The following is a 143,698-nucleotide window of genomic DNA, read 5'->3' as shown; positions in this document are numbered from 1 at the left end:
CCGGGTTCACGCCATTCTCCGGCCTCAGCCTCCCGAGTAGCTGGGACTACAGGCGCCCGCCACCTCGCCCGGCTAGTTTTTTGTATTTCTTAATAGAGACGGGGTTTCACCCTGTTAGCCAGGATGGTCTCGATCTCCTGACCTCGTGATCCGCCCGTCTCGGCCTCCCAAAGTGCTGGGATTACAGGCTTGAGCCACCGCGCCCGGCCAAAGTGACACAGTTTTAAAGGGGGTCTCTGCTCTGTTTTTGTTGCCCTTTCTCCTCCTTTTTCCAAGTTGAGCACAAAGGTTCCCATCTCAATGTGCTTTGCATCTTAAAATTGCTCAAGGCAATAGCATTGGGAGATGGATGATACAAGTAAAGATTCAGGTTACATAGATGTGGGGTGAATTTTGGCTGTGGAATTTAGTATCGTGGCTTTTGGAGTAAAGGTTAAAGGTTTCTAGCTATCAGTTTTCTCATCTGCAAAATGGGATTGCTAATAATACCCACTTTGTAAGTCTATTGTGAGATTAACATCTTTTAACCCACCATACAGTAAAGAGCTCAAGAGATGTTCCTTTCCATGGTTGCACATTTTCCATTCTGTATCATTTAGAGTTAGTTTTACACGTCTGTTTCCCCTAATTTGAATGGAAACTCCTTCAAATCAGGGACCACCACTCTGTTCCTCCTTACTCTTCTACTCATCAGTGCAGTGCACTGCATGTACTGGGATTCTACAAACTTTCTTCTTGAACTTCATAGATCCTTCCAATGCCTTTGTGAGGTCAACAGGCCATCTCACAGCAAACTAATTCAGGTGGATAAATGACTGGTCCAAGTTTGTTCAGATGCTAAGTGTCTGAGCTAGGACTGAGGTCCACCTGTGACTCCTGGTCATTTGTATATTCTTATCTCCAAAACTTTCCTATAAACACAGCCTGTTTCATCCCCATGTATCATCGTATACACAGAATACACACACACACACACACACACACGCAATGCATACATATTCTTTACACTACTTTTCTCTTCTCTCAATCTCAAGTTTCCTCATCACTTCTTTTAGACCTTCCCAACCAAATGGCCAATAGATGCCAAGGCTCCCAGGTTTAACGGTGTGTTCAAGGTTGTCATGACCACATTCCTTTGGCTTGAAGCAGGGCAGGATATTGCCGACTGCAATCCAATCTGAGAGGATTTTTGGTTAAGAGTTTTAGCTCCAGGGTCAGAGAAACCTGGGTTTCAATCTGGTTTCATCACTTACTGGATGGGTGGCCAAGAGTCAAGTTCTTTACTATCTCACAGCCTCAGTTTTCCCATCTGTAACATGGGAAGAATGCCCACCTCATAGGGTTGTGGTAAGGATTATGTGAGACCTGCAAAAGTTAAGTCATCATCTCAGGGACAGCTCTGACTGCCTGCTTTAGTGCAGCGTCCACACCTTCACACACTCGTGCAGTCTTCAAATATTAGTGGACACCCAGGTGCTAATAGCTGCTAGGAATATAATGATGGCTAAGATGTTATCCTCATCCTGAGAGATCTCAAGAGTAATAAATTTGTCCTGAAAAGCCAAAGGAGGTAGCACTGGTGATAGGAAGAAAATAAAGAAATTGTGAGAGAATTATACCAGGAAGGGACTTGATTTTTATCCATTAGATAAAATTCAAATGATGAAAAAAATTGTTAAGATGATTGAGTTAGATGTGGAAAAGAAAATTAGGCCATTAAAAAAATTCCAGTTGGAGAAAGTGGGAGCACTGGGGAAAGGTGAGTTTTTAAAGCATCCTACGTTTTTGCTTACAAACACATGAACTATTCAATGCAGAGAAAGATGCAGATGATTCTAAATTCACTTGGGCAAATTTGTGGAGCTCCGGCTTCTGAAAAGTACTGTGGAGAACACATGGTGGGAGGAGGCAGTTTTGCCTTTAAGGTGCTTGTAATGTGGTTAACAATGGCAGGAAGCAGATGTTGTCAGGAATGGAGACAACTGCACAGAAACCTACAACATGAGGTTGAAGATAATATGGGCCATCGGAGACATGTGCAGTAAGGCAGTTTAGCTCAGGTGGGAGAAAAATCCTTTGCTTGGCTGTTGTAGTAATGAATGTCTTCTTCTTTATTTATTTATTTATTTATTTATTTTTGAGACAGAATTGTGCTCTGTTGCCCAGACTGGAGTGCAGTGGCACAATCTCAGCTCACTCCAACCTCCACCTCCTGGGTTCAAGCAATTCTCCTGCTTCAGACTCTGAGTAGTTGGGATTACAGGTGGGTGCCACCATGCCCGGCTAATTTTTGTGTTTTTTGGTAGAGATGGGGTTTCACTGTGTTGGCCAGGCTGGTCTGGAACCCCTGGCCCCAAGTGATCTGCCCGCCTTGGCCTCCCAAAGTGCTGGAATTACAGGCGTGAGCCACTGCACCAGCCCATGGATGTCTTCTTAGAGGAAGTGATGTTGAACTTCATCTTGAAGACTACACAAGATTTCCACAGGTAGGATTGGTTGAAAGGAAGACAAAGGGAAAAATTGGCCTATGTAAAGAAAACAGCATGAGCAATGACAGAGAGGCAGGAAAGGGAAAAATCTATATAGAAAAATGAGAGAATTCCAATTTGGCCAGGAGCTTTCTGGGGGGCGTTAAGTTAAGCTGTTAATGTATGATGCTTGATAGCCTGAGAGATTCAGTTTCAAATTCTTACTTGTTGGGTGTAGTGGGTTAAACAGTCTTCCTCCAAAATTTGTGTCCACCTGAACCTCAGAATATGACTTTATTGGGAAATAGGGTCTATGCAGATGTACTAGTTAAGGATCTCAGGATGAAATCATCCTGGATTAAGGGTGAACCCTAATTCCAATATGTGGTGCCTTTATAAGAAAAAGAAGAGAGATTTTGACACAGAGGGGACAGAGAGGGAAGAAGGTCATGCAGAGATTGGGGCTGCAATGCCAAGGAATGTTTACAAGCACCAGAGCTGAAGAGACAAGGAAGGATCTTTCTCTAACTCCTTCAGAGGACATGTGGCCCTGCCAACATCATGATTTTTGGATTTCTATACTCCAGAACTGGAAACGGATACATTTCTGTTATTTTAAGCCATCAAGTTTATGGTAATATCAGCAGCCCCAGGAAACTAAATACACTGGGTTACTTAGGGCAAGTTAATCTTAATATGCCTCAATTTCTTCATCTGAAAAACAGGGATAATAACATATACCTTATAGGAATATCATTAGGATGAAATGTAAAGCACTTAACTTACCAACTTATTGTTTGCCCAGGAGGCGGAGAGAGAGTGAACTGGAAAGGTAAGTTGGGAAGCAATTGTAGAATACATTGAGCTCCAAACTGAGAAATGTGGAAGGTAATGCAGATACTTGAATATTTCTAAACAGGGGTGTGACAGATCAGAGTGGTGCTGCTTCAGGACATCGCCAAGAAGAGCTGAGCCTGGCAGGAACTGAGTCATGAGACCCATCCAAGGAGACCAATGAGGAAGCCACTGCAACGCTGGGACGAGAGTCGTGAGTAAGGCATTTCAGGCAGAAGGAAGGAAGTCCTTCATCAGGGGCATTTGCTGTGCTTATTGGACTTAGAGAGCACATGTGTCTGGCAGCATTCAAGGTTTTCTGTGAGAAGTACACATAAAGTGTTGAGGCCTGATGCCCACAACAGCCAGACAGACAGCAGCACAAAATGACAGCAGTAGAGAAAGGGAGCCATTCTGGCCAGACACAAGCCCTGGCCAAGGCCCTGGTGACAAGATTGCGCTGGAGTAAGATATGGAGTCCAGTCATGTGACTTGATGGAAGACAGCCACAAAACAACAGACTCTACCTAAACCATCAGTAATTCATCCAGTCCAACCCCAGGGAAATGAGGAAGTAAATATTATCCACCTGTTTTTCTTGTCATGCAGCTAGGGAAAAAATTAATCTATGCAAACCAAGGACATGAGATTTTTAGCAAAAGAACATACAGGTGATCCTGTGTCTGCATGCGTGTATGCTGGTGTGTGTGTGTGTGCACGCATGTGCATGTGTTGGGGAATAGGGTAGAGGTGGGAGAGAGGGGACTCACAGCTGAAGGAAGAGTACTGTACTACAATTAGTAAAACATATCAATGAGACTCTTGTCTTGCTCTACTTTTCAATACGTATATTCCAAAAATGGGAATGCTGTCAGTCTTATTTATTTATTCCAGCATCTACCAAGGAAGGTGAGTATCCTAGAGCATGCCCTTTCTGGTACTCAGGACAAGTAATTGTTATTTCAGTTTTGCTGGGATCGTGCTCAAATAAATCAAAACAAAAATGTTCTTGTATCTTCTGTTGTATTAATGTTTTAAACCACTTCATTGTAAATAGAGAGGCTATCCCCTTACTGTCAGGCTTCTGAAAAAGTCAAAATACAGGAGAATTGAGAAGTACTCTTGCTAGTATCACTCAGCGGCCCCAAGGCAGTTGCTTGATTTGGAGAAAGTACCTCGTGGATAATTTGAGATAGCTTTGGAGGACACTTTCTTGAAAGGTACTACAATTTTATTTGCATATACGTACATACCTATTGTGCATATATGCGTGTGTATGCACTCAGATATATGTATACACACATTACATACACTTCTTTTTTTTTTTTTTTTTTTTTTTTTTTTTGAGAGAGAGTCTCGCTCTGTCGCCCAGGCTGGAGTGCAGTGGCGCAATCTTGGCTCACTGCAAGCTGCTCCTCCTGGCTCACACCATTCTCCTGCCTCAGACTCCCGAGTAGCTGGGACTACAGGCGCTTGCCACCACGTCCCGCTAATTTTTTTTTGTATTTTTAGTACAGACAGGGTTTCACCGTGTTAGCCAGGATGGTCTCGATGTCCTGACCTTGTGATCCACCTGTCTCGGCCTCCCAAAGTGCTAGGATTATAGGCATGAGCCACCATGCCCAGCCAACATACACATTTAAACCAGTCTTGATTAAAGGTAGGGAATAATTGCAGGACAGATGGCAGATATTTTATTGATTGATTAATTTTTATTTGTATAAGTTTATGAAGTACATGTGTAATTTTGTGACATGACTATATTACAGAGTGCTATGAAGTCAGGGTTTTTAGGGTATCCCTCACCCAAATAAAGTACATTGTACCCACTAAGTAATTTATCATTCCTCACCTTCCTCCCACTTCCTCATCCTTCCAAGTCTCCATGGTCTATAATTCCACACTCTACGTCCATGTGTACACATTATTTAGCTCCCATTTATAAGTGAGACCATGCAGTATTTGTCTCTCTGTTTCTGAGTTGTTTCATTCACTTCAAAGAATGGCTGCTAGTTCTACCCATCTTGCTGCTAAATACATGATTGTGTTCTTTTTGTTGACTGAATAGTATTCCTTTGTGCAATATACCACATTTTCTTCATCCCATCCAGATGGCAGATATTCTAAAATAAGTATCTAAAGGGGGAACTCCTACTTCTCAGGCATACCCACAGACACAGAGGAAGGGCAAATGCGTGACATCAGGAAATGGGCAAGGAACAGTGTTGGAGGTGTGCAGCTCAAGCAGTCAGGATTTATTTGACTAAAACACACATATATTTGAAAGTAGTGACCTCTCTCTTTGCAGACATCAGGCCAGACAAGACAATGAGGTAGAAGTGGAAATCTTACTTAAAAATCCAAAGGAAATGGCCCTGTGACTCATCTATTTGCTAATAAGATGGAGCTGGTGGCCTGCCATAATGTGTTTCAAAACTTGGAAACAGCAGTGTGAGTAGCTTGGATTATTTGAGGAGTGATTGGGCAAAAGTACCTCTGAGCTGGGTAGGGGAAAAATAGAGCCAGGGCCTCCTGATGTCTTTTGGATAAGGACTGCCACGCCATAGGGCAGTAGCCCAGGGAGGCAGGCAGGCAGGCAGGCAGCCTTGACTGTGACCCCCCCACGCTCAGCTCCACGCAGCACGGTGCGAAGGGCACAGTTTACTCATCATGTGTGGATGATCTGAGTCATAGCCAAGATGGTGATGTTGATGAGGCTGGAAGGAGCTGACATATATTTAGCTCTCATTGTCACACGGAAGCACATGCAGACCTACTGACCCCCGAAGATGACTCAAACTTATTAGAGCTTGAGAGGACCTTAGATGTCAAATCCCCCAAATCCTTTTCATACAGAGAGAAAATGATGCCCTGACAAGCGTGATGTGCTCTAGGTGACTCAGTAGCCCAGCTGGCCTGAACCCTGGCCTGAACCCTGGGGCTCCAGATCCCAGCTCAAGGGCTTTCCCACAAGCGTGTAGTGCGGCCACTTGGCTCCACATCAGGATTAGGCAAGTGACCCCTTCCCAGCTCTGCAGAGACAGGCTCTTTGGTCCCCTTGCTTGGCCCTTCCTTCTTGTCCTTATGCCACATGCCAGATGTGGCTTTTCTTAGGACACCAACCAAAATTTACTTGTCCCAGTTTCAGACTTCTGCCAGGTGAAAGAATTGTGTAAGAGATGTCAATGAGTGCTAAAATTCTACATCGAGAGAACACTGGGCTTGGGTGAAAGCCTTAGATGAGTGAACTTTAACATCCTCCTATATAAAGTAAGAATAATGATACCTGCCTTGGAGGGTTTTTAAGACTGAGATAAGTACAAATGATTCGTAATCTCTAAAGAACATTCGAATCTCTGCAGGGTTATTAAAGTGCTATGCACATGTGAGGTGGCATAAGGATTTGTTTGCACTTCAATTCATTCACCATTGTTTGAGGGAGAATGACAGGCATTGCATGTATTTGGCTGGCACAGGAAAGAGATCTTTGGGAATAATGGGTCTCTCAATACCCACCCCCACATTGGGCCCTGTCTCCAGCATGCAGACAGACTCTCACCTAGTTTGTTGACCTATTGGACTGGGCTTGACTGTTGTCCCTGGGAACACATAAAGCCAGTTTAGAAACATTAGCAGTTGGGAAAACGCCAACTCTATATCTTCTGGCAGCAAGAGAAGGAAACTCTTCATTTGATTTCCTTTAACTCTATCTCTTCTGGCAGCAAGAGAAGGAAAGTCTTCGTTTGATTTCCTTTACTATGTCTTTGAGACTCTCTGCAGACTGGGCAATGAGAAATGCTATTTTACACGCTGAAGAGGAAGATGTTTGACTCATAAAAACTCTGGTTGAAGGTGACATGGTCCATTTCCCAGCTTAAAAGCAGAACATCACCAACAGATAAATGGGCCGCCAGGGTTTCACAGGTGCTCCCAGTTAAAATTCTGAGTACAGGAAAAAAAAAAAAAAGACAGAAGTGGACGGGAAGAATCCACCTGCTTTGCTACTAAGAAGGAAGAAACAGACTGTAGAGGTGTGTGGAGGGTGGCTGAAAAGATGGGGTAAAGTGGCAATGAACAGGGTGGGTTCTGGAATCCAGTTGCCAAGGTTTGAATCCTGGCTCCACTGGTTCCCATCTGGGTAACTTGGGCAAGTAACTTCATCTTTCTAAAGCTCAGCTTTTTCATCCGAATGGAGAATTTGAGTAAATGAATTAAAAAGTAATCCACTTCTTAGGTTTTTTTTTTCAGGGGAATAAATGGAAAATGCCTACTAAGTGCTTGGCGCTTTCCCTGGCACATAATGAAAACTCAAAAACTTTTAGCTATATTGTATTATTTTCTTTATTCAAATGAAAACCAAGAGCCTTCAGAGATTCGTCCTGGGAGGAATTCTGGAAGTAGGGACTGGCTGTCTAACCAGAGACTCTCCTACTCTATTATCCCAAATTTTCGTCCTCCCATTGGGCAGCCTTAGTACTGTTCTCATGGGTAATCCAGCCGTAATGCCCTGGTCAAAGGACGAACCAAACTCCCTGGCCAAAGGAGTTCCCCTTAGCAGCTGAGAACAGGCTAAAATTTTCAAAAAGGCTTTATTCAGTTCTGAGGTTGCTAAGCAACCTGTATTTGACATGTAAACAAAACAATCTACAGTATCAGAGGTACTTAGCCCCCTACCTCTTGGGGCATATGTTGAGAGGCATGTTATCTTAGGCCTCCTGCCTGGATTTGTTTGCAAGCTTCCAATCCTGCCTCCAATAGGGTATTCCCCTTAAGAACTCCCACTCAGAAGCTACCTCATAGATATCATAATGTCAAAATGCAGAGAAGATGCCTTCCCTGCCCTCTGCAATTCTAGTGCTCTTCCCTGAATGCTAGTTTACCGAGTGAGATACAAGCATCTTCCTTCCCTAATGACTGGTCCAATGTGTTTCTCCTCCACCTGCGGCGAGTGCCTCACCCTGCGCCACCATGGGGTTTCTATCCTTGGAGGTCCCGTCATAATGCCACAGGCCAGCCTTTCCCAAGTGTGTTCTCTGGGACCCTTGCTCTCTGTTGTATTATATTAACGTGAATTCTGATGAAAACGGGGATTTCCATGGTCAAATAATTCAGGGAAAGTTCAGTTAAAGAAAGCAAAATGGTTTTCTTATTTTTATTGTGGTAAAATACACATAACATAAAATTTACCATTTTAGTCATTAAAAAAAATTTTTTTAGAGACAGGTTTTCACCTGTCACCCAGGCTGGAGTGCAGTGGCACAGTCATAGCTCACTGTAGCTTTGAACTTATGGATCCCACCTCAGGCTTCTCTGTAGCTGGGACTTTAGGTGCACACTGCCATGCCTGGCTAATTTTAAAATTTTTTTGTAGAGACAGGGTCTCACTATGTTGCACAGGCTGGTCTCCAACTCTCGACCTTAAATGATCCTCTGCCTTGGCCTCCCAAAGTGTGGGGATTACTGGCATGAGCCACTGTGCCCAGCCCATCTTAACAATTTTTAAGTGTACAGTTTTGTGCGTTAAAGTATATTCACATTGTTGTGTAATCATCACCACCTTCCATACTCAGAAATTTTTCATCATCTCAAACTGAAACTCTATACTCATTATAAAATAACACTCCATTTTGCCCTCTCCCCAGCCCCTGGCAACCATCATTCTACTTTCTGTTTGTAAGAATCTGACTACTCCACGTACCTATACAATATTTGTCTTTTTGTGACTGGCTTCTTTCACTTAGCATAATGTATTCAAGGTTCATCCAAGTTGGAGCATGTGTCAGAATGTCCCTTATTTTAAAAACTAAATATTATTCCAGCTGGGAGCAGTGGCACAAGCCTGTAGTTTCAGCTACTGGGGAGGCTGAGGTGGGAGGATTCCTTGAGCTCTGGAGTTAGAGACCAGCCTGAACAACATAGCGAGACTCCTTCTCAATCTTAAAAAAAACTTATTCCATTGTATATGCCACATTTTGCTTATCCCATTGGCGATAGATAATTGGATTGCTTCCATCTTTTGGCTACTGTGAGTAATGCTGCTATGAACATTGTATAAGTATCTGTTTGAGTTCCTGCTTTCAATTCTTTTGGGCCCAGCAGTAGAATTACTGGATCCTACAGTAATTCCATTTTAAATTTTTTTTAGGAACTGTCAATACTGTTTTCCACAGAGGCTGCAGCATTTTCTGCTCCTACCAGCAATGTACGCACGTTCCAATTCCTACAGATCATTACCAACACTTTCTATTTTCTGTGTCTTTGTTTAAAAATACATAATAATCATTCCCATTGGATGTGAAGTTGTATCTCGTTGTAGTTTTGATTTGCATTTCCCTAATGATTAGCGATGTTGAACACCTCTTCATGTGCGTACTGGCCATTTGCATCTCTTCTTTGGAGAAATGTCTATTCAAATCATTTGCTCATTTTTAAACTGGGTCATTTATTTTTTGTTGCTATTGTTGAGTTGCAGGAGTTCATTATATGCTCTGAATATTAATTATTTATTAGACATGATTTGCAAATATTTTCTCCCATTCTGTGGATTTCTTTTTCAATTTGTTGATAGTGTCCTTTGAGCCACAAAAGTTTAATTTCAGTGAAGTCCAATTGATCTATTTTTTCTTTTGTTGCTTGTGTCTTTGGTGTCATATTCAAGAAACCACTGCCAAAGACTTTCTTTGTGTTTTCTTCTAAGATGTTATGGTTTTAGCTCTTATATTTAGGTCTTTGATCCATTTTGAGTTAATTCTTGCATATAGAATAAGCGTCCAATTTCATTATCTTTTGCTTGTGGGAAACTGGTTTCTTTCATCAACTAGAGTTCATTGTTGCAAGCAACAGGAATTGAGATAGACAAACTTAAGGAAAAAAGGAAAATTATTGGAATAATTTTAGATAGTTCACAGGAATTAAAGGAAAAGATGAATGATCAAATCACTGGATGTACAGGATCTGGGAAAGATTTAAGAGTCTCAGTAACAGGAAGTTATGGACAGCTTCTAAGAGTGCTATGATCTGAGAGATTCAGTTCCAGTAATCTTTTTTGAGCATGTAATTCTGCACTGGTTACCATATTTGGCTAGGGGCCTGCAGGTGGGAGTGCGTGTGTGTGTGTGTGTGTGTGTGTGTGTGTGTGTGCTGAGGATGAGGCAGCATTGTCGCTGAATGGTCTCAACAAATAGGACCACATGAAATGCAGGGTCATGGTGGCTGGGAGGGAGGGAGTTGTTCCCCAAAGGAAAACCTGAATGCTGTTACCAAAGGAGGGAGAAAGGAGTGCTGGGCAGGCCAAGCAATAGACACCCACTACTTTTCTTCACTGAAAATGTTCTCAGAGCTATTGATACTGCTTTGTGAATTTCGGGCCGGGAGGAATAGTGTGTAGCATTTCTCATATCTATTTGTCCATAAAACCCTCAGCTGCATCTCACAGGATTCATGTTCCACAGAACATGTTTTGGGAAATGCTCCTCTATGCTAATAAAAAGAACAATGTTCTTGTAGAGACTGAATGAGAGATTTTGATAGAGCAGGTCTTCAATGAACACTGACCTACACCTTGGGACAAAGGCTGATAAGGCTCCTGGAGGTAGAAAGAACTCTGTTTTTCAAAATGCAAGCCACATGCCATGGCTCATGCCTATAATCCCAACATTTGGGGAGGCTGATGCAGGAGGATCACTTGAGCCCAGGAGTTTAAGACTAGTCTGAGCAACATAGTGAGACCTATCTCTACTAAAAATAAAAAGAATTAAAAAAAAAAAACCAACAAAACCCAAAATGCTATAGCATTTTGGTCTTCCAAAAATGAATAATGAACTTGTTCTGAAGGCGCATACATACAACCAACACCGTTCAGTTTCCTCATCCTGATACACTAAATTCGCCGTGACTACCCCCTTAGAGCTGTGCTTTGGAAGTCCCTGTAGACACCCAGGAGAGGGTCTGGCTATGTGGCCAGGCAGGTGTCGGCATGACCTTGGCCAGGTGCCTGCTTTGCTAACTCTTGAGTATCTGACAGCTGCTGGCTTGGGGTGACTGGGGATGGAAAGATGTGGGGGCTGCGCCTTCCAAGGTTGGAAGGCGGCTTCCTAATCCTCTGATCTCAAAGACTAACCTTGCTTTGCAGAAGGCCAGGTTTGGGGATTAATAATCTGAAAACTGAATGCAAAAAAAGCTGGGACTGATGCGACGGGTAGTGGGAGTGCTCCTGGTACCGAAGGAGGTATTTTCTAGAATGTGAACCAGGAAGCCAGAAACTGGGGATCTGGGGTGCAGCCTCAGCTCTTCCATAAATATTTTGGTCTCCTCTATCCTTCAGAATTTATTTTTCCTCTATAAAGTGAGAAGAGTTGGGCTAAATCAACTAATTCAAAAACGAATATTTACCAAGCTTTGATTAGCGTGGGGCTCTGTGCTAGAGGGACGTGGCATTATTATCATTATTATGATTTTTTGAGACAGGGTCTTGCTCTGTTGCCCAGGCTGGAGTGCAGTGATGCGATCTTGGCTCATGACGACCTCTGCCTCCGGTGTTCGAGTGATTCAGGGACGTGACATTAAATCAGGCATGCTACATGCCCTTGTGAAGATGTGTGCAGGGCCTCCTGCTGCTCTCACATTCTGAGTCTGTGAAACAATGCCTGACGATGGCAGCCCTTGGACACTGTGTGCTTCCACAGGCATTGTCACAACTGTGCTGAGAGACGCGTTGTTCTTCTCATTGGTTGGAGGTCAAGGGACTTGTCTAACGACACACGGCTATTAAGCAGAACTGGACTTGAATTCAGATCTGCTTCTCAGTCCAGTGTGCTCTGCAGCTGACTGTGACTCTTCTCGCTCCTCCCAGATGTCCCCACGCAATGAAATAACAGCTATCATTTGCCAACCACTTACTTTGGGTCCTGACACAGATACCATTTCATGGAAATCTCACGGGGCCTATGATTGTCATTTTACAGAGGAGGAAACAGGCTCAGAGAGACTGAGTACTTTGCCCAGAATCCCACAGCTTGTCAGCAGCCTTTGATCCTGGGTCTGCCTGCCTCTGGAATCACCAGAGGGGATGGGGAGGACAATAGGCTCTGTCCCTGGCCAGAAAGCAGGAGCCTGTCCCTTTGGCAGATTCCTCCTGGAGGAAGGGGGCAATGCAGAGGAGCCCAGGGAGCTGCTGCAAAGAGACCTTGGTGGATTCCCGGCCTGAAGGCCAAGGCTGGGGCTTGATGGGGCCCACAGACATTCAAGGCCCCAAAGCCATCCCAGGTGCCACAGACTCAGAGGCCCCTAATAAGAGCCAGCGGAGAGGCGGGAGCACCCGGTCACTTTCCAAAAGGGATCTGGGAAAGGCACTGCTAAGGGTTGAGGCCCTCCCCTCCCCAGTGCCTGCCATCTGGGCTCCTGCTACCCTCAGGCCTGAAAGGCCTTTCTTCTTCCTGAAGCCTGCCTTGGTCCCCTCTATCTAGCGCTTGGGTACAGCGAGTACCACATTCACCTGGGCCACGCAGTGTCCTCACCTCAGGGCTGCTGTGTGACCTCCTGCCATTGTGGAAAGGCTGAAAAATCAGGAGATGCACCCCCAACCCACAGATGTGGAGTGGAGGCTTAAAGGGGATAGAAATAGCTCACCTCACCCTCCACTGACAGAAAGGGTTGGGCTGAAGCCCTGACCTCAGTTTCTAGAGACGTGGGCAGAGCTGACCTGCCACATGGGTGGACTGAGCTCACACCTACTCTCTGAGGTCCCTTTATCTTGACACAACCCCGCGAGGCAAGCAGTAGAATCTCCCTTCTACCAAGAGGCTGGGAGAGGTTCAATAACAGCCCAGGACACTCAGTGAAAGCACAGGATTCTAACTCCAGCCCTTCTGAATTCCAAGCCAGGGCTCTCCAACTACAGCCCCTGGGCTCCTCTCCCTCCACTCCTGTGATTTTCCAGACTTGGAGGGCTGGAAGTAGGGCTGGCAGTTCACTGGATGTGAGGGAACCCAGGCGGTCCCTTAAGGTACGTGGGTGACGGTAAGTGGGGTCCTCATTGCCTGCTGAAACCTGGCCCCGCAGGCCCTGGTCTTTATCCTGCAAGCAGTCGTGCAAAGCTCGGCCTCAGCTATTAGCAACAGGAAGTGTGTGGGAAGCGCAGAAGCTCCAAGGGGACATTTTAAGGTAGCCAGCAGCTCAGGCACAGGCCTAGGAGGAGTAAACAGAGCGCCCCGAGAGATGAAGCTGGAAGTGCCGGGGGGGGGGGGGGGGGTGACCCCAGTCCTGAGCCCCAGGAGAGTGGCTCTGACAACTGCGAGGTCACCCCCCCAGTGACAGACATCCAGTGAATGAAGGTCACGGCCTCCACAGAGATGGTGCGAGATGGTGTGAGGCAGCATTTCTGAGTCACCGCGGGAGACGCCCACGGTCATGCCCCGGAACCCAGGGACTCGGCCTGCGCTGTCTCCACACCGCCCTCCCATAAAACACAGGATTCGTTGTCATAAAAGCTCCTCACCCACGGGAGGCTGCACACTGGCTTTGCCCTCAGCGCGAGGAGAAGGCGCTTCACTTTCCTCTAATTCTCATCTGACCTGCCCGAGTCCTCAGGGATGGGCTTCCCCGCGCGGGGAGGGGAATTCTCTGCCCGGGATGCAGGGAGAGGGAGGTGCCGCTCGGGATTCCTCCAGACTCTGAAGCGCCAGCGGGCAGATATGCAAGACAAAACCCGAGCAGATGGGGAAGAAATGGGCTTAATTGTCCGCTTTCCCACCTCCAGGCGACCTGGGGAGGTGTAATCAAGCCTATTCTCTTGGAAGTTGAAAGAGAAATCAAGCGATCAAGCGGTAGTTGTTTTTGTTTTTCTCTTTTCTCCTCAAGAAACAAGTTTTTTTTTTTTTTTTTTTTTTGGACACAGTCTTGCTCTGTCGCCCAGGTTGGAGTGCAATGACGCGATCTCGGCTCACTATTACCTCCGCCTCCCGGGTTCAAGCAATTCTCCTGCCTCAGCCTCCCAAATAGCTGGGATAACAGACATGTGCCACCACACCTGGCCAATTTTTTTTTTTTCTCCAGTAGAGATGGGGTTTCACCACCTTGGTCAGGCTGGTCTCGAACTCCTGACCTCAGGTGATCCACCCGCCTAGGCCTCCCAAAGTGCTGGGATTACAGGCGTGAGCCACCTCACCCGGCCACAGTTTTTTAGGGGGGAAATTCTCAGGGTACACACATGACTGTGTCCCCAGAGAGAGGGGGGTGGGAACAGGAGCTACCGGGCAGGCTCTTCTCGGTTCAGATGTTCCCTGTGACCCCGAGCGTGTCTTGGTTTTCCCTACTGTACCACGTGAGGAGCAGCAAACACTCGTGTGTGTGCGAGTGTATGTATGTGTGTGTGCGCGAGTGTGTGTGCAAGTGTGTGGTGTGTGTGATATGTATGTGGGTGGTGTGTGTGCAAATGTGTGGTGAGTGTATGTTTGTGGTGTGTGTATGTTAGTGTGTGGTGTGTGTATGTGTGTGTGAGTGTCTGTATGTGTGTGCGTGGCTTGCTCTGCGCTTTGGAGCAGAGCACAAACTCTGGGGAGGAGGAATTGGGTGACTGGAGTGAGTGGAAAGTGTTCATGTGACCCCAGGCTGCTTCTCAGCTCCTGATGGAGGACCAGTCCCTCCAGGGGCGGGAAGGACGTTGTGAGCACAGGAGCTGACACACTGACTTCTGTTGAAAACAGTGGAGGGGAAATCAAGAAAGCCAACAGGAGTGCTCATTGGAGTGAAAAGTCTCAGGCGGCTGATTGGGATGGGAGAATCTGGATCTGAGGATTTGGGATCACTTTATTCACGCTTCAGATAAGAATTTGGAGGGCTCCACATTCATGTACAACATTTATTTTTCTTTGTTGACAATTTCTTCCTTTATTTTTCCTGTTATTCCCTGCCCCGCCCCTCTGCGCTATTCACTAGTGCAGTGAGTACCTGGGAGTTTGGAGTTTCGGGAAAAGACGTTCAGAATTCTGACTTGCTCATTAGATCTACTCGGAGAGCTTGAGTCAGGCACACCTGGTTCCACCACTTCCCGGGTGAGTCATCCTGGGGAGGTTACTTAACCTCTCCAATCCTTGGATTTCTCACTGATAAAATGAGGGTGATAAATCTCTCCCTGTCAGGGTGGGTGTGAGAATTGGACGGGGGTCTGCTGCCGGTGTGTTTCCAGCCCTCCAGCCTGACAGTGTCACCCGTTTCTTTAATATCCAACAGACTCACCCAAGGCCCATTCCACATGCTCTGGCTTGTCCAATCTCCCCTCCCTCACTGCTCTGGGGATTCTTTGGGGGATTTGCTTTTCTTCCTGATGACCTCCCACTCTGGTTTCCTGCCTCTGTGGAGCTGTGAAGCCCCCTCTGCATCTTTCCTGCCACGACTTCGCTCCTGTTATTACCTTCTCCACCCCTCCCACTATGCACTAGGAAAGGCATCATTCAGCAGGGTTATGTGTTTATGGAAGATTTGGGCCTAGCTGGGGTGGTTTAAGGGGGTTTACAGCCCAGACCAGATAACAACTTAAAACTGACTGCTAGACATTACCCTCTCATGTCTCTCCCCCGTCTCACTGACTATTTAGCTAATTCAACACAACTGTCCTCAAATCATCCCCAGGCTCAGTGATCATAATCCTGTGTATCAGCAATTTAGGATCAGCTGGGTGGCTCTTCCAGCTTCTGCCGGATTTTCATATGGGTATTCGAGAAACTGCGGGTCCATTTGCTAATCTTGCCGGGACCCTCTCACATGTCTGGAGACTTGGCTGGGACACTTGGGCTCTGGTCCATGTGGTCTGTCAACTTGAAGCAGATGAGCCTTAGGCTTGTTTGTGGACATGGTGAGTGCGTGGGATGCAAGGTTTCCGAGACCTGAGCTTGAACTGGGACTCCACTGCATTCTGCTGATCAAAGCAAGTCACAGGGTCAGCCCATATTCAAGGGGGGGAGAAATAGATGCCACGTTTGAATGGGAGAAGCTCCAAAGCCGTATTGCAAAGGGCACGGATACCAAAGGAATGAAGTGTTGTATCCACTTTTTGCAGCCTCCCATGCCGTCTTTCCCCTCAGGGTCTCGCCTATTGTCCTGTTGTTGGATCTTCAGGGTCTCCACCTGGGCTAGAGCTCTTTCCAGATATTCTCTTCTCCTGATTCTACAGGCCCTGACTCTTCTTTCTTTTTGAAGAAGTCTCCAAATTCTTGTATAATATTTATTTTTCTTTGTTGACATTTTTTTTTTCTTTCCAATCATGTTCACAACAGAAAAATATCCTAAGTGTGTTTGAATGAAGTAAACCAGTGGTTCTCAACATGCTGGGCACAAGCGTGATCTGCAAAGTTTTAAAAAATTACTGATATCTGGGTTCCACACCCAGATCTGGGGTAGGTTTTAGATATTGCTATTGCTTAAAAGGTCCCCAGGTTGTTCTAAAGTGTAGCTAGGGTTGAAGACTACTGGAATTCATTAAAAACACCATGAACCTCTGAGATGAATTTCTTGCCTAAAATATGGACATCTACAAGCTGTTTTTATTTTTTGTTTTTCTTTACAGGAACCGTTTCCTTTTTCCTGTTCCATTGATAAAGCACCCCGTGCATTGCAGATGCTCACTACATGTAAGCTATCATCACTGTTACTCTTGTATCATAGGCAGTATAATGTGGTAGTGAAGAAGGGTTCTGAGGATGGGCCACCTCACCTCTCTCTGCCTCAGTTCCCTCATCTGAAAATGAGGATAATTAAAATTCCTACTTCATAAATAGGTACCTACGTCGTAGGATTGTTGTGAGGATTAAATGTCTACATGGTTGTACTTAGATGCATAGTAAGTGTTCGGTAAGCAGTGGCTAGTGTGCAATTACTGTTTTATTCCTTCAGCATCCTATGGTTTACTAAGCTTATCCTTGGTTTGCTTCACTCTTTGGTCCAGTTTCCAAGCAAATGTGATGACAATGGGTAGAGAGGTGGTGCTGCCGTTATTCTGGGCTGGGGCATGCTAGTGTTGGAAGAATGCAAAAGAGACACTTCCACTGCTTGGGGGAACCATTAGCTCTGCCAACTGTAGATTATTAAGAACATTAGAAAATTTTTTGGCAAACTTGGGTCTCCCCTTTCTTTTCCACGTTGAGTTTTCTTCAGCCCAACATTCGTTTTGTGTACCTCACACTTGTGCAAGTGCTTGAGTAGTGTATAACGGGCACACTTAGCTCAGTGCAGGCATCTTGGAGATAGTAGATGTGGGCGGAGATGTGAAAATCTGCTAATAAGAGCCTGGGCGAGGTCTGAGTACCAGCCCAGTGGGGGCAGTCAGCAGCACGCTGGGCGGCAGGGGGACAGAGGACATCATGGAATTACAGGGAGTCCCAGTCAGCAGGACCCTTTGACATTTAAATACACATACAAGGAAACCGAATCTAGAAGAGTTACAGCTGGTGACTGGTAGAGCTCTGACTAGGGAAATCGTGGAAATTGCAGCTGTTATTCTTTGCGTCCTTGTGTCAGGCGTTGTGTTAGGTCTTTTTTGTTTGTGATAAGGTCTCACTCTGGCACCCAGGCTGGAGTGCAATGACGTGATCATGGCTCACTGCAGCCTCAACCTCCTGGGCTCAGGTGATCCTCCCACCTCAGCCTCCCAAGTAGCTGGGACTGCAGGTGCATGCCACCACGCCTGTCTTATATTTTTTGTATTTTTTATAGAGAAGAAGTTTCACCATGTTGCCCAGGCTGGTCTTGAACTCCTGGACTCAAGTGATCTGCCTGACTTGGCCTCCCAGCATGCTGGTATTACAGGCGTGAACCACCGTGCCTGGCCGTCTTTAGTATTTTAGTAACATCTTACTAAACCCAAGAAGTAGATATTACTGGCTCAATTTTGTAGTTGAGAAAACTGAGGCTTAAAGATGTTATGACAGGCTGGGCGCGGTGGCTCACACCTGTAATCCCAGCACTTTGGGAGGCCAGGGCAGGCGGTTCACCTGAGGTCAGGAGTTTGAGACCAGCCTGGCCAACATGGTGAAATCCCGTCTCTACTAAAAGTACAAAAATTATTCAAGTGTGGTGGCAGGTGCCTGTAATCCCAGCTACTCGGGAGGCTGAGGCAGGATAATCGCTTGAACCCGGAAGGTGGAGTTTTCACTGAGCCAAGATTGTGCCATTGCACTCCAGCCTGGGGGACAAGAGTGAGACTTCATCTCAAAAAAAAAAAGATGTTATGATGTCACAGCAACTATGTGAAGAGTCAGGTCATAGTATTGCCTGTAACACTATCAGGACTGTTTAAGGCATTGGAATGACATCTTTTAAAACCCTATAAAATTTCTTTTCATCTTGAAACAGGTTGCTCACCTACCTACAGACCCCAAATGAGATTATCTCCATGGTATGACTTCAGGAAGACCCCGTGTTAAAAAAAGAAATCTCTCCCCAAAAGTGAAAACCAAAAAACTCAAATCTCACTTCAGTTTCCTTTCATCTCATTCACTGAGATGTGAAAATGAATTAGTACTTAATTCAAGGTCTTAATTTCTGATAAAATAGAAACAGTCTTGAAAGAAACTAAACCTTACTGTGACCTAAAAGAAGCAACATGGTGTAAGGAAAGGAGTACGCACTTCCCTTGTGAGTATGTGATCTCATGTTTTCAACAGCCTCCTTGGGGTAAAATTGGTTAGCCCAGTAAAAGTCATGTATTTGGAAAATTGTGGAGAAACGGCACAGATAGGATCTTATTTAGTGGGAAAAAATTTAAATTATAAAATATTTGGAAAACATTTTTTTTTTTAAAAGAAATGGGGTCTTTCTCTGTTGCCCAGGCTGGAGTACAGTGGCACGATCCTAGTTCACTGCAGCCTCAAACTCCTGGGCTCCAGCAATCTTCCCACCTCAGCCTCCCATGTAGCTGGGACTACAGGCGTGCACCACCATGCCCAGCTTTTTAAAAAATTTTTTAGTGGAGACGGGGTCTTGCTTTGTTGCCCAGGCTAGACTGCAGGTGCACACCACTGTGCCCAGGGTTTTTTTTTTTTTTTTTTTTTTTAATTTTTAGTAGAGATGGATCTTGCCTTGTTGCCCAGGCTGGACTTGAACTCCTTGCTTCAAGCTATTCTCCTAACTCAGCCTCCCAAAGCGCTGAGATTACAGGTGTGAGCCACTATGCCTGGCCAGAAAACATACAATTTTATTATAGTCTTTATTATAAACCAATAGATGTGATACTATTATGCAAAATAAGATGGAGGAATTTAAAAAAATGATGAATCTCAACAGACAACAGGCCTGACAATGCCTCATAAGCATAAAAACGTTATACAATCAGAATGCAGTATAATAGAGTGGTTACGTTTTTAGACTTGGGAATCAGACTTCCTGGCTTCCAATCCTGGTGGTACCAATTCACTAGCTGAGTTACTTTGTGCAAGTTTACTTAAGCTCCCTGAGTCAGAGTTTCCTCACTAGAAAATAGTGATAATAATAGTAAGTACATCATAGCTAATGTTTTCAGATACGAATGAGTTAATGTTGTCTTTTTCCTGGTGCAGGACCCTCTGCACAGGAATCCTGTCATGGTTATCACTTTATTGCTAGTAGTGTGGCTTTTGAATTAAAGCAACCATTTTCCTGGTTTCTGATTGTTATCTTTGTCCTAAACAGCCTGGGATTACCCCTCTGCAACTATAATTTGGACATGCCCATAGCTGCCTTGTCTTAGATAGATGGATCTTGCATTGGTTTTCAGCTTGGCTCTGACATTCAGAGGTTTGGCAAATGTGCACTGGCCAAGTGTTTGCAGCAAGAGGCGCTGCAGAGGGGAAGGCAGGCCCTCCTGTGTCGCTTTCACTAGGAGACGGCCGTGGCGGGAACTAGCTTCCTCCGAAGTCCCAGGTGGGTGGCATGCCATGGACTGGGGTGTGATTCTCAGGCATGCCTGCATCTAGAATACCTGTGGTTCTACCATACACTCGGCTTCTCCCCCATTTTCCAGGCCTTTGGTCCTACTGTAGGTCAGATAATGAACTAAGGCAGGAATAGGATACTTTTTGCCATTTGATGTACAAAGTTGTGCGGAGAGTCGAAAGAGGGCACAGGAGGAAGAAAGAAGGTAAACCACGTTCCCAGAACTAATCCGAACCCAAACTTTAAAAGCACACAGCACAAGTGCTTCTATAACAACCACCTTCTCCATGTTTCCACCCTCTGAACATCCAGCCATGAATAAGGGCAGTTCTTTTTTTTCCATTTTTTCGAGATGGAGTCTCACTCTTTTGCCCAGGCTGGAGTGCAGTGGTGCGATCTCGGCTCACTGCAGCCTCTACCTCCCGGGTTCAAGTGATTCTCCTGCCTCAGCCTCCTGAGTAGCTGGAATTACAGTCGCGTGCCACCATGCCCGGCTAGAACAAGGGCAGTGCTAAGCATGATCCAAGGACGTGGTTTCCCAAGAGGAGCCCTGCTCAGAGTGCTGTGTGGGGCCAGCTAGAGACAAAAGAGCAGCCTTGTCATCAGCTGCCTATATCTCAGTAGTTCTCTGGAACAGCTCTGCCACCAACTACAAGCAACCGTTAGCCTAAGCTTGGCAGTTGGCCGACATCAGAGGCCTGGCAGATGGCCCATGTGGGAGCCTTTCCAGGGCCTCAGTCGGAATCTCCAACAGATGATGTTTGCCTAGAGAGTGTGGTAGGTTGGGCAATTCTTGCTCCCATAAGCATCTACAAATCTCTTTAGAAGGAGAAGTTCTGGTTTGCAGGCCATGGGCTTGGATGTATATCTATCTGTGAGTGCTCCTTCCCACACATCCCCTAAACGGAGATGGAATCCTGGAACAAAGTGTACTACTTCACACTCAACATCGCAGGTTTCTTCTGTTAGAGACATTTGCTGACATTGTTGTTTTCCTTATCTGTGGGGCAGCATGGAGAGAAATCACAAGAGATATTTGAGGACCTGTGTTGAAATTTAGATTCTTCCATCTTTTAGCAATGGATGCTGGGGCCTGTCACCTAACTGAAAAGAGTTTCTTTATCTGTGAGATGGGGATAGAAAAATATTTACCTGAGAAGTTTCAAAAACGGCATCGTAGGTAGATAATGAATGCTGTTTTTCAGAATCAATGAATTATTTTTCTCATGAAAGAAGAGATGAAGTCCTATTTGGAATTGATGCAATAATGCTCGGTGCTCTTGTCCTCAGGTATGGCCTTCTCAGAGGGTCTCAAGATAGCTTTGGTTGTTGGCATCACACCTTGATGCTTCCTTCCTCACTTTGTTTTTTTGTTTGTTTTTTGAGATGGAGTCTCACTCTGTTGCCCAGGCTGGAGTGCAACGGCGCAATCTCGGCTCACTGCAACCCCTGCCTCCTGGGTTCAAGTGATTCTCCTGCCTCAGCTCCCAAGTAGCTGAGACTACAGGCATGTGCCACCATGCCTGGCTAATTTTTGTATTTTTAGTAGAGATGGGGTTTTGATATGTTGGCCAGGCTGGTCTCAAATTCCTGACCTCAGGTCATCTGCCCACCTTGGCCTCCCAAAGTGCTGGGATTACAGGCGTGAGCCACTGCACCCAGCATTTCTTCCTTACTTTGTGATAAACTTTGCTCGCGTGTGTGTGTATGTGAGAGAGAGAGACAGAGAGAGAGAGAGAGAGAGAGAGAAAGATAGAGAGAGAGAGAGAGAGAGAGAGAGAGATGGAGACAGAGACAGAGGGAAAGAAGGAGATATTAGAGATTATGATGGTTAATTTTCTGTATCAACTTGGCTGGGCCATGGTGTCCAGGTATGTAGTCAAACACAATTCTGGATATTTCTGTGAGGGTGTTTTGGATGTAATTACCATTTTAATCTGTGCACTGTGAGTAAAGCAGGTTGCCCTCCCTAGTACCGGTGGGCCTCATCTGATCTGTCAAAGGCCTGAAAAGAACAAAAGACTGACCTCCCTCAACAAGATGGAATTCTGCGGCAGAAAGCTGGCCTTCGGGCTCCAGCCAAAACGTTGGCTTTTCCTGGGTCTTCAGTCAACCAGCCCACCCTGTGGATTTTAGATTTGCCAACCTTTAATTGCATGGGCCAATTCCTTAAAAGAAATCTTTCTGTACAGAGATACATATCCTATTGGCTCTGTTTCTCTGGAGAGCACTGACTCAGAGAGAGACAGAGAGACAATGACGACATTGGCATTCTCTCTCTTTTTTCCTGAGACAGGGTCTCACTCTGTCACCCAGGCTGGCATGCAGTGGCACGATCTCGACTCCACTTCCCAGGCTCAAATGATTCTCCAACCTCAGCCTCCTGAGTAGCTGGGACTACAGGCACATGGTGGCCACGCCCCACTAATTTTTGTATTTTTTGTAGAGATGCAGTTTTGCCATGTTGCCCAAAGTGGTCTTGAACTCCTGAGCTCAAAGCAATTTGCCCACCTTGGCCTCCAAAGCTGGAATGACAGGCGTGAACCACACCCCGCCAACACTGGCCTTGTCTGCTGCCTTCTCTGGACTGAGGAACTTTACACAACAACTGGGCTCACAGCCCTTTTTCCACAGAGATTTTGTGGAAAATAGCCTTGTTGTCTCATGCCTGCTTTTCATTTATTTGCTTGTTTGAGATAAATTAAAAGCAGAAAATGAAGGAATAGTTTGGTGATTATTAGATTGCACTATGTTTAAGTAAATCTTAACTCAAAGTAAGACCAAAGACACACACCTATTCCTCTTTTGAAGATAAAAGACAACACAAGCCAGTTTCTACCAACCTAGTTCTATTATAAATACCTATAAGACAAGCATCATGATTTAATAATTATAATATGATCATAAGAACAATAGCTGCCACTTAGGAGCCCTTGCCAGTTATTGGGCATACACAGGCCCTCTACACATGGTATTTCTTAAACAAAATTGATGCCAGAGACCTCACTCAATGCGCCGAGGCATCACTGCAGGCTCCCAAATTATAGTGCTTAATTTCTTCTTAGAAATGATATATTATGAAATAACTGTCTCCACACATTTTTCTGTCATATACTTTGCAGTTCAGCTCTAAGTCTATCCTTTCCACAATCTTCAAGTGATGCGGTAAATATGTATGTTGCAGAGGGTCATGTCTGTCTAGATCCAATGGTAGAAAAGCCAGTGTGGTCGGAGAATGTGTTATTCTGGCTAATCAGGTATTCTGGTTCTATGGATTTCACATGACCATTTGTGGCTGAACAGTGTCAGATAAACTTAATTCAATAAAATACATTTAATACTTGGCCTCTCTGGAATATAATTGTGTTTTGATGATGAGTCATAAACTTCTTTAGGATATCTGGCCGCGTTTGAGTCATGTTTGTGGTCATCAATTCTCATTGTATTGTATCACTGCTTTCTAATCAATAGGATGCTAAATAAATTAGCTTTTATTGCATTAATTGCCACAGGGGAAAAGGGGCTGCATTTGTCTAAAATATCCTTCATGATCTATTTAAAAGTGATATAAGATAATGGGAAAAAGAAGCTGGGAAATACACATTCTTATTTTTTGTTTTTCACCAGCACCTGCCAGACTCTCTGAACGCTTTTACATTTGCTGCCTAGATAAATGACCGAGGCACGATCCGTCTTCAGAACTCACTGACTTTCCCAAATGTGCTGTTGTCTTTCTTGCAAGGATTAGAATTTTTACCCAGGAAATGCTCTGTGTATGACCCCTGCAGCGACAACAACCACGGGTGTCCATAAAGTGCTGCTCCATGGCAAGTGAAACACAGACTGTGGGGAAAGAGTTTTGCAGGCAGACTGCCCTAGGTTAGAGGACAAGTTACCTCACTCACCAGCTGTGTGACCTTGAGTAAGTTACTCAGTTTCCCTGGACCCTCTTCTTCTTTTCTGTCAAAATGTGGTGATAATATCTATGTCATGGTGGTTGGGGCAAGAGAGTTATAAAGGTTCAACAAGGCAATTAATGTAAACTGCTTAGTACATCATCTGGAATGATAATTTATGAATGGCATGTAGTATAATTGTAACCTTGTCATCAGCTCAGATTTCCCTGACCACTGGAGATTCAGACAAAACTCTATAGAACTTTAAATTATGCTGCAGTGATCCCCACAATTCCTGCAAATTCCGGAGGCTTAGTCTCAAGTGGACAATCTTCCCATTCTCCCTCGATCCCCCCTCACTCCCAGGCCACTGGCTTTGTGCCTGCATGCGCTATTTCTGTTTCACTTTGCACCCACCTGGATGTGAATCCCAGCTCAGGGGAGAGATTTTACACTACTTAGATGCTGAGAAGGTAGAACAGTTCTCATGTTTCAATACTCATTTTAGTACTTTGACTTCCAAATGTTTCCTTTTAATTCAGAAATCTTCACTCAAATTTTCTGTAAGGCCAGATCAAGAATGTGAAATAAAGAGAATTCAGCACATGATACTATGGTTGAGTAGTCTCTTCTTGGGCAGCTTTCCAATGAGAACATGTTCATTATTATCCTTAGGGAGGTAAATGACTTGATTATTTTATAAAAATCACCATTCACCCAATTATTGACCCAGATCCTCTGTTCAAAAACAAGAGCACGATGTGTGTTTGTGTGTGTGTGATTTTTCACATTCTGATGTTTTTTAATAGAAAATTTAAAACATAAGCAAAAGTAGAGAGAATAACGTAATGAGTTAATAACCCCCCGTATGCCATCACCCAGCATGGGGAAGAGTAAGCTCATGCCCAATCTTGTTTCCTCTCTGCTTCCCCGCACCACACTAGCCACCCTGTTCAACCCAAATGGATTCTTTTGAGGCAGATCCAAGGCAGCAACGCATTTCATCCATAACGATGTCCATATGTATTGGTAAATGATAAGAACTCTTTTAAAAAACTAAAACCACATAACTATTATCATACTTAAAAATAGATGACATTCAAATTTCTCTAATTGTATTATTTTTCCTTTTTTATTTTTTAAGAGTTGGTTTGTTTCAACATTCTTTAAACACTTTTTTTAATGTGCAGGTTTCTTCTCTCCTTTTTTTTCAGTTTATATAGGAAGAAACAGAGGCATTGTCCTGCAGTTTCTCACATTTTGTGTTTTGCTGATTGCAACCCTGAAGTGCATTTCATCTGCAACCATTTTTTCTGACCAGCGTTTCCTATAAATGCTAGACTCTAGAACTGGAAGTTTGATCTGATTCAAGTCGAACTTATTTGCCAAGAATCCTCCATTAGAAATATTGCATACTTCTCTTAGGAGACGCATACGGACCAGTTGTCTCTGTGATGCAGCAGCCACTGATGATCTGTTTACATCCATTATTTCAGCAGGGGTTGCAAAATGGCAATATTTTAATTCCATCATTCCTTCATTTATGAAAGACTTACATAAAGAGAAACTTTACCTTGAAAAATGACCCTGATATACTGTTTATACAGCAAGGACAGGCAAAACCCTTGATTCCTGCCCTGTATTTTCGTGTTTTCAGGTGGATAATGTGGTTCCCTGGCATCCACTAAACGTGGTCAGTGAGTATTTGCTGTCAAGTGTAGTTATGATCTCACAGATTTTAACACATCTGATTTGTTTAAATTCATCAAAGTCATTGTTCTTACTTGTTCTAAAGTTTTCCATAGTTTCCTAGTGATAACCACTTCTTTTTGGCTTCTAAATGCTTTGAAACAATCAGTTTTTAGTAAATTCCTTGCTGTCTGGTATGATAAATGTGCTAGGCACATACATGTACTTTTCCTGCCCCAGAACTATGGTCAGTGATTTCTCCAAGGAGGGTTGGTTCATTTAAATATCATTTGCCAATGATTTTTAAAAATTATAGGATTGGGCCCAGCATTTTGGGAGGCTGAGGCAGGCAGATCACGAGGTCAGGAGTTTGAGACTAGCCTGACCAACATGGCGAAACCCCGTCTTTACTAAAAATACAAAAATTAGCTGGGCATGGTGGCACATGCCTGTAATCCCAGCTACTTGGGAGGCTGAGGCAGGAGAATTGCTTAAACCTGGGAGGCGGAGGTTGTGGTGAGCCGAGATTGTGCCACTGCACCCTAGCCTGGGCAATAAAAGTGAAACCCCATCTCAAAAAAACCAAGAAAAAATAAATTATAAGTTGGCTTTAGGGCTGCCCATTGCTTAAGAGTTGGTCATTGTTCCCAGCCTTTTTCAGTGGACAGAATTGAAAACACGACTTTGAAGAAAATACATCATGGGTTCATACTAATATTTTGAGTTTGAATTTAGTATCACAGGGTTTTTTAAAATTTGGCTCCTTTGATTTTATATTTATATATCTTCTTTCTTCTACCTAAAATCTTGGTTGCAGACAATATTAACATACTTACTTACCTGCCTTACTGTATATATTTTAGAATAATTAATCTTGATATAATTGCTAAAAGTATGATTTCTGAAAACAGTATAAGATTTCTTTTTGTTTTTGTTTTGTTTTTTTAAGACAGAGTCTTGCTCTGTGGTCAGGCTGGAGTGCAGTGGCACAATCTCAGCTCACTGCAACCTCTGCCTCCTGGGTTCAAGTGATCCTCCTGCCTCAGCCTCCCGAGTAGCTGGGACTACAGGCGTATGCCACCACACCCAGCTAATTTTTTGTATTTTTAGTAGAGATGAGGTTTCACCATGTTGGCCAGAATGGTCTCAATCTCTTGAACTCATGACCTGCTCACCTCAGCCTCCCAAAGTTCTGGGATTATAGGCATGAGCCACCATGCTTGGACAACAGTCTAAGATTTTTCAAGGTGAATTTTGGTATCTGACTATGTGTACTTTTCTGGGTCTCTTACACTATTCTGGGATCAAATTGATTACTGGAAAGCTATATCCTGGATGGACCTCATTAACCAATACTGCTGTGGAAAGTCTTGACTCAGTTGCCCTTTAACATTCCATCCTTTGCTTTCATCAAGGGTGGACATAGAAAAATGCCAATACAGAGAATGTCTCCACATCTTCTATACAATCACAGCAAAGAGATTTCCTCTTACACTGTCAACCTGAACGACAGAGAAATGCTTTCTAAAAGAAAATATTTATTTGGAAATAGATCATTGCAATAGGAATATGCCTGCCATAGTAAACTATGCATGGATTCAGGGAGGTAAAGAAAGACAAAGGTTTTTAAAGGAAAAAATAAGGAGGATTACATAACTGTTCTGAAGTGATTATACTTGGCCATAAAGATTAATAACAAAGGTGATCCCGATGCAGTTGGACAGGCAGTTGCTGGTCTGATGTCCTCGTAGAAGTATTTTTTGTGGAAGGTTGCAGTGGCCGTTGTGCAAGATTGTGGTTTTTGAGGCTTTTGTGATAGTTTTGTTATTAGGCATACAAGCATGACAACCTGTCTTCATGGTCTTCCATGGGTCTATTTGTCAGGGTTTGTTTTGATTTTTAACATTGGCAACTCCATTTTGATTCTGGCAATTTCACAATTGTTAGGTGAATCTAAAATCAGTTTGATCTGATCCAGACACAATACTTTTGTCAAGGATCCTTCCTAAGTAGCATTTCATATCTACGAGGAGGCACATAATGACCAGCTGTCTCTCTTTCTGTGAGGTGGCAGCCGTGGATGACCCTTGCCTAGACTTACTTTGATAGGGGTTTGTAAAATGGTAATATTCTAATTCTATCGCCCTCTCTTCATTTATTAACTGGAGGATTTCTAGAAGAGAAACTTTTCCTCATGATCCACAGCCCATGGCAAACTTGATTGAAGCCTGGAAAAGCTAAGGGAAGTGATCACCAGTTGCCTTCCCCAATCTCAGGAGAAACTTAGTGACTCCAGGCAGCATCTGAAATGGAGACCAATGTATTTAGACAGCGCCGTCTGGGGGAATTTATGTAAATATATTGCAGAGGGATAAGAGCATAAGGGTTAATAGGGCCTGTTTAACATTACCTACTTGAACATCAGAGTTTACCCAAAGCAACGATTTTAGTTTTGGCGTAAATTCTTCCGATTCTCTTTTAGAGTGTTGTAAAACAGAGTCAGTTACCTACGAAGGCCTCTTCTGGTTGGTAGCAGTAAAGCCACCACAAGGGCAAGTGATGAGAGAAGGGCATGGCCAGGGTATTGGGGTAGAGGTGGTGACTAGGACATCGCATAGATTAGGAACAGCTTTCACAGTGGCAACGGTCGTGAGTCAGCACGCCTGATTCAAATCCAGGCTTTGTCACCTGCCAGCTATGTGAACTTGAGCAAGATATTTGAGTTCCCTGAGCCTCAGATTCCTCAACTGTAAATGGGGATTGGCAATTTGACCTGCCTTTCAGATTTGTGCACATTAGAGATAACATAAGCCAAGCACTTTGCCCAGTGCCTGGCACAGAACAGACATTAGCTAACTAAAGGTCAGCAAAGTAACTGTTTAATTAAATTGTTAATTTAACAAAGTTAATTAAATTAACAAAGTGGAAATTGAGCCCACCCCTAAATCCAATATATGAACATTTCTGGTGGCAAAACCACCCATGAGTCTTTAACTTTAGATGGACTTTTTGCAATTCGGCTATAAGTGTGCAAGTTTCCCGCTGCGAACGGTTCTAGACTTCACAAAATATGAAGACATTGCTGTGGGATTATAAAGTCAGGGCAACGATTTAGTGGGTACTGACAGAAATCAGGGTTCCCACCATGCTTCCCAAAGCCATTTGCTAAGAAATATTAATAGTACGACAAAATCGTGTTCACTGTGATGTCTAGTGACCCATTTTAAGGTCTCTCACTGAAGCTTGCTGTATTTTATTTTTTAAAATAGAAACTTATAAGAGGATCTGAACTGGACTTTCTGTGGCTTTCTCTGTATTTGGTCTGGTATGTTAATGACACCAGGTTTTAATTTTAGCTTCCTAACGACCTAGGTAATAGCATGAGATAGGGTGATCGGCCACCAGTTGCTTAGGCTTGTGACAGATAAGGAGGCTAACTGCTATCAGTTTCTGGTCTGAGTGTGGCTGGAAGATGAATGAAAAATACTTTTTAAGTCAGGGCAAGTAGAGCTGAAAGGCTCTTTAGAAAAGTAATTTATAGAAAATGTTGGGATGTCCTCTTTACACCTTCAACATGTACTGAAATAACTTGATACCATTTTTAGACAAACAGGGTTCCGATCTCCCTAACAAAGACCAGTAATCCACTTTAGTTTTACTTCCTTGGTTGGGCCATAATATTTATGAGCCCAAACAGACAGAGGAGGGGTGTGATATCGAGGGTCCACATTAGAATTTCCAAACCCATATTGGTGAAGAATATCAAGGCTAAAGAATAGCCTTGGAATTGGGATTCAGTCCTAATTTGCCAGTCTCTAAATTTTTGGTCTTAAACAGTGTTATGCCCAACCCCTATCAACTCTTTCAGGGATTCAGGGTTCGAAGACCTCTGGCACAAGACTCAAGAGGCTGAAGAAGAGCCCCAGAGCCAGCAAATGAGACATGGGATTTTACTGGGGGCTCACAGGCAGGGGGACAGGGTCCAGCGGCAGTGGGCTGTACAGGAGAAGTGTAACTATTTGAAAAGAGCATCAGTTTAGACAGCATTTTCACTTAACACCCTCCCTCTAACAACCTCCATCTGGCAACCTTCATTAAACCCAAAACAAAGGTCCCCAGTATGGCCCATGTTCCATAGGATGGGGGTCGAGGGTGGAAGGTGCCATGGGAGATGCTCAGATGTTCCTCATAGACAAGGAACCAATCTCCGCATTGGCCACTCCTGGATTCCCGAGCTCAGAACACACATTCAGGTGCATCTGCCCTACAGGAGCATGCTCAGATTATGCTTAAGTTATTGCTGTCAGGTGTGTCTACCATAAAACCAATCTGCCTTAAAGAATACCAGACTAATTATTAGGGAGCTGAATCAAGATTGGGAGAAATAAGTTCTCATTGCCCACGTCAAGCTCAGGACATATGCCATTGACACTGAGTCCCGTGAGACTGGGTCCCTGGTAATTCTTTGTTTTTATTTATTTTTATTTTTTTACTTTTACTTTTGGTAATTCTTTCTATACTTCTTTGCTTTGTGGCCAAAAAAGAAAAGGAACCTGTATTCCAGCGATATAAAAAAAATAATTTCAGAAAGTCCAAGGTCCTTGCAGACCGTGTTAAATTCCAGAACATTGTATTTAACATTCCAATATTAAATTAAGCATTGCTGTATTGGGAGCCACTTTCTACCCTGGTCCTGAAGAGGATTTTCAATATTGAGGGGAGGGTACATTTTAGAAAGTCCACTGAATCAAGACAATTCAGTTATTGCTGGGGGCAAGTTGCTCCTGGCGTTACGCATAACTCTGAACAGTATCGGTTGGCTACGCCTGGCTTGTCTGAGTTGAGCCGATCTACAGTGAAGTTAACCACTTCCTTATTAGCTGTGGGAGAGGATGCCTGCCTCCTGGCCAGCTGAAAGAGAGCGGCTGCATTCGAAGGGGTCAGGTGATGCTATTGCTCTGTAACAAGGGAGATGGGGAGGAAGTATAAGGGGACATCAGTCAGAGCGGAGCTGTGGGAGGAAACGCTCTAGAGGGTAAAGTGGTGGGTATTACTGGTTCTTGAAAATGCTACCTAAGCAGGCTTCTCAGCTAAGGCAGGATTCCCAAAAATATAATGCTCAGAAAGATCGAGCGGGAGGGGCGACTAGTGAGAATGTAATCAGGGTGGAAATACGATATTTTGGCTGTGGATCTGAGTTGATCAATCTGCTTAGTGGATGTGAGTCCCCCCACCCACCCTTGTCTGATTGCAGCTCCTGGGAGGTAAGTAGAGCTGAGCAGGAGGCTCATTCAGCGGCTGCTATGGGAGCTTCGCCGAGGGTAGCAGCTCAGGCTTTAATTATGATTATTTTTTGAATCAGATCTGGATTCAAATCTTAAAGAATCAATTTGTATCTTCTTTGTTTCTTTATTTGTAAAGTAGTAAAAATACCTTCCAGTGTTGCTGTGAAGATTAAATGAGATAATATATGCAGAGCAAAAGTGCTTGGTAGAGGGTAGAAGCAAGCCAGTAGTTCTCAGCCTTGGCTGCACATTGGAACCAAGAGAAACGTTAGGAATGACTGCTGCCAGGCTTCACCAAAGACCAATCAAATCAGAATCCCTGTGGCTCCACGCAGCCGGGGTTAAGAACCCCTCTACTAAAAACTTATTTGTACTGAGAAAAATCTCTCTTTATAAAGAAGAGGGATGGAGTTCGGATAACTTCTAGTCAAGTCTTGTGTAGTTAACTACCACTGATTTTCTTTTGTATAAAGTGATAACTTAGAAAAAGTACAGCTACCTCTGTCTTGTAAATCCCTTTAGATACAGTCCTAGTTCTAGGCAATTCCCTTTGTTTCTCAAGCTTAGGAGAGCAGACTTGGGGAGATCTGGGAATTAAAAAACAACCCTCTGGAGCCCTCCCTTTTTGAGAAGCTGGTCTGTCTAATCAGGTTTAAAGCAGGAGCATGTGGGCTAAGTGGGCCTCCAGCAAGGAAGTGAGGGTCCTCCGCCAGCCTCTTCCCAGGCCTTCTTAGAAGTGATCTGGCGCTGGCTGAGGCTCATTGATAGAGCCGGATGGTCTCTCCCCAGCAGGGCTTCTGTTCTCCCCTCCTCCTCCCCTGCACTCTGGGCTACTCCTGTGGACCACCCAAGGCAGGCGAATTACGCAGATTGCCGATGTGAGCTTTCATTTCCTCTGTTTTCTCCTGTAGCTATTGGAAAATTCTAGTTTGAAGATAACATGGCTTTTCCAGAAACTCCTGGATTGTTCCTGAGACCAGGCCGAATGTAATCCTGAGTGGGAAACCAAAGGGAGGAGAATTTGACCTCCCTGTCTCCTGAGTTACTAGGTGTAGTCAGTCACATAGAAGAAAGAAAATAGTCCTCGTTCAGGCAGGCAGTCGAGTCAGGTTTATCTAGGGCTGAACTGCTTGAGCCGAGACACTGTCAGAGGGGCTGAAGGGCCATTGTGCCCACATTGTCATTTTCTACTTTATCCAGGCAAAGATAATCTTTGTGTACTGAAGTGTTCTTATTCACATTTAAAAACATAAAAAAGAGGTCAAATAATAGGTAAAATTAGTTAAATTAAAAAAAAACCTCATACTTAAAGGAAAATAAATGATTTTGAAAACCCTAAGACATTTCCGGTAATAGAGCAAAATGATCTGAAGGGCCTAGACCAAGGTGACTGAAAATATTTAGCCTATGTTCTGTATATTTATGTCAGTTCAAAGAACAGCTTTGTTGGGATATAACTGACATACCATACAGCTTACCAACTTAAAGTGCACAATTCAGTAGTTTTTAGTCTATTCTCAGAGTTGTGCAACCACCACCACAACAAATCTTAGAAAACGTTCATCACTCTCAAAAGAAGCCCCATATCTTTTTTTTTTTTTTTTTTTTGAGACGGAGTCTCACTGTGTCTCCCAGGCTGGAGTGCAGTGGCGTGATCTCGGCTCACTGCAAGCTCCGCCCCCCGGGTTCACGCCATTCTCCCGCCTCAGCCTCCCAAGTAGCTGGGACTACAGGCGCCCGCTACCGCGCCCGGCTAGGTTTTTGTATTTTTAGTAGAGACGGGGTTTCACCATGTTAGTCAGGATAGTCTCGATCTCCTGACCTTGTGATCCACCCGCCTCGGCCTCCCAAAGTGCTGGGATTACAGGCTTGAGCCAGAAGCCCCATATCTTTTAGCTCTCAGCTTCAAATTCCCCCTCGGCCCCCCAACTGCAGGCAACTCTGAAATCTACTTTCTGTGTCTATGGACTTGCCTATTCCGGACATTTCATTTGAATGGAATCATACAGTATCAGGCCTTTTTTATCTGACTTTTTTCACTAAGCATAGTGTTTTCAAGGTTTAGTCTTGTAATATCAGTATTTCATATCTTTTTATGACTGACTCATATTCTGTCATATGGATATACCACATTTTATCCATCAGTTGAACATTTGGGTTGTTTCTATCTCTTGGCTATTATGAATAATGCTGCTGTGAATATTCACGTACAAATTTTTGTGTGATGTTTTTATTTCTCTTGGCTGTATACCTAGGATTGCTAAGTCAAATGGTGATTCTATATTTAAGTTTTTGATAAAACTCTCAGACTGTTTTCCAAAGTGGTTGCGTGATTTTACATTTCCCACCAGAAGTGTATGAGGATTCTAGTTTCTCCACATCTTCAACACTTGGTATTATTTCTTTTTTATTATAACTGTCCTGGTGGGTATGAAACACCCTGGTGGGTATGAAACGGCATCTTATTGTGGTTTTGATTTGCATTTTGCTTATGCCTAAGAATGAGCATCTTTTCATGTGCTTTTTGGTTATTTGTGTATCTTTTAAAAAATTTCTATTCAGATCCTTTGTCTATTTTTTGATTGGGTTATTTATTGAGTTTTAAAAGTTGTTTATATCTTCTAGATACAGTTCATTTGTCAGATACGTGATTTACAAATGTTTTCTTTCTATAAATTGGTTTTCACTTTCTTAATAGTGTTTTTTGAATTGCAAAAGTTCTTAATTTTGATGAAGTCCAGTCCAATTTATGTTTTCTTTTCTATTGTTATTTGTGCTTTGAGAGTCATAGCTAAGACACCATTTCCAAATCCAAGGTCATAAAGATTTACCCCTGCTTTCTTCTTAGAATTTTATAGTTTCAGCCCTTATAATTTATGTATTTGATATATTTTAATTTTTCGGAATGGTATGAGGTCAGGGTCCAGTTCCATTATTTTGCATGTGAAGATCAATTTCACCATTTACTAAAAAGAGTATTCTTTCTCAGGAAATACTTCTCTTAAGGGCAGAATTTCCATAGGCAATCCTGTTTTGGTGCCTAATGAGAGACCCACAGGCAGAGAAGGGAGACCATTTAATAAGCCTTAGTGTCCAAGTCTGAGTCCTTCCAAGCAAAGCTCACATGCATACTCGTCTCCTACTTGACCCCATGACAGGACTTCCTAGACAGTCACCGCACACTGTCTGGCTAAGCAGTGATGACTGCCAGGGCTAACATGAAGGGGTAGTGTTCTAGGAGACATATGTTTTGGAGAATTAAAACAGTACAGTTCATTATGGCTGTGTGGAGTTTTTTTGTGCACATGGGACACCTTGGGGAAGTTGTGGAATAGTCAGTTGGATATAGAAAACCAGAGCTTTGACCAGAGGAGAGATCTGGTCTAGAGAGACTTGAGATGTTGGCAAATAGTTGGGAGCAGAGTTGACCTCCACAGAGTGAGTGACAAGACAAGATAACCTGGGATTGGGCCCAAGGAGTTGCATGAGCCACAGGTAGGACTGCAAGGGACTGGCTCAAGAGGTGGAAGGAAAATCAGAGTATTAGCAAGGAAGCCGGGGTAAAGGGAAATTTGAGGTGAGCTTGCCATGGTGTTGAAAGTTGTGAGAGGTCAGATGAGGTGCAGACTGAAGAGTGTCCATCTGATTATCATGAGCAGGTTGTTGGCAACCTTGGTGAGGATGGTTTCAGTGGAGCAGTGAAGATGGAAGCCAGATGCTGTGATCTGAGCATGAGCTGGATAGGTGCAAAAGCTTGTTAGGTGAAATCTGATAAGAGACAGAGATAGGTCTCAGAAAACCAATAATATTGTCATTTCTTGGAATTTAAAGAAAATCCAAGATCAAATAAAAAGCTTAGCTGTCTGAAGAAAAAAATGTCTGAGGGAAGATGAGCATGCTTATGTCTACCAAATCCAGCTTGCGTGTTCAACATCAGACTGCATCATTATCTCAGACATTCCTGCAGAAATGGGTTCTACATGGTAGGGTAATTAATCTCAATTCAGAATAGGCTTTGTTAAATAATATTTACTGGAGGAAAAGCAATGACTCCTTAAGCTAGTGTTTCTCATAAGGGCCCATATAATCACCTGCATCAGAAATCCAGAGTGCCAGCCAGGCATGGTGGCTCACATCTGTAATACCAGCACTTTGGGAGACCGAGGCAGGAGAATCACTTGAGCTCAGGAGTTCAAGACCAGCCTGAGCAACACAGAACCTATCTCTACAAAAAATTTTAAAATTAGCTGGTGTGGTGGCACTTGCCTGTAGTCCTAGCTACTTTGGAGGCTGAGGCAGGATGACTACTTATGCCCAGGAAATCAAGGGTGCAGTGAGCCATGATTGCATACTGCAGTCTAGCTTGGGCAACAGAGTAAGGGATGCAGGGACATACCCTGAACCAGGATTTCATAGTGTAAGCCCTAGTTTTGTGAACTCTAGTTTGGAAAGACCTGGAAGGCATTTGTCCAATGTACAACTGATGATATGAATACTTATTAGCCATCCCATTCACGAGATTCTCCAGCAATTTCATGGCATGGGTAGCTGGAGCCAGATTAAGGGCCCTGCCTACTGGGCAGTTGATTGGAGCCAGCATCTATAGATGAAGTGAAAAATCTTCCTGGAATAAACAAAGTACAAAGTGGGTCCACTTCTGTCAGAGTAGATAGTGGGGAAGAAAATCTTTACTAGCCTCAAACTATCTTCCTTAAATATTTTTCAGAATATCACAAGGTGGCTGTCAGCTGAGATTTTTAAACAGCATTATGTATGATTCAGTGTTTCTTGCTTTCGAACTAGTGATTCATTTTGTTATCTAAGTTTTAAATCTTGTCATAATTCTCTCAAGTGTTCTGGTTTGGAAAACTGCTAAAAACAAAACTCAACAACAGAAAATCCTCCAAACAAAAACCCCAAACCCAAACTCAGAAGTAAGTATAGGCTGGGCGTGGTGCCTCACGCTTGTATTCCCAGCACTTTGAGAGGCTGAGGTGGCCAGATCACTAGACCCCAGAAGTTGGAGGCCAGCCTGGATGGATGAAACCCCATCTCTACAAAAAAAAAAGGGACATGATGGTGTGTCCCTGTAGTCCGAGCTACTTGGGAGGCTTAGGTGGGAGGATGGCTTGAGCCTGAGGGGCCAAGGCTGCGGTGAGCCGAGATCGCACCATTGCACTCCAGCCTATCAGCCTGTGACAGAGTGAGACCCTGTCTCCAAAAAAGTATGAGCTACATGAAACTAAGAGCTGTTTTCCTTAAATTTATCAGAAAAAGGACTCTGTCCTGGCCAGAGAAAGTAGTTAAGGAAGATTCTGCTTCAGCCCAAAACAATGACTAGCAGAAAATTAGTTTCACTTCATTCCACTAAATAAATGTGGAACAAAAATTGTGAACTCTGAGTTTCAGGGGGTTGAAAACTATTTGCTTTTGTGGATTCCTGTTGGCCTTGGTTGAGTCTGCAGGTAATCATGACTATTTAGAATTACTGAATTAAATAACTGAATGGAGTTGAGTTCTAAGAAGTACTTACTGAGTACGAATTGAAGACAAAGTTTCTGCCATCATCAAGTTAACAGAGCAAGACAGATATTAAGTAATTACAATATTATTTTGCACTTCTATTAGGTGAGGGTTGTGTGTTGATGGACTCATGATAAAATATTCTGAATGTGTAATATGTAACACATAAAGAACATAAAATGCAAGTACCTAAAAAATTGAGAAATTTAACACTCATAGATTCCATTTTGAGTTTTAAAGAATAAAAATAGGCAGGGCACAGTGGCTCATGCCTGTAATCCCAGCACTTTGGGAGGCCAAGGCAGGCAGATCACCTGAGGTCAGGAGTTCAAGACCAGCCTGGCCAACATGGTGAAACCCCATCTCTACTAAAAGTACAAAAAATTAGCCAGGTGTGGTGGTGGGCACCTGTAATTCCAGCTATTTGGGAGGCAGAGGCAGGAGAATCACTTGAAACTGGGAGGCGGAGGTTGCAGTGAGCCGAGATTGTGCTATTGCACTCCAGCCCTGGGGACAGCAAGACTCCATCTCAAAAAAATAAAATAAAATTAAAAAGAATATAAATATTAGAAATGTAACATGCTTTGACTTTTACGAATAATTCCAAGTTTTCATAACTTTTTTGTCTGGGAGGCTATCTAGACTTTCTTATTAGCAAATATCCATAAATTAATTACTTATGTATTTTCTAGGGATAATATTGGAGGAATGCTTAAAACATTATAGACAAACGTGTTGAATGTTTTCACCATCATGAAACTGTGAGTTGAAAGCATTAGCCCAAGTCCTTTCACTTGTTCAGTTTTGTTTCCTTTTTCTTTTTTGGAGATGCAGTCTTGCTTTGTCGCCTAGGCTGGAGTGCAGTGGCACAATCTCGGCTCACTGCAACTGTTCAAGTGATTCTCCTGAGTCAGCCTCATGAGTAGATGGGATTATAGGCACCTGCCACCACACCTGGCTAATTTTTGCATTTTTAGTAGAGATGGGGTTTCACCATGTTGGCCAGGTTGGTCTCAAACTCCTGACCTCAGATAATCTGCCTGCCTCAGCCTCCCAAAATGCTGGGATTACAGGTGTGAGCCACTGCGCCTGGCCTTCAGTTGTTTTCATCCTATAAATCATACCTCCTTTGCTTTGGAAAATTAAATCAATAATATTTATCAATTACATTTTCCTTATTCCTATTATTATTAGCAAGTCTATTGAACTAGCAATGTCTCACTTTTCATGAAAATGAGTTCCTAAAATGCAGTGGTGGTTACCCTGAAACATGCACATTCTTAATATTTGGATTTAATCTGGAAGGATGTATAAACCATGTAAGGAATATATGAACAGCTCTCAGAATCTTGTTAACCTGGTATCCCAGAGGACAGAAATAGCCTCTGTAATTCAGAAATGCAATCACCTGTTAATTTCTCTGATGGGTGGTTTTGACGTTTTCAGTGTTTAATCAACCTAATTCTTTGAGCTGGAAGCTGGGGGCTAGAGATAGCATGTGATGTACAGGAGAACCCCATGTTGGAACTTGGCCATCTTCCAACAGGAATGGGCTTATGTAAGGATTTCTGCCCTTGGGTTTTTTTTTTTTGTTTTTTGTTTTGTTTTTTTTTTAACTCATAAAGCTGGAAGGAAAAAAATCTGGCCTAGTCTAGAGATATAGTGAATAGGATGGAATTTGAATCAGACAGACCAGGGTTGGAGTCCTGATTCTGTAGTCAAAGGCTGTATGACTTAGACAAGAAATAAAACCTCTCTGTGCCCCCACTTTCTATCTATAAACTGGAATCTACTTTGCAGACATGCTAAATGAGAAAACAAAATTTTAACTGATATACCAACATGTCACAAACATTGTTACTGTTGCTGAAAAACAATGACTATAAATTATATATATGTACTTTATTTTTGAAGAAAACTCATACATTTAAAAGCGCTTTATTATTTTAAAATTTTCAAAGAAGACTCAAACTTCTTTCTGAACAATGCCCATAATGAGATGCTTGCTCTTGATTCCAGGAACTGAAACATGTGGCAAGTGGAAGCGATTTGATTTTGTAGAACAAGCACACTTTATTCAGCTAATGGGAGGGCAGAGGTATGAAGAATGTGCGAAGTGCTTAGCCTCAATATCCTCATTCTTCTAAATCAGTGACAGTCATGTGGGACAAAACAAGAAGGGCACTTGCTGAACTCACCAGTCCAGCAAGGATGCTAACCGCTGGCATGCAACTAGATGGTTTCACTTGCAGGGTCCTGGAGATAAATGAGGTCTATTCCCGCAGTGGCTTAGAGCAGTGGCTTAGAGCACTCACGAAACCTTCTCATGAAATCTGGAAAGGAGGGAGCCCTGCTAGAGAGTGGGTTGGGCTCTCGTGCTTTCCCTCTGACAGATGCACACCCGGAAAGGAATGGAAAACACAACCCCAGCCCAGGAGAAGCCAAGAAACGAACATGAGAAGGTCCACAGAAATAGGGCCAAGTGTGACACACCAGACACAGACATGACATTGATGCTTACCTTCAGTGGGGATTCCCAGAGTGACCAAAGTGTGGAAATCAGGAATTGGTCTAAAAGAATCCTTGACTTGAGAAATCTGGGGGCATTGGCTTCTATTGGTTAATCACAAATCTCATTTTGATTGGGGAAAAATAAGTTGTTCCTAGGTAAATCCATTCCCTGAATTGGGGGGGAGTGGGAAAGGACTTGGTTTGTGTTTGGGGAAAATTTGCTATCGGTTGTTTCTTGCAGACTTTGGAAGGGACCCTTGGATTTCAAAAGCAGGCACAGCCAGACTGTGTCTTTCCTCATGTCTTCTGAGTCATTTACGAAGTCTCATGTGGCCAGTTATCAATGAACTGTGTCATTGCTCAGACATGGTGTCCCTGCTCTGTCTTTTGTGTTTGAGATGGAATCTACACAAATATTTGCAGATTGAGTCTCCTGTGCTGAGTGTTGGGGGTGCAAAATATGAACAAAAGTCTTTGATGTCATGAACCTCACACTCTAGAGATAGTTGGATACACAAAACTTTTCCACTCTAACTTCTTGTCTTTTCATTGACTCATCTACATTGAAAAATGTAGCAACCTGTTTTGAGATGGATTAGATGTAAATTAAACTTCTTTTGGTACAAAGTCATTTCTCTCCTGGAGTAAGCATAATGACACTTTTTATGATACCCAGTGGCTCTTGAAAAGCAATAAAAAATGTTAATGGTTAATGTTTGACTGAAGCTGAAGGGAGAGGCTGGGAGGCAAAGCAGGGAAGAGGAAGTGTTCCCCGGGGAGATAACTCCAGTCGTAGCAAGAGTCTCAACCACTGAATGGAAGAAAAGGACTTTTAACCACCATTTTGTGACTTACAGAAAGGTAAGGGCTGACATGTCTTAACTGTGTCAGTAACATATTTATTCCAGAAGGACAAAGTAGATGGAGGGGAAGGACCCTTAAAAAGTTGCTTGATAAATTTTTTCCTTGAGGTAGGCTATGTAGATGCAGAGAAGGGAAATTTGTTGCTGGTGTGACAAGTTTAGCTTGTGGAGCACATTTTTTTTTTTTTTTGGTAGTTTCTTTTCATTGGTCTATATTTTATAAATTCATTTGATGAAGTGGCTGCAGTGAAATCAAGCTTGGCAGTGGAATTAAAGGGGAGATTGAGTTCTCTGATGTTTAAATAAGTATCACACCCATTCTTCATGATAAGCGTATAAAAGTCCCTGGTCTTAAGGTGCTCTAGGGCTCTTGTATTCTAGAAATTGGGGTTGGAATCACATTCTCAAAAAGCATGTCATTCTGTCTACTTCTCAGAGAATGAGATTCAATTTGGGATTCTTAGAATTGTCTGGGACACAGCAAGGGAGGGAACATGCAAAGAAGAAAAGAAGCCTTTTTGTAAAAGTACTAGAATAAGAATTGAAGACAGACAGACAGACCTGCCTTCACAAGTGGGAGAAGAGGCTGATGTGTGTGTTACTCAGCTTCCTGGACTGCTTTTGGCCTTGGTGGTGGAGGTACCACCTGCTTATGTGTGGTTATTTTTATGGTAAGTCATGCACAGCTTATTGGTATCTTCAATGATCCGATCTTTGCCTCTGTCTTGGTCTTTTGTTTATGACAGGTGACTTTATGGGGACAGATGCCCTCTGTGGTAGGGGATGCCAAGCAGTAGATTGGAAGGACAGTTCCTTCTCTAATATTTTCTTGTCTTTATTTTTCTTCAAAAACTTAAATAGCAAATGAGGTATTATTTGAAAGAAGAAAAACACATGTTTAGATGAAAGGAAGATGGATGCTATTCAGCTCTTACCAGGAAACAAAGCGAGTCCTTTACTGAGAGAGGGTTTCTAGTGAGTTACAGTGCCATATGAGTCTTCAGGGTTGGCCAGATGGGTTAGGCCAGTTTCATCATTTTCCAGCCTGTGGGCACAGAACAGAGAGCTGTCACTCTCGGAGCCTTAATTTTTTTCATCTATAAAACGGAGAGACTTGCCTAACCAGGTAGTTGTGAGAAGTAAATTAGGTAAGTAGGTAAAGAGCTTACTATGTTGCTTGGTGTGTGGTACACATCCAGTGAATGTTAGCTCTCTGTTCCATGAGAAAGTTCAAGTAGGTGACTCAGGATGAATTGAGAAATTGCTGTTTCATTCTTTAGAAAAATAAGAAAAAAATCAGTAATGCCATAAAAATAGCATCTACCATTATGCAAGAGAGGAGCTAATTCTATGTTCAGGAAGTGGGATTCAAAAATATGAGAATAATAAAACTATTGCTTTTGCATATATATATATATACACACACAGAGACATATATATATATATGAAGCATTTTTTTAAAGCCCCTCTCATGGTTCCCATATAAGTCTTTGGGTGAGGTGCAGGTGTGGCATCCTTTGAAACTCATCCAGATGACCCCTGAAAAAAGTCATCACTGTTCAAGGTGAAGGTTACATTTCCAGTACCTCCTCCTTTCTCATACAAAAGGCAAAATATGGCTGGGTGTGGTGGCTCATTCCTGTAATTCCAGTACTTTGAGAAGCTGAGGAGGGAGAAGCACTTGTGCTGGAGTTCAAGACCAGCCTGGGAGGTCTGCACATAGGGAGACCCTGCCTGTACAAGAAAATTAAAAATTAGCCAGGCATGATGGCACTTACCTGTAGTCCTAGCAACTTGGGAGGCTGAAGTGAGAGGGTTCCTTAAGCCCAGGAGTTTGAGACTGCAGTGAGCCATGGTTGCACCACTGCACTCCAGCCTGGGTGAGAGAGTGAGAACCTGTCTCAAAAAACAAAAAACAAAAACAAAAAAAGCTGGATGATGTGCAAAATATATCCTGGCAGAAACTCTACCTTTTGTTCCATTGTTAAAAAAAAAAAAAAAAAAAAAGTCTAGAAGGATGTGTCCCTCATTTTTCTTCCACATTAACAGTGACACTTCTGAGGAGGAAAGCTGGGCATTGTCGTGCTCCTTGCTCTGGAGGCCGACAAACAGTGCTTGCACAGAAGCTGGTTCACATGGGTAGAGATGTATAGATTTGACATAAAATTGCATTGATTCAGAAATCCCTGGTGTCAGATTTAGAATGGGGCTAGTTGTTCTGTAACTGCTCGTTGATTATCCAAAGAAAGACGCGCTGAATTTTAAGGGAATATCTATTTACTTATTTGTTACTTGTGAGAACAGACAGGAATGTTTACTTAGGTACAAGAAATATTAACTTAATAAAAGCAAATATTCCCCTCGTGGTTGAGGTATTAATTACACTAAAGTTGAATTTTTTTTTTCCACTTAAGCAATACGTAACAAACTAAGCTATACTTGATTGTTGTGTATGTGGTACAAAGAAAATTTCTCTTCAAATATTCTGTAAGACTGACATGGAATTCTCTCATTCGTGATATTTCTGAGTTATTCATTTCTGACCATATACTTAAAAATATTAGGACTTGTTCTTAAGTGAGGGACAAAGAGAATGGAAATGGTAGATTTGTTCCCTTAACATCTAAGCTAAAGATGAGCTCTCTTCCTCACCGAGAGGCCATCTAGCAGAGTGGCTTCGTGCTTGGCCCCTGCATTCACACCACTTCCTCAAGTGCTCCAAGCTCAGTTTCCTGCTCTGTGGCATAACAACAGGACCCACATTATATGATCGTGTGGTTCAAGTAAGTTGCCCAAAGTGCCTAACTTAGCTTGCATTTGTTGAGCATTTGCTATTTTGTAAAACAGTTCCAATGATTTTTAAGAAAACAATTCATGAATGAGATTTCATTGTGGTCTGGCACCTTTTATTAAGCAGAATTAAATTTATTTTCCCTTCTTCTCCTACCCATCCCAGTTGTCAGTTATGATTTAATTACAGAAATCAGAAAGTGAACCTGCCATACTTAAGCATGACTGCACAATCTTGGCATTAAAATTCCTGCCTTGGGTCACCTTGCAAATGAACTGGTATTAGAGTTCCTTCCTTCCTTCCTTCCTTCCTATCCTTCCTTCCTATCCTTCCTATCCTTCCTATCCTTCCTATCCTTCCTTCCTTCCTATCCTTCCTATCCTTCCTTTCGATCCTTCCTTTCGATCCTTCAGTGTCTAAACCCTATGGGATGGAACCTAATTTAGATTTACTTCCTACTGAATTTCTAAGGCCAGGATGTGTTGCTTTATTATCTTGACAAAATGCTCATCCATAAACTTTATATTACATAAAGAAATGTTGTGTAATACATAAACACTTTGTGAAAAAAAAGTCAAGCCACCTTTTATGAGAAATAGTGATTCCAGTCCTCCTCTTTAGTCCAGGAAAGATGCTTATGATACAGTTCTGCTATATCTGGGGGAGAAAGGGTCTCCCCCTGCCACCTTCCTAGAGTTTTTGTGGGTATATAGTTGCACATGTCAGGGAAGTCAATGCGGAAATCCTTCCTGACTGCCTGCTTAAAACCCATTTATGCCTAGTGTTCCATTATTGGAACACTAAGCATGTGGGAGTTATTTATATCCTACTGCTCAAGGTCATCGCCAAAGTCTGATTGCAAAAATTCAAAAAATTGCAACCTCAGGCATAAATGAGTTACAACATCAGACAAGCACCCTGGCGGGACAGTCACTGTTGTCCCTAGGTCAGTGGCTTCCTTTCCTGTGACTGCTCTGGCTCCCCTTCCATTCAATGCTGGGATGTTTTGGGAGACTTGGAGGAGAGGCCTCTTCTCCCCAGCTGACCCTTCCCTTGCTCTGTCTTGGGGAGCACTGGGGGAACAAAAGCCAACCAGGAACAAGCATGACACTTCTCTCAAATATTCCTTGGAACTTGTCATTCTTTTCTTTAATAAGAAAAATTATGCTAGTAATCCCATTACTGAGTATATACCCAAAGGATTATAAATCATTTTACTATAAAGACACACGCACATGTATGTTTATTGCAGCCCTATTTACAATAGCAAAGACTTGGAATCAACCCAAATGTCCATCAATGATAGACTGGATAAAGACAATGTGGCACATATACACCATGGAATACTATGCAGCCATAAAAAAGAATGATTTCATGTCATTTGTGGGGACATGGATGAAGTTGGGAACCATCATTCTCAGCAAACTATCACAGGAACAGAAAACCAAACACTGCATGTTCTCACTCATAAGGGGGAGTTAACAATGAGAACACATGGACACAGGGAAACATCACACATCCGGGCCTGTCCTGGGGTGGGAGGCAAGGGGAGGGGAGAGTATTAGGACAAATCCCTAATGCATGCAGGGCTAAAACCTAAATGACGGGTTGATGGGTGCCGCAAACCACCATGGCACAAGTATGCTTATGTAACAAACCTGCACATTCTGCACATGTATCCCAGAACTTAAAGTAATTTTTTTTTTAAAAAGTGAGAGAAACATTTTTTAAAAAAGAATAATTATGCTAGTAATGTGTATTATAATTGATTATATCAATCTAAACCATTTTAAGTTCTCCAGGGGACCAGTTAGCCTCCTGTGAGCCCATCTTCCCCATCATGAACCTATTGGTAGAACAAATAATCACCTCCAATTTTGCATATGTGTAAATCCAGATTGTCATATACTGAAAGATTGGTATATCTATATTACAGAGTTTAGTGACAGAAAGCTGGGCTTATGTTGATGTCTGTATGTTCATCCCTCCCTCCCTCCTTTCCTTCCTTCTTCCCTGTCTTACTCTCTGCTCTAAAAACAAATCATCTAGCTGCCCATTCCCTCCCCATGTGGAGTAACCTGCTTGAAGTGTGAGGCAGAAGCCCAGATTTATACCTGTCTGCTTGTTTCTAGCTTATTAATGGCCACTTTAATTGGGTCCTCAATTTGTCAAAAGTGCAAATTGGTCAGATGCTTCTGCGGTTCTCTAAACCTTGAGTGATGCAATTGGTACCAGAGATCTGATAGCCAGACCAAAAAGATGGGTGTGACAGATCTGAACATTAATCGATGAATAATGGTTTGAGTGAGATTTTCATCTGATCTTTATATTTATCTGGCCTTGCCTTATAATTTATGCTGCTCTTAGCAATATACAGTGAGAAGGAAAAATAAATGGCTCACAGGATATTTGGCACTGTTTGGTCCTGGTGGCGCTATGAATTCCAGTCATATCCCTTCTTGCCCACACTACCTTAGGATACTTGAAAACAAATTCTGTAGCTCTCTCCTTCTGCAACTTCTTTGTTCTTTGAAGCTTCAGGCTCAGTCTTAGCGCTAGGTGAATTATTTTAATTCAAAGCCCTTCACGTTTTTTTTTTTTTTTTTTAAATAATAGATGACTGACTCTAAGATTTGTCTATCACTTAGCTTTTTACACAGGGGACAAAAATCAATGCTTATGTGTTGACTTGTAAATTTGGAGATGTGGGACCTAGAAACTCCCTGTCCTTACTCAAATAAATGGCTAAATGAGAAGAGTGTCTAAACATCACCTTCCCATCTTGAAAGATGGTGGGTGAAAAAGTTGAGAAGCTGGATACTAAGGAGAAGAAACCTGAAGCTAAGAAGGCTTTGCCAGTGGCAAGGTGAAAAGGGGGAACCTCAGAGCTAAAAAGCCAAAGGAGAAGCGTTGCTGCAGCCCAAATCCTGCATTGGAGGAATTAGCAGATATTCCTGATCCGCTATGTATTCCAGAAAGGCCATGTACGAGAGGAAGTACTTAGCTACTAAACCCAAGATTGAAAAGAAGAATCTTGCAACTGTTACAAACCCAGTTGAGGTGACAAGAATGATGATGCCCAGGTGGTCAAACTTCACAAAATGCCTTGATATTATCCTACTAGCGATGTGCCTCAAAAGCTGTCCAACCATGACAAGAAACTCTGCAGTCAGCATGTGAGAGAACTTTGAGCCAGCACGGCCCTTGGGACCATCTGCTCATCCTCCCTGGGTGCCCCCAAGGCAGGAGGGTGGTTTTCCTGGAGAAGCTGGGCAGTAGCTTGTTACTTGTGGCTGGACCTCTGGTCCTCCATGGAGTTCCTCTGTGAGGGACACACCAGAAATTTGTCATCACCACCTCCATAAAAATTGATATCAGGACTGGGCGTGGTGGCTCACACCTATAATCCCAGCACTTTGGGAGGCCAAGGTGGGTGGATCACGTGAGGCCAGGAGTTTGAGACCAGCCTGGCCAACATGGCAAAACCCTGTCTCCATTAAAAATACAAAAATTAGCCGGGTGTGGTGGCACACACCTGTAATCCCAGCTACTTGGGAGGCTGAGGCATGAGAATCACTTGAACCTGGGAGGTGGAGGTTGCAGTGAGCTGAGATGGTGTCATTACACTCCAGCCTGGGCGTCAGAGCAAGACTGTCTCAAAAAAAAAAAAAAAAAATCGATATCAGCAGTGTGAGAACCCCAAAACATCTTACTGATGCCTACTTTAAGAAGCAGCTGCGGAAGCCTAGTCAGTAAGAGGGTGAGATCTTCCACACAGAAAAAGAGAAATATAAGACCACAGAGCAGTGCAAGGCTGATCAGAAAGCCATGGACTGGCAAATTTTACCAAAACGCAAAGCTATTCCTCAGCTCCAGGGCTACCTGCGATCTGTGTGTGTCCTGATGAATGGAATGTATCCTCACAAATTTGTGTTCTAAATTTCTTAAGAAGAACCTAATTATGTAACTGAAAAAAAAAAAAAAAAACGAATGCTGTTAATCCTCTTGGGAGCTTGGAGCCCGGCGGGAGAATCAACGAAGCCTTGGGTGGGCTGCTGGGATGCAGGGGGCCCTGGGTGTCTAATGACTGAGCAGAGCCCCCTGTGAGGCCACCTCTGTCCGGGGATGGCAGCACAGGCTAAACCAGAGTTCCATAGCGTCTTCATTTGCTAGGGCTGCCTTAACAAAATACCACAGAAAGGGAGGCTTAAACACCAGGTATTTATCGTCTCAGCTCTGGTGACCACAAGTCCAAAATCAAGATGGCGGTAGGGTCGGTTCCTCCTGAGAGCTGTGAAGGAAAGATCTTCTCCGCTTCTCTCCTTGGCTTGTAGATGGCCGTCTGTACATTCATACAGTGTTCTTTCTTTGTGGATGAGCCTGTCTCCAAATCTCTTCTTAGAAGGACATCAGTTATTGTGGATTAGAGCCCACTCTAACAACCTCATTTTAACTTCATTACCTCCGTAAAGACTCCAAATAAAGTCACATTTTAAGGTGCTTGGAAGTGAGGACTCCAACATACGCTTTTTGAGGGGAAGGAGACACAATTCTACCCACAGCATTTGGATTGATTTTAAAAAGGGAAGATTCCTAAGGTGAAGCACAGAAATGAGGAGAAATAGTGAGACACAGAAATACATTTGCAGTAAAAACAAAACTTCCCAGACCAAAGCAGCCTTTTCCTCCAGGCAGGTCGGGGCGGGTCATGTCAGCACCCGAAAAAAAGAGCAGCTACAAAGTAGGGGAAAAAAACCTTTTCAATGTTTTGGAAAGATCTGTAATGGATTAAATGATACTTAGTGTCTCATGATCAGGATATTTGTGTTTCAGAGGGAGTGAAAATTAGCCTGGCAGTGTGACCTTGGGCAAGTCTCTTAATTTCTGTGGTCTTCACCGTTTGATTTTCCATCTTTAAGAGATAGGTCATAATAGCATCTGCTCCATAGAGTTGTTCTGAGAAATCAGCAAGATAATTTTTCACCACCAAGTCTTATCGATGCATGCAGCAAATTGGACAAAATCCAGCCTTTGTCGTTATTTGGGCTGGATGCAGATTCAGGCTGTGGCAGGATTCCCATGTCTTCTATTGTATGGTGGATTACATGAGGCACCACTCCTTCAGAGCAAGCCCAGCAGCCCTGGTTCCCCTCTACAAGCAGGTGCCCTGGTCTACTGTTGAGCAAGTGGTGGTGGTGGTGGTGCCCACTGGGTGAGGGGCAGCCACAGTTTGGGAACCGAGGCCTTCTTTTCAAAACTCCTTTTTTTGAAAAACACACACACACACACAAAACCCTCTGATCTATGTTGCAAAGGGTGTGCTTGGTCGCTCAGATAATTGCCATAGATACTGTCTGAATTTAGTCCTTGTATCTGAGAGAAATCCTGACAAATGGCAAAAATTCCACGCAGATCGTTGAACCAGCTATTATAGGCAGTTCAGATAAAATGCCACAGAATCCTCTGGAAATGTATTTCAATTCTTTTCCAAGTAGTGTTTGTGAGGAAACCTATGTGTCTGGCGTGGTGGTTTCAGGCAATTTCAGTGATGAAGGATGGCTTCCCATCAGCACCATCGCAACCCATGGTACGCCATTCATGAGTGGTATTGTATCCATGGAAGGAGGAAGTGTAGGTGGGACCTGTTTGAGAGACCAAAGTCCTCTTTTGACATAATCCTAGCATTCGTGTAGTTTGCCTTGAATCATTTGGGTAAAGGCTTTGCCTTGCTGCCTCATTTGTCCGTAAGGATGTTCCTGTGTAGGCTGTTTTTAGAATATTTTCATTAGTGGACCACCAAAAGTTGGAAATTTTGAAGAGAAATGTCTGTTGGACAATGTTTACAGTTTTGACTAAGCAAACGTGGGTGTCAAAATGAATTTTGGACCAACAATGTTCCAAATATTAACTCGCTGAATCTCTTAACTCTCAAAGGTAGGTATTATTATTATCCCTACTTTACAATGAGTAGACAGAGCCACAAGTCAGCCGATGGAGGAGTTAAGACCCAGGCCAGTCAGTCTAACTCCCGGGTCTACGCTCCTAACAACCACATGGTGTGGTAGATTTGTCTTCAAATAAATCATGGCACCCTACGTATGGCAATGGAAAGCAATGACTTCTACTTCCCACTGGAAACCCTTGGTGAGGGGCAGGCCTAAATGTAAATGACAAAATAAAGGATAAGTACATTTGTTCTTGTACTTCCTAGGTTCCATTCAAACATCCCAGACAGTGGTCTCTCTGAGCATCTGGACCAAAATAAGGCATTCCTTTTATTTTTATTTGCTTTTCTATCATTCAACTTGTGTTTTTTTTTGAAGACTAAAAGTGTTAAAACAAAAACAAAAACAAAAACAAAAAAAAACTCAGTTCAAGAAGAGATGATCTGGTTCGATCAGTTCTGGGTTATTTACTGAGCAGAAATCTGTTAGTGTATTCAACGGAGAAACAACTCTTTTTATCAGCAATAAAAATGTATTACAAAATAAAGCTTTGAATGTTGAAGGAGTTTCCTTTAATATATCATGTTTATTGAAAGCTCTTACAGGTAAGAACAAATTATTAAGATATCCATGTTAGGTAATCATAAATGCTTTAGAATTTACCCAACATCTGATGAGGGCTTGATATATGCAAGGGATAGTATGAAGAGCCCTGTACCCCTTTTTTTGGTATCCCAATTCTTAGCACGGTATCTGGGACATACTAGAAGTGGTGTAGTTCAATGCTATTTAAATAATTAAGTTGAACTTAGATGGTAAGATATGAGAAGCAGAAATGAGGAAACGTCTCCATCCAACCTCATTAAGCAAATATCCATTGTCCATTTTCTCCAGGCCAGGCCTTGTGCCAGGCGAGGAGAACAGCAGGGGTGAGAGTTTGGCTGCCAGAGAGCTTGGGGTACAAAGTCCATTGGGGTGGAGGCATGACTGGGTGTGGGAAGGGAGTGGCAGATAAGGCTGGAAGATTTGGGAGCAGCATTTGAAAGATCTTGAATGCTGAAGAGCTTAAGGAGAAAGATCTCCCAATGTATCATTTTGCCTGTATTTTTACTCATATTAAGCAAATACAGATTGATAGCTGACCACGTGCATTTTGCTAATACAGAAAACCAGTTTGTTAGATATCAATTTATTCATTTATAATTGATAATGTCATCTTGCAATATGCTAGAACCTGAGGTTGTTACTTGTTTGTATGTGTTTCCAAACCAAATACGTAGTCTAAAGCAGTAATGTCTCATTTGTTTATGAGTTAATTCTAAAATGATGTTTGGATGTGGCAACCAAATTAACTATGTTGCAAAAGCTAATTTTTAAACAGTCAAGGAATTTATAAATCTAGGAGTCCTGAAGGGTTTTCATCCTAGCTTTTCCTTAAAATAGTTGTGGAATTTCAGGGCAAGTTGCTTAATTTATATAGCATGTATAAATATATATACATATATGATATTTATATATCTCTACGGCTCTATCTCTGTCCGTGCTCCATGTCATACATCTACATCTAGGTAGCTATCACACTGTGTAAGGCACAGTAGCAAGAGTTGAAATTCCAGAGTTTAAACTTTGGAATTGATAATCTGGTTGGAGGCAAGGTAATGTCACTTCCTAGCTGTATGTCTTTAGGCAAATTGCTTGACTTTGAACCTCGATTTTCTCACCTACAAAATGAGAAGAACAATTCCCCAGCTCATTATATCTGAGAAAATCATAAGAGCACAAACTTTTTTGTTTTTTTTTGAGACAGAGTCTCATTCCTTCACCCAGGCTGGAGTACAATGGCGCGGTCTCGGCTCACTGCAGCCTCTGCCTTCTGGGTTCAAGCAATTCTGCCTCAGCCTCCCAAGTAGCTGGGACTACAGGTGCCCGCCACCATCACTGGCTAATTTTTGTATTTTTAGTAGAGCCGGGATTTCACTATGTTGGCCAGGCTTGTTTTAAACTGCTGACCTCGTGATCTGCCCGCCTCAGCCTCCCAAAGTGCTGGGATTACAGGCTTGAACCACCGTGCCCGGCCAAGAGGACAAACTTATTGAGCAATTGCTATGTGTTTTCCATGTGAAGAGACTGAGGCACCAAAAGATGAAGTAGTATATCCATAGCCACATAGCTATAGAGAGCAGTGCTGGGTTGCTAGGCCAGCTTTCTGACTCCAAGCCTACCTGCTGTACTACTCTGTTACTTTTTTATTTTTAATTTTTATTATTTATTTTTGTTTTTTGAGACAGGGCCTCACTTTGTCACCCAGGCTGCAGTGCAGTGGTGCAATCACAACTGGCTGCAACCTCTGCCTCCTGGGCTCAAGTGATCCTCCCACCTCAGCCTCCCAAGTGAAGTGACATCATTGTCTGGGCTAAATACCCGAGGTCATCAGGGCAGGGAAATAGAAAACCCAGGCAAACAAGAAGTGAGTTTAAGAGCAGAGGTTTAATAGGCAAAAGAAAGAGAAAGGAGATTAGCTCTGTCTCCTGCAGAGAGAGGGGTGCCACCCGAGTGGGTCTTCCAGTTTTTGTGGTGACATGGCACAGAGTTTTAAATATGAGCTTGAGGAGGTGGTATCTGATTTACACAGGGCTGGAGAGATTGGTTGGACCAGGTGTGATGTTTGCATAGTGCGTGAAGAAGCTGGCCATCTCACCCTAATCTTTTATTATGCAGATAGGTTCTCTACCTGGCTAGCGCCATATTGTCTGTTCCTTACTGTACATGTGGTTTACAAAGTAAAGGGAAGATGGAGCCGCCATGTTGAACATGCCTGGCCCCCAGGTGGCATTTTCCTATTGGCAGAGCTGCTGGCATTCACCTGTGCAAACTTCCAGCTTGCTTATCTATGTCTGCAGCTCGATTCTACAGGCTGCTCTTTGTTAGAAAAGAAATGATTTGGGGGCTGCTTTTTGTTAAAAGGAAACCTTATGAGTACTCTTACCCTCACTGTCTGCCTAAATAATTTCTTTCCACCTGCTGTATCACAAGTAGCTGGGACTACAGGCAATGCGTCACCACACCTGGCTAATTTTTGTGTTTTTAGTAGAGATGGGGGTCTCACCATGTTGGCCAGGCTGGTCTCCAACTCCTGAGCTCAAGCGACCCACCTGCCTCGGCCTCCCAAAGTGCTGGGCTTATAGGTGTGAACCACCGTTTCCAGCCTGTTACTGTTTTTAAAGACCTCTCCGCAAATCTACATCCTGGGTGATGCTTAATAAAGGATTGTTTCTTTATCTCCCAGAACATTGGTGAGGCTAAAATGAAATAGCATTTTTACCCTTTAAAGTTCAAATATAAATTATGCAAATATAGGGCATGTAAATTTTTCAGGATCTAAATTTTTAGAGTGGTTAAAATGTTAGTGAAATATTTTCCATGCTGGTGATATTAATGATATGTGCTCAATGTGGAAAAACTTTAAAGAATAAGATGACGAGTCAAGATTATTCCTAATCTCTAGAGATAATAAAGTGATTGGAATTTTAGTGAAATAAATACATTGAAAAAATTTCCTTGACTCAACTGGGCGCGGTGGCTCACGCCTGTAGTCTCAGCACTTTGGAAGGTCAAGGCAGGCGGAGCACGAGGTCAGGAGATCGAGACCATCCTGGCTAACATGGCAAAACCCCATCTCTACTAAAAACACAAAAAATTAGCTGGGCGTGGTGGCAGGCGCCTATAGTCCCAGCTACTCAGGAGGCTGAGCCGGGAGAACAGCGTGAACCCAGGAGCGGAGCTTGCAATGAGCCAAGATTGCACCACTGCATTCCAGCCTAGGTGACAGAGTGAGATTCTGTAACAATGGAAGTGTATATATATATATATATATATATATATGTGTGTGTATATATGTGTATATATGTGTGTGTGTATATATGTGTGTGTATATATATATGTATATATATGTATATATATATTTCCTTGACTCTCTTTTGGGGAGAGGGCAGTCCAAACTCATGACAGGTAACAACACTGTTTTTCAGGCCATGTGGAAAATTTATCTCACATCTTAAAATCAATTAGTCATGACATGTCTCATAGTGAAAGTTATAATGTCTGTGAAATGGGAAGCCTTAAGGAGGAAGGGAAAAACAATATCGGACAGGAGAAAATAAGGACAGAGTTCAGATTTTTGCTTGATCTCTTTTGGCATAGTAACAAGTAAATTTTTTCTTAGGTTTATTGCATAGGTAATGATAATATCTAGAAGACCAAAGAGGCAGTTGGTGACATCTTTGAATGAAGAATTGTGAGCATTCTTGAGTTCTTGCCACTTGTGGGATCTCATATGTTTGTGGCTTTGAATCAAAGTGTTTAGTTATCCTGGCATTTGCCAAAATACATCTTCTCCATCTGTATAATAGGATTGAAAAGAATAAGCATTGCTGGCTGGGCACAGTGGCTCACACCTGTAATCCCAGCACTTTGGGAGGCCAAGGCAGGCAGATCACCTGAAGTCAGGAGTTTGAGACTAGCCTGGACAACATGGTGAAATCCTGTCTCTACTGAAAATACAAAAATTAGCCAGGCATGGTGACGTGCACTTGTAATCCCAGCTACTTGGGAGGCTAAGGTGGGAGAATTGCTTGAACCCAGGAGGTGGAGGTTGCAGTGAGATGAGACTGCACCATTGCACTCCAGCCTGGATGACAAAGTGAGACTCCGTTCCAAAAAAAAAAAAAAACCAAAAACCAAAACAAACACTAATTGCCTATCATTTAAGACACTGAAATGAAGAAGATCATAACAGAGCAAAGCAGTTAGAGAAAAATGGAATTACTGTGAGCATGTTTTGAGATGTTGGCTTGCATATTGCTATGGATTATGTATATGAAGTTTCTGGAAGACTGGGCTGCTCCATACACTGGAGAGGCTGGCCTTTTGGGATACCATTTTACTAGGTTTGTAACTGGATATCATTCATTGATTATTACTGATGGGAAAGACATGATTTTAACAGACTGGTAGCTAACCATTTTTATTTCTGGTTTCTTCACAGGAATTTGAATAAAGAAAACTATGATACTTCAGGCCCATCTTCACTCCCTGTGTCTTCTTATGCTTTATTTGGTAAGAGAAGAGGGTGTTCTTCTGTATTTATTTACTAGAATATTTTCTGCTGTCTTTCTACCCCACACCAGGGAAAGAATGGCTATTATTTCTTAAAAAAAGATGACCTATCAAAATTAAGTTGTTGTATAGAATGGAAACATAGCTTTTTCCTCTGTGATATTTTTGATGAAATGGCTACAAATCACATGTCTGCCCTCAACTAGGGGATGCATTTTCTTTCCAGCTCTTAAAAGCCAATACCAGTTATGGGTAATGTTGAAAACAAATCTGTCTATGTATAGCTCAGGGAATCTGGAATGACACTGCACTGATACATGAATTAGTCTGTGTCCCTTAATCTTGACTTTCTTTTTTAAACTTTGTGCATGAAAACTTACCTCCAAAATATCAAGAAAAGCATTTTCTCTATTTTCAGCCCTGCTCTGCTCTATATTTTCAGGCCTGTTCTGCTGTATACTTTTCTTTTCATCAATGGTTTGGAATTTTCTGGTTGTGTTTAACCATTTGTTGGGTTAACCCTATTGACTGACAGGCTTCTAGAGCTTGGAGCTGAATAGGAACTGGGGAGTCTTCAGCCTTGACCTTGGAGTAAACAGTAGGTGCCTTTTTAAAAAAATCTGCGTGACTCCTGAGTTTCATAAATGTTGCCCCCAAAATTGCTGTATTATGAAACAAGATTATAAGATTTAGGGGAAGCATTTGCTTTTTTTTTTTTTTTAAAGAAGGAATCTTCTAGATCCTCATACCTCAAACCTTATTTCCTTTCTTCTGGGATCCATAAACAATACATCAAATTGCAAGTCCCAAAAAATACCCTAGAGCTCACATAGTGACAGTGTGAAATGGAATGAAACTTGAAAACTATCAGAGCCTTCCTCCTGGGGGAAATCTTCAGTTCAAATTTTATGAGAGGCCTGAGTCCTCACAGCCTGCAGGCTCGAAGCCTGTCCCCAGGACTGTGGAAGGGCTGGATCAAACATCCCCACTTGACCTCTCTCCTCATCCCACCCCCTCAAATGCCCTTTGTCACCTATGTTATCCCAGGGTAGTGGTAAAGTCAGACATGGTTTCAAACTCGGTGCCTCCACTACCAGTGATAGGGATTTGGTGAGTTACCTAAGATTTGAACCTCAGTTTTCTGCCCTGTGAAATGGCTCTAATAATAGTACTTGTCTTATGGGGTTTTGTGGCAATTCAATGACATACTGCGTTTACAAAGCTCTTGGATCAGTGACTGGCAGTTAAACACACAATAAACATTAGCTACTATAATTACTACAGCATTTTAAGTGTCGTGTCTACATCCATATGGACCCTGACCTCCATGAAGAACGGACTGTGTTTTTACCATCTTTGCAGATTCAGCACTGAGCACACTGCTAAATTATCTAATAATAATATCAAATTATTAGATCTCATTTGCTTCTTGTCTGAGACGGGAACATGCATTTTTATTCCTGGATGAAAGGTGAAAATAAGGTTTCCTTCTCTACTCTTACCCCAGTGGGATTTCTATCTAGAGTGAAAATACTGCCCAACCACTGCTGGTAGCACTGTCTTGCCCAGGTGAGAGCCACAAGCACAGCTGTCTCTGGGTGAAGTCAGGGAGTGGGATTTCAGGGGTACTGACAGGGAGCCACTTCTCTCTCCTACCTCCTTTCAACACCTTGTCTATGAAGACTGGAAATTTGCTTGAAGAATCTTGTCTTCTGCATAAGGCTTTATTCAACAGAGGCACTAATTTACTTCAGACTGCGAGTAGATCTTTTCTTTTCCAAGAGATAGATTTTTCAGAGGGTTGGAAACACAAACATAGCATGGATGTACTTCAGGGGCACCAAAGAGAGAGCGAATAGGTGATCCATGGTTTGGGAAACGGTACTGACTAGGGAATCGGAGGAAACCAAGGCAGAGCCATCTGTTTTGGAGTTATGCTTGGGACTTCCAGAAGGAAGATGAGTTTGGTACAAAACTACATAGTCACTGCACTGAGCTCCTGATGGAGCTACCAGGTAGGTGAACCTGGCAATTGCACATGTCCTTTGGCCTGGAAGGCAGTGTAACAATGTGGTTAAGAGTTGGGGCTTGGTGGTCCAATGGCGCTGGCTCCAGTCTGGAGGTAGCTCTATCTCTGAATGCTTTGCCTCTACTGTTGGACTTCTCTGGAGATACTTTCTTGAAAGGATTTGTCAGAAGAAATGGTGTTATGTGGTGATCTAGTCTCATTACTGCCACATAAAAGATGCTAAAAATGACTTTAAGATGGCAGTTCCATTCTCTTCCTTTCGCCTCTTTGTGCAAGAGGGAAAATGCTATTACCTCCAACTTCTGCATAAAACCACCCTCTTGTCCTTTCACAAGTTTCCACCACACTGTCCTTCCCACTTCTGGAGAATGCGGCTTGATGATTCACAGTGTGCACATGCACTTTGAAATCTTTATAGCCCCAATAGCCATGTTAATTGGCAGGAAGAGAGATTTGTTGCCCTGATACGAGCACGCAACTTTGAACCCTGGAACCAAGACTTGATTCTCATTTTCTGATGGGTGAGTCAGCTTGTTCTTGTTGGAAAAGTGCAGCCTTGTTTGTGTGTGGCTAATGTAGTTTTCACTGGTGTGACTAACTGAAAGACTGACTGCTTGCTGACATGAGTGCAAAGCTGATGAAGATAGTTGGTTGCTAAGCAGCAGCTCCACAGAAAGCACTGACCTCACTTAACCAACCATGGTGGTACCTGGACATCTGTCTTGCACACCACCCAGTTCTTATGCCCTACTTTCTAGAGGAGTTGAAGGAACAGGAAAAAATGTGGAAAAGGAGTGAAAGGGAAGAAGAGCTCCCAAAGAAAGAGAATCTTAGAAAGGAGGAGATGGGCTAGAAGTCTGGCAAAATTACTTTGTGAGTTAAGAATGCATTTTCTTGGCTGGGCATGGTAGCTCATGCCTGTAATCCCAGCACTTTGGGAGGCTGAGGCGGGCAGATCACGAGGTCAGGAGTTCGAGACCAGCCTGGCCAACATGGTGAAACCCCATCTCTACTAAAAATATAAAAAATTAGCCAGGCATGGTGGTGGGCTCCTGTAATCCCAGCTACTCGGGAGGCTGAGGCAGGAGAATCACTTGAACCTGGGAGGTAGATGTTGCAGGGAACCAAGATCATGCAACCATACTCCAGCCTGGGCAACAAAAGCAAAACTCTGTCTGAAAAAAAAAAAAAAAAAAAAAAAAAAAAAAAAAAAAAAGCATTTCCTTGCAAGTAACAGGAAATTTGACTTATTTGACTTTAGAGCATTTTAAATAAATAGGGGTTTATTTTCCTCAGATAACAAGAAGTCTGAAGTAGGCAATCCAGGGCAGGTTTAGCAATTCCATGATGTTGCAGAGACTTGGGCTACTTTCTCTTTGGTACACCATTATTTGAGCTGGTTTGTCCTCTCAGGGTTCATCATGGCTGCCCCAACTGCAGACACAAGGTCCATTGTCTCAGTAAGAGCCACAGGAAAGGGCAGCCACAACTATCCTTTTTTTAAAAATCAGGAAAATGGAAGCTTGACCACCCCCAATGGACTTCCCCTCTCATTTCATGAACCAGAACTGGGCCACTTGGCCACCTTCCTAGTTGCAAGTGAGCCTGGGAAAGGGAACACTTGGTTTAGCAGCCTCTGTGGTGGGAGGCAGCAAGGGAGAGGGTTTGGCAGTGGCCCAGGGGCAGCAAATCTAAGGCCCTACCACAACTCTGAGAACAGACCAAACTTCAAAGCCCCTGTGTTCTCATTCATTATTGCTCTTTTGCCAGACATCCAGCACCCAACTTAGTCAAGATTCCCCAAACTGAGGGATCCAGCAAAGACCTTTCTCTGATCACTGGCATATTGATGGCTTTTGGGTACTCTCAGCAGGGAGCAGTTTCCTTGGCGAGCGTGTGCTTGCTTTCCCTAAATAACTGGAAAGAAAATGGTTTTCCCCCAACCTAGTGGCACCTGGAAATCTGTCCTGCATGCTCAGTTCAGGGAGTGAGAAGACTTTTTACTCTTTTATCTTTATGGTCTAGCTCCAAAAACCATTGACTTGCCACATCATGCTTCTGATTTCAATCTGTTTCACCCCTGATTTCCACCACAAATGGGAGACCCAAAGACCTGCCCAGGAAGGAGAGAAGGCCAGCATGGGGATGTGACACTAAATCCCTGGTCCTAGAGGGTGCCCCAACATGGGTGCATGACTGGCTGTCCCTTCCTGTCGGCACCCACTCCATCCGCCTTCACAGGTGCTGTTGTGGTGAGGGCTACAGTGATGCTCCCCATGTTCTGAGACTGGGAATGGTGGGAGTCACACTCTCATGCACATCTTCAGTGCAGCCCGCCAGCTTTCCCTCCAGGTTGTCTTGGCTATTTCACCTGCTCTGGTGGGTGCTGGTGCGTAGAGGCTGAGAGGGCCGGTTCCAGAGTTGCAGGTTCAAATCTTGCTTCCAGCCACTACCTGGGCAAATAGTTTAACCTCTTTGGGTCTTAGTGTCATCACCTGTAAAACAAGGGCAACAATAGTAACTTCCTCCCAGAGGGTTGTTGTCAGGATTAAATGTGCTTAGGACAGAGCTCCACATGTACTAACTTAGCAAGTGTGTGTCACTCTTCTTACCATCCCAGCCACACTCACTCCTCCTCCAGTCTTAACTTGGGTGTCTGCAGAGCCTGCTTAGCTTTCAGGTTTAGGGTCTTTGGATTTTAGAACCATTGTGGGGCTACTGCTTAAAGTAAACATTTTGTGCTTTTACTGTTTTTTTCTAAATGAATGTAAAGAGCTAATCAAATGTTAAAATAGTAAGCTTTGCTTAAAGTTATCATTCAAATTCAGATTCAAATTTGGCTAAAACTCACTGTGTATCTGTGCCAAGCAAACTTTGTACTAAATACATCTATATTTTCTTCCTCCCCCTTATAAATTCAAAACTCTAGAGTGCTGGCCATCTGCTATAAATGTCCTTATAAAATAAAAAGAGTGGAGGGAGGTGTTTTATGAAGCTGGAGTAAAAACATATAGAATTTAGAAGACAGTGTGGGATTGTGGAAGGCCATGGGCTCTAGTTCAGTTAGGCCTGAGCATGTGTGCTGTGTTAACCTTTTTAAGCTTCATTTGTAATATGGGGATGTTAACATTCTTCTCATAGAGTGATTCTTGTCATGTCACATTCTTCTCAGATGTTTAAGAAAAGCAACGCAAAGGTTTGTAACAAGCTACTTTGACGTGGTAGAGCTTCAACAGCTATTATACTCTTTTCTGTTTTGATCAGATTTCGGCCATGATAGAATCCTATGTTTCATATATTGGTGCTGGAAACCCTAATAAAATCACAAGTGACACAGACATATTCATACAAGATGCTAATTTTCTCTTTTTTAACAGGCAACTGGATATGGCCAAGAGGGGAAGTTTAGTGGACCTCTGAAACCCATGACATTTTCTATTTATGAAGGCCAAGAACCGAGTCAAATTATATTCCAGGTAAAAGCTACTCTTGATCACTGTCCTCTTGATTTTGTATGCTGTCTTGGTGGACTTTTACTCCCTTATCTATTGTACAGCAGGAAATAAAATAAAGGCATGGCATTCTCATTATCAAGAATGGTTTCAGAAGCTAAGTTAAACAGAGAGATGAGTGGCCTCAGTATCATAAGAATTGTACCGACATTCTATTTGGACTTCCTCAATCATCTCTGGGACGAGTGCTCCCAGCCCTCCATAGGGAGTTTGGTGCCTGCAGACTCTGCCTCTCCCCTAGAGTAGAAAGGAAGCCTGTCTCTGGAGAGGGGAATGACCATTCACTCTCGAGGCTGTCTGATCAGTGAGCTTGCTGCTTCAAGTACTGGAAGATACGGCTTCTCTGGACTCAGTGCTAGAATGAGCTTTCTGGCCAGAGGCCTGCCTTTTCCTCACCACCTTCTCTGAGCCCCCACCTGGGCCATTGCCAAGGTGTGCTGGGAGGTGGATGTTTTGTTTAGTTAGATAACCATGAACAGTATCAGATGGAGTGGCAGTCTGCAGGTGGGAGTAAGGGAAGGGACCTAAGTCCCATCTGAAGTGCCATTAAAGACACAGAAATAATCTTGGAAATGTAGTGGAGAAGGGGAAAACACTACTGTATTTACCACACGTCCCCTGAGAAAGTCACTTGGCCCTGAAGTGATTGGAGGATGCTGATGAATCTCTTGGGGGGTGCCAGTGACCCCTCCCCATCCCATGAACCAGGGAAGTGGCAGAGGTTGCTGAGCTACTTTCTAAGGCAAGTGCCCTCCATTAACTGCCAAAAATTTACAGACGGCCCTCTGTATCTGTGGGTTCATGCATCAGCAAATTCAACCAACAGAGAATCCAAAATATTTGAGAAAAACAATAAAAATAATACAAATGTAAAAATACAGTATAACAATCATTTATATAGCATTTACATTGTATTGGGTATTATAAATAATCTAGAGATGGTTTAATGTACGTGGGAGAATGCACGTAGGTTCCACGACCATAATACACCACTTTAAATAAGGGTCTTCAGCATCTGTGGATTTTGGTATCTGCATGGGTCCAGGAATGATCTCCCATCGATGCCAAGGGACAACTGTATTGAGCTGGACATTTCCCCTCCACAGAGGAGAGGCTGAAAGCTGTCTCTCCTCCCCTTTCTTTCACTGGTACCAGCTTAGGGCAAAGGGCCCCTGAGTAAGAGCTGGCAGGGGCATGCTTGCATGTCTATGCAGCCCGGTGAGGTAGGATGTTATAAGGGGCCTCCGCCTCTCCAGTCAGGGAAGTCAGGGCCTGAGGAAGCAGTGAATGTGTTGAGAGGAATTAACTTGGTGAGGAACGGAGGGAAGAGAGCTTAGAAAAGGCCCGGCACGGATGGCTGCCCTCTGCCAGGAGAGGGCAGGGGACATACCAAGGACTGGCAGAAGGCCATGCAGCTAGGGAGGATGGAGCCAGGAGGAGCAGGTGGGAGAGGAGGCCACAGAGACAGGGAGGATGCTGACTCCTAAGGATCTTGAGTTTTTCTCAAAAGCAATGGATCTGAATCAAGACTTCATTGAGAAAATGTCACTCTGGCTACAAACTAGAGGAGGAAAGAGAAGATTCAGGGAACTGGCTAGGAGACTCTGGCAAGGGCTCACACACAGTTGAGTTACTTACTTTCTCTCACAGACTTTCTTTTATTAATCATGTACGGAGTGACTACTGTATATACCAGGTGCTCTGCTGGGTACTGGGGATATGGGATGACCCCGACTCCATCCCTGCCCCAGTGAGCTTACCAGCTAGTAAGAGAAAACTAACAAGGAAACAGACACATGCACTGAAGGTTCTCATGGGAGGTTGGTGGGATGTGGAAGGGGCAGAGGGTAAGTGAAGAAAGAGTGACTGATTTTTATTTATGTTTATTTTTTAATTGATAAAATTGCATATATTGTGTACAACGTGTTTTGAAGTATATAGAGAAATGACTAAATCAAGCTAATTAACATATGCATTATCTCACTTATCTCTTTTTTTGTGGTGAGAACACTTAAAATCTAAGAATGATCAGTTTCAAGTGAAGATGGTAGTGAGTGAACAGAAGAGGTTTCATTGACCCCTAAACAGAGTATTCAAAGATGAGCAGGCACTCACAGTCAGGAAGCAGGTACTGAGTACAGGATGGGAAAAAGCCTGGGGGTGTGCACTTGTCAAGACAATGACAGCTGGCCTGTGGGCCAGAGTCTAGGGTGGGAGACAGGATGCAGTCAAAGGTCTGCATGCCTGCCGAGGTCAGCATGGGTTGGACTGGCTCTTCATCCTATAGCAGGCTGCAGGGTGCTGCTGGAGTGCTTCAACAAGGAAAAGCATAACTAGATTTGTGCTGTAGAAACTTACTGTGTGATCACTCTGAGTGTAAGCTGAAAGGCGGTGAGCCTAGAGGTTAAAAGGATCTTAGAAAACTATTTTCAATAGTTCAACGGGAAGTGATGGAGGCCTGATTTGAGTAACTATAGAGGTCTGAATGTTGGTGTCCCCACGAAGTTCATAAGTCGAAGCCTAATCTCCAATGTAATAATATGAAGAGTTACGGTCTTTAGTAGGTGATTAGATCATGAGGGCTCTGCCTCTATGAATAGGATTAGTGCCCTTATAAAAGAGGCTTGGGGGAGCCTGTTTGCCTCTTCTGCCATGTAAGGGCACATGGAAGGTGCAATCTGTGAGGAGTGGGCCCTCACCAGACATTGAACCTGCTAGTGCCTTGATCTTGGATTTCTCAGCCTTCAGAACTATGAGCGATAAACTTCTGTTGTTTATATGTTACTGAATGAGCACAGGAGGTGAAGGAACAGAAAGAAGGATAACTCTTAGGTCTCTGGCTTGCTTGACTGGGTAGTTAGTGGTGTCACTAAGTGAGAAACAGAGCGAGTTTAGAGATTTAGAGAAAAGTGAATGAGTTTTAGGCTTGTTGATTTTTTTTTTTTTTTTTGAGATGGAGTATTGCTCTGTCGCCCAGGCTGGGGTGCAGTGGCCGGATCTCAGCTCACTGCAAGCTCCGCCTCCCGGGTTTACGCCATTCTCCTGCCTCAGCCTCCCTAGTAGCTGGGACTACAGGCGCCCGCCACCTCGCCCGGCTAGTTTTTTGTATTTTTTAGTAGAGACGGGGTTTCACCGTGTTAGCCAGGATGGTCTCTATCTCCTGACCTCGTGATCCGCCCGTCTCGGCCTCCCAAAGTGCTGGGATTACAGGCTTGAGCCACCGTGCCCGGCCTTAGGCTTGTTGATTTTAAGGTTATCTGTGGGGCAGCCAGGTGGAGAGGTCTAAGAGACAGTGTTAATATGGGTCTGGAGACACAGATTGGGGAGCCTTCCTCATGCAGGTGCCAATTGAGTGCTTGGGTGTGGCATAGACGCCTGTCTGTGGTGAGTTATCTCAACTGCCCTTAGGGGCTAGCTGAGTGATAAATGAAGCCATCTGGAGAAAAGAAAAACAACAGCCAAACAACAACAATAACAACAAACAGATATGATTAAAAAAAAAAACCCAACTGCACAAATATGAAATCAAAAGTTTTCAGATACTTGTCTTTGGTATTTGGGACAAGAGGAAGGATTGGGGACTGTAGCAAACTAAGAGTAAGTCAAAAGGGGATAGGCTCAATTTAGCTCCGGACAATTTTCACAAATTAGAATTTGGGTATTACTGTACTAGATTTTATAATTTTTCTAGAAAAGCCATAAAATTTTATATTTATATAAAATTCACTGATATAAAAAAACTGGCATAGTTTTTTTTTTGTTTTTTTTTTTGTTTGTTTTTTTAATTACAAGCTAAATAAAACATATTTGTGAAACAAAGTTTGTGGCTACTTCTGAGATTTCTGTATGAAAAGACTCAAGGTCAAAATAGAGGAGGTATTCTGCGAGCACGGGTACACACTCCATTGAAGGGAATCAGGATTGTACATAGATGCAACCTTCAACTTACAAGCTTTACAACTGACAAACATCCAGACCTAGAAACTGTTCAGTAGGATCATTCCAGAGTCTCTGAGGATACTAGCCAGCAAAAATCATTCCTTGGGCTGCTCCATGTTTTTTTTTGTTTTTCTGTTAGCCATGCTGCAAAGTTATCCCTTCTTGGCAGGAAATGATAGCCTGGTTATCATGCTTGAATGTTTCTTCTTTATAGGGGTGTGTGTGTGTATGTTGGGTTAGGGCGTGGGGTTGGGATGACGGAGTAGTGAGTAGAAGATGAAGGGGATTTTCTTTTTAGAATCACAGAAGCTTCACGCTAGAAAAGACACTGGAGACTTTTGGTACCGACCGATTGTTTTAAAAATGGGGAAACTGAGGCTTAAGTTAGTTAATGGCAGAGCCAACAATAGAACACAGGTCTCCTGACTTCTAGTCAAGCACATTCTGCTCTCTCCGTCTTTGTATGTGGAAAGAATGCAGTAAACCCAGCCTTGGTAAGATGTGCTCAGAGCTCTTTGTTTCAGTGGTGGGGAGGAGGTAGGTGTACAGATCCTCTCATCCAGCACCTGGACCTACGGAGGCATGAAGAACACTCATTGCCCCATGAGGTTGGTTCTTGGGTTATTAATATATCCTCAAAAATAAAATGAACTGAACCACCATAGACTTATTTCACTGAGGATTTTTCAACTAGTGCCAGCTCTGTACTCACCAGGGGCTTCCAGATCATCAGACAGTGGGATATAAATCTGAGAGAGATCTTTTTTTCTCATTTTTAATGAGAAAATTCATTGCCTCTAAAATTCAGTAGTTTTTAGTATCTCAAAAGATGTGCAAATATCACTGCTATCTAATTCCAGAACATTTCCATCAGCCTCCAAAGAAATCCTATGCCTATTAACAGTCACTCTTCAGCCTCCACTCCCCTCAGCCCCGGGCAACCACTAATCTACTCTTGGTCTCTGTAGATTTGCCTGTTCTAGACATTTCATGTAAATGGAATCCTACAACATGTGGCCTTTTATGTGTGACTTCTTTTATGTACCGTAGTGTTTTAAACATTCATCCATGTTGGTAACATGTACCAGAACTCCATTCCTTTTTATGACTGAGTGATATTCCATCATATGGATATATCACATTTTGGATATCCATGTGTCACTTGATGGACATTTGTTTTTTTTTTCCATTTATGGCTATAATGAATAATGCTGCTATGGCTATTCATTCATGTGCAACTTTTTATAAGTACATGTTTTCGATTCTCTTGGACGCACACACACTCAGTAGTGGGACTGGTGGGTCAAAGTTAATTCTGTTTAAACTTTTGAGAAACCACAAACTCTTCTTCAAAGCAGCTGAACCATTTTACATTTTCACCGGCAATGTATGAGTTCCTATTTCTCCATATCCTTAGCACTTGTTATTATCTTTTTTTTTTTTTTTTTATTATAGCTATCCTAGTGGTTGTGAAGTGATATTTCTCTGTGGTTTTTTTTATATTTCCCTAATGACTGATGTTGAGTATCTTTTCATGTGGTAATTGACTATTCATATATCTTCTTTGGAGAAATATCTATTCAAATCCTTTGCCTATTTTTAATCAGGTCGTCTTTTTATTGTTGTAAGAATCTTTACATATTCCATATACAAGTTCTCCCTTATCAGATATGATTTGCTGCAAGTATTTTCTTACATTCTATAAGTTATCTTTTCACTTTCTTGGTAGTGTCCTTTGAAGCACAAATGCTTTGAATTTCGATGAAGTTCAATTTATTTTGTTGTTGTTATTTGTACTTTTGACGTTATATGTAAGAAACCATTGCCTCATTCAGGGTCGTAAAGATTTATGTCTATGCTTTCTTCTCAGAGTTTTATAGTTTTAGTTTTTCTATTTAGGTCTTTGATCCATTTTGAGTTAGTTTTGTGTATGGTATGGGGTAAGGGTCCAACTTCATTCTTTTGCATGTGGATATCCAGTTGTTCTAGCACCATTTATTGAAAACATGATTCTTGCCCCCACTGAATTATTTTAGCATCCTCGTCAGAAATCAATTGAATTGTTTCTGGACTCCCACTTTGATTCCATTGATCTATATATATTTATGCCAGTACTGCATTATCTGGAACTATACCTTTGTAGTTAATTTTGAAATTAGAGAATGTTAAGTCTTCCTACTTTGTTGTTGGCTGTTCTGAGTCCCCTGTATTTCCATATGAATTTTAGGATCAGCCTGTAAATTCTACAAACAAGGCAGCTGTAATTTTGATAGGGATTGTATTGAATCAGTAGATAAACTTGGGAAGTACTGCCATCTTAACAGCATTAGATTTTTAAATCTGTAAATATGACGTGTCTTTCCATTTATTTAGAACTTGTTTAATTTCTTTCAACAGTGTTTTGTAGTTTCCATTTTATAAGCCTCCTATTTCTTTGCTTAAGTTTATTCTGAGATATGTTATTCTTTTTGTTGTGATTGTAAATGGAATTTTAAAAATATCATTTTTGGACTGGGCGCCCTGGCTCTCGCCTCTAATCCCAGCACTTTGGGAGGCCTAGGCGGGCGGATCACGAGGTTAGGAGATCAAGACCATCCTGGCTAATACGGTGAAATCCCAACTCTACTAAAAATACAAAAAATCAGCCGGGCATGGTGGCGGGCACCTGTAGTCCCAGGTACTCGGGAGGCTGAGGCAGGAGAATGGCGTGAACCTGGGAGGCGGAGCTTGCAGTGAGCCGAGATAGTGCCACTGCACTCCAGCCTGGGCGACAGCGAAACTCCGTCTCAAAAAAAAAAAAAAAAAAAAAAAAATCATTTTTGGGTTGCTCTTTGCTAATGGATAGAAAGATTGATTTTTGTTTATTGACCTTTTATCGTGAAACCTTATAATACTTGTTTATTAGCTGTAACAGTGTTTTTAGGTTCCTTAGAATTTTCCGTATATAAAATCATGGCATCTGTGAACAGTGATAGTTTTACTTTTTTATTTCCAATATTTATGCCTTTTATTTCTTGTTCTTGCCTAATTTCCCTTGCTACAATCTCTAGTATAATGTTAAATAGAAGTGGCAAGATTGAGTATCCTTGTCTTGTTTCTGATCTTATGGGGAAAGCTTTCAGTCTTTCACCATTAAGTACAGTGTTAGCTGTGGGGCTTACTTAGGTGTCCTTTTATTAGACTGAGAAGTCACCTTCTATTCCTGGTGTGTTGAGTGTTTTTATCATGAAAGTATGATGGATTTTGTCAAATGATTTTCTGCCTCTATTGAAATATGTGGTTTTTCTCCTTGATTCTATCAATATGGGGTATTACATTAATTGACCCTCATATATTGAACCAGCTTTGTATTCTGGGATAATTTCCACTTGGTAATGATATATAACACTTTTCATATGTTGCTGGATTCAGTTTGCTAGTATTTCATTGAAAATGTTGTGTCTATATTCAAAAGAGATACTGGTCTGAAGTTTTCTTGTATCGACTTTTTTCTGGTTTGGGTATCAGAATATTGGCCTCATAGAATGAATTGAATAAGTGTTCCTTACTCTTCTAGTTTTGGAAGAATTTCTGAAGGTTTGGTGTTAATTCTTCTTTACATATTAGGTACATATTTTTTACATATTAGGTACATATTCACTAGGGAAGCCATCTGGTTCTGGGCATTTTTGTGTGTGGAAGGTTTTTGATTACTAATGCAGTCTCTTGTTATAGTTCTATTCAGATTTTCTATGTGTTCTTGAATCAGTTTTAGTAGTTTTTGTCTAGAAATTTGTCCATTTCATCTAGGTTGTCTAATTTGTGGGAAAATAATTGCTCACAATATTCTCTTTAATACTTTCTGTTTCTATAAGGTTAGTAGTGGTGTGTCCTGTTATATTCCTGATTCTAGTTATTTTCACCTTACCTCATTTTTCTTGGTCAGTCCAGCCAAAAATTTTTCACTTTTGTGGATCTTTTCAAATAATCAACTCTGGTTTTGTTGACTTTTCTCCTGTGCTCTTATATTCTCCATTTCATTAATATCCACTCTGATCTTTATTATTTTCTTCTGCTTGCTTTGCTATTCTTCTTTTTCTTGTTTTTTTAAAGTAGAAGATTAGGTTATTTTGGGATTTCATCTTTTTTAAGTATAAACATTTACAGCAATAGATTTCCTCTAAGTACTGCTTTATCCGCATCCCATAAGATTTGGCATGCTGTGTTTCTTTTTGTTTTCATTTATATCAAAGTATTTTCTAATTTCCCTTTTGATTTCTTCTTTGACCTTTGGTTTTTAGAGTATATTGTTATTTCCACATATTTGTGATTTTCCCAAATTTCCTTATATTATTTTTAATTTTATTCAAGTGTCAAATACTTTGTATAACTTCAATCCCTTTAAATTTATTGAGACTTGCTTATGTTCTAACATATAACCTATCCTGGAAAATGTTCCATGTGATTGGCTTTTGTTGGGTGGAGTGTTGGGTGTCTGTTAGCTTCTAATTGGTTTACAGTATTGTTCAAGTCTTCTGTTTCCTTATTGATTTTCTATTCTATTATTTAAAGTGAAGTCTTGAAATCTTCAATTATTACTGTTGAGTTATTTAATTTCCTTTCCATTCTGTCAGCTTTTCTTTCATGTGTTTTGAGGTTCATTGATAGGTGCATCATATATGTTTATAATTGCTATGGTTTCTTGATAGATTGACCCTTATATCATTATAGAATATCCTTTTTTGTCTCTGAAAATTTTGTCTTAAAGTATGTTTTGTCTGATAGTAGTATAGGTTAATTCTATTCTCATCTTGAAGGATAGTTTTGTTGGATTTACAATTCTTTCTTGGCTACTCTTTTTCTTTCAGCACTTTGAATGTGTCATTCCACTGCCTTTTGATCTCCATGGAAAATCAGCTGTTAATTTTATCACTTTGCATGTGATGAGTCTATGCACTTTTAAGATTCTCTATCTTTCAAATGTATATGATGTGACTAGGTTTGGATTTCTTTGAATTTATTCTATTTGGCGTTCATTGTGATTGTTGGATATATAGATTCATGTTTTTCTTAAATTCATGAAGTTTTGGGTCATTCTGTCTTCAAATAATCTTTCTTCCCCCTTTTTCCTTTCCTTCTGGAACTTTTATTATGTATGTGTTTGTCTGCTTGGTGGTGTTCCCACATGAATAAAAATGGGAATCTATTCATTTTTATTCATTTTTTTCTTTCTGTAATCTCTATTAATCTATTTTCAAGTTTACAAATTCTTCCTTCTGCTAGCTCAAATCTGCTTTTGAACACCCTCTTATGAATTTTTCCTTTCAGTTATCATCCTTGTCAACTGTAGAATTTCTATTTTAAAAATTTCTATTTTTAATATTCTTTATCTGATGAGACATTGTTTTTGAGCTTTAATTCTTTAGAGATGATTTCCTTTAGTTTTTGAATCTATCTAAAATAGATTTTTAAAAATATTTAGTAAATCTAACATCTGGGCTTCCTCAGGGACAGTTTCTGTTGACTTAACTTTTTAATATTTTTGTACATTTCATAATTTGAAAACTGAACATTTTAAATAATGTGATGTGGCAACTCTTCAAATCATATATCTTTCTTTTCCTGGAGTTGGTTGTTGATGCTGTTTGTTTGCTTAGTGACTTTCCTTAATGAATTCTGTAAAGTCTGTATTCTTTGTCATGTCTGGCCACTGAAGTCTCTGCTCAGTTAGCTTAGTGTTCAGCTAATGACTAGATAGAGATTTCCTTAAATGTCTTAAGCCAGTAAGTCTCCTGGCGTTTACCTAGGGGCACTGTGTGCATGTTGGGACACAACCTTCAACTATGTGACAGGCAGTTTACAACTCTGCCTTCACCTTTACTTTCTGCTTATGCAGAGCCTCCAAGTCAGCCAGAGGTGAGGGATAGGTCCTTCTCAGGCCTTTCCCAGGCATGCATGCAGCCCTGCTCATGATAGTGGCCTTGTAGATTGCCAGGAATATATTAGAGATTTTCAAAGCCCCATATGGACATCTCATTTCCCAGCTTTCCCTTTTAAGTGTTTTGGTCAGCTGCTGCTTTGCTTCAACTGTTATCACAGCCTCAGGCCGCTGCAATGTTGAACAATTGCTGATGGTTGTTTTCAACAAATGCCCCAGGGGAAAAATTGTGTGTAGTGTGTGAATTCTGAGTCAGGTCAAATGAAGATAAGCCTTATAAGTAGGTGTTTCCAGGGAAATGCCAACAGGATAGCTAATGATAGTTCTCTGGTGATGGAGCTTTTGGGAGGCTACAAATGCTTCTCACCCTCTCCATGGTACTGTGGTGTGAGGCTGTTGCTTTCAAGGCTACTTCAGGTCTTAGGAAAGGACCATGGGATTAGGGTGCATTAAAACACCACAAAGCTTGGTTCTCACTGATATTTAGTAGGTTTTTTTTGTTGTTGTTTTTTGTTTTTGTTTTTTTTTAATAAACATTCCTTGGATTTTGCAAGCATCTGGTTCATTTCACATATTCTGAAAAAATGATATTTATAATTTTTGCCAGTGTTCTCGTTGCTTTTATGGAGGAGCAGTTTTCTGCAGGCCCTTACTCCACCTTTCTCACCGATGTCCAGGTCTTTTTCTTAAAGCACAAAATAGCAACATGTTCATTTATTATATAAACAATATAATATCAACAAACAAACATGCACAAAAACTTTTTAACTTATAATCTTACCCGTTTAACACATCAACTGTTCTTGTATTTTAAATTCCATTTCTTACCTACCGACATGAATTCTTTTGGTACTGTTACAGTCTAGATTTACTCTCAAATTTACTTCTGTTACTTTACATCACTGTTTCTTATGTTTCTTCGTAATTTGTAGAATGAACATTTTAATGATTAATATTCTGTCAGGGTCATGTGCCATAATAATTTCACTGTCCTTTTTATGACCCTTTAGGAGTTTTCAACCTTACTGGTGTTATAAATAAAGTTACTTACACTACAAGCATGTACTTGTTTGAAAAAATATTTCCTTAGGGTAAATTCTGTATAGTAATGTTTGCTATCAAAGGCTATAAACATTTTATGCCTCAAGTTATTTCTAAAAGGAATAAAGGAATTTATATTTCCATCAACAATATTTCTTTATATTGATACTAACATTGATATTGTTTTTAATTTAATAAAATATATAAAAGTATATTAAAACTTAAGGTTGAACAACTTTTATGTTTTCTTAGTTTTATGTGAATTTTCTGTTGTTGTGGTCTTAAAAGTGATATAGCCATATCTATAAATATGGTGGTCAGTATTTTCTTCACTTCTGAAAAATAGATTATCATATAGCATTTGCATTAAGTTGAAGCCACTTATAAATTGTTTTCCTTAACATTAACATGTCTATTAATCTTTGTCACGATTTTTAGAAGTGCTAAATGACATATTTTATCCTAGCAAGAAATCTACCCTTTTAATGCTTCTTAGAAGCTAGTAATGTCATAGATTTCAGATATTACCAAAAAGTCCCTTTTAACCTCAGCTACAATTTAAAGCATCAGTGACTTTTGTCAATGTATTGAATAATAGTATACAGTTTCTTGAGGAAAACGTATGTTGAATGTTACACAGTTATTGTGCAAACAAACTTTTAGAAGGTACCACTTTAAAAGTTGAGGATTTCTTATTTGGTAATTGAACCAGTGAAAATTTTACCTGAAATTGGTGACTTTCTACAAATTCCACAACTTTGTTTTTTCCTTTACAACCTAATCTGTTGTTTTTGCTTTTTTCCCCAGTTTAAGGCCAATCCTCCTGCTGTGACTTTTGAATTAACTGGGGAGACAGACAACATATTCAAGATAGAACGGGAGGGACTTCTGTATTACACCAAAGCCTTGGACAGGGAAACAAGATCCACACACAATCTCCAGGTAAATTGAGACCAGGTGAAGGGATCTAACTCCAACCTCTGCGAGCACCCTTTGTTCTGGAAGTATCGCTGGCATCTTCCTCCCTTGCATAGAATCCAGTTACAACTTTCCTTACATTAATGGCACACTTTGCAATCCTTTTATGTCCATTTCTTACCAACTACAGAGAGGTGTGGCAAACATATCCTTTTCCTTAGGCTTTTTAACCAGAGTAACCCCACTTACATTGCCAGGACCCTCTGATGGCATTACTTATCCAAGTAAGACCATGCTTAGGTACTTGGATCAAAAGTCAGCACATGTGTGATACTTCACTGGTATCTGCCTGCGGCTCTTGCATTGGCTTGGGACCCATGAAGAAGGCTGCATCGGCGCTAGGATGGAGCTACTTTGGGCATTGGAAGAAGCAGAAGGAACCAATAGCCAGAAGCTGACTAAAAAGATCCTTCTCCCTCTCTTTCTCCTTTAGTTTTCACGGTTGGTATCTGAATACCTACGAAAGGCAGAGAGCTAACTATGGAAAAAAGAGTGAGATAAAAGCTTTCTGTCTGGTACTTCTGCTGCAGGCCTTGCAGGCTGACCACCATAATGGCTCTGGAAGAGAACCCGACACTTTCATATTCTCAGGGGTCACAGTGCTCTTGTTTCATGGACTCCAGCCATCCAGAATAGACGCATGTTCAGTGTCCAGAACACCCTGCTAATAGAAAGTCACCGTCATTATTAGCCAGGCTTGACTGATACAACCCCTATTTTAGCAGCTCCCAATTTGGGCTTTTGTGAATTCTTTCTGTCCTACAGTCACCAGGCCATTGGTTCTTTGAGTTCTAATTTCCTTCAAATGATTTTCGGGCATGTGACATGAAGTTCAGTCTCACCAACATGGTTTCCTTTTCCTCAACATCAGGTTGCAGCCCTGGATGCTAATGGAGCTATAGTGGAGGGTCCAGTCCCCATCACCATAGAAGTGAAGGACGTCAATGACAATCGACCCACGTTTCTCCAGTCAAAGTACGAAGGCTCAGTAAGGCAGAACTCTCGCCCAGGTAACAGGCAGGGGCCAGAGATATTTATGGAAAGATGGAAGGGTGTCAGGTGAAAGGGACAGACTTGTGTGGCTAACGGCTGCAGCTGTCACTCAATGAGCACTATCTTACCCACACTTCATACTGATCTGGGAGTTGTTTGACTATCTCTATTGCTCCAGAGCATGGTCTCTCAACGTCTCAACACAGCACTACGTATTGACATCTTGGGTCTGATCATTCTATTTTTGGTCAGAGGCTATTCTGTGCCTTGTAGGATGATTGGCAGCATCCCCCGACCTCTATCCACTATGTGCCCCCTGCCAACTTGTGACAATAAAAATGTCTCCAGGCATTGCCAAATGTCCTCTGGTGGGTGGAGGGCACAAAATCCCAGCACTTTGGGAGGCCAAGGCGGGACGATCACTTAAGCCAGGAGTTTGAGACCAGCTTGGGCAACAAAGTGAGATCCTGTCTCTACAAAAAATAAGAAAGTTTGCTAGGTGTGGTGGTGCATGCCTGTAGTCCCAGCTACTTGGGAGGCTGAGGTGGCACAATCACTTGAGCCCAGGAGATTGAGGCTGTAGTAAGTCATGATCACACTATTGCACTTGGTCTGTGCAACAGAGTGAGATTCTGTCTCAAAAATTACCCCCAGTTGAAAAACACTTTTCTAGGGTGATCTTAAAGATACTTCAGAGCTCTAGAACACTCTAGAAAGCTGAGCTTACTCCCCTGTATCTTCTCAGGAACCTCCATTGATATTGTCACTGGTGGTTTCCAGCTCTTTTTTTCTCTTACATCCCATCTATGGCTCAGCCCTTTTCTATGCTACATTGACCTTCTACCTTTCACTTCCACAAGAGCTCTCCATTAAGGAGTGAGTGTGTCCAGCAGGCACCTAGAAAGAAGCATCACCTCCTAAGAGTTGCACAAAACATAAATGAATATTAGACTTCAGAGTTCTCAGAAATATGGTTATACCTATCAACATTTACTGTATTAGAAATTTTAAAGATATTCATTTAAAATAATACTAATCAAGACTTGGGGCCATTTGCATAATCCCACCATCAAGCTTCGCTTCAAGTTACTTAATCTTTTCCTTCTCTTTCTTCAATGCCTGCTTCTGAGAATTCTGGGAAAAAATTCACTTCACTTTATTACGTGGAGTGATGTCCCTGTCCCTGAGGCTGCATACCAAAGACTCACACAGACTCTGCTAAATGTGAAGCCTCCAGGCCATACCTTTTCTATCTTCACTAATAGAATCTGCTAGAGAAGTGGTTCTCAAACTTTTTGGTTTCAGGACTTGTATATTCTCTTAAAATTTACTGAGGACTCCAAAGAACTGTTAGATACGTGGGTTATATCCAGTGGTGTCCTGGTAAAGGCGTAACGGCTACTTTTCTGGGGGGACAAAGCTCTGATTTGTAGAATTTTCCAATTTCCATGTTACAAATACTCCTACCATGGCCTATTTCAAGTACCATGGCCTATTTCAAGTGACCATTGGTATTAATAATTGACACACAACATTTCTGAAAATTCAACAACTGAGTCTCATGAGGCGTCTCTACTACATCACTGGTAATATCTATCAACATTTACTGTATTAGAAATTTTAAAAAATTATTAATTCATTTAAAATAACACTAAACATGTTTTAATGAAAAATAATTGATTTTAAAGACAAAAATAGTGAGAAAAACGGCATTACTTTAATCTTTGCAAATCTCTTTAATGTCTTGATTAATAGAAAACACTTGGATTCTCATGTCTTGTTTCTACATTCATTCTCTTGCCATGTGCTAGTTTAGCTGAAGTATACGAAGGAAAATTAGCCTCACACAGATATGCAGTTGGACAAGAAAGGAATATTTTAATAGTATTTTCAGATAACTGGACATTCTTTAGTACTATACCCAAACTCAATAAATTGTCGTTTCTTAAAGATCAGTTGCAAAGTGAAATCAATATCAATGCCATATTTTCCATTCTTTTACACTAAAAGTCATTAAATTATCTTGTACTTTAAATGGATCTTTTACACATACATGACCTTTAGCTTTACAGAGCGTTTGAACAGTTTCAGGGACCCTTAGAGGTTCTTGGACCAGACCTTGAGAAACCTTATTTTAGGGAAGGGGAGTGGGATAAATATTTATTTCCACACTGGTGTGAATTGTCCTACCTTTCCCTATTATATATCCACTTTTTACATGGAACAAGTAGCTATGGTTGGTTTGGGTTTCAATTAATATCTTGTTTTTTTTTTCTGGTTATGTTTTGTTAAACAGGAAAGCCCTTCTTGTACGTCAATGCCACAGACCTGGATGATCCGGCCACTCCCAATGGCCAGCTTTCTTACCAGATTGTCATCCAGCTTCCTATGATCAACAATGTCATGTATTTCCAGATCAACAACAACACGGGAGCCATCTCTCTTACCCAAGAAGGTATGTTCAGGGGTGCCCTGGTAGGACTGTCTGAGTCAGAAAAAGGGAGTTGGGTCTGTCCCTTCCAGAGACGCTTCCTATTCCCTTCTCCCCTACTTCTCATAGGATCTCAGGAATTGAATCCTGCTAAGAATCCTTCCTATAATCTGGTGATCTCAGTGAAGGACATGGGAGGCCAGAGTGAGAATTCCTTCAGTGATACCACATCTGTGGATATCATAGTGACAGAGAATATTTGGAAAGCACCAGAACCTGTGGAGATGGTGGAAAACTCGACTGATCCTCACCCTATCAAAATCACTCAGGTAGTACCCAAGCCCAAGTAACACTGACAGCCAAGTAGAGAAATGGCTTCACTTTGTAGAGACCCACCATAAAGGTCTTCACTGATACACTTATTAGATACATTTTTGCATAGCATGATTATAAAGCAAATTATATAGCCTCTGACCCCGAGTCACTGGACTTGACCATGCCTCATGGGCAGGAAACTTGGATGCAGATACTGTGCTAGGCCATTTTTGCATTGCTATAAAGAAATACCTGAGGTAGGTAATTCATAAAGAAAAGTTTAATTGGCTCATGGTTTTGCAGGTTGTTCAAGCATGGCTCTGTCATTGGCTTCTGTTGAGGGCCTTGGGAAAATTACGATCACAGCAGAAAGCAAAGGGGGAGCAGGAGCATCACATGATGACAGTGGGAGCAAGAGAGTTAGGCGAGAGGTGCCACACACATTTAAGCACCAGGTCTCATGTGAACTCAGAGTGAGAACTCACTTTATCACCTAGGGCATGGTTCTAAGCCATTCACGGGGGATCCGCCCCCATGATCCAATCACCTCCCACTGGGCCTCACCTCCAATACTGGGGATTACATTTCAGCATGAGATTTGGAGGGGAAAACATCCAAACTACATCAGATATATACTTTTGCTTTCAGAGAGAACTTCACTCACCCTCACCTTAAAAGTAGACAGCAGTGACGTTTGTTGTTCCCTGTTAGCAGTGTGGGATATGGCTGCCCTGCAGTGGGTCATATATGGTGCACACATTGTATGTATGAACATGGTTTGATTTGGGGGTTGCAAATAGTTTTGAAAGGCTGCTCATTCTTATTGTGGGAAAAATCTTGACCCAATAGACTTGTCCCATCATAGGCTGAGGGACACAGATAGGACTGGCTAGGGGTAAAAGGATCATAGTAGGGAACCTTTCCCCTTGGAAACTCCCCACACCTGGCATTCTGTCTCCTGCGTGTGCCTCTCCCCTCTGTTCAGATGCTCCTATTTCCCCACCTCTGTGGCATGTGCTCTCACCCTGGGCCCCTTCCTACCTTAGCTCCTGGAAATTCACTCTGGACTCCACCCAGATTTGATATTTTCTGGAAGCCCAGGAAATTTCTCCACATGAAAGCTGTGGGTTAGTGGGACATCCCTGGATTTGGAAGCAGATTAACAAAATCATATTCCTGTTCCATTACTTAAATGACTGATCATAAACAAGTCATTTAACTATTCTGAGCCCCAGTGTCTCATCAATAAAATAGGGATAATGATTCAGTGTTTTGTGAAGATTAACTGCGATAGTATCTGTAAAAGTAGATAAAATTATTAGATATTAAAAGATAAGAAGTACTAGTCTGTGGTTCCCCTAAATTTTTTTAATGCTACTATTGTTAAGGGGCCCTGGAATGGCCTATTCCATCATATTTATTGAGATGGGCCCAGGGACATTTATTTATTGAATGTTGAATTAATGAACTTCAACTTCAGGAAGGAAAAAAAAGGAAGAACAGCAGAAAGAATTCTCATTTCCCAGTTAGAAAGAAAGCATGTCAACACTCATTACCATGAGAATTTCAGATTGGTGGCCTAGACTAAAGTCTTTGTAGCTGTTATTCAAGTTACTCCCATAGGGATTTGTAAATGCTGCCAAGAACTCATGCTTAGTTGACTTGAGGCTGCCAAGAAAACATTCTAGAGTGTCTACCCAATTTTCAGGCCTGGAAAAAATGCTCTGGGTGTTCTGAAACCCAAAAGGAGAGAGGGAGAGAAGGAGGGAGGGAGGGAGGGTGAGTGGAAGGAAGCGGGGAGGAGAGGGAGGAGGAGGGAAGCAGGGTAGGGGAGAGGAACTCAGGCTGAATTTTTAGAACACAAGAGGAGCCCACTTTATAACCAAGCAGGTAGTCTTTGCGTGGACAATGCATGATGCTTAAATAATTAGCAAGGGACAAAGTTGCTTCTGTGATACCATCCCAGGCTGCTCTGAGAATAGTTTATTGTGAAAATTTCAACTAGCAGTAGGACGTTGGGCAAATCACTTAAATTTTTTGTGCCCTAGTTTCTTCATTGTAAAATGGAGATAACAGTAGTCTATACTTCAGAGGACTGTTTGGAGATTAAATGAGATAACACATAAATATGTTTAGAATTGTGTCTGGCATGTGGCAAACTTAGTAAACATTATTGATATATCAGACCAGGCTCTGTCTATATAGCAAGTAGATTGGTCTTACTTGTGTTATTTTTTATTTTTGCCAGGTTGTTTACAAACAACCCTAGGAATTGGCAGTTATTCTCATCCCTGAAGTCTCTGAGGCTAAAAATTTAGGAAAGGAATGTCCTTATTTTTGTATCATTTGTCTTACTTAATGGCATGGAGAAGATTTCAGAGTGGCCTCTATTGCCCCTGTTCATCTTCATTGTTGAGTGTTAGATGCTCACCATACATCACGGCTTGGTCCTCAGACACTGCCAACTACAAAGTACATTTTGTTTCTTAACTTGATGGTTCATGGATAGAAAGTTTTCACAGTCAGACTTCCAAAAGAAACCCTGTAGAGGGTTTGTGAGGAATTGCTTTAGAGAAGAAACATTTCCTGGTGTGCTTTTTTCGAGCAATATAACTTGGTGGGGAGAAACAGGCTTATTTTAGATTAAAAGTGAAAAATATAATTCAGTTGTTATAAGAAACCACAGACATACAAGTTTGTCAGAGATTTCAAATTGAGAACCAGAAAATTATTTCCTTTCCAGTTCTCTCAGTCCAAATGTAGCTTTCCTCACAACTGACTTTGGGTCCTGTAGGTGCAGTGGAATGATCCCGGTGCACAATATTCCTTAGTTGACAAAGAGAAGCTGCCAAGATTCCCATTTTCAATTGACCAGGAAGGAGATATTTACGTGACTCAGCCCTTGGACCGAGAAGAAAAGGATGCAGTGAGTAAAAGAGAATAATTTCACAGGCGACAAGACAAAGTCCTATGCCCATCTACAGTTGAGAGCAAAATGGATTTTACTTTAAGAAAAAACACACACACACACACACATTTCAGACTCCAGCATATTATTGGTTTTCAAAGACATGATAATTTTCACATAATTCTGACCCATCTCATTTTTTTTATCTCCCAGTTCTAAGTGAATTAAAAATAAGGGAGTAAATGACATAGAAATGAAACAGCGATTTTCTCTGTCTTTGGCAGAGGGTGGTAGGTGAGTCTTGTCTTAACTCTGACTTTCCTGTTGTAGTATGTTTTTTATGCAGTTGCAAAGGATGAGTATGGAAAACCACTTTCATATCCACTGGAAATTCATGTAAAAGTTCAAGACATTAATGATAATCCACCTACATGTCCATCACCAGTAACCGTATTTGAGGTCCAGGAGAATGAACGACTGGGTAAGAAATGAGAGCTGCCTAATGCTGTTTAACTTCCCTGCATTTCTCTCCTCTGCTGGGTAAAATGTGAGCAGGAGACCTTACTGGGAGTCAATAATCCATGCCTTCTACAGCATGGAGGTTGACTGTACCTTGGGAGTCATGTAGGGACCGTATTTGGGATCAAACGGTATCTGGATAGTATTCTTAAATTGGGGCTTTTATAACTACCACTACCACTACTACCATTATCACTATTATTATCACCCTTGCCACTATCATTAGTATCACAGCCACCTACACTAGTATCTTATATACATGTATATAGAGATATCTCATTTGCAGGATTTCCCCATACATTATTTGACCTCTAATAATCTCATTAAAGAGATAATCTCATCACATTTGCCAAAGAATTTAAACATTTACACCCAAAGTCAGACAGACACCCTGCAAGAAGTAAGCAATACCAGTGGAAGTTGACTTTTGACCCTTGGGCGCCCCTCTCTAAGAAGCTGATAATATAATTCAAGAGGCTGCTAGATGAAGTCAAGTCCCATCTATTTTTATCATTTTTGCTTCGTCTTGCTGTTTTCTTTTACTGTGTCCTGTGATAGCTTTTTAGTTTTTCTATAGGAACAACTACTGTCAGAACATTATAATTTCTGGGAGTTTTATGGCTTCTCTGGGTTTGGGACAAGGCTTGTCTATTCCCCCCTTGGCGGTGAGCCCCTTGACTGAGCAGACTGGCATTTCTTGAAATGTTTTGTTCTGTTGTGCTGTGTACATTTCAGAGGCTTTACAAGTGTAGCAGCCTCATGACTATCATTTCTAGAGCTTTGCTGCCCTTGTGGGCAGATCCTCCTATGCTTTGTGGACGGGCTCATATTTTCTTTTGGTTCCCCCGCTCCTCACCAGACACCTCTGACAGAGTGGGTGCCTTCCCGGAGGTTTGGTGGGTGCTGCTGGAGTGGCTTGCTCACACTGCTCATTATTTTTCTTCTTGCTGTCAGGTGTCATGTGGCTACCTTTTGTCAGTGTGTTCTGTGTCACTGTGTTCTGTGCAGGTCCTCTCTTTGATTGTTTTCAACTCCTGCCACAACAGGGAGAGTTAGTGCCAGCTTGAAGGATTTCAGTTCATTATAAGGAAGAATCTTCTCACAGTCACAATTGTGTAACAATGGAATGTGTAACAATAGCCAACAAACACGTGTGCCATCACCTTCTTGGGAAATCTGGGATGTTCTGTGACACTGAATAAAGGTGGAAAATCTTGACAACCTTTCTTGACCTGGACATGACACTTCAAGCCTCTTTTACATTGGGCCAAACATGTACTGCATTTGTTACCTATTTCTGCAAAACAGATTGCCCTAAAGCTTGGCAGCTTAAAACAACAAACATGTATTATGTCACAGTTTCTGTGAGTTCGGAATCTGGGTGAAGTTCAGCTGGGTACCTCTAATTCAGAGAGTTCTGAGGGAGAGGGAAAGAGTACAGCAGAGCAGGAAAGGACAGGCAAGATGGAAGTCAATCTTTCTATGACCTAATCTTGGAAGCGATCCCATCACTTTTGCCATTAGAAACAAGTTGCTAGGCCTAGCCTGCACTCAACAGGATGGGGTTATGAAACAGTACAAATATCAGGAGATGGGGGTTGCTGGGAGCCCTTTTAGAGGCACCTACCTCATCTGGGAAGAGGACAGTGCTGGTTTTCTTAAGACTGAAGAAGTCATTGTTGGTAGAATGAATTTTGAAGGGGCTCAGCATGCTATTTGCCTCTCTAAAGGTGAGAATTTATTTCGTAAAAATATTTCAGAGTCTTTAGTGGACCAAGAGTTCTTATAAATCAACTGAGCATATTCTATATGTGTAACCTGAAAGAGGTACAAGACAATGCTCCTACCTTGTGGGGACTTACTGTCTAGCTGAGCTGACAGGACATGAGTAGGTGAAAATATTCACAAATTAAACCTTGATAAAATACTGAATTAGGCCAGGTGCAGTGGCTCATGCTTGTAATCCCACCCAGCACTTTGGGAGGCCAAGATGAGCAGATCACTTGAGAAGAGTTCAAGACCAGCCTGGCCAACATGGCAAAACCCTGTCTCTACTAAAAAAAAAAAAAAAAAAAACCTACAAAAATTATCCAGGTGTGGTGGTGCACGCCTGTAATCCCAACTACTTGGGAGGCTTAGGCATGAGAATTGCTTGGGCCTGGGAGATGGAGATTGCAGTGAGCTGAGATCATGCCACTGCGCTCCAGCTCGGATAACAGAGTGAGACTCCGTCTCGAAAAAAAAAAAAAAAAAAAAAAAAAAGGATTCTCCAGTGTATTTACATTCTCCGGTTTGGTATCTTGTGGGACTCGTGTCCCCAAGTCTTAGCAACACTAACATTTATTCTTGAATCCCACTTGCCACCAAGTCTTATGTATTCACACAGAAAATTTAGACTCTCATAAAAGCCCCACCTCCCTAAATATTTCTGCATACTTCCAAGATATGCTACATATACTCCTGTATCAGTTTGAGCTGCCACTTGTTCCTGGCCTCAGTCACTCAGAGACATGGTTTCTTTCACTTCCAACTGATCCACAAGTCCTCATGGTGCCTCTGGCAGCATGGAGGTTTCCTGTGAGTGAGAGGAGGACAGTGTCCTCAGTTTCTTGCTCACTTGCTGAGGGGATAGAGCTATGGCAGGGCTGCTGAGACACCAAAGGACCACAGAATTTAGTAAGACACTCTTTCATCCCAGCATACAGATACTTTTCTTGCAAGGGCATATGCATGCCATATGCACTAGACACGTATTCTCTTCTGTCCTATTTCTTCTGATGGTCCCTGCATGCAGCCCATGAGACACATCTGCATGTGTCCAGCTCTACTGTAGATATAACATAGGTACTTTCTTTTTCCTCCCCCAACCCAAAACCAAAAAACCTCTAAATTTCCATATGTGTCAGTAGATGCAAACTGTGTCAGTGGATGGGTGAGAGGGTGTAACTACACAAACGGGATGAATTCAAGTTTGAGCTCCTACGTGGGATTCTTGCTGCATATAAAAAGACCCACAATTCTCACCTCCCAGAGTAGGATGGTCTGGAAGCTGTCGGAACTCGCCCAGAGCTGGGTACAGAACCAAGTCATAGCCACTGGCTTGTAGAACTCCCTGGACTGAAACCCTGACAGGAATGAAATACTTAGGACCACAAACTACAACATGGCAGAGAGGATCCTGCCTGGTCTCTGCCCTGTGTTATCTTTGGTGTAGAGTCAGTCTCTGCAATTGTTCCATGAAGTTGCTTAGAGGCAATCTAGGGTTGGCTTCTCTTTGTTTAGTGATACCATTTGCCATGTGTATTAGTGTCCTAGGGCTACAGTAACAAATCACCACTGACTTGGTGGTTTAAAACAGAAATCTGCTCTCTCCTAGTCCTGGAGGCTGGAAGTCTGAAGTCCAGGTGCTTGCAGGGCCGCATTCCCTCTAGAGTCTCAAGGGGAGAATCTTTCCTTGCCTCTTCTGGCTTCTGTTGGCATCTAGTGTTCCCTGGCTACTTGTGGCAGCCTATCTCCAACTTCCGGCTTCCTCCTCCAGATCATTTCCTCCTGTGTGTGCATCTCTGTGTTTTCCTTCTTACAGGTACACCTGTCATTGGATTTAGGGCTGCCTCTAAATCCAGGATTCATCTCCAGAGCCTTAACCAGTGATATCTGTGAAGGCCCTATTTGCAAATGAGTCCCATGCTCAGGTTCTGGTAAACATGAAGTTTTGGGAGGGAGCCCTAGGTGTTACAGGCTGAATGTGTCCCCCATGCCCGCAAAATTATATGTTGAGGTCATAACCTTCTGTTCTAGGCTACATGTTCCCCCTCCCCGAGATTCATAGGGTGAAATTTTAACCCCTAGTACCTCAGAATGTGACTATATTTGGAGATAAGGTTTTTAAAGAGGTCATGAAGGTAAAATGTCCTTACGGTGGGCCCTAATCCAGTATGACTGGTATCGTTATAAGAGGAAATGTGGACAGAGGGAGGTTCAGACGGAAGGTGCTGTGAGGGCACCGGAAGGAAAAGACAGCCACCCACAAGCCCAGGAGAAGCCTCGGAAGAAACCAACCCCTGCAACACCTTGATCGCAGACTTCTGTCCTCCAGAACTGTGAGAAAATAAGTCTCTGTTGTTTTATCCGTGATACTTAATGACAGCCCTGGCTGACTAATACACTATTCAACCCATTACATGATAGGATGAGAAGAATCAAAATAAATCTAAGAACGTTTGTCTGCTATCCCGAGTTATTCATGGTGTTTTCTAGGAATGTGCTTATTCAGTGAAACTATTTTAATTACATGGAGACTGTAATGGTTGGATTTCCTTCTTTCCTTCCTCATAGGTAACAGTATTGGGACCCTTACTGCACATGACAGCGATGAAGAAAATACTGCCAACAGTTTGTTAAACTACAGAATTGTGGAGCAAACTCCCAAACTTCCCATGGATGGACTCTTCCTAATCCAAACCTATGCTGGAATGTTACAGTTAGCTAAACAGTCCTTGAAGAAGCAAGATACTCCTCAGTACAACCTAACGATAGAGGTGTCTGACAAAGGTTAGTATCGCTCCACTGTCTTGAGTACAAATCATTGTTTTCCTTCTAGCTATGACTTACTTGCCTGCTCTAATGTCTGGTATGTTATAAAAGGATGCCATTTAAACCTTCTTTGCTTCCTTTGTGAAACACACATAACACAGAGATAGCTGGTTGAACACTGTAAAGGCCAGAGCTGCAGCTCAGGCACCATTGTTGTGTTGGTTTGGGTCCTATGAGAAGCAGATGCCAAAAGGAGATTAAATATACAAGGATTTTATTGGTGGGGAGCCTGTGAGAAAAAATTGCAGAAGGGCACAAAGAAGGCTGGGAGAGTCATCAGACCAAAATGCAAGCCTGATGCCTGACCCTGAGTGAAGGGGAGATGGAGAAGGAAGGCTGCTGGGAATGTCCTAGATTAGAACAGTCTGAGGAAAGCTCGGCACAGCTGTTGGGGAGTCTAAAGGTGGCTGTCAAAGGAATTCATTGTCTTTGAAAATGAGCCTTACCATTGCTGCTTTTCTCAGTCACTGGCTGTGGACAGTCCAGAGGAGGTGAGGTCTCAGTGCGAAAGTGGTAATAGATTCACATCCTGTTGTTGGAGGTCTGCCGGGCACATTCTGCAGACCATGATCACAAACAGGAAAACTAATTGTATTTCCCAATACTTGCTTTCAGACTGAAAGGGCTCTAAAGTAGGAAAGTGGAGGAGAAGCGCATCTTTCGGGAAGTTCTGTCTTATCCTATCAGCTTCTAGTTGGCCATTTGACAGTATCAGGAGACATTCTTCCCTATACTCCTTACACAATTGCAGAGCAAGTGGTTCTTAATCTCTGTTGGGTCACAAGAGCCTTTGAGAATCTGATAAAAACTATGCATTCTCAATCAGTTGCACACATTGTTAAACAAATAAGCACAGACACATAAAATACATGGATTCAAAGAGAGACTCATTTCAAGGACACTCACACTCCTAGAAGGTCTTTTGAGTTAACTCATACTGAATCTTTGATTACCATATAATTCAGTAATTGTTCTGTTGGCTGACACAGGTATGGAGAACAAATAAGAAATGTTTCACACTGTGCTTCATGTTTCTCTCCTTGGCAGGGATATTGAGATACTAGGCAGAAGCCAGGTTTAGTAGGGCCCCAATGCAGAATATTTGAAACCTAGTAATTTGACAAATATTAAGGCCCTAATATTTGTCTAGCATTATTGTAAGAGATAGAACAGATGTAAGTATAATAAATCTTCCCTATCCACGACAAGCTAACAATTTCACACTCTCAGCAGTCCATTCTTTCAGCAGTTATTCCACATTTACCTATTTGAGGCACCATGCAAGGTATTGGGGAGACATAGATGATTCTATCCTCAGGGAGCACTCATTCTGGTAGAGGAGATGGACACGTGAGTCAGTAAATTGCAAGGAACTACACAAGGTAGCCCATGAAGGAAATAAGTGACTCAGTGGAGGGAGAGAACAGGTACAGCTTTCTGGAAGAGGTGTCTCTGAGCTGGCCTTTGAAGGATGAATATGACAAGTTACAAAATCATGTAGGGCTTATGGGAGAGTGGGAATCCATGTGGAAATGCATGGGAACCTGGAGCAATTTGAAGATAAAGTTTAAAGTGGGAATCAGATTACAATTGTTTATTTGCATGAGTAAATCTACAGAAAATATGGACCAGATAATAAAATATATTCAAATACGTGTGTGTGTTGATACAACTAAACATTCAACTGTGCACTACAGAAAACTAGAGACTAGGTTATAATTAACACAGTTTTACATAAAACCAAGGAGGGCCTTTTACCCAGAAAGGCCCACTGCTGGCCAAGCGAGGTGTGTGCAGAGCAGTGAGCCAGTGGGTTCCGGGTTTGGGACCACTCCAGTCTTCAGCCATTCTTGTTGCCTACAAATGTTCTGAGGACCAGCCTTAACTTCAGTCAATATCCACTTGGTTGTAATTGGATTGTTAATAGATTCTGTCCCTGGGATCATCTCCAGTGCATTGAGTACCCGCTCTAAACTACCTGGGAATATTAATCAGGATCCCAGCAGGAAATGGAGGCTCCCCTCAAAGAGTTTAAAGAAGGGATTGTTTGCAAAGGTTGTGAGCAGGGTTAAGGGAAACCAACAGGACGTGTGAAGCACAGTGAGCAGCATTTTCTGCCCTAAAACCTGAAGAAGTCAGAGAGGTGAGCATCCCCCAAAGGAGCAAGGCCTGTGCCTGTCACTAGAAGAGGGCTGTTGGCAACAGGGGTGTGACACCCCCAGCCACGTTCTTCCTATTCTCCCTCCAGTCTTTTGCCAGGCCTCCCATTGGCAGAACCCAACTGTTACCCTCAGGGTGAGGATGTGCATTGATGCAGTTCATAAGATCAGCCCCTTGGGCTACAGAGCACAGACACAGGAATGGATGGTGGCTGCAGAGGGCAAAGGGAGCCTCTGGGTGTGAATCCTGGCTCCATCACTAGTTAGTTTGTGTGATCCTGGTCAGGTTACCTGAACTTCTCTATTCCCTGGCTTCCTCATCTGTTAATTAAATGGGAATGACAGTAGCACTGTATCATGAAGTTATCATGAAGATGAATGAGTAACTCGGGTAAAGCAATACTGTTGCTGGTATCTAGAGGCCACTAACAATTGTATTACGATGAAAACATCATTTCTGTTATTCACATTTTACAGATAAATGGAGTGAGGCACCCAAGCTCTCACATATATGCTAAGTGGCAGAGCCAGAGTCCAAACAGTGAATTCCAAGCCCAGAGTCTTAACCATTATGTCTAACCATGGTTAGAACAACAGCAACCCAACAAAGAACCTGTCATTTTATTTCTTGTTCTGTCTCCCCCAGGCATCCTGTCCCCACCTGCACTCCACACGTATCTGGAATCTAGCTGAAGCTGCTATCTGCCTAGGTCTTGGAATTGTGAAACCCATCCCTGAAAGCCTGGGTGATTTCTCCAGGGATCCAGGAGCTACCTCTGTCCCCACCTTGCTTCCTGCAGGCTGGATAGCCAGACTCTTGTGAATAGCTAATTGTGCCAGTTCCTCCCTTACTTAGAAGATAGCAGGCCCTTGAACCTCCCCATCATAGTAGGCAGAGCAGATGTAGGATGGATGTGTTCAGACAAGGAGAGACAGCCACTGGGATGCTCAGAGAAGGCTTTCTGGAAGGATAGTTTTGCTCTGGACTTTAAAGATTACATAAGTTTCACTAGTCAGAAAAAGACTGCTTCACAAAAAAGCCATCCTGCTCAGGAACAGCCCGTACGTAACTTTACTTAGGAGGACAGCAGGTGGACAGCAATGAAAAACCCAGAAAAATCTCTCTTAGATCTGTCTTTAGCCACCCTGCCCCACACATGGTGACCACTTGGGTACAGGTGGGAAGCAGAGAACCCACTCTCGGCATAAATTGCATGTCAATTGCAAAATTGCGGCTATGGCTGTCACTTCACTTGCCAAGTATTTTCTTGTGGATTTCTGATTTTAATGCATGATTTTCAGTGAAAATTTTTATGACATATGACTTTGGTTTTCAGATTTCAAGACCCTTTGTTTTGTGCAAATCAACGTTATTGATATCAATGATCAGATCCCCATCTTTGAAAAATCAGATGTGAGTAGTTGTCATTATTTTTCTTTACTTTGTTCATTTTACTTGACCCTTTCTTCTGGGATAAAGACACAGACAGTAGCTAGGAAAAGTGCCAGACTTAACAGGTAATCTTGATCAGTGCACCAATAACCCAGAGGTCATCTTCAGTGAAAATCTTTAGGGGAACAATAACACTATTATAGGTGTCTGGGAACATTTGTTTATAAACTCCTGCCAATAGCTCATTTATTCCAAGGGCTTCTTAAAAACAACAACCACAGTCTTTGTCAAATTGAAAAAAGTTGAATGGCAGCTTGCAGTTTGTCATTATATATTTTTGTGTATAGGACAATAAATAGATTTACTGCTAGGTCTCAAGCATTTTTAGTCAAAAATTTAGTATTTGGAATATTAGCAATTTAATTTATAATAATTGGGTAAGAGAAAGGAAGAAGAAAAAATTAATCTATGACTTAAGCCAAAGAAAAATGTGTCCAAGACATTTGAGAGAATTCTAACTGGACAGAAAGAAAAAAGTCAATTTAGAACCTCAAGAAAAATGCAAATTACTATTTTCTTATCATTGATAGGGCGTTCAGACTTGGTGATGACTTTATCATTGTTTCCCTTAGGAGGGAAGTCTCTATTTATTTTGAAGGAGCAAGAAGCCCATTTGACTAGACTGTTATGTTATTTTTGAAGTCAGTTATGAGGCAGCCCAGAGCCCTGTGATGATATTCATAAATCAAAATAGGGACAAGGCTGTGACAAAGAAAGGAATTGATTTATGAGGGGGATAGAGGTGGGAAGAGGTGTGAGTGGATATGTCTTGTATAACAGGCACTGAGGTTCAGCAGGCATCAAATAACTCATTTCTTCTCAGCCTCCATTCTCTTGGGCATTTGATCCTTTGCTAACTTTGTGACCTCCTTGCCTTTTATCGAGACAGTGTTTTTTAGATTGAGGGTAAGAATCCTGCACTTGAGGTCTCAGAGCTTAAATACTTATCTGGCGACAGAGAGAGTGAACCTGCTTCTTTCAATGCCGTGGTCCTTTCTCCTGATCCCTACTTAGAACCCTCTTTAGAATCATAATGCCAAGAGAGACGATCTGGGGGATTTTTAGCGGAGTGGGAGATGGTCTAGGCCAGTGTTCAAGAGAACAGGCTTTGGAGTTGCACAAACATGGCTTTGAATCCCAATCCTGTGACCCACTAGCTGTGTGACCCTTGGTGGGTTTAACTTCTCCAAGCCTTTGCTCCTCGTAAGTGCAGATGGTAACATAACTACTCCATACAATGTTTTGTTGCTTTTCTTTACTGAGCACTTACTCTGTGCCAAGAATTTAGGAGCTTTACATGCATTGTCTCCCTTAATGCCCACAGCAAACATGAAGTAGTTTCCATTACTATTGTCTTCATTGGACAGATGATGAAACTGACACTTAAAGAAGTGAAGTAACTTGCTTCAAGCCACCCAACTAATAAAAAGCAAGCCTATGATTCATATTCAGGCTGTTTAACCCTAAAGTTCAAGCTTTTAATCAACTTCCATTCGTTGGTTGATTTAAGAATTGATTAAATAATGTATATAAAGTGCCTACCACCTGATACTCAATACATGGTGGCTATTTATATCATTACTACTACAATAATTAAGTTATTTAACAAATTGGATATAGAAGGGGGAATTTGTTTTAGAATCCTACCAGTAGCTCTCTAAGATATTGTGTTCTTTGGTACAATGGATATCGGCTCATGAGTATGACTGATGTTAAAATCAACTGCAATATATTCATCAATAGGAAAAAACATGCCCCATGAAGATTGATGCAAACTATGACTTGTGTCTATTCTGAAACCAGAGAGATAAGTTTGTCCTTTGGCTTTGATGACAACAGACCTCATTGTTTCCTTCTCCATTTTCTCCTTAGTATGGAAACCTGACTCTTGCTGAAGACACAAACGTTGGGTCCACCATCTTAACCATCCAGGCCACTGATGCTGATGAGCCATTTACTGGGAGTTCTAAAATTCTGTATCATGTCATAAAGGGAGACAGTGAGGGACGCCTAGGGGTTGACACAGATCCCCACACCAACACCGGATATGTAATAATTAAAAAGGTAAATAGCCCATTTATTTAATATAATTTGTCTTTGTTTATGGGTTAATTTACTAATGACAGTGTGAGGATCTATAAGCAGAGGTGATGTATTAGCAGCCGCCTCTCAGGCATGGTGATGGGTTCCTGGATGCCTGGATTCCTCTTAGTCATTCCTGTCTTCCTGACAGACGGAAAGTCAGGGTTCTAGACCTGGCTCTGTCGCTAGTTAGCCAAGTAAATTTTACAGGGAGGTAATGTCACATAAAATATATAAAATGCAAGATGAACAACTTTTTAGTATAAGTGTGTTCCTTGCAATATTTGGGACACACTTATACTAAAAAGTTGTTTGTTATTTATCTGAACTTCAAATTGAACTTAGTGTTTTATGTTTTTATTTTTTATTTTTATTTTTTTATTATTATACTTTAAGTTCTAGGGTACATGTGCACAACGTGCAGATTTGTTATATATGTATACATGTGCCATGTTGGTGTGCTGCACACATTAACTCATCATTTACATTAGGTATATCTCCTAATGCTATCCCTCCCCTCTTCCCCCAATAGGCCCCAGTGTGTTATGTTCCCCTTCCTGTGCCCAAGTGATCTCATTGTTCAATTCCCACGTGTGAGTGAGAACATGCGGTGTTTGGTTTTCTGTTCTTGCAATAGTTTGCTGAGAATGATGGTTTCCAGCTGCATCCATGTCCCTACAAAGGACACGAACTCATCCTTTTTTATGGCTGCATAGTATTCCATGGTGTATATGTGCCACATTTTCTTAATCCAGTCTGTCACTGATGGACATTTGGGTTGATTCCAAGTCTTTGCTATTTTGAATACTGCTGCAATAAACATACATTTGCATGTGTCTTTATAGCAGCACGATTTATAATCCTTTGGGTATATCCCCAGTAATGGGATGGCTTGGTCAAATGGTATTTCTAGTTCTAGATCCTTGAGGAATCACCACACTGTCTTCCACAGAGGTTGAACTAGTTTACAGTCCCACCAACAGTGTAAGAGTGTTTCTATTTCTCCACATCCTCTCCAGCGCCTGTTGTTTCCTGATTTTTTAATGATTGCCATTCTAACTGGTATGAGATGGTATCTCATTGTGGTTTTGATTTGCATTTCTCTGATGTCGAGTGATGATGAGCATTTTTTCATGTGTCTGTTGGCGGTATGAATGTCTTCTTTTGAGAAGTGTCTGTTCATATCCTTTGCCCACTGTTTGATGGGGTTGTTTGTTTTTTTTCTTGTAAATTTGTTTGAGTTCTTTGTAGGTTCTGGATATTAGCCCTTTGTCAGATGAGTAGATTGCAAAAATTTTCTCCCATTCTGTAGGTTGCCTGTTCACTCTGATGGTAGTTTCTTTTGCTGTGCAGAAGCTCTTTAGTTCAATTAGATCCTATTTGTCAATTTTGGCTTTGTTACTGTTGCTTTTGGTGTTTTAGACATGAAGTCCTTGCCCATGCCTATGTCCTGAATGGTATTACCTAGGTTTTCTTCTAGGGTTTTTATGGTTTTAGGTCTAACATTTACGTCTCTAATCCATCTTGAATTAATTTTCATATAAGGAGTAAGGAAAGGATCCAGTTTCAGCTTTCTACTTATGGCTAGCCAATTTTCCCATCATCATTTATTAAATAGGGAATCCTTTCCCCATTTCTTGTTTTTGTCATGTTTGTCAAAGATCAGATGACTGTAAATGTGTGGTATTATTTCTGAGGGCTCTGTTCTGTTCCGTTGGTCTATATCTCTGTTTGGTACCAGTACCATGCTGTTTTGGTTACTGTAGACTTGTAGTATAGTTTGAAGTCAGGTAGCGTGATGCCTCCAGTTTTGTTCTTTGGGCTTAGGATTGTCTTGGCAATGCGGGCTCTTTTTTGGTTCTGTATGAACTTTAAAGCAGTTTTTTCCAATTCTGTGAAGAAAGTCATTGGTAACTTAATGGGGATGGCATTGAATCTATAAATTACCTTGGGCAGTATGGCCATTTCACAATATTGATTCTTCCTATCCATGAGCATGGTATGTTCTTCCATTTGTTTGTGTCCTCTTTTATTTCACTGAGCAGTGGTTTGTAGTTCTCCTTGAAGAGGTCCTTTACATCCCTTGTAAGTTGGATTCCTAGGTATTTTATTCTCTTTGAAGCTATTGTGAATGGGAGTTCATTCACGATTTGGCTTACTGTTTGTCTGTTACTGGTGTATGAGAATGCTTGTGATTTTTGCACATTGATTTTGTATCCTGAGACTTTGCTGAAGTTGCTTATCAGCTTAAGGAGATTTTGGGCTGGTACGATGGGGTTTTCTAAATATACAATCATGTCATCTGCAAACAGGGACAATTTGACTTCTTCTTTTCCTAATTGAACACCCTTTACTTCTTTCTCTTGCCTGATTGCCCTAACCAGAACTTCCAACACTATGTTGAATAGGAGTGGTGAGAGAGGGCATCCCTGTCTTGTGCCAGTTTTCAAAGGGAATGCTTCCAGTTTTTGGCCATTCAGTATGATATTGGCTGTGGGTTTGTCATAAATAGCTCTTATTATTTTGAGATATGTTCCATCAATACTGAATTTATTGAGAATTTTTAGCATGAAGGGCTGTTGAATTTTCTCAAAGGCCTTTTCTGCATCTATTAAGATAATCATGTGGTTTTTGTCTTTGGTTCTGTTTATATGCTGGATTATGTTTATTGATTTGTGTATGTTGAACCAGACTTGCATCCCAGGGATGAAGCCCACTTGATCATGGTGGATAAGCTTTTTGATGTGCTGCTGGATTCGGTTTGCCAGTATTTTATTGAGGATTTTTACACTGATGTTCACCAGGGATATTGGTCTAAAATTCTCTTTTTTTTGGTTGTGTCTCTGCCAGGCTTTGGTATCAGGATGATGTTGGCCTCATAAAATGAGATAGGGAGGATTCTCTCCTTATCTATTGATTGGAATAGTTTCAGAAAGAATGGTACCATCTCATCCTTGTACCTCTGTAGAATTCGGCTGTGAATCCGTCTGGTCCTGGACTTTTTTTGGTTGGTAGGCTATTAATTATTGCCTCAATTTCAGAGTCTGTTATTTGTCTACTCAGGGATTCAACTTCTTCCTGGTTTAGTCTTGGGAGAGTGTATGTGTCCAGGAATTTAATCATTTCTTCTAGATTTTCTAGTTTATTTGCGTAGAGGTGTTTATAGTATTATCTGATGGTAGTTTGTATTTCTGTGGGATCAGTGGTGATATCCCCTTTATCATTTTTTATTGCGTCTTTTGATTCTTCTCTCTTCTTTATTAGTCTTGCTATCAGTCTATCAATTTTGTTGATCTTTTCCAAAAACAAGCTCCTGGATTCATTGATTTTTTGGAGGGTTTTTTGTGTCTCTATCTCCTTCAGTTCTGCTCTGATCTTAGTTATTTGTTGCCTTCTGCTAGCTTTTGAATGTGTTTGCTCTTGCTTCTCTAGTTCTTTTAATTGTGATGTTAGGGTGTCAATTTTAGATCTTTCCTGCTTTCTCTTGTGGGCAGTTAGTGCTATAAATTTTCCTCTGCACACTGCTTTAAATGTGTCCCAGAGATTCTGGTATGTTGTATCTTTGTTCTGATTGGTTTCAAAGAACATGTTTATTTCTGCCTTCATTTCGTTATGTACCCAGTAGTCATTCAGGAGCAGGTTGTTCAGTTTCCATGTAGTTGAGCGGTTTTGATTGAGTTTCTCAGTCCTGAGTTCTAGTTTGATTGCACTGTGGTCTGAGAGACAGTTTGTTATAATTTCTGTTGTTTTAAATTTGCTGAGGAATGCTTTACCTCCAACTATGTGGTCAGTTTTGGAATAAGTGTGATGTGGTGCTGAGTAGAATGTATATTCTGTTGATTTGGGGTGGAGAGTTCTGTAGATGTCTATTAGGTCCGCTTGGTGCAGAGCTGAGTTCAATTCCTGGATATCCTTGCTAACTTTGTCTCATTGATCTGTCTAGTGTTGACAGTGGGGTGTTAAAGTCTCCCATTATTATTGTATGGGAGTCTAAGTCTCTTTGTAAGTCTCTAAGGACTTGCTTTATGAATCTGGGTGCTCCTGTATTGGGTGCATATATATTTAGGATAGTTAGCTCTTCCTGATGAATTGATCCCTTTACCATTATGTAATGGCCTTCTTTGTCCCTTTTGATCTTTGGTGGTTTAAAGTCTGTTTTTTCAGATACTAGGATTGCAACCTCTGCTTTTTTTTGTTTTCCATTTGCTTGGTAGATCTTCCTTCATCCCTTTATTTTGAGCCTATGTGTGTCTCTGCATGTGAGATGGGTCTCCTGAGTACAGCAAACTGATGGGTCTTGACTATCCAATTTGCCAGTCTGTGCCTTTTAATTGGACCATTTAGTCCATTTACATTTAAGGTTAATATTGTTATGTGTGAACTTAATCCTGTCATTATGATATTAGCTGGTTATTTTGCTCGTTAGTTGATGCAGTTTCTTCCTAACATCGATGGTCTTTACATTTTGGCATGTTTTTGCAATGGCTGGTACCTGTTGTTCCTTTCCATGTTTAGTGCTTCCTTCAGGATCTCTTGTAGGGCAGGCCTGGTGGTGACAAAATCTCTAAGCATTTGCTTGTCTGTAAAGGATTTTATTTCTCCTTCACTTATGAAACTTAGTTTGGCTGGATATGAAATTCTGGGTTGAAAATTCTTTTCTTTATGAATGTTGAATATTGGCCCCTACTCTCTTCTGGCTTGTAGAGTTTCTGCCGAGAGATCTGCTGTTAGTCTGATGGGCTTCCCTTTGTGTGTAACCTGACCTGTCTGATTGACTTCCCTTTGTGTGTAACCTGACCTTTCTCTCTGGCTGCCCTTAACATTTTTTCCTTCATTTCAACTTCGGTGAATCTGACAATTATGTGTCTTTGAGTTGCTCTTCTCGAGGAGTATCTTTGTGGCATTCTCTGTATTTCCTGAATTTGAATTTTGGCCTGCCTTACTAGGTTGGGGAAGTTCTCCTGGATGATATCCTGCAGAGTGTTTTCCAACTTGGTTCCATTTTCCCTGTCACTTTCAGGCACAGCAATCAGACGTAGATTTGGTCTTTTCACATAATCCCATATTTATTGGAGGCTTTGTTCATTTCTTTTTACTCTTTTTTCTCTACACTCCTCTTCTTGCTTCAATTCATTCATTTGATCTTCAGTCACCGATACTCTTTCTTCCAGTTGATCGAATTGGTTACTGAAGCTTGTGCATTTGTCATGTAGTTCTCGTGTCATGGTTTTCATCTCTATCAGTTCTTTTATGGTCTTCTCTGCATTGATTATTCTTGTTGTCCATTCATCCATTCTTTTTTCAAGGTTTTTAGTTTCTTTGCGCTGGGTACATAGTTCCTCCTTTAGCTCTGAGAAGTTTGATCGACTGAAGCCTTCTTCTCTCAACTCATCAAAGTCATTCTCCATCCAGCTTTGTTCCGTTGCTGGTGATAGCTGCGTTCCTTTGGAGTGGGAGATGCACTCTGATTTTTTTTTATTTCCAGCTTTTCTGCACTGTTTTTTCCCCATCTTTGTGGTTTTATCTGCCTTTGGTCTTTGATGATGGTGACGTACTGATGGGATTTTGCTGTGGGTATCCTTTCTGTTTGTTTGTTTTCCTTCTAACAGTCAGGATCCTCAGCTGCAGGTCTGTTGGAGTTTGCTTGAGGTCCACTCCAGACCCTCTTTGCCTGGATATCAGCAGCGGAGGCTGCACAAGATAGAATATCGTTGAACAGCGAGTGTTACTGATTCTTGTTCTGGAAGCTTCGTCTCAGAGGTGTAACCAGCCGTGTGAGGTGTCAGTCTGCACCTAGTTGGGGATGTCTCCCAGTTAGGCTACTCAGGGGTCAGGGACCCACTTGAGCAGGCAGTCTGTCCGTTCTCAGATCTCAACCTCTGTGCTGGGAGAACCACTGCTCTCTTCAAAGCTGTCAGACAGGGACATTTACATCTGCAGAGGTTTCTGTTGCTTTTTGTTTAGCTATGCCCTGTCCCCAGAGGTGGAGGCTACAGAGGCAGGCTGGCCTCCTTGAGCTGTGGTGGGCTCCACCCAATTAGATCTTCCTGGAGGCTTTGTTTACCTACTAAGCCTCAGCAATGGCGGACACCCCTCCCCCAGCCTCCCTGCCACCTTGCAGTTAGATGTCAGACTGCTGTGCTAGCAATGAGGGAGGCTCCGTGGGCGTGGGATCCTCTGGGCCAGGTGTGGGATATAATCTCTTGGTGTGCTGTTTGGTAAAGCGCAGTATTAGGGTGGGAGTTACCTGATTTTCCAGGTGTTGTGTGTCTCAGTTTCCCTTGGCTAGGAAAAGGAATTCCCTTCCCCCTTGTGCTTCCCAGGTGAGGTGATGCCTTGCCCTGCTTCAGCTCTCACTGGTCAGGCTGCACCTGCTGACCAGCACTGACTGTCCAACACGCCCCAGTGAGATGAACCCAGTACCTCAGTTGAAAATGCGGAAATCACCCGTCTTCTGTGTCGCTCACGCTGGGAGCTGCAGGCTGGAGCTGTTCCTATTCAGCCATCTTGGGCGCCCCCTGTGTTCTATGTTTTTATTTGCTAAATCTGGCAACGCTGTTAGGGGCCAGGAGTGGCACTCAGGGCCTCGCTTTCACTTCCCCCTTTGCAACTGTGAGGAGTTGGGTTGGATGACCCCTTGGGCCTTTTAGGCTAAACCCTTTATTCTAATGTGCCAGGCAGAGATACCTCTTGATTAACAAAACTGCTGGGTCTCCTTTCAAGGTTCAATAGACAAGTTTCTTTTCAATCCCCCTCCCCACTGCTTTACTTTCATCTTTTACTGTATTGATAAGCCCATGGGCTCTCACTCTGTCTCTCCCTCTGTAAGGACTGGGTAATCTGAGTCAGAGTCTTAATTACCTTGGTTCCTGTCTGTTTGTACAGGATTCTCCCAACCCTCCCTCAATCTACTCCTGTCCCTTGCCATGTACACCTGAATCTTGACTCTTTTCTCTGTGGCTGCCTCATCTGTGTTTAGAGCATGTCATGGGTTTACCAGATGACTCAATTGGAAGCAGCACTCAATGCCATCCAATGTACTTACAGTTAAGATACTTTCCTAGGGGAGAGAGTGAAACCTCGCTGTTAAAAAGGGCCAGAGAGAATTTGCAAGGGTGGCTAATTGTTTAAGGTTTGCAGTGCAGTGTGCTGGAAACTGCAAAAGAAAGCTCTGGAGTACAGTTTTGAGCTAGAATAAAAGAAAACTGAAAGAGGCTAAAAATGAAGACAAAATAGAATAATTTCACAGAAAATGGACAGAAGCACAGAGGAAAAAGCACTAGTGCTAAAGCAAGCCCTGGGACAGAGTCTTGGAATTCTGATCCCATTGTTACCAAACATTCCAGCTCGAACCAAGGGCCCTGCTGCATTTCAGCAGAGAGGTTGCTGTGGACCAGCTCAAAGCCTTAGCCTTGTGTGTGAATCCGACATTTGGAAAAGGTACCATGCCAACCTCCTCTTGTGCTCACAGCAGTCTACATGGAGAGAGAAAATCACAGAAAGAAAGGATAAAGGGAAGGGCATTTTTCAGAGCTTGCAGTGGGTTGGGGTGTTCCTTTGCAGGTGATGGGGGCAGCTTTCTTTTATCCTTTTGCAGGACCAGAGCTCTCTAGGAATCTAAGGGAAGATAGAGGCCTATCCATCCCAGAATGAACAAGGCCCATATGTCATCTTTTTTTAAACAGCAGTTTAACTTGGCCATTTGTGGTTAATGGGCCCTTTTAGGGAGATACTGGCACCTACCTCAATGATTAGCGGTGGGTGAGAGCTATAAGTATCCTCCCTCACAACCTAACACGAGAGGTATGCTACAGTAGAGTAGGCCTCTGACCAAAGTCTTTGTCACATCCTTACTTTATATGTGATTCTATTTCAAGTGTCTATTGTATCTCCTAGCATATATTAGAGGTTCAATAAATATTGCTTGACTTAATGAATAAATGAATTCTGTCCCATATACAATTATGAACAAGCAGACACATAGGTGATCATCCAACCTGTGCTTTAGGCCTATGACATCCCAGCTGTCTGTCCCTTCGGCACTGTGATAACAATCCTTAAGCAAGTGGGTTTGTTCGACCATCCAGAGGCAGGAGATAACTGGCAGAACAGAACTGAGCCCTGGAACTCTGCAGGGTATAATCTGCTGGCCAGGCCAGATATCTATACTCCTGTTCACAATGACTAAGGGATACACTAACCAAACAGCGTATCTTTTTTTCTGAGACAGGTGCAGTGCCACAGTCATAGCTCATTGCAGCCTCAACCTCCTGGGCTTGAGTAATCCTCCCACCTCAGCCTCCTGAGTAGCTGGGACCTGAGTAGCTGTGGTGGCATGTGCCACCACACCCAGCTAATTTTTTATTTTTGTAGAGATGGGGTCTCCTTATGTTGCCCAGGCTGGTCTTTAACTCCTGGGCGCAAGTGATCCACCTGCCTTAGCCTCCCAAAGTGCTGGGATTACAGGTGTTTGAGCCACTGCGCCTGGTCCAAAGTGCATATCTCGGACACCACTCATATCACCAAGAAAATTTATTTGTAAGATCACTTTGCTAACTAACAAACCTTCTAGTTCTGATTGAGATAGTGTTGGCTATCGTAGCTACCTCTGGGATACAGATCTTGGATTAGGTTCTTTCAGATGCTAAGCAACAACCAACCCTGGACTGTGGATTCTTGATTAGGATACACTAAATATTAGCCAATTCCCCACTAGGATATAGAATAAAAATATAACAAAGGTATGTAGCCATACTATTTGTTATTGAAGTGTTTTATAGACTATATAATTTGGTTTTTTATGTATGGCTTTGTCTTCTAAGTCCTTGCCTATTAAGCCATCAAGGGACTACCACTGTTCTGAACTACTGTGTTAATAATTTTTAAATGTTTAAATTAAGTTTGTTAATCACAATTATATCATTAACAGTTCATCTGAATTACAAATGTGCTAATCACAGGTAAAATTCACCAAGGGACTCATACGTGGCAACTATAGTCTGTTTGCATAAACTCTCTTGCTTCTCCTACTGATTCTGAGGGAGGCAGAAATTCAGGCCCACAGCAAGGTACAGTCAGGCCTTCTGGTGATGGCAGAGCTGGGAACTTGACTCCACGTCTCCAGCTCCTCTCAGGATGTAATTTCTGTGAGTCCTGGTGTTGCCACTTACTAGCTTGTGGCCTTGACCAAATGATGTAACCTCTCAGGCCCCAGTTTTCCAATCTGTAAAAATGGGTAAAATGGTAGCACCTTTCTAGTAAGGATGTTGAAGAATTAAATGCAAAAGTACGTATATAGTTCCTAACACAGCATCCAGCAGGTTGCAAACTTAAACATGTGTCATCACTTGATTCTAATTAATTAGAGCTAGGATTCTACCTGTGGACAGGTATGCTTTCTCCTAAGGGGGCCAAACTTGCCTAATTAAAGAGTCAAATGGTGCATACTGAGGACTGCAGCCTCAGTCTCTCAAGGGGAAAGCCTGGAAATGAATAATTTTGGCAAGTGCCCAAAGCGATCCTTCAGATTAAACAACTGTCAGAAATGCTCCCTGCTGTGTATTTACTGCTGCGCAAGCTCCAGCCTCTCGTGTGGTTGGTTATCATGCTCTTGGGGCCAAATGTGTGTCATGAGCAGGAAAGCTATTTCTTTGAACCCTGCCTGGCTCAACAATAACTCTCCTGGGATCCTGTTTCTTGCAATTCAGGGTTCTGCCTTTTTTTAACTGGCAAATTTTGTCACTTCTCCACTATGGCTGATCTTTTTGAATTCTCAATTCACTAGCTATTTTTAACTAGCCCAAATGTCATCTGGAAAACTAATGTGCACACTTTGATCTCATCAGTGATCGCTAGTGAAAATGGTAAATATCCCAGTCTCAGCCCCTCTCCTTCAGCATTTTCTTTGCCTCCAAGTTGAATCTAAATCACTAGGTTTGACCTTTCAGGCAGTTGTGTGCACAAAAGGAATTGTGGTGTGAGCAGGTTTTTTCAGTTAACTTAAATATGTCTTGCCAGATGGGACTGAGGCCATTCCAAGAGGCAGTGCAGGTCTCTTGACTTGGTCTTGCAGTCATATCCCCATGTCATGAAAAACAATGCACATGGTCGGACAAGGCTTGTTCTTGGCTCAGCTCTGCTGATTACCGTTTGCTAATGTAGCATCTTCCATTTATAATTTCTCCAGAAGAGTTGATGTTTCTCCAGGTGTGGAAGTTATGTGAATAGAATTCTCAATGGTAGGCTGCTGCTTTTCATTCATTCTTCCATCCAGTGCTTAGGGAACACTGACACTGCCTTCTAGCTAGTCTTCCTGCCCCAGTGTGGATCACCTCGAATCCATCCCCCATGCAGCTGCTCCTGGAGTTATCTTTCTAAGACACAGATCTGACTTTGTTAGTCAAGGATGAAGTTCCAGCTCCTCAGCTCGCCATACAGTCTTCTCTTTCCACTCTCAGCCTTGCACATTATCTTCTGGTAATACAGGCTGCTTCTCATTTGCACATACAGTGTCTCATTTCTTTAAACCATTGCCTCTGGGACCAGTGATGGAATGAGGAAAAGCCAGGGAGGGTGCTTAGGACCTGCTTCGTGGTGAGGATGGATGCACGTGCTCTGCCTAAGCATATGGACAGCTGTGCTGCCTGCCTGGGCCCGGACTTTGCTGAACTGGACAGGAACAGAGAACTGTGTCCTTTGTCCCCATCACAGGCTCATTCTGGGGGGCTGCTGCCTTCCTGCTTGGCCTACTAAGCTTTTATCTCAACTGGACAGTTCTGTCATCTCCTGAGACTGGGAGTGGGTCCTGTGAGTCAGAAACTCCAGCTTGCTCTGCCCACCTCCACTTCAGGGGGAGAAGCCCAAACTGAACCGTGGACCACATGTAGCAATCATGAGGTCGACGAGGGCCAGGCCCTGCACACAGTGGGTGCTTATCACTATGAACAACCTCTTTTTTCACACTTAGTTGGCTTACATGATTTTCTCTTACATATTTGAACAAATTTCAATTGCTTTTTCTATCTCAAATGACCCTGAGTCTTCACACACAGTTCCTACCCTTCCACGTGAAAAATCATGCCACAGCACTTAGGAACTAGAGAGTGAGTTGTGATGGTGTGTGTTGGTGCATGCATGGGGGAAAGGCTGAGGTGGGCGGGTCACTTGAGGTCAGGAATTTGAGACCAGCCTGGCCAACATGGCAGAACCCCCATCTCTACTAAAAATAAAAGGGTGAGTTTCCTCTATCTCGTGAGATGGTTTGCCCTTCCGTCATAGGATAACACAGCACAAAGTCCTCAACAGATGCTGGTACCATGTTCTTGGGCTTTCTAGCCTCTAGAACTGAGAGTCAGATAAACTTCTATTCCAGCCAGGCATGGTGGCTCATACCTGTAATCCTAGCACTTTGGGAGGCCAAGGCGGGCAGATCACTTGAGGTAAGGAATTTGAGACCAGCCTGGCCAACATGGTGAAACCTTGTCTCTATTAAAAATACAAAAATTAGCCGGGCGTGGTGGTGGGTGCCTGTAATCCCAGCCACTTGGGAGTCTGAGGCAGGAGAATCACTTGAACAAACCGGGGAGGCGGAGCTTGCAGTGAGCCAAGATCGCACCACTGCACTAAAGGCTGGGTAATAGAGCATGAGGCTCCATCTCAAAAATAAAAAATAATTTAAAAAAATCATTGCCAAGACCAATGTCAGAGTTTTCTTCTATGTTTTCTTCTAGTGGTGCTACAGTTTTAGGTCTTATGTTTTGTCTATAATCTATTTTGAACTGATTTTCATACATGGTATAAGATAGTCTAATTTCATTCTCCTGCATGTGGATATCCAGTTTTCCCAATATCATATATTGAATATATGAGAGTTTAAGAAGCATAGGGAATGAATCTAATCACCCCAAAATTAATTTTCTCTCTTTCTCCTACACAGCCTCTTGATTTTGAAACAGCAGCTATTTCCAACATTGTGTTCAAAGCAGAAAATCCTGAGCCTCTAGTGTTTGGTGTGACGTACAATGCAAGTTCTTTTGCCAAGTTCACGCTTTTTGTGACAGATGTGAATGAAGCACCTGAATTTTCCCAATACGTATTCCAAGCGAAAGTCAGTGAGGATGTAGCTATAGGCACTAAAGTGGGCAATGTGACTGCCAAGGATCCAGAAGGTCTGGACATAAGGTAAAGCGCAACAGTGCTGGGCAGGCCTGGCTGCGTGGTCATCAAAGTCAGTGGGGAGGGGGAGGAGGAGCTGGCCTGCAATGACTCCAGGGCTGACCCTCACAGCACACCCAGCAATGATGAACTTGGCCTTGGTTTAGGAAGGTGTCAACACCCTGGGGGCATTCCGAGGGATGGTGGTTCATCAATAAGCATCTAGTCTCAGACAAGTGGGAAGCAGTGTGAGGTTCCATTCCAGCCCATGAGCTTCAGGTCTCAGCTGAGAGCTGGATGGTTCAGGTGAGGTTTACCTCTGAGAGAGACAAGATGAACCAGGCCCTGTGTCTGAGCCAGTTATCTAGGCTGGGTTTAAGAAAGGGTTCCAGCCTTAAAGGTGTATTGGAGATCTACACAGAGAGACCAAAGCCCAAATGGACAGACCATGCCAACTTACAGGGCTGAGGGAATCTTCTGGATGTAGGATACATAGGTTCCTTGGCTCCAAAGAGCACCCCTGGAGAAGCTGGTGCTCTGGCTGAGGTGGCTGAACAAAATGTATAAACATTTCCATCTTAGCAATTCCTTTTTTTCAGTTCAATAAGACCCACACAGTTTTCCTTAAAAAGTACAATGATGATTAATTTGCTTAAGAAATATGTTTGTATATATCTGTATAATATCTATAAAATCTTTAAGATCATGTAGTTAATAAGACTTGAACTCAGATCTTTTGCTGCTGTTGTACATTACACCTCCTGTCTATGGCATAATAAATATTTCAGCATGACTTAAATCATGCGTGTGGCTATGAATGACAGACAATTCCTTAACTTTCTCTAAACATCTGGAGGGAGTCTTGCCTCCCATTGAGCTGTCCTTCAGGCACTTGGATCCACTTCTAAGACCTTTATCTGATCATTGAGAAGCAAGGTTACCACCTACAGTTTTACTCTAACTACTTCTGTAGTTTTATAGAGAAGAAAGAACAGTAGGGGATATACTCTATGGTTTAGTGTAGATACTACTGAGTCAAAAATTATGAGGAGACACTATGTTTTTAATCTTTATACCATTTATTTCACAAAAGTTCCTACCTTCTTCACGAAAATACTATAAAAATCATTGGTCAAAGATGAGAATAAAAAAGTTTATCAGTGGGAAAAATAAAGGCACGTAAGAAAATTACCGTGATGAAACAAGGAAAGGATACATATACAATTAAGTTGAGGTCAGGAAGAGGAGGTTAGCAAGGGAGACTGAGAAGAGGTGTTCTGTAAGGTACAGTTCCAGAAGACAAATGAAGGAAGTGTTTCAGGAGTAAGGAATAATCAATAGTTCAGACATGAGTAATAAGTCTGTTAAGAATTAAGGATGACTCCAGTGTTGCTCTGAGTAATTTAATTCTCCAGCTCCACAAACTTAAAATCAATTAGCACCCAGTGGATCTGAATCCAATCCTTCAGCAAATATTATAGATTCTTCTGTTGAAATATATTCAGAATCCACCTGCTTCTCCCTGCTTCCAGCCTACTCAAAGGCACCACTGTGTCTGTTCTGGATTCATCCTTACCCCTGCCATCCCCCACCCCACCCTGAATCTACTCACTGAATTGCAGTCAGTGACCTTTTAAAAAAGTAAATCAGATCATCTGACTCCTCTTTCAAAATGCTCCAAAGCATTCCATCTCTTTCAGGATGAAATCCGAAGTATAAAGGGTTTCATATTCATTACCCATATTTATAACCTAACACAGTGTTTGGCATATGGAATATACTTAAAAAAATACATTGTGGGAAATTAACACATCATAATTTTTAATCATTCTGTTATTCTTTGACATGTAGGTTGCTTCTAGTATTTTTGATTATAGAAAATGTTTTCAATAGATGTATGCATGTGATTCTTTTTAAACTTTGATTAGATTGGTTTTTTTTTTAGGTAGGATTTCCAGGAGTGGAATTATTTGCTCTAAAGACATGGACATCCTCATGACTATGATGTGTTGCTTTTTAAAGGGCTATACCATTGGTTTTCCTGTGGTTCTAGTCTTGTCTCTCTCAACTTCCATACACCTACCAATGAGTTCTGTTGAAAACACAGATATGGCCAGGTCACCTTCTTGCTTAAATCATTGGCTGGCTGCCCCTTGCTTCTTATAATCTGGCTCTTCAAATCTCTGTGGCTTCTGCTTCCCATGTATACCCCAGCGCTGCTGAAATGCCTGACCCCACACTCACCATGCTGTTCCTTGGCCCTTGGTGCTTTAGCTCACACTCTTCCTTCTGCTTGAAGCATCCTCTTCTTGCCTTTAACATCTTCAGAAAGACTTTGCTGATTCCTGTAAACTTGTCTTGGATTCCATAGGGCCCCCTCTGTTGTGTTAACCACATTTTATTGAAATTATCTGTTCATCTGTCTATCTCTTTCACTTGCCTGAGAGCCCCTTTTTGTGACCTCCTCCCTTGGTCCACTGCCTGATCTTCCTCAGCACTCAATATATGTTTGTTGGATGAGGAATTCACTGTGTTACCAGGGTCTATGAGTATCCACCCATCTTACCCAACGTTTCCACCACTGGCTGTTCAAATTTTCTAGATGGGTGGTTTGCTAAGATGTTTTAAAAGATACTTCTGGGTTACTTTAATTTGAATTCTTTGATTGCCAGAAAAGTTTAGCTACTTTCCCCAGAAGTTTTGAAATATACCCTTCCTAACACAAGCACAAACACCACGTTGTAAGGATGAACAAATCCTTTTGAAGACAGATGAAATGCAAATAAAGCATTAATAATATAATAGATCCTTTATGTTGTAAATAATATACAAATGTTGAGATTATCATTATCAACATTATTTGTATATTATTTACAACATATTTAAAGGATGCACAAACATTTAGTTGATGCACGAACTAGCTTCACACTTTCATGCAAAGTAATGCAGGCTTTCTTTTGCTCTTTTCATTTGATGAAGCTATTCACTGAGAGGAGACACAAGAGGTTGGCTTAAAATTGACCATGTGACTGGTGAGATCTTTAGTGTGGCTCCATTGGACAGAGAAGCTGGAAGTCCATATCGGGTACAAGTGGTGGCCACTGAAGTAGGTAAGCAAAAAAAAAAAAAAAAAAAAAAGGAACATAGATTATCAGAAGATATTTGGGTTGAAATGGAAGGGAGGATAAGAAAACTGACAGAACCAAAGCACCAGAATATCACAACGTTAAAGTGGAAGGATGAGAAGGGTACAAAAGTATAAGGGAGTGCTCATATCTTCCTTTTTTTTTTTTGAGATGGAATCTCACTCTGTCACCCAGGCTGGAGTGCAGTAGTGCAATCTCCACGCATTGCAACCTCCGCCTCCTGGGTTCAAGCAATTCTCCTGCCTCAGCCTTCCGAGTAGCTGGGGTTGCAGGTGCCTGCCACCACGCCTGGCTAATTTTTGTATTTTTAGAAGAGACAGGGTTTCACTATGTTGGCCAGCCTGGTCTCAAACTTCTGACCTCAGGTGATCTGCCTGCCTCCGCCTCCCAAAGTTCTGGGATTACAGGCGTGAGCCACCATGCTGGGCCCCTTCATGGTTTTGTTAAAGGTGAAAAACACCTGTGCCCCCAGCAGGGCTGCTGCTCACTCTGTGGTTTCCTATACGGGCTACGGCCTCTTCTAGAGGGTTCTGTGTCCGTGACTGAACTACCTCCCTTCTTCCAATGTGGTTGTGGGTTTCTCCCAGGAGCTCTGAGTGGAGTCAAACCACTTACCTGTTCACCTAGACCACCACTTGCTCCTTCAACCTTAAATCGTAACTCTCATCCTTTTTGAAGCAGAAAATGTTTTATGAAATATTCTCTACTTTGATATGTGTCAGAATCCCCAGGGAGTTTGTTGAATATGGACACTAGGAGTCCACCCCTGGAGATTCTGATTCTATAGGTTTGGGTGAACCAGGGTATCTGTGTTTTGACGAAATCAGGTGAACTTTTGAAAGGAAAGACTATTATACAGAAAAGCCCAGGATGTTTGAGCCATTTCTGTATAATCTTTGCATCCTATTTATTTCAGTTGTGGTGATATATATTGCCTGCTGGCTCCAGATGTGGAGTTCCAGAGAACTTTTTTAAATAATAATAAACTCATAGGAATAGTATGTTTACCCAATAATAAGCCTGGCCACTAACACAGAGTTTCTTTGCATTTTAATGGAATTTTCAGACATACGAGTAGGAAATCTGTTGATCCAATGTTGATCAGGCTCTAATTAGCTAGTAAATGTATCTGCCAGGTTTGCCAAAAGAGAATTAAACAAATTACTCAATAAATATTTTTAGACCCCTCCACCCACCACAGCCCTGGGGAAAAAAAAAAAAAACTTTCAAAATGTGAGGCCCAGGGTTGAGAGCTAAGTGGAGAACAGACAGGAATCGTAAAAATGGCCCCTGCATGCGGAAAGATGAAGAAAAACAAAATTACTTCAGTCAAGGCAAACCAAAAAGGGTAGAATGCAGAACCGTGTGCCAGCTTGGGAAGGGTGTGTGTGAGCGGACAGGCCCTCTGTTTCTGTCTCTTGCTTGAGTGAAGCACATTCCACTATCGCATTGTATACATTTAACTCTTGATTTAAAAGCTCCCAGTGAAGCAGCAGGCAGGTTCTGGCTGAGCCTTTATGCTTTGCACACCCCTTTCTCATAGCATGGGGATCAGAACTTCACTCTGGATGTGTCCCAAGAGTTTCTCACATTCTAGAAGTTTCAGAAATCAAAACCAGGGTCCAAAACCCTGTTCTGTTTTTAGTTTTTGGCACTGACATGATATAAATAGATACAGTGACTTCAAGAACACAGCGGCCTTTTCTCCTTTGGTTAAGTGTAGTCATGGACATAGACGATGTTGAGACGAAAAGCAAGAAAACAGGGTTTACTGGAAATGAAGCAGGGGCAAGAAAACATTACTGGAATCAAACAAGGTCAGAGTCAGAAGTTGTAGAAACAATGTCTGTGATTGGTGTTGGGGAGGACACGATAACAGTCAGTGTTTATGTTGCACTGACAGCTCCATAATGAGCACTTAGTGTAATAACTTACTCCTCATGCAACACTATAAGGTAGGTGCTATTCTTGACCACATATTATGAACGAGGAAACCAAAGCACTGAGAAATTAAGTAACTGCCCAAGATTACATAGCTACCAACCGGTTATGCTGCAGATCCAAGTTTTTCACTCCTGTCATATACTACATAATGTCTGTGGAGGCTTTTACTATTTTCCAGAACATTCACTCATATTCGGGATTCTTGCAAAGCTACACAGCTGAAGAAAATAAGCTTAGAAAACTCAACTAACATGCCTAAGGCCTGGTGAGGAGCAAGTGAAGGTGTGAGTGCTGGAGTTAGACCTCTTGGATTGAAAACCTCTCTGCCTTGGTCAAGTTACACAACTTCTGAGCTCAGTTTTCAGAATTATTTTGAAGTAATATATGTAAAATATTAGCACATAGATCTTAGTTATTATGATGATGGTCAATAAGACTTTTTCACCAGTAACAAAACTAGGTCTTTGATTCTAAAAGCTCGTCTTCTTTCTAGCATCTCAGTGTACCTAACTGCTTGACTTCTAAAGAAAGGGAAACCCTTCTATTTAAGAGGAAAATGAGTGAGCTGATCCCATGTTTCAATCATTCAATTCCTTAGGGGGGTCTTCCTTGAGCTCTGTGTCACAGTTCCACCTGATCCTTACGGATGTGAATGACAACCCTCCCAGGCTGGCCAAGGACTACACGGACTTGTACTTCTGCCATCCCCTCAGTGCACCTGGAAGTCTCATTTTCGAGGCTACTGATGATGATCAGCACTTATTTCGGGGTCCCCACTTTACATTTTCCATCGCCAATGAAAACCTACAGAACGACTGGCAAGTTTCCAAAATCAATGGTGAGTTGTCAGAAATACATGGAAAAAAACACAGATGGATGATGAAAGTAGGTTTTATTTAACTTGGTGGGTTTGCAGTACTCAGCACAGAGCTTTCTCTCATGCTCCAGGAAGGAAGTTCATGCTTTGGAAGCTTGCCCAGGGAAGGACTCCAGAGGGGACAAAGCCCCAGGCTTTCAAGGGAGGAAAGATTATGACCACACAGCATTCCCTTGGTGTAGATGAACAGTTGGATGACCTAAGCATCATTTGCAAAATTTTCAATGACAGATGGAAAGCAGATTTTATAGAAATTTTTAAAAACTTTGAGATTGAATATTTTATATATATATTCAAAGTATACAATTTTATGAGAATTGATTATGTGTAAATACCACTGACGCTATCAACACATTCAAGACAATGAACATTTCTACCACCCCCAGAAGACATTTCATGCCCTATTATAATCTCTGCTTCCCACCCATCCTCTCTCCCCAGGCAACCATCAATGTGCTTTCCATTACTATAGTTTTCATTTTCAATAAGTTTATCTGAATAGAATAGTATAGTATGTATACCTTTTTTGGTCTGGTTTCTTTCATCTCATTTTGAGATGTATCTGTGTTATTACATGTATCAATACCTCATTCCTTTTTATTGAGGGGTAGTGTTCCATTGAACTATACCTGTTCACTGGTTGATTGTAACTCCAACTTTTGCTATTACAAAGCTGCTGTGAGGATTTGTGAACAAATATTTTGTGTAGGGACATACGTTTGCAGTTTTCTTGGTTAAATACTGAGGAGTAGAATGGCTTGGTCATATGGGAGGTATATGATTAAGTTGTGGAGCTTCATGTCTCTCCCTCTCCTTGTGCCTCCCTGTGCCTGAGACACAATATTGAAATTAGGCCAATTAATAACCTTAGAATGGCATATAAGTGTTCAGGTGAAAGGAAGAGTCACACATCTGTCACTTTAAATCAAAAGCTAGACGTGATTTAGCTTAGTGAGAAAGTTATGTTCATAGCCAAGATTGGCCAAAAACTAGGCCTCTTGCATGAAATGCTTAGCCAAGTTGTGAATGCAAAAGAAAAGTTATTGAAGGAAATTAAAAGTGAACCCACAGTGAACACACAAATAATAATAATAATAATAAAGCAAAATAGCCTTATTGCCATTAAGGCAGAAAGTTTGAGGAGTCTGGATAGAAGATTAAAACAGCAACAATATTCCCTTAAACCAAAATCTAACCCAGAGCAAGGCCTTAACTCCTCACTTCTGTAAAGACTGAGAGAGGTGAGGAAACTGCAAAATAAAAGTTTGAAGCTAGCAGAGGTTGATTTATGATGTTTAAGGAAAGAAGCTATTTCCATAACAAAGTGCAAAGTGATGCAGCAAATTGAAGTGGAAGCAAGTAATCCAGAAGATCTGAGATCATTAATGAAACTGGCTACACTAAACAAGCTTTTCAATGTTGATAAAACAGCCTTCTTTTGGAAGACAATGCCATCTTTATCTTGGACATCCATAGCTAGAGAAGTAAATGCCTGGCTTCAAAGCCTCAAAGGACAGGCTGGCTTTTATTAGGACTAATGCAACTGGTGACTTTAAGTTAAAGCCAACCCTAATTTAGCATTCCTAAAATACTAGGGCCCTTAAGAATTATGCTAAATCTACTTTGTCTGTGCTCTGTCAACGGAACAACAAAGCCCAGATGACAGCACATCTGTTTACAGCATAGTTTACTGAATATTTTAAGCCCACTGTTGAGACCTACTCTCTCCCAAAAAAGATTCCTCTCAACATATTACTGCTCATTGACAATGCACCTGGTTACTCAAGAGCTCTGGTGGAGATGTACAAGGAAATAAATGTTGTTTTCATGCCTGCTAACACATCCATTCTGCAGGCCCCAGATCAAGGAGTAATTCTGATTTTCAAATTATTTAAGATATACATTTCATAAGATTATAGCTGCTATTAGATAGTAATTCCTCTGATGGATCTGGGCAAAGTAAATTGAAAGCCTTCTGAAAAGATTCACCAGTCTAGATGTCATCAAGAACATTTGATTCTTGATGACATCTTAAAAAAGGTGATTCATGGGAGGAGGTTGAAATATACACATTAGTAGGAGTTTGGAAGAAATTGATTCCAACCCTCATGGATGACTTTGAGGGGTTCAAGATTTCAGCGGAGGAGTCGCTGAAAATGTGGTGAAAAAAACAATAGAGCTAGAATTAGAAGCAGAACCTTGATGATGTGACTGAATTGCTGCAATCTCATGATCAAACTGGAATGAATGACAGTTGCTTCTTACAACTGAACAATGTGGGTTTTGTTTGCTTGTTTGAACAATGGAATCTGCTTCAGGTAAAGATGCCATGCACATTGTTGAAATAACAAGCAAGGATTTAGAATATTCCATAAACATAGTTGATAAAACAGTGGCAGTGTTTGAGAAGATTTACTCCAATTTTTGAAAGATGTTCTCTTGTGGGTAAAATGCCATCAGCCAGCATCACATGCTACAGAGAACTCTCTCATGAAAGGAAGTCAACAAGTGCAACAAACTTCATTGTTGTCTTATTTTCAGAAATTGCCACAGCCACCCCAGCCTTTAGCAACCACCAACATTGAGACAGGAAATGATTAGCAGCAAAAAGATTGACTCATTGAAGGGTCAGATAATCATTAGCATTTTTTGTCAACAAAGTACTTTTAAATTAAGGTATGGACATTTTTTTTTTTGGTATGATGCTATTAACAGTCCAGAGTATAATATAAGCTGTTATTTCAGTAGAAAAACAAAAAATTTGTGTGACTTGCTTCACTGAGCTATTTGCTTTATTGCAGTGATCTGGAACCAAACCCATAATATTGCTGAGATATTCTTGCATAGGGGGTGTGGTAAAGACCAAAGTTGATTGTTTTTAACATAGCTATCTAACTGTTCTAACACCATTTGTTTAAAACATCCTTTTTACATTGAATTATCTTAACAACTTTGGCAAAAATCAAGTGACCACCTATATATAAATCTAGTTCTGGATTTTTTTGTCTCATCAATCTGTTTATTTTTATACCAATAAAACATTGTCTTGATTACTGTAGCTGTATAAGGCTTGAAATCAGGTAGATTAATTTTTCTGACTGTTCTTTTTCAAAATTCCTTCATTCTGTCTTGTTCATTGCTATATAAATTTTAGAATGTAGCCCATTCCTTCCTGTTGAGATTGTGTTGAATCTATTGGGGAATCTGGAGGAGAACTGACATATTAACAAAATTAAGTCTTCCAACTCATGAACGTGGTATATGTCTCCATTTATTTAGCTCTTTAATTTCTTTCAGCAATGTGTTTTCAGTGTATAGTTCTTGCAAAATTTTCCCTAAGCATTTCAGATTTTTGATATTTTAAATATTTCTAGATATAGGAATGTAATGATTTCTGTATACTGATCTGTATTCTACAGCCTTGCTGACCTTGTTTTTTTAGATTTCATAGATTTTCTACACAGACAATCATGTTGTCTGTGAATACTGACTTTTTCCTTTTCAATCTGTATGCCTTTTGTTTATTACTGGCTGAAACCTTCAGTGAAATGTCAAATAGAGGTAGTAAGAGCAGAAATACTTGGCTTGTTCATGATCTTAGGAAGAAAGCATTTAGCCTTTCACCATTAAGTAGACGTTAGCTGTGGGGTTTATTTCTGTAGGTGATCTTTATTAGGTTGAGGACTTTGACTTTTATTCCTATTTGAAGGTGGTTTTTTTTTTTTTTCTAAATTGGAAATGGATATTAAATTGTTCAAGTGCTTTTGCTCCATGTATTGACTATGTGGCTGATTTGATTTTTTGGGCCTATTAATTGATGAATTACATCAACTTTTGAATCTAAAATCACCTTCCTGGGATAACACCTACTTAGTGATGAAATATTACCATGTTTATATATTGTTGGATTTGCTAAAACTTAATTTTTGCATCTATATTCATGAGGGATGTTGGTCTGTCTATATATTTTGCCTTGTAGAATGAGGAAGCATTCCACCTGTTTATCTTCAATTATCTGGTCAAGTTTGCATAAAAGTGGTATTTCTTCTTAAAGCTTGAAAGAATTTGCCAGTAAAGCTATCTGGGCCTGGTGTATTTTTAAGAAGTTTTAACTACAAATTCAATTTTATTTTATAGATATAGAAAAATTCAATTTATATATTTCTTTTTGGTTGAGCTTGTTAGCTTGTACCTTTCAAATAATTCATCTATTTCATTAATCTAATTTATTGATATAGTTCATGATATTAATATCTGTAGAATACATAGTGATATCGCTCATTCTGATATTGGCAAATTATCTTTTTTCCTGATAATCTGGCTGGAAGTTTATTTTATTGATATTTTCAAAGAACCAGCTTTTGGTTTCATTTTTTTCTGCTTTTGTTTTATATTTCACTGGCCAGATCTTTATTGTTTCCTTTATTCTTCTTACATTGTGTTTTTGTTCTTGTTGTTTTTATTAAGGTGGAAGCCGATGCCATTACTTTGAGATCTTTTTGTTAAAAAGACAGGGCCTCTGTCACCCGGGCTGCAGTGCAGTGGTGTGATCATGGCTTGCTGCAGCCTTGAACTCCTGGGCTCAGACGAGCTTTCCTGCTTCAGCTTCCTGTGTAGCTGGGACTACAAGTATGAGCCACCACACTTGGCTAATTTTTTATTTTTAAATTTTTTGTAGAGATGGGGGTCACAGTATGTTGCTCAGGCTTGTCTCAAACTCCTGGGTTCAAGTGAGCCTCCCACCTCAGTCTCCCAAAATGCTGGGATTACAGGAGTGAACCACCATGCCTGGCCCACAAAATTTGATACATTGTGTTTTCCCTTTAGATTTCTTTTGTGATCATGTGTTATTTAGAAGTGTGTTATTTAGTTTCCAAATATTCTGGGAATATTTCCTATACCTTTCTAACTTCTAATTTAATTACATCATAACCAGAAAACATGATTAGAATAATTTTAAATTTAGACATTTTTTTCTTGTAGTACTTCAAAGGTATTTCACCACTTTTTTTTTTTTTTTTTTTTTGGAGACAGCCTTACTCTGTCGCCCAGGCTGGAGTGCAGTGGCACAATCTCAGCCTCCCAAGTTCAAGTGATTCTCGTGACTCAGTCTCCCTAGTAGCTGGGATTACAGGTTCACAGAGACAGGGTTTTTCCATGTTGGCCAGACTGGTCTCAAACTCCTGGCCTCAAGTAATCGCCTGCCCAGGCCTCCCAAAGTGCTGGGATTATAGGCGTGAGCCACCAGGGGTGCCCTGCCCACTGTGGTTCTTCCTTGTTCCATTGAATGTTTGTATTCTTTTTTCTCTGGGTGTTTTTAAGATATTCTCTTCTTAGTTTTAAGTAATTTGATGCTTATATTGCCTTGGTGGTGTTTTATTCATTTTTCTTGTTCCTGAAGTTTGATGATCATCTTGGATCTGAGGATTTGGAGTTTTCATCAAACATGGAAAAAATATTAGCCATTGTCTTATCAAAAATGTTTTTCTCTGCACTGTATCTTTCTTGGCTTTCAGGAATTTGATTACACATGTATTAGGCCACCTGAAGTTGTCTCAAAGCTTACTTTTTTTTCTGTTTCTTTTTGGATAGCTTTATTTCTATATCTTCAAGTTTACTGTCTTTTCTGCTACATTCAATGGCTATATTATAGCCATTAATCCAACCTAGTCTATTTTTATATCAAACTTTGTAGTTTTCTTCTATAAATTAACTCGTGTTTTTAAAATGTTCTGTATCTATCTACACTTCTTAGTCTTGTAGCTTCTTGAACATATAGAATATAATAACTGTTTCATTCATGTCTTTTCCCACAATTTATGTAATATGTGTAATTTCTGGATAGGTTCTGAAACTGGATCCTTACTCCTTATACGAAAATTAATTCAAGATGGATTAAAGACTTAAATGTTAGACTTAAAACCATAAAATCCCTAGAAAAAAACCTAGGCAATACCATTCAGAACATAGGCATGGGCAAGGACTTCATGATTAAAACACCAAAAGCAATTGCAACAAAAGCCAAAATTGACAAATGGGATGTAAGTAAAGAGCTTCTGCACAGCAAAGGAAACTACCATCAGAGTGAACAGGCAACATACAGAATGGAAAAACATTTTTGCAGTCTACCGTTCTGACAAAGGGCTAATATCCACAATCTACAAAGAACTCAAACAAATTTACAAGAAAAAAATAACCCCATCAAAAAGTGGGTGAAGGATATGAACAGACACTTCTCAAAAGAAGTTTATGCAGCCAGCAGACACATGAACATGATCATCACTGGTCATCAGAGAAATGCAAATCAAAACCACAATGAGATACCATCTCATGCCAGTTAGAATGGCAATCATTAAAAAGTCAGGAAATAACAGATGCAGGAGAGGATGTGGAGAAATAGGAATGCTTTTACACTGTTGGTGGGAGTGTAAATTAGTTCAAGCATTGTGGAAGACAGATTCCTCAAGGATCTAGAACCAGAAATACCATTTGACTCAGCAATCCCATTACTAGGTATATACCCAAAGTATTATAAACCATGCTACTATAAAGACACATGCACACGTATGTTTATTGCAGCACTATTCACAATAGCAAAGACTTGGAACCAACCCAAATGCCCATCAATGATAGGCTGGATAAAGAAAATATGGCATATATACACCATGGAATACTATGCAGCCATAAAAAATGATGATCATATCCTTTGCAGGGATATGGATGAAGCTGGAAACCATCATTCTCAGCAAACTATCACAAGGACTGAAAACCAAACACTGCATGTTCTCACTCATAGGTGGGAATTGAACAATGAGAACACTTGGTCAAAGGGTGGGGAACATCATACACTGGAGCCTGTCCGGGGGTGGGGAGCTGGGGGAGGGACAGCATTAGGAGAACTATCTAATGTAAATGACGAGTTGATGAGTACAATAAATCAACATGACACGTGTATACCTATGTATCAAACCTGCACACTGTGCACATGTACCCTAGAACTTAAAGTATTTAAAAACACACACACACACACACACAGGGTCAAACCTAAAAGATGACCCATGATTTAAAAAAAAATGGCCCTGAACTATAGTGCTGAAGTGCTATCTAGAGTTCCTAAGCACAGGAAGGCTGTGATGTGTGCCTTACAGAGAAAAATTGTGGTTTGGGTCACAGATTAAAAGTAATGTCCAACACTGTAATTATTTTCCACCAACCTAAACGTGTGTTTGATAAGCTTTGTTCAGGAAGTTTTAGTGCTGTTAGATGTGAGTTAAATGTTAGAATGAACAATATATGTTAAATAAGATATCTTTAAACAGAAACACACAAAAAACCAAGGTTATATATTGATCAGTTAGGGAAAATGTGACTAGAAGCTCACAGGAAACTAACTCTGTCTTTCCTCTAGGAGCAATGGTTCAGCATTCATTAATTCAGTGTTTGGGGCAACTATAGAACATAAGTGCTACAAATGATAATTGACTATATTTAGTATAAATTTCTACAGAGAAATCATGAATTAAGAACTTAAAGGATGCTTTAACTCTTTCTTACCTTATGGGAAGATACATGTGGAATGATGTGGATGATACTTTAGGCAGTTTAACTCATATCCAGCCATGTTCCAGTCAACCTTAGTATGTGATACAAAATGAGCTTTATTCTCGCTAATCCAGGGTCTGAAGTTGTATTTTCACATGTTTTTGTTTTTGTGTTTTTTTCCTGTCCTGGCAGGTACTCATGCCCAACTGTCTACCAGGCACACAGACTTTGAGGAGAAGGAATATGTTGTCTTGATCCGCATCAATGATGGGGGTCGGCCACCCTTGGAAAGCACTGTTTCTTTAACAGGTAGATATTCTGCTATAGGCAACTCAGGCTAGTATCTGTCACCATGGGCCATTTGAAGAGATTCTTGTCTTTGATATGGGATTCTGCAACTATTCACTTGAGAATTTATCCTACCAAATACTGTCCTGTTTTTCAGTTACATTCTGCAGTTGTGGGGAAGATGGTTGTTTCCGGCCAGCAGGTCACCAGCCTGGGATACCCACTGTGGGCATGGCAGTTGGTATACTGCTGACCACTCTTCTGGTCATTGGTGAGTGTAATTTCTTAATTCAAAGAGTCATATCCTGGGCCTCAGAAATGTGAGCTTATCTCAGGGCCTGTCTTCCTGGATTGGTCTGGTGGCTGCTCAAATGGCAACCCAGGCAATAGCCGAGAAGGTAGATCACCAGCAAATTACATCAGACTTTCTTGGAGTTACAGCTTTAGTACCACCCTCTGTCTCTATTGCCTTATTAATTTAGAAATATAAGGGGATTTATGGTCATCAATTGTTATATATTATGCCTAGTTACAAAGCTTTTGTGATAAAGAGGGAAAAAATGCAGTAGTGGTACCATGTGTCAAGCACTGTGTTGATGTAGGGGAAACAGTGACATACACAGATCCTACACCAGAGTTTATGGTCTCACCTGCCATTATTGTTACAGGCTGAAGTTAGCCTTCTAGTGATGATGCTGAGATACCTGAAATGTATAGTGCAGAACTTCCCTATGCATAGAAACCTGATTCTTTATTACCCAGAATAACCCATTGCATCATGACCACAGCCTCTGCCATAGCCCCTGGCTTGGCTAGACAGTAGAATCCCTTGATCTAGCTGTTTTTTTCTTTTTTGCAAACAACTCAGCGCCTATTCCAAGTGTTTCCTTACCCAAAATGCTTGAGAGCATAAGTGTTTCAGATTTTGGATTTTTTCCAGATTTTTGAACATTTGCAAATACATGATGAGATATCTTGGGGATGGGACCCAAGTCTCAACACAAAATTCACATGATTCATAAACATTTTATACACATAGTCTGAAGGTATTTCATACAATATTTTACATAATACTGTGTATGAAACCAAGTTTTGCTTGCAACCTGTCACATGAGGTCAGGTGTAGAATTTTCTGCTTGTGGCATCAAGTTGGTCCCCCAAAAGTTTCAGATTAGAGATTTTCAAGTTAGGGATACTCAACCTATATATAGTAATTGCCCTCTTTCAACTGTTGTCCCCACCACAAGTTAAGCATTAGAAATAGATACTTCATTATTTCATGGGTACCTGAGTGAAGGGGTTTATGGTTTCATATCCTTTTTCTTTTAAAAGAAGGACTAGGATTATTCTAAGTATTATTGATTGTTCTCTCAGCATCTGGTCTTTTCTCCCATGATTGTGTCACACTGGACTCTGATTCATGCATCTAAAGGGAGTCTCACTTCTTTATACCCTTCAGTCCAGACTCCCTATGGCATGGGAGGTCCTTCACATCATGGCCACTGCCCATCCTAATGTGTGCATGGTGATCATCATTCCTCCCTGAGAACCACCATCTGCTGCACACTTTTCATGGTAATTGCACTGGCTTTTTGAGGTCCCACTCACTTACATAAGGTCCCGTCTGCCTCTGTGCCTTTTCTTATTCTATTTGCCCTCCCACCTTGAAAGGGTTTTTGAATTTACACATCAGATAGCAATTTTCTTAACATATCAACTTAATTCCATAATCTTACCACAAGTTAAAGACTGCTTGAGTTTGGAAATATCCAGAAATAGAATAGGATTTTACAGTTCCATTCCCTTATTCTTTTCAAGATAGGGTTGCAATTATAAGTTTCTGAGCATCCAGTCTTTTCTGCCATGATTCCTCCTATAAACTTACTAGCAGGTTAATTTCCTTAAAACAACTCCCTTCTTCATAGTGGACTCTGTTTGACAGTACACAATCAGTGCTGAGCTGCACAGTGTAATTTTGGTGTATCAGGTAAGAGAAACCAAGAAGCTTGAGTAGTCTACCCAGGGTCCCACAACAACAGAGGCCGGATCCAAGAGGAAGGTGCCCAAAGAAATGCGATAGTTGGTATGGACACGATGAAAATCAGCTTCAGGGAGGTGAGCAGGTCAGAGAACAGCTGTCTGGTTGTGCTAATTGTATTGTTTTCTCTAGTAAAAGGGAAGAATAATCAATATTAAGTATATATAAAGTTCAGGAACTTTGTCAGGTGTTTATACACTCCATAGTGTGGGACATTAGGTCCTATGTTCTTAGGGCAAGATCCAGCAAGTGCCAAGTCAGCTATGATTTGGAACTTGATACATACAACAGGATAAATGATAAGCTCATTTCTCTACAAAGGCCAATGACTAGAGTCCTTTATTCACTAGGACAGTGAAACTTTGTTGAACCACATACAAAAATGAAGTTGAGTCATTTTTTTCCTACCATGATACTACTTTATAACTGAATGTGACAGTACATTTTAAAAGATCCCATTTATTTGACCCTGGGTTTTTTCTTTTAGGTATAATTTTAGCAGTTGTGTTTATCCGCATGAAGACAGATAAAGGCAAAGATAATGTTGAAAGTGCTCAAGCATCTGAAGTCAAACCTCTGAGAAGCTGAATTTGAAAAGGAATGTTTGAATTTATATAGCAAGTGCTATTTCAATAACGACCATCTCATCCTATTACTTTTCATCTAACATATGCATTATGCTTTTTTAAACAGATATTCCCTCTTGTCCTTTAATATTTACTAAATATTTCCTTTTTGAGATGGAGTCTTGCTCTGTCACCCAGACTGGAGTACAGTGGTGCGATCCTGGCTCACTGCAACCTCTGCCTCCTGGGTTCAAGTGATTCTCCTGCCTCAGCTTCCTGACTAGCTGGGATTAGAGGCACCTTCCACCACTCCCAGCTAATTTTTGTATTTTTAGTAGAGATGGGGTTTCACCATCTTGGCCAGGCTGGTCTTGAACTCCTGACTTCAAGTGATCTGCCTGCCTTGGTCTCCCAATACAGGTGTGAACCACTGTACTCGCCTACTTAGATATTTTATGTGCTACATAGACATTAGAGATATTTTTCATTTTCCCATGACATTTTTTCCTCTCTGCAAATAGCTACTTGTGTTTTTCCCTTTTGGGGCAAGACAGACTCATTAAATATTCTGTACAATTTTTCTTTATCAAGGAGATATATCAGTTGTCTCCCATAGAACTTCCTGGATTCCATTTGTGTTTTTTTCTAATTCCATCCTGTGTCCCCTTCATCCTTGTCTCCTTTGGTATTTCACTGAATTTCAAACATTTGTCAGAGAAGAAAAAAGTGAAGACTCAGGAAAAAGAAATAAATAAAAGAACAGCCTTTTCCCTTAGTATGAACAGAAACGCTTCTGTGTCATTAACTGTCTTTAACCAATGTGACATGTTGCTCTTTGGTTGAAATTCTTCAACTTGGAAATGACACAGACCCACAGAAGATGTTCAAACACAACCTACTCTGCAAACCTTGGTGCAGGAACCAGTCAGCTGGCCGGGTTTCCTCACTACCTGCCATGCATACATGCTGCGCATGTTTTCTTTATTTGTATGTTAATAAAGTTTTGGTTTTTATATATTTAACATGTGGAAGAAAACAAGCCATGAAAAGAGTGGTGACAAATCAAGAATAAACATTGGTTGTGGTCAGTTTTATTTGTTGATCTGCTGCTTCCTGTTTCCTTTTTATTTGTGGAGGGGAAGGACAGAATAACAATTGTTACTTTTTGTGTATAAAAATTGCCTCCCCAGCAGCCCCAATCAGGGGCTTATAGATAAAACTCCCATCTCCCTGGACAGAGCACCTGGGGGAAGGGGCAGCTGTGGGCGCAGCTTCAGCAGACTTAAACATTCCTGTCTGCTGGCTCTGAAGAGCGCAGCTAATCCTGATAAGGAAGATTCTCCCAGCACAGCACTCGAGCTCTGCTAAGGGACAGACTGCCTCCTCAAGTGGGTCCCTGACCCCGCATGCCTCCAGCCTGGGAGACACCTCATACAGGAGAGCTCTGGCTGGCATCAGGCTAGTGCCCCTCTGGGACAAACCTTCCAGAGAAAGGAGCTGCAGCAATCTCTGCTGTTCTGCAGCCTATGCTGGTGGTACCCAGGCAAACAGGGTCTGGAGTGGACCTCCAGCAAAGTCCAGAAGACAGGCCTGACTGTTAGAAGAAAAACTAACAAATAGAAAGCAATAACATCAACAAAAAGGAACCCCACACAAAAACCCCATCCAAAGGTCATCAGCCTCAAAGACCAAAGGTAGATAGATCTATGAAGATGACAAAAAACCAGTGCAAAGATGTTGAAAATTCCAAAAACCAGAATGCCTCTTCTCCTCCAAATGATCACAACTCCTCTTCAGCAAGGGAACAAAATTGGATGGAGAATGAGTTTGACAAATTGAAAGACGTCAGCTTCAGAAGGTGGGTAATAACAATGTCCTGTGACCTAAAGGAGCATGTTCTAACCCAGCGCAGGGAAGCTAAGAACCTTAATACAAGGTTACAGAAACTGCTAACTAGAATAACCAGTTTAGAGAAGAACATAAACGTCCTGATGCAGTTGAAAAACCCAACACGAAAACTTCATGCATACACAAGTATCAATAGCCAAATCAATCAAGTGGTATAAAGGGTATCAGAGATTGAAGATCAACTTACTGAAATAAGGCAAGAAGAGACAAGATTACACAAAAATGAATGAAAAGGAACAAAGCCTCCAAGATATATGGGATAATGTGAAAAGACTAAACCCTAAACCTACGATTGATTGGTGTACCTGAAAGTGACAGGGAGAATGGAACCAAGTTGGAAAACACACTTCAGGATATCACGGAGAACTTCCCCAACCTAGCAAGACCTATCCTAAAGACAACATTCAAATTCAGGAACACTACTAAGATACTACTCAAGAGCAATCTCAAGACACATAATCATCAGATTCTCTAAGGTTGTAATGAAGGAAAAAATGTTTAAGGCAGCCAGCGAGAAAGTTCAGGTTACCTACAAAGGGAAGCGCATCAGACTAACAGTGGATCTCTCTGCAGAAACCTACAAGCTAGAAGAAAGTGGGGCCAATATTCAACATTCTTAAATAATTTTCATTGCAGAATTTCATATCCAGCCAAACTAAACTTCATAAGTGAAGGAGAAATAAAATCCCTTCCAGACAAGCAAATGCTGAGCGATTTTGTCAACACCAGGCTTGTCTTACAAGAGCTCCTGAAAGAAGCACTAAATATGGGAAGGAAAAACTGACACCAGCCACTGCAAAAGCACACCAAAATATAAAGACCAATGACACTATGAAGAAACTGCATCAACTAATGTGCAAAATAACCAGCTAGCATCATGGTGACAGGATCAAATTCACATATAATAATATTAAGCATAAATGTAAATGGGTTAAATGCTCCATTAAAAGACACAGCATGGCAAATTGGATAGAGTCAAGACCCATCAGTGTGCTGTATTCAGGAGACCCATCTCACATGCAAAGACACAAATAGGCTCAAAAGAAAAAAAAAAGGATAGAGGAAAATTTACCAAATGGAAAGAAAAAAAAAAAAAACAGGGGTTACAATCCTAGTCTCTGATAAAACAGACTTTAACAAAGATCAAAAAAGACAAAGAAGGGCATTACATAATGGCAAAGGGATCAATGCAACGACAAGAGCTAACTATCCTAAATATACGTACACCCAATATGGGAGCACCAGATTCATAAAATAAGTTCTTAGAGACCTACAAAGAGACAGTGGGAGACTTTAACACCCCACTGTTAACATTAGATCAATGAGACAGAAAATTAACAAGGATATTCAAGACTTGAACTCAGCTCTGGAACAAGCAGACCTAATACACAACTACAGATAACTCTCCACCCCAAATCAACAGAATATACATTCTTCTCAGCACCACATAGCACTTATTCTAAAATTGACCGCAAAATTGGGAGTAAAGCACTCCTCAGCAAATGCAAAAGAATGGAAATCATAACAAAGTCTGTCTGACCACAGTGCGATCAAATTAGAAGTCAGGATTAAGAAACTCACTCAAAACTGCACAACTACATGGAAACTGAACAAGCTGCTCCTGAATGACTACTGGGTAAATAACGAAATGAAGACAGAAATAAAGATGTTCTTTGAAACCAATGAGAACAAAGACAAAACATACCAGAATCTCTGGGACACATTTAAAGCAGTGTGTAGAGGGAACTTTACAGCACTAAATGCCCACATGAGAAAGCAGGGAAGATCTAAAACTGACACCCTAACATCACAATTAAAAGAACTAGACAAGCAAGAGCAAACACATTCAAAAGCTAGCAGAAAGCAAGAAATAAATAGGATCAGAGCAGAACTGAAGGAGACAGAGACATGAAAAACCCTTCAAAAAAATCAGTGAATCCAGGAGCTGTTTTTTTTTTTTTTGAACAGATTAACAAAATAGATAGACCACTAGCCAGACTAATAAAGAAGAAGAATCAAATAGACACAACAAAAAATGAGAAAGGGTATATCACCACTGATCCCACAGAAATACAAACTACCATCAGAGAATACTATAAACATCTCTTCACAAATAAACTAGAAAATCTAGAATAGATAGATAAATTCCTGGACACATACACCCTCCCATGACTAAAGCAGGAAGAAGTTGAATCCCTGAATAGACCAATAACAGGCTCTGAAATTGAGGCAGTAATTAATAGCCTACCAACCAAAAAAAGTCCAGGATCAGACGGTTTCACAGCCGAATTCTACCAGAGGTACAAAGAGGAGCTGGTACCATTCCTTCTGAAACTATTCCAAACAAGAGAAAAGGAAGGACTCTTCCCTAACTCATTTTATGAGGCCAGCATCATCCTGATACCAAAACCTGGCAGAGACAACAAAATAAAATTTCAGACCAATAGCCTGATGAACATTGATGCAAAAATTCTCAATAAAATACTGGCAAAATGCAGAAGCACATAAAAAAGCTTATCTATCACGATCAATTTGGCTTCATCCATGGAATGTAAGTCTGGCTCAACAAACATAAATCAATAAACATAATCCATCACATAAACAGAACCCATGACAAAAACCACATGATTATCTCAATAGATGCAGAAAAGGCCTTCAATAAAGTTCAGTATCCCTTCCTGCTAAAAACTCTCAATAAACTAGGGATTGGTGGAACATCTCAAAATAATAAGAGCTATTTATGATAAACCCATAGCCAGTAGCATACTGAATGGGCAAAAACTGGAAGCATTCTCTTTGAAAACTGGCACAAGACAAGGCTGCCCTCTCTGACCACTCCATTTCAACATAGTATTGGAAGTTTTGGCCAGGGCAATCAGGCAAGAGAAAGAAAGGGTATTCAAATAGGAAGAGAGGAAGTCAAATTATTCCTGTTAACAGATGATATGATTGTATATTTAGAAACCCCACTGTGTCAGCTTGAAAACTCCTTAAGCCAATAAACAACTTCAGCAAAGTCTCAGGATACAAAATCAGTGGGCAAAAATCACAAGCATTCCTCTACACCAATAATAGACAAGCAGAGAGCCAAAACATGAGTAAACTCCTATTCACAACTGCTGCAAAGAATAAAATACCTAGGAATACAACTTACAAGGGACATGAAGGACCTCTTCAAGGAGAACTACAAACCACTGCTCGAGGAAATAAGAGGACACAAATAAATGGAAAACTATTCCATGCTCATGGATAGGAAGAAACAATATCGTGAAAATGGCCATACTGACCAAAGTAACTTACAGATTCAATGATATTCCCATCAAGCTACCATTAACTTTCTTCACAGAATCAGAAAAAACTACTTTAAATTTCATATGGAACCAAAAAAGAGCCCGTGTACCCAAGACAATCCTAAGCAAAAAGAACAAAGCTGGAGGCATCATGCTACCTGACTTCAAACTATACTACAAGGATACAGTAACCAAAGCAACATGGTACTGGCACCCAAATAGAGATATATACTAATGGAACAGAACAGAGGCCTCAGAAATAACACCTCACATCTACAACCATCTGATTGTTCACAAACCTGACAAAAACAAGCCATGGGGAAACGATTCCCTATTTAATAAATGGTGCTGGGAAAACTGGCTAGTCAAATGCAGAAAACAGAAACTGGATCCCTTCCTTACACTTTATATGAAAATTAACTCAAGGTGGATTAAAGCCTTAAATGTGTAACCTAAAACCATAAAATCTCTGAGAAAACTTAAGCAATACAATTCAGGACATAGGCATGGGCAAAGACTTCATAACTAAAACACCAAAAGCAATTGCAACAAAAGCCAAAATTGACAAATGGGATCTAATTAAACTAAAGAGCTTCTGCACAGGAAAAAAAACACAAACAAACAAACAACAACAACAAGAACTATCAGAGTAAGCAGGCAACCTACAGAATGTGAGAAAATTTTTGCAAGCTACCCATCTGACAAAGGCCTAATATCCAGAATCTACAAGGAACTTAAACAAGTTTACAAGAAAAAAACAACTCCATCAAAAAGTGGGCAAATGATATGAACAGACACTTCACAAAAGAAGACATTTATGTGGCCAAACAAACATATGAAAAAGAGCTCATCATTACTGGTCATTAGAGAAATGCAAATCAAAACCACAATGAGATACCATCTAATGGCAGTTAGAATGGCAATCATTAAAAAGTCAGGAAACAACAGATGCTGGAGAGGATGTGGAGAAATAGGAACATTTTACACTGTTGGTGGGAGTGTAAATTAGTTCAACCATTATGGAAGACAGTGTGGCAATTCCTCAAGGATCTAGAACCAGAAATACCATTTGACCCAGCAATCCCATTACTGGGTATATACCCAAAGGATTATAAATCATTCTACTACAAAGACACATGCACACGTATGTTTACTGCAGCACTATTTACAATAGCAAAGACTTGGAACCAACCCAAATGCCCATCAATGATAGACTGGATAAAGAAAATGTGGCACATATACACCATGGAACACTATGCAGCCATAAAAAAGAATGAGTTCATGTCCTTTGCAAGGACATGGATGAAGCTGGAAGCCATCATTCTCAGCAGACTAGCACAGGAACAGGAAACCAAACATTGCATGTTCTTACTCATAAGTGGGAGTTGAACAATGAGAACACATGGACAAGCGGGGCGAACATCACACACCAGGGCCTGTTGGGGTGGGAGGCAAAGGGAGGGAGAGCATTAGGACCAATACCTAATGCATGTGGGGTTTAAAACCTAGATAACGGGGTTGATGGGTGCAGTCAACCACCATGGCACATGTATACCTATGTAACGAACCTGCACATTCTGCATGTGTATCCCAGATCTTAAAGCAAAATTTAAAAGTTCATTTAAAAATTGCCTCCCATGGAGAATTAGCCCAAGAGAAGGAGTCTATGAAAAAATAAATTCACCCCTCACATGATCATGGATTGCACTGTTTCAGGTAGGTATATCAGGAATTTTTAAATTTTAAATAAGAGAAGCTTGGTGATTTGAAAGCATTTCTAGGCATGGAACTGTTGTCTGCCTCCTGATTTGAGCCTTGGGAGCACTCAACATTACAGGACCTCTCAGAAATTTTAACCAGGAAGAACTCAACTGTGGAAGGTTGCTCATAGAATGGCTGTTGAAGCAGGCCATGGGGTTGGGTTTTTCATAAATAATCTTTGTGATCATCTATTATATTTTTTAAAAGCAAAAAGACAAAATAGCCAAACTGTTTTTATGACCTCAGTATTGCTTTCTTGTATAAGTCACAGGATCCTTAGGGTGTCACTTCACCAGCTGGAAACCTCTGTGGCTGGCAGCACCTCTGCTTGGGTTTTGCTTGCACCTTTGGGCTTATTCCAACTCACTCGGCCTAGCAGGCTGCACTTGGCTTGTGCTATGGGCCCAGATCCCACACCTGCCAAGAACGAGCCAGGCAGAGAGAGGCGAGGGGTGTGTAAGTGAGCGAGCATGGGGTCTGACCACTGTGCACAGCCAGGCATACCGGCACAGACACCGGCTCTATGCAAGGCTGCAACTGGACCAGATGTACCACAAGTGGCTTCTGCTGTGGATATCAGCGTCTGGACAGGGGGAATGAGATGGTGCCTGAAAGCTCGGAGATGCCAGGAACTGCAGAGCCCCAAAGAGGGTGTTACAGTGTGCCACAGCCCTGGCTCCGCCCCGAAGTCTGGCCTCCCAGAAGGGCCACAGCTCTTCTCTCCTCGTCCTCACACACAAAGTGGCAAACAGGGGGCGTGTTTCAGCCCTGTTTGTGTTATAGCTTTTTCAGTCCTGTCATCTGGTGGGTCCCGAGTTCTTGTCCTGCATCCAGGAAGAATGAGGTATGCAGACAACTAGAGGCTGAGCAACGCAAGAGAGAAGCTTCACTGAGGGACAGAACAGCTCTCAGGAGACCTGAAGTGCGTAGCTACTTTCTGCTGGCAGGTCTTCCCGGTGAGGGTGTGAGTCTGACTGAGTGTGGGGGTTTTCATGTATGCAGAATGGAGGACCAATGCTGATTGGTCCATGGGTAGCCATGGGCGGGCCTGGAAAAAGCACCATCCGATTTACCGAACCGTCATCAAGGAAGCTCTCACTCCAGGCAGCGGACTTCACCTGGAACTGACAGCCCGCCCCCAAGGCTTCAGGCTGTCCCCTACCTGAAGGTGGGGGTTTCACTGAGGAACTGACCTACCTTGCCTAGGAACTCCTCTGCCTTTAACATGTCCACACGCCTAGGCTGTCTGTACTGAGAGGCGCCTGCTGGCCTGTGCCAAGCCACCCTCAGCACCCTCCCCATTCAGCAGACTCCCTCTGGCGCTTGTTGGTGCCCCAAGTCCGGAGGGGGCCGAGGCAGCAGGGGGCGGGTGTGACACCCGGCTGGGTTGCAACAGTGCCCAGGCTTGGCCACAACTTGGCTCCACCCTGGGGCAGGCCTTGGGAGTGGGGAGAGGCCAAGGAGTAGGAGCAGGCACTTTCAAGCCTGTGGAGGCAGAGGGCTTTTGGGGCCCCCAGGAACGTGCAGGAACCACAGCAGCTGTGCCCAGGAGCGCAGGGTTCCCACCCAGCCAACTCGGTGGGGGGGGGACTCCCATCTGTGCAGCCCTGGCTGTGCCTCCCCAACTACAGCTGGCCTCCCTGCAAGCTGCTCCAGAAGGGCCGCCACCGCTGTCAATATGATACTGTGCCTCAAACGATTTGACCTCTGTCCACCTGGAAATGGGTAAGGTTCTCTCCTGTCTGACCTCAAAAGACAAAACCAAACAAAATCAAACCAAATCAAACAAAAAAACCCACAAGAGCACCAAAAGCAAATTCACTTGACAAATTATACTCCAAGCACTGAGGAATAGTACAACTTTTTAAGCAGCTCTGTGGGCATTTTACTTGTAAGTTTTTAGCTGATGAGTGATGTGACGTTCAGGTCACTTAAAATTGCATTATTGCTTGCCCTGCTTATTTTCAGGAAATCATATCATTACTAAAAGATACCATTATTCTCCCACTTCAGCACCATATTATTCTCTGGACCAACTGGTGTCATGCAATAACAGACTGATCATACAGAACTTTTTCATCAAATCATTAATTAGTATTCATATTGCTTGTGCTATTTCTTTCCTGGGTGGGTCCTTTCCCTCAACCCTCTCATCCTTCCATGACCAGCTCCTACCCATTCTTAAAGAGCCATTTAAATACTGGTCCCTCTGGGAAGCCTTCTGACTTCTTACAGGAGACCAGGCCACATCTAAACTTCCACAGTGTAGTGAGACCAGTGGTCTCCCTGGCCTGACTCTATTCTCTCTTCTAGTAAGAATAGTTGGATCTCACGATGGGAAATGGCTTCCCGAGTTCCCATCCAGTCTATGTCGTTTGAACAGAGCCAACTCCCCATTTTTCTCCATCCCCTCAGCTCTAGAGTTGGGCACTTTATCTCAACAAGATTCACTTTGAGAATTTTAGTTGGAACTCTTAGAAGATTAAAGTATTCCAGTTACCATAAGAGGTGAGTCTTCCCCAGAATGAGGACTACAGAAAATCAAGAAAGGAGAAAATCTTGAAACTGTTGAATACCTGGATCCAGCTGTGTCTGAAGCACAGCCTTGCCCTAGACTTTTCCATCCCATGAGCAAAACATTCCTTTATTTTATCATTATTTAAAACACGATTTTTTGCCCCTTGCAACCAAAAAGGTGGAGATTTACACTTTGCATATGGCCCTTCTCATAGTCTACCATTAGTGCCTGTCTGATTTCACCACATAGGCTGGGACTTCTTAGAATCTCTCTTAATGCCACTGTGTGAGCCCAAGTCCTGGCTCCATATTTTTTACTTGTGGTTCCTCCATAATTTTTTGAAGAAGGAATAAATGAAATAGCTGATTCACTTTGGCCACTTAAATGACAACAGCTTAAGTGCCACCCATTTGACAAAGTCTGAACTAAAGAAAACAACTGTCATCTTTTGTGTTCACCTACAGCATACTCAAAGATCCCTTCATCCCCCACCTCACCACACTCGTTTTCTCTACCTGCAAACCCTGATGCTGCATTCAGATATCCTCAGAGCAGGCCGTAGTGGTGAATGAGGCCTATGAATGACAAAGCTCTTGATAATTTCTAGATGATTAAGCAATGATTGTGAGGCCGAGAGGGTCTTAGGGTAGGTGGGGATAGAGTTGGGGGGTCTTGTGAGCAGTTATGTAGAAAGTCTTGGGGGCTTCTATGGAGCAGTAAATTTAAGAGTGGAGATATCAAGGTATTGATCCATGGTATAGCTAATTCACAAGCAGAAAGCAGAGATTACCTCAAGTATCTCACGCACACAGGGATTGATTCACTTCCAGGATTCTCTACAATGCCATATTCATCATGAGAGCTTGGTAAACTTGGAAAAAATACAATAGCTTACAGTATCAAGTTTAAAAACCATTGTAACCATTTCAAGTATACAGTTGAGTGGCATTAAGTACATTCACAGTGTTATGCAACCATCACCACTATCCAGCTCCAGAACTTCTTCATCCTTCCAAATGAAACTGCACCCATTAAACAATAACTCCACCCAGTAACACTATTCTAACTTTCTGTCTCTATAAATTGGACTATTCTGAGTATCTCATGTAAATGGAATCATATTTGTCCACAATGGCAACATTTGAAAACAAGTTTTAAAATAGTAATCAAGAGAGAAAGAGAAAGTAGCATTCAAACCTAGAAAAAGTTGCCTCATGAGACTGTCTGAAGATTAATGCTATTAATGTGTCATATTGTATACACATAAATGCACATTTTGTACCTGTGAAGATATACCCACATAATATAGACACAATGCACTTGTCCTCCCCAAACACCACACACACACTCAGTGCTCCCAGGTTTCTCCTTACAGAAGTCTGTCTTGTTTGGGCTGAGCCCCAGGGAGCAGTCAGCTGTTGGATGACCCGTTGTCTAGTACAGGGGTTCTTGATGAATGTATGGTAGAATCACCTGGAGGAGCTTTTAAAAAATATGCGTTCCAGTGCTCCACCCTCAAATCAACAGCTCCAGGCATGGGGCCTTAGCCTTAGTATTTTTTAAAACTCCCCTGGTAGTTGCACTATGCAACCACAGCTGAGAACCCTTGTTCCAGACAATTCGTGGAAGACCAAGTTAGTACCAGTCTGGTGTGGAATATGATTTTTTAGTGTCTAAGGACTGAATTGTGTCCCCTGCAAAATTCATATGTTGAAGCCCTAACCCCCAAGGTGACTGTATTTGGAAATAGGAGGTAAGGTTAAATGAGGTCCTCAGGGTGGGGCCCTAATCTGATAGGACTTGTGTCCTTAGAAGTAAAAACAGGCCAGGTGCAGTGGTTCACACCTCTAATCCTAGCATTTTGGGAGGCCAAGATAGGCAGATTGGTTATTTCGAGACCAGGCTAGGCAACATGGCAAAACCCTATCTCTACAAAAAAAAAAAAAAAACAAAAAAACAAAAATTAGCTGGGATGGTGGTACATGCCTGTGGTCCCAGCTACTTGGGAGGCTGAGGTGGGAGGATTGCCTGAGCCCTCAAAGTTGAGGCTGCAGTGAGCTGTGATCTTGCCACTGCACTCCAGCCTGGGCAACAGAGTTAGATCCTGCCTCAAAAAAAAAAAGTAGACTGACATGAGAGCTTACTCGCTCTCTTTCCACACATGCACAGAGGAGCAGCCACACAGGCACACAGTGAAGAAACCACCTGCAAGCCAGGAAGAGGGGCCTTCCAGAAAGGCCTTTTCGGATCAAGGCCTGACGGACCTTGATCTAGGACTTCTAGCCTTGGAATTGAGATAATTAAACATCTTGTTTAAGCCACCCAGTCTATGGTATTGTGTTTTGGTGGCCTGAGCTGACTGATACAGAATCTGAATCAGGATCCTCCTTCAGAACAACATCAGCTTCCCAATGTCCTCAACCTCTTGGGCACTTGTAACCCTGACCAGGCCTGCCCAGGCCTTTCTCTGATGCCCACTTGGACTGTGACCTGGAACTCAGGGAAGATTCCTCAGCCCATAGAGATCCTTCAACTAAGAGCAGCCTGGGTCACTCTGCCACCACGGCGGAACTTGCGAACCCCAACCCTGAAGCATGAAGAAGCTGGTTCTTGCCTGCAGGAGAGCAGCCCTCCTTTGCAGACCAGAGCTGAGCAATGAGCAGCAATGCTTCACTTTCACCATAGATGCAGCTTTCAAAAATACACATTAGTGTCAAGTGATTCTTTTGAGTATGTGCTTGGAAAGATGACATAGATAACATTGATAATGAAAAAACAGTATTTTTATAATGTAATTAACTCTCATTTTATTGACTTTCTTTTTCCTTTTTTTTTTTTTTGTTTGGTCTGCCTTGAATGTCAACCATTTTACTGACTTTCCATGTTTGTATGTTTACTTACCAGCATGATGCAAGCTCCATTCAACATCTCAAAACTATTTCCTGTATCTGCTATGTATGAGTCATTTACAAGCCATCTGGGTCCATGAAACAAGGAGGATGGGCTACTGAGATGGTGGGCTACTGAGACAGTAGGCAATTCTAAAGGGCAAAGGGCTGCCCTGGAATCCAGGGATAGTTATGTTCATGGCAAAAGCAAAGTCATGCTTGAGGCTTCCATGTGTTGTCTCCAAATTGTCCTTGGTTTCTTTGGACAGAAATCAAAGCATCTTTTTTCACACGTTCCTCATCCTGGGCAGGGAGGCAGGAAGGCTGAAGGAAGGAGGAGTGGGTTACAGAAGCAAAAGTTCATCTGACTGAGGGAAAGCACATCCATTTCTTCCATTGCAACATTTGGGCAGATGTGCAAGTCTGGGATTTGAAGGCTACATTAGGAAGAGGAGGAGGGTATGCACGTGGGAGGTGGGAATAAAAATAGCACGTGTTTATCCAGCAATTCTAGTTCCTCTTTTGAATTAAACACAGGACTGAAAGGAAATAGAATATATTTTTGTTAGCAGAAGACAAATTGGACCTCTCTCGGGCTTCTGGCCAAGGAAAAATCCCAAAGGCAGAATTTCCCAGGGCTCTGTTCAGTCACAACCAAAGTCAGTCATGGCCTTGGGTCATGGAGAACACAAAACTAGGGAAAGGGTCTTGAAGCGGCCAGGTCAGCTGTGAGGCATGGGGGGAAAGGCCCCAGCTGAGGGTTTCCCACTGAGGCCTCTCTCAGTGGGGTCTCAGGCAGCCTTCCCGGGGCCTACGAGGAGGAGGGCAAGGATTTCCGAGTAAGCAAACGTGGCCTGGTGGGTACTCAATAAAGTCCTGGCACAGTTTGGGCCAAACGCTGTCAGTGAAGTGGGGCTTCCATGGCATGTCAGTTCTTCCTAAGCTATTCCTGTATCTCTCTGTTCAGATTCTCCTCTGGCAGCACCACGTGTCCAAGCAAGAAACTGAAAATATTTGGGTCCTGGTGGGCACTAGCATGTTCTCTCGGAGGCTTACTAATAGGTCAGCTTGGCCTGCCCAGAAGAAGAGGCCATGACACAATTAGAAAGGCAGGAGATTTAGGGGGCAAAGACCCGTGAAGAATAAGTGGGAGGGAACAGGAGTAGGTAGGGAGAACCCTCAACCTCGAGAGGCGTTTGATAGCTGTTTAAGAATGGAGGGAAGGAAACAGGATGGATAGCAAGAGTCTCAGGCCACAGTGCTGCTCTGAGAAGTCAGAGCCGGGCTAACGTGAAACCCCAGTACCAAGATCATCTGTTGGAGGACCCAGCAGCGGGAAGACACCACTTGGCTCTAGGACCCCACCATGCTTGGTCACTGACTGGGAGTGTGACCCTGTGATCCCAAAGGTCTGCGAGCTCCCTGCAGTACAGTCCTCTTCAGGAAGAGCTGAGCATGCGCTCCCGTGGTGTCACAGTTGCCCTTTTGTTCTTTTATTTATTCTGGTATTTCTTGAGCCCCACTATGGCCAGAAACTGAGTTGGTCGCCGGGAATAACAATAGATAACAATAGATAATACGCAGCATGAACAATGTGCCAGGCACTATTCTAAATGCTTTACAATGCATTTTGTCACCAAATCCTTGCAACAACTATGAGACAATTGTCATGTCTATTGTTCACATGAGAAGCTGCCACGCAGAAAGGTTATGTAACTTGCTCAAGGCCACATGCCAAATAAGTGACCCCAGAAATCTGACTCCAAAGCCCATACCCAAAGTTAATGGCATTTCATCTAACCTAAGGTGCCATCTATTGTAAGATGTATCATTACTTTATGTGACACTGAGACAAAAAAGAACACTGTCAATTAACTTCAACATGCCATTATTGGTAAGATCATCCTCAATTTTAGAGAGATTAAAATTTTTTAAAAAAATGTGAATTGACAGTTATTACAAAAAGGTACCATGCCTGTTCTCAAAGACTTGGCAGTTGAGTAGGAGAGACAGGCCTATGGCGTTGCCATGTTATGTGGTAAGCATAACGTGTGTCTCCCAAGAGAAGTGTACAAATTGCTGCAGGGACAGAGAGGAGCAAATCACTGCTGCCTGAGGTTACCTGAGAACCCTCAGGGAGGAAGTGGCACCCAGCTGAGCCTTAGAGTTTCTCCAAAGAGAGAAGGGAAGGTTGGAATTGGGACATTTTGAGTATTTTAGGGGCCTTGGTTCATTAAGCTAATGTTAATAATGCAACAGTAGCTAACAACTTATTGCGTGTTAACCACATGTTGGGCACTGTGTTAAGGGGCTTTTTGTGTATCACCCCATTTAATACTCATAGAAACCCCCAAGAAGACCCCCTCATGAGATCCATTTTACAGGAGAGAGGCCTGAGGCTCAGAAGATTAGCGGATTTACCCCAGCACACAGCTGGCAGATAATGGGGCCAGGATGAGAATCTCCAGTGGCATGGCTCTCCAGTCCCAGCTGTCAACCATGTGGCTAGGCCACCTCTCAGAAAGGAGGTTGGGGACAAGTCATGCTCTCCAAAGTCATTCTTGTCCACTGAGCACTTCGTTTTCTGGGAGAATGCTGAGAGAAGGTATATATGGCTAAAAACAAGGATTGAGAGAGACCTTTGGGAGTCCCAACTTATGCTGAAGTCAGGTTGGGGAGGACTGATGGGCAGGGAGGTTCTGGAAGTGTTGGTGCAAGACTGGGGCCTCTGAGTAATTTCACCTGCCAAGTATTTGCTGAAAATTCACTCTGAGCAAAGGTCTGTGCTTGGCACCAAGGGGGCTATTGATGGAAGTTGTGGGCTAAGCACCAAGTGCTGAATGAAGTATAACACTGAGTTCTTTGCAGGCCTTACAGATCTGGCCCCCTCTCTTCCTGCGGGGCCTCATCTCCTACCTCCTTCCCCTGACAAGCTCTTGGTCTGGCCATCTGTTGCTTCCTTGCTCTCAGATGGCTGTATTTTAGAATCCCTTCAAGGGTTTTAGAAGTGGAGCGAGATGGGTAGAATGTGTGTTATTTAGGTGATGGATAACCTAAAAGCCCCCCCAACTTCACCACTATGCAATATATCCATGTAACAAGATGACACTTGTACCTCATAAATTTATGCAAATTGTAAGGAGTACACCTAGACCTCACCAATGACAGAGTGTTCTATCAGCTATTCCTGCTGTTTCTCAGATAGGGAGATAATAGAACAGCACATCTATATCACTGAATTGTGTACTTGTATAGCTCTGAACTCATGGATTTCTATACATTTTGAAAGTAAACAAAGGTCAAGACTTGTTACCATTTTATACATGTTCTGATTGATGGCATTTTAAAAAATCTTGTCTAGAGACACATCTATTTACAGAGTATCAAGTCTTATTTTTGTTCTGTATTCATGAGTTTTCCTCCCCCTACCCCACCTCTGCAAGAACACACACTGAGCTCATTGAGGCAGGAGATCATGCCTTAATATTGAACTTCAATGTCTGCAAAGAATCTTCAAAAAAACAGCTGCTTGGTAAATACTGAATTAAACTGAAGTGTTCTAAGACCTTCTAGAAGTTCAGTTCTCTGCTCATTTTAATAGAGCAAGTTGTCTCAATTAATCTGAGCCCAAAGTTGTTGCCTGTTAACCGTATAGATCAAACTCTGTGTCCTACTTGTCAGAAACTATTAAAGAGCAGGAATCTCATTTTAGCTTTAACTGATCTGTGACTTAATTTGGAAAGTCTCTCCTTACCCCAAATTATACATGATTGAATAAGAGTAAAAACAAACTAAAAATAACTTTGTGCTATAGTGAAACAACAATTTAAAAATTTAAACAAAATCCTTTGCTGCAAACCAATATCTTTTAGGAAACTTCTAGCTATTTCAGAGTTTGAAGAGAACATTAACTGCCACATTTCAGCCAAGGACAACACCATGTGATTGGAGGAAGAAATGAAGTCATCTGGGTATGTGTTTTCTGGAACCCTGCCCTAAATGGCTTTCTCCTTGACATGTGTCCAGCAATTTCATACAGCTTAACATTAGTAATGCTTGTAACTTTTTTATAAAACCATGTTTAAAATATAAAGGAAGCATGGAAAAATGCTCAGGGTGAAGGAAAGGAGAGAGAAAAGAAAGGAAGAAAGCATTCATTGAGGGCAAGTGAGCATTCACCACGGTAGTGAATGTGAAGCTTGCTCTGTCAATGAGAGCCTTGTCCAAGGAGTCATCTCAATGGTTGGCATGATACTTGCGCCCTGAATTAGGGTTCTCTGAATTTAGCTAAGGACCATCATCTTCAGATTCAGGCACTATTCGCTTAATCCACAACTTTCTATTTATTACTTTTTTAATCCCTAAAAGGCAGTCAGAAAGTAATAGCAGCAGTCACTACAGCCTTTGTTTTTGTAGTTTCCTACCCATTAATCTTCTTGCTCAACAGAATCCTGTCAGGTCTTGGCTAGGTATGGTGGCTCATGCCTGTATTCCCAGCACTTTGGGAGGCTGAGGTGGGTGGATCACTTGAGATCAGGAGTTTGAGATCAGCCTGGCCAACATGATGAAACTCCTGTCTCTACTAAAAATACAAAAATTAGCTGGATGTAGTGGCGGGTGCCTGTAGTCCCAACTACTGGGGAGGCTAGGGCAGAAGAATCGCTTAAACCTGGGAGGTGGAGGTTGCAGCCAAGATTACACCACTGCCCTCTAGCATGGGTGACAAAGTGAGACTCTGTCTCAAAAGACAAACAAAAAACCACAACCCTATAACCCTATCAGGTCTTCAGAAGGAATTTTGGATGTTCCTAGACTCCAGGCTCAAGGACTCTTTCACCAAATGATTAGTAAAGAAATGCTTACAGTAATGTTTGCCTATCTTGAACCATTTTTGTCTCTGGTATTTTCCTACAATCAGAGCCTGATCCTAATATCAATGGGAAAATATTTAAAGGAAACAAAATGCATGAAAATCTCTCTGTCTGAGGCCAGATCTGTGGAGTTACAGAAGGACTCAGCAAAGACTCCCAAGCAGCTGGGAACAGTCAGAGTGCTACAGAATTCCTAAACCATGCTAAGAGTTTTGGTGTCCTGGAAAAAGCTCCAAAATGTTCCAATCATTAAATTGCTCAACTTAAATCACTTTCAGATGAGCAAATTCAGGACAAACATTACTGACTTTTTAAACTACATCATATGTTCCAAAAGCGAAATGGGAAACAAAGCTGGATGGTGTGTTCTTTCCCCACTTGCCTTTGCAGGTGATTTCAAATTTAGTAGATGCAAAGTACAGTCAAAAGAAGTTCTCAGCATGTCTGCCCTAAGAGCCAATAATGCGAATATATATAAACCTTGGACCACTGATTCAAAGGAATTATAATCTTTAAATAGTTCTGCCAATAAGAGTGCTTAATGTCAGGGCAACTAATTCATATTAGATGCTCAGTAAATGTTCATTTAATTCATACTAAATACATGAATAAACAACATCTAATAAGCAGCATAAAGGTGAAGAATAAAGTACTTTGAAAGTTCTACTGTTAAAGTTTGTCAGAGTATGATGGCCCCATGAAACAGTAAAAACAGTAGCCAAAAAAAAAACTAAGACCAAAACTTGCAGACTGAAGTGCTGACAAAAATCAGAGAAGAAAATTTTAAGAAGGAACCACTGGCTGACAAGGTGCAATGCAGTAAGAGACCCCAAAATCAGGACCAATGGGTGTCAAGTGGATTTCACAACAAAGTGGTAATCTGGGCAGTGATTTACATACATGATTAATTCAGTAGGCAGCCTCTAAGATTGCCCCCAACTCCTGGCATTCACGCAGTTCTACAGTCTCGTACCCTGAGTATGGACTGCATTTAGTGACATAATCCTAGTGAATAGAATCTGGCAGAAGTAATGGGATGTTGCTTCTAATATTAGGAAACATAGTCTCTCACTTGCTTGTTCTCAGAGAGGCCAGCTGCTATGTTGTAAGCTACCCTAAGAGAAGCTCACATTAAAAAAAAAACAAAAAACAAAAAACAAAAAACCACCCTGATGTTTTTGGTTAATAGCCAGTGAGGACCTGAGGCCTGCCAACAGCCACGTGTATCTAAGTACATTGCTGCAATCACTTACTATGTTAGGAATCTGTATTAATAGACATGGATTCCTTTATCTCAAGAAGTATTGCTATGTTATTGCTAAAAAGCACATTGTAGCCATTATCTCACCTAATAGCAATGAGCTGCAGCTCTGTGGACTTAAGAATGAACACAGAAGACATCCTTGCCTAAATGACTAAGCTGAGAAGACTAATGTCTTCTCAGACTCAGTTTACTCTTTGGTCTCCTCATTCAGGGCTTAAATGTCTGCTTAGAAAATTCCAACCCAATTTGACTGAAGAGACAAAGCAGGTGACTAATGGTCACCAAAACACAATATTCCCCAAATTGCAATCTTTTAAAATGGGATTTGTCACTTTCTTTTTTAAAAAAGGAGAGATCTGAAGAAAAACATTTTAACAGGATTGACTTAACACAAATGTTTGTATGTAGCTATTTTGAATTAGGGAATATTTTGATGTAACTGCTTTAACCTCAGTGTTTTGATGCTTCATTGAAATGAAAAATTACTGCTTTTTTTAAATTGCCAAGTGACAAAGCCAACAGATTTCTGGATCTCTCTATTCCTGATCCTCCCCAGCCTAAAACACCCTGACCTTAACTTTCAGGTAGAAGTTGTCATGGGGTGAAATTTAGAAATGGGGTAAAGATGTTAACTTTGTAGGATTACAGAGTGATTTTTAAAATGTAAAATTCCAGTGGGGTAAATTTTTTTTTGCACCTTAAGATAATCTGATTACCAACAGGGCCATTTCAAAATGTCAAGTACTTAGAGGCACATGTGCTAATATCTTTTGGCTTTTGGGATTTTCACTCAACATGAGCAGTCTCTACTAATCTAACTCCATACGAATGTGGTTTTCCAGCTTTGAATGTTGGTGGACTGGAGTTGTGTAATCTATGTGCCACTCAATAGGCTCCCTAGAACGTGTTATTGAAGTTAAAAGCACAAGATCTGGTGTTAGCATGCCATCTACTAGCAGCATGACACAGGGAAAAACTATAATATCTTTGAACCTTGGGTTTTCCTTTTATAAAATGGATCTGACAGTAGTATTTGTGTAGATTAAATGAAATGATATAAAGGAAGTCCTTAGTAGACTGCCTGTACCATATATTGTAAACTATTAGTACTGTTTAGTACAGAAATGTTTATTTAGCCAGGCACAGTGGCTCACGCCTGTAATCCCAGCACTTTGGGAGGCTGAGGCAGGCAGATCGCTTGAGGTCAGGAGTTTGGGACCAGCCTGACCAACATGGTGAAAGCCCTTCTCTACTAAAAATACAAAAATTAGTCGGGCATGGTGGTACGTGCCTGTAATCCCAGCTACTCAGGAGGCTGAGGCAGGAGAATCACCTGAACCCAGGAGGCAGAGGCTGCAGTGAGCTGAGATCATGCCGCTACACTCTAGCCTGGGTGACAGAGTGAGACTCAGTCTCAAAAGAAAAGAAAAAAAAAAAGGAAATGTTTAAACTGGACCTGGGAAGGTGATTCCATTAATAACATCATGCTGTCGATAAAATATAGATCAAAATAATGTCAATGTTGTTAATATCAGTGATCCTCAAACATGATTGCATATTGAAAATTATGTGGAAAAACTTCACCTTTCTCTCATGGAGCAAGGAGGTTTAGCTTAATTTTCTACTATAAACCACTAGAAAACTATACAAAATATGAGCAATTGTTTTCAGACAATGGACTATACACACCACATGACTGATTCTTGAAGGAAGAGAAACAGACAAGGTAAGCCTTGTGAATGCCCCAGCTTGTTGCCCAGAGGAAATTTATGGAGCACTGACACAGGGAGAAGGAACCCAGAGTGTGGCAGACTTGTATTAGTCTGTTTTCATGCAGTTGATAAAAGACATACCCGAAACTGGGCAATTTTCAAAACAAAGAGGGTTAATTGGACTTACAGTTCCGTGTGGCTGGGGAAGCCTCACAATCATGGCAGAAGGCAAGTAGGAGGAAGTCATGTCTTACATGGATGGCAGCAGACTAAGAGAGAGCTCGTTCCGGGAGACTCCCGTTTTTCAAAACCATCAGATCTTGGGAGACTTACTATCATGAGAACAGCATGGGAAAGATGGCCCCCAGTGATTCAATTACTTCCCACCTGGTCCCTCCCACAACACGTGGGAATTCAAGATGAGATTTGGGTGGGGACACGGCCGAACTTTATCACTTAGAGTTGAAGAGATGGACAGAAGTATTGAGGAGACTGAAGTGGCTGAAACTGAGACAGAGCTCCAGAAAGAGGGAGAAACACAAGAAAAAGAACTACAGAAATTTGTATAGGGCTTCCCTTGAGTCTTTGCTAAGTACAGTGCTGCATGTGCATAAAATGCGAAATTCCAAAAATCTGGGTACAGAATGACCAGAGAGTTGTAAATTGAACAATTCCCAGAGCTCACACAGGGAGGAGAGAAGTTTCAGCTCTGATCAGTCATACTGATGAGTCCATTTTGATCACCCACAACATTCAGTAGAGAACCTAGAGGTGTCACATCATAGAAGATGTGAATGACCTTCTATGATGATCAGAGAAGATCATCTGATGAATGGCTGCACCATTATTGGGGCAAAGAATACTCTAGACCCACTGGCTTCAAAGGGATAAAACAGACAAGCAAATAATTGGTTGCAAAATAAAACGTAACACTCCTTAAAGGAATACAATAAAATCCAGCCACTCAATAAGGTATCATTCACAATTTCCAACTCCAGTCAAAAATTACTATGCATGGTAAGGTAGAGAAAAATATGACACATGAGTAGAAGCTGATAGAAGCCATCCTGGAAATGACAGATATAAAGAAACTTGTGGACAAAGATGCTAAAACAGATATTATATTTGAGTAAAGAAAAAATATAGTAAGGAGAGCAAAAGATGTAAATAAGAACTCAAACAGGAATTTTAAAATGCAAAAAACAATATCTGATATTAAAAATTAACTGGAAGTATTAATAGGCAATTAGCCACCACAGAAGATTAATGAACTTGAAGACAGTGATAGAATATATCTAAACTGAAGCACAGAGAAAAAAGAATTTTAAAATTAAACAGTTCAAGTGAATGAGATGACAAGCCACAGTCTGGGGGAAAATATTTGCAAAAGACAGTTCTGACAAAGCACTGTAATCCAAAATATATGCAGAACTGTTAAGAAAGCAAGTTGACTTTAAAAATGGACAAAAGATCTGAACAGATACCTTACCAAAGAAGATGGCAAATACATAATGAAAAGATGCTCAACGTGGTATGCCATTAGGTTACTACAAATTAAAATGAGATATCACTACACACACACCTATCAGAATGGCCAAAATCCAACCACTGACAACACCAAATGCTGGTGAGGATGTGGAGCAACAGGAACTCTCATTCATTGCTGGGGGGAATGAAAACTGGTACAGCCATTTTGGAAGATGATTTGGCAATTTCTTATAGAACTAAACATACTTGTACCATACAATTGAGCAATAACACTCTTTGGTATTTACACAAATGAGTTGAAAACTTATGTCCACACAAAACCCTGCAAACGGATGTTTATAACATCTTTATTCATAATTGCCGAAACTTCGAAGCAACCAAGATGTCCCTCAATAGGTGAATGAATAAACAAACTGTGGTACATTGAGAGGGTGAAATAGTGTTCGGTGCTGAAAAGAAATGAGCTCTAAAGCCATGAGAAGACATGGAGGAATCTAAATGCATATTAATAAGTGAAAGACGCCAATCTGAAAAGGTTACATACTGTGTGATTCCAACTATGTGACATCTTAGAAAAGGCAAAACTGTGGAGATAGTAAAAACATCAGTGATTGCCAGGGGTTGAGGGGAAGGGAGGGATGATTAGGCAGAACACCAAGGATTTTTAAGGCAGTGAAACTATTCTGGATGATACTATAATGGTAGATACATGTCATTATACATTTGTCAAAATTCTTAGAATGTACAATACCCAGAGTGAACTCTAACGTAAACTATGGATGTGGCAGTGGGGGAAGGGAGATGACTCAAAGTAGGTTCACCGGTTGTAACGATTGTATCATTATGGAGCATTATGTTGATAGCTGGGGAGGCTACGCATGTGTCAGGCAGGAGGCACATGGTAACTGTACTTTTCTGCTCAGTTTTGCTGCGAACTTAAAACTTCTCTGAAAAGTCCTTTTTAAAAATAACAGAGCCTCAATGACCCATAGCATAATACCAAGCACTCTAATATTTTCATAATTGGAGTCCTAGAAAAGGGGGTGAGAGAAAAAATATTTGAATAATGGCTGTGAATTTTCTGAAATTGATGAATACTATAAACTCCCCCAACCCTTCCCTCTGCCCAAAATACACCAAGGTACATTATAATCAGATTCCTGAAAAACAGTAATGAACCTAAATCTTATGAGGAGCTAGAGAAAAAAGACACACCAAGTACAGAGGAACAAAGATAAGAACCAATGCAGACTTGACAGTAGAAAACATACTGGCTAGAAAACAATGACATGACTTTTTAAAACTGCTGAAATAAAACCTATGAATCTATAATTCTATATCCTGCAAAAATATAGAAAAAACACAGATAAAATATGGAAAATATTTTCAAAAATACAGATGAAATATGCAAAAAAACCTTTTGCACACAAACAAAAGCCAAGGAAATTTGTTATCAGCAACTATGATCTATAAGAAATGTTAAAAGAAAATTCTTTGGGCAAGAAAAAAGTGATACAAGATGGAAATTTGAATGTATGTAAATGAATGGTTAATTTTATGTGTTAAGTTGACTGGGCTAAGGGATGTTCAGAAATTCAGTAAAACATTGTTTCTGGGTATGTCTCTGACAGTATTCTGGAAGAAATTAGCATTTCAATCAGATTGAGTAAATTGCCCTCACCAATGTTTGGGGACATCATCCAACCCACTGAGGGCCTGAATAAAACAGGCAGAAAAAAGGCAAATTTGCTCACTCTGCCTGAGTTGAAACAATCCATCTTCTCTTGCTCCCAGATATCAGTGTTCCTGGTTCCTGGGCCTTTGGACTCAGACTGGGACTAACACCATTGGCTCCCTTGGTTCCCCGGACTTTGAGTTTGAACTAGAACTACACCACCAACTTACCTGGGCCTCCAGCTTGCAGATGGCAGATCACAGGACTTCTCAGCCTCCATAATTGTGTAAGCCAAAGTCTTACCGTAAATCTCTTTCTACAAATCTACATATATGTAAATAGATGTGTGTGTGTGTGTGTGTGTGTGTGTGTGTGTCGGTGTATATCTTATTGGTTCTGACTCTCTGGAGAACCCGAACATAACAAAAGAATAAAGAATACTGGAAATGGTAAATATATGAGTAAATATTAGAGACTTTTACATTTTTATTTGAAACATACTTGACTGTTTAAAGTGAAAATAATGAATTTTGAAGTTTATAACATGTAGCAATAAAATGTGTGACAAAATACAAAGGGAGATATACAGGAAATGGAAATATACTGTTAAGAGGATCTTATATTCTGCACAAAGTGGTATTTTATTTGAAGACAGGCTATAAGTTGAAAATACATAGTATAAACCTTAAACTTTTAAATGCAACAAAGAGATATATAGAATATATAGTGGATAGAATAGAATGCAAAAAATAATCCCAAAAAGCCAAGAAAAGAGGAAAATGGTAATAAAGTATAGATGAAACAAATAGAAAACATTTAGTAAAATGGTATATTTAAATTCAACTATATTGATAAAATAAGTTATCTAAACAGTACAATTAAAAATATCAGGCTGGATTAAAATGTAAGACCCAAATATACACTGTCTGCAAAAAAAAATTTAATGGTAAAATGTAAAAGAATTAAAAACCATATATCATGCAAACACTAAATGTAAGAAACTTCAAGTCGATAGATTAATATCAAACAAAGTAGAATTCAGAACAAGAAACATTACCAGAGACAAAGAGGGACATTTAATTATAATAACTGTCATTTTATAGAAATAACAATCTTAAGTGTGTATACACGTAAAAGCTTCAAAATATGTAAAATAAGAACAGAAAAATAGAAAAAAAAGTTAATTATGTTCAGAGATAAACATTCTTCTCTCAGTAATTTATCAAAGTAGACCAAAAACCAGTAAAGAAATAAAAGATTTCATCATCTCTAGCAACCAACTTGACCAAGTTGACACTGATAGAATGCTGTACTCAACAGTAGAATACACATTCTTTTCAAGGGTGCATGAAGCATTCACCAAGCTAGAACGCATGCTGAGCTGTAAAACAAAACTCAACATTTTTAAAAGAATCAAAACAATGCAGAGTATGTTCTTTGACTGCAGTGAAATTAAACTGGAAATCAGTAACAGAAGGATATATGGGAAATTGCTAAGTCAAACCACATACGTAACTATACAATGTTTCAAAAAAAGGAAATGAGAAAGTTAGAAAGTGTTTTGAACTAAATGAAAATGACACATTAAAATGTGTGTGATGCAGCTAAAGAAGTTGTTAAAGGGAATTTTATAACTCTACATGCTTATATTTTAAAAAGAGGAGGGCCTAAAATCAATGATCTAAGCTTTCATCTTAAGAAACCAGAAAAAGGAGCAAATTAAACCTAAAGTAAGTTGGAGAAAGGAAATAAGAGCAGAAAGTAATAAATTAGAAAATGAAAAAACAATTCCAAAAAATTATGGAAAATCTGGCTCTTTGAAGGTTTCAGTAAACCTTAAGTGACACTAACTGAGGTGGGGGAGGAGAGAGAGAACACAAATTACCAATATCAGAAACAAAAGAAGAGATATCACTAGATCCTACAAACATTAAATAACAGAATATTACGGACAAATTTATGCCAACAAATTTAAAACTTAGACAAAATGGATGAATTCTTTGAAAGACTCAAGTTACCAAAACTGACTCAAGGATAGATAGGTGACTCTTATGAAGCTAATCTAGCACTGATTCACGGAATGCCACTGAAAACCATTGGTTTGGTTCAGATTTTATCTAAGCATATCAGTGAACCAAAGGCATAGAAGATTTGAGCAGGATTAGATTGTCCAAATAGAGCCTAACAACCTACTGAACAATGAAATATACAGTTACAGTTGATGGCTACATCACCAAATAAATCTCTGAATATTTGTTCACTGACTTGACTGAAAATTTTGAGTCAGTTATTTAGGAGTTGTATAAACATAACCTTCAAGATTCAGATGTGAAGGCACTGTGGGTGGGCTTTCCCAACACCCATTCCCAGTTCCCTTCTCTGCTCTCTCTCAGCCTCCTTTGCAGCTAGATAAGAGTGGCCATATGCCACCATTCTGGCAAATGAATGTAAGCAGATGTTTGCTAAGGGTGGGGGAACATATCTTGATAAAAGGGGATGAATGTTCAGCAACCATCTGCAAGTGAGAAACTGAGACAATCCTACCATCACTCAGCAGCTGAATCAGTAGTGACAATAATGGCCTCTTGATTTTTTTTTATTGTTATATGAGAAAAATTCCCACTTCTTTAAAAGCTTTTAAGTTGGGTTTTTATTAACTTGCAATCATACACAGTCTTAATAGAAGACTATGACATATTCATATTCCCACAGCTAAGGCAAAAAGGGAGCCATCAGTTTAGTTCTTGCCTTGACTAGCTACACAAATCTTAGAACCATCTCTTAGCATCAGCGCACCTGCGTTTTATCATCAATAGATAATAATCATAATGATAATAACTATATATTGAAGATGCTGCTGAGGGACAGAACAAACCAGAGGCTTCAGGATCTCTTGCAACCACTGGAAAGACAGTATGCCAATACAGGAAGTCCTTACACATCAGAATGCTGAAATCTAGGCTGTGATTCTCTTGGTAGCATAATAAAACATCAGTAAGCAGCAATTTTAGCATGAGTATGAAGAGTCTTGAAATTTTTTAGAGGCACATGCACTGAGAGCCAACTCCCAAAAGGATC

At 41.5% G+C, this 143,698-nt stretch overlaps 1 protein-coding gene across 2 annotated transcripts; it reads left to right on the top strand.

Annotated features, from left to right (window-relative positions):
* Nucleotides 1–30,947: 30,947 nt before the first annotated feature.
* On the top strand, nucleotides 30,948–118,333 carry CDH17 (cadherin 17). 2 transcript variants are annotated; one of them, XM_025393968.1, is made up of 18 exons: nucleotides 30,948–31,053; nucleotides 53,752–53,822; nucleotides 59,229–59,327; nucleotides 71,068–71,202; nucleotides 72,110–72,248; nucleotides 74,528–74,686; nucleotides 74,792–74,991; nucleotides 77,772–77,903; nucleotides 78,216–78,366; nucleotides 82,740–82,955; nucleotides 86,494–86,570; nucleotides 88,482–88,673; nucleotides 100,627–100,871; nucleotides 103,824–103,954; nucleotides 106,533–106,772; nucleotides 114,546–114,662; nucleotides 114,799–114,912; nucleotides 117,167–118,333. In XM_025393968.1, the coding sequence occupies exons 2-18, from the start codon at nucleotides 53,772–53,774 to the stop codon at nucleotides 117,265–117,267; spliced, it is 2,499 nt and encodes an 832-aa protein (XP_025249753.1). In that variant the 5' UTR covers nucleotides 30,948–31,053; nucleotides 53,752–53,771; the 3' UTR covers nucleotides 117,268–118,333. The 2 variants fall into 2 exon arrangements, with proteins under 2 accessions (XP_025249753.1, XP_025249752.1); XM_025393967.1 differs by lacking the exon at nucleotides 30,948–31,053 and adding an exon at nucleotides 39,864–39,969.
* The last annotated feature ends 25,365 nt before the right edge of the window (nucleotides 118,334–143,698 follow it).

The sequence above is a fragment of the Theropithecus gelada genome, chromosome 8 (genome assembly GCF_003255815.1).
Source record: "Theropithecus gelada isolate Dixy chromosome 8, Tgel_1.0, whole genome shotgun sequence".
Lineage (NCBI taxonomy): Eukaryota > Metazoa > Chordata > Mammalia > Primates > Cercopithecidae > Theropithecus > Theropithecus gelada.
This window is presented reverse-complemented; position numbering and strand designations above follow the sequence as displayed.

Coding starts and splice junctions, on each gene's coding strand:
- CDH17 (XM_025393968.1), top strand. CDS start 53,772: ATGATACTTCAGGCCCATCTTCACTCCCTGTGTCTTCTTATGCTTTAT. Junction 71,203..72,109: donor GATCCACACACAATCTCCAG/GTAAATTGAGAC, acceptor CCTCAACATCAG/GTTGCAGCCCTGGATGCTAA. Junction 106,773..114,545: donor GCAAGTTTCCAAAATCAATG/GTGAGTTGTCAG, acceptor CTGTCCTGGCAG/GTACTCATGCCCAACTGTCT.